The following is a 114,603-nucleotide window of genomic DNA, read 5'->3' as shown; positions in this document are numbered from 1 at the left end:
AGAGGGAATCCGAGAACTCGATAGAGAGAGAGAGAGGTGGAGCCGAGAGAGAACAAGAGAGAGGAGGAAAAACCGAGAGAGAAGAGGGAAGACCGAGAGAGAGAACAAGGGAGAAGAGGGAAAACCGAGAGGGAACAAGAGAGAGAACAAGAGGGAGAACAAGAAAGAGAGCGAGGGAGGTGAAGCAAAAGGGTAGAGGTGCGGCAGTGGGAAGGGGCGGGCGAAAGGACGCGAGTTTGTACGGGACAAGGAACCTGTGGCCCAAAGGAAAGCGAGATGTCGGAACTTTCTCTCGGACTCCAGAGAAAGAGGGATGAAAGCGGCGACGAAATGACAAGAGAGAGGATATCCCCGAGACGAGGGCAGGCACGGCGCGCGCTTTCCTCGGCTGAAAAGAGCAGACGCCAGAGCGCCTTCCCGGCCCTCCTTACGCGTCCCTGGGTTGACTAAAAAGTTGAAGGAAACGAAGTAGAAGAGAAGGGAGACAAGGAGAAGAAACGGTCAAGTTTGGGGGGGGGGGGGCGGTGGACGTTTTAGCATGAGAGCACCGGTTGGGCTCTTAACGGCCCCGGTACATAAGGTCGCCGATCCAAAGAGAACCTTTCACAGCACTGAGTGAGAGCACCTTCGAACGCATCCCCATGTTTCCGTTACAAAAAAAGGAAGTCTTAAAACCAATGGCATGGAGCCACGGCAAACCATCACGGATAATCGCCGAAGGCATTCTCCTCCTTCAACAATTGCAGGACGCCTGCAAGGCCGCCTTCCCTCGATCGATTTTTATTTGCCACGACTTTCCTCTTTTTGGTATCCTCGGTTTGCTGTCTCTTTGAGTCTTCGACTGCCCTCTCCTCTGTTTTCGAACACGACTGGGCAGAAACTGGTTCAACTCTCGACACGTCCTTCGCATCGTCTCTGGCTGCGAGTTCTGCCTCTGTCTTTCCCTCCTGGACGGCGCCAACATCTCCGCTGTCCTTCCCCACTCGTTCGTCTTTCGAGGGATTCGGGCTCGCAGCCTCCTCCTTCCGCGACCTTTTCCGGTGTTTCCGCGCGTGAGTCGTCTCTGCTGATCCCGCAGCTGTAGACGGGCATTTAAGTACCGTCTTGTCACAGACACCACAACACTTGAAACCCCACCTGTTTGTCTCCTTGTCGAAGAGGGAACCCCAAACGTGTGAGTGACTTCCTAAATAAACGTCCTCTTCGTACAGAACGCTCTTCACCAGCCCCTTTCTGAGTTCTGCTGCACGAATTGCCGCAGCGCGTGCGGCTTCGCGCTTCCTTGCCTCGATGGCGGCAGCCTTCCTTGCTGCCTCATCTTCCTGGACCTTTGGCGACACCTGGGGTGTTGAGGCTGAAGTCCCCTGATTGTACAGAGCCCGTCGGAGCTCCTGAATCTTTACTTCCTCTGCTCGTCGCTCGGCAAGCTCGGCCTGCTTGCGCAGTTCCTCTTTGTGTTTTTGCTCCGCGAGCCATATCTGCACATGCAACGCACAAGAAAGCCAATCATGCTGTTCTATACTCGGACTGCGAAGACCATGCGAAATTCGCCCCATGCGCCGCACGCTGGAGTAAGCACCCGTTTGGTTGCTCGGTTGCTCCGCCGCCGCGTTCAGAATCAGGAGACTGCAACACTGGCCTGAACAGCTGGAGCATCTCTTGTAGCAAGTGTAGAGAAATCCACGGAGATGCACTGCTGGAGAAAAACTATCGGCAACTCCGGCACCTGTCTGTCTAGGTACGGGGACTAGCAAACCAGCAAGGGACCAAATGGCGAGACGCAGCCACACCAAAAGCTTACCTTCTCCTGGTTCTGCCAACTGCCAGGATGGAAGGGCTTGTGGTTTATAAAGGCGGCAGATTTTTGGCCAATTTTGCCCATCCACATCTTGGCGACGTCCAGGGAACACCAGGTGACACAGGAATGGGGACTTGCTCCGGTTACAGCGGCCCAGACTCTGAGGTCCGTGGCGCATTTGCTGGCGTCCTCAGCCGTTTCCGTTATAGCGGCTTTCAGCAAATCAAAAAAGTGGAGGGGGCGCCCTACGCTCCAACTAGCTAACCTGACAGTTGAACACGGGAAGGGAATTACGGCCTCGTCCAAATATTCTGAAGCATGCAGAACGAATTCCACGCCCAGAGCATGCGTGACGAGAACCGATTCGCGGCCTCCGCTCCCTCGAGATCCAAACAAACGATCCGGTAACTTCCTTTCCTCCGACACGAAAGCGTGACCCCGGTGTGAGGTTAGGTTTCCAGTCGAACACGCTCAGAACGGAACAAGTCCGTCGCAAGACAGCCCTGGAAATTCGCAAGAACAGCTACTTGTTGTCTCGGCACGTCCTGAGCCGGCTCAGCGCGTCAAAGTTCATACACGACGTAGCTCGAACGCATGCAGTGGTCTCTGAGCAGTGGGTGTACAAACCCCACCGAAAACGCGTGCACAGATGCTGGTAGTCCATCTCCAACGGACTGGTTGCTTACCTGGTTGAGTTCCACCACATGCATCTCGGGTGGCTGACACTGACCGAGTTGCACCCCCGCTGGCAGCGTTTGCGACATTGGCTTCAGAGTCTGGTGTGCGGAAGCGAATGCGCCTATGGACGGAGCAATCAGCAAGGGAGCGGAGGTGTCCATACACTTGCGGAACGAATCCTCCCCTGGACACCTTTCACTTCATTCCCCTCCTTGCATTCTCTGCTGGTTTGGACGGGAAGTGTTTCTTCTTGTGTTCTCCTGCTGTTGTGATTTCTCGGCGTTTGGTGAGACTTTCGCCGGCGTTTTCTTTTCGGCGCAAAAACCGGTCTTGTGTTTTTTGTGGCCGGGAGTCCATTCGAGCCCCCCTGCAGGATAAGAAAGACAGGGATTTTTTTGATTTTTCCTCTTCCCCAAAAGACACAAGAGTCACCCGGATTTCACCTTGGCAGCAACAACAGGAACGTCGCAGCTTCAGCGCAATATCGAGTAAGTGACTCAGAATTCCACAGAGGTTTCTACCCGCGTCACTTTTTCTTCGGTTTTTGACGACCTTCCCCATACGAAGTTTGACGCCTTGGCCATCGGCTTCGTTCGTGGCACCACGTCTGGAGTCTGGCTGCAAGATGACAGGGATAAATTCTAGAAGCATTTGAACGTAGAATGGTACATCCAGAGTTCAATCCTATCGAGGTTCTTTTGGCACAGAGAAAGCGCGCGTCTGGTCGTTCGAGCGACCAATAAAGAGGGGACGAGGGGCACAATTAAAGGAGTTTGAACGAACCCCGTGGCGCGATCTTTTGATACACGAGCAGCTGCAGAAATTCGTGGGTCCGTTAGTCGCTGCATTCAGTGGCGGGTCCGCGACAGGGAATGTCGATTCTTTCCAAAGCTGAAAGAGACATGACCGGAGCCGCTGTCCCTTTAGACTTTTTTTCCAGCTTTCGCAGCGTTGGGTGTGTTTTTAGGGGCGTGGGTGATTTATGACAGATAGCCAATGATTCAGGCCTATCTTTGCAGGAACCATTCTCCCTCCGGCACTTCTCCACGATCAATACTTCTACGCTCAGCCGCCTCGGGAGATTCCTGATTTCGAACGGGGATGCGTGCTACGTGAGGAGCTTTCGCAGCCGTCGGCAACGTCTACAACTTGCGACGCAGTGGTTCCGTGCCTGTAGTTCGTCAGGTCTTCTACCACAGTCTCCCCTGCGCGTCCGGTCGGCAAAGGCTGTTAGACCTCGTGCCACTGTTTTGAGCTCCTGCAGAGTTTCAAGGCTTCTTGTTTGCGGTTCCGGGGACACCACTCTCCGTATTTGTTTTTGTCCAGGCAGCGAAAATGACGACCTCCGCGGGCAACGCTTCGATGTCGATGGAGAGCCGGCTGAATTGCTCCCTCGACGATCTAGTCAAAATGCAGCGCCAAGCGGCGGCGCAGGGGCGCAACTCTCAACGAAAGAACCCGTTTCGTCGGGGGAATGGACCTAAACTGTCAGGGCGCGGTCGCGCAATCAACAAACGCGGAGGGCCCTCGACGGGCGGGGCGGACTCTGGTCGAACCGGAGGCCAGGCAGCAGGCAACGTGCGGGGCGCAGTTCGGCGCGGTCGTGGCGGTCGCGGCGGCTTTGCCGTTTCGTCTCGCAACCGCCCGACGCCGAAACCTGGGGCCAAAAAGAAGCAGAACCTTCAGGCGGCAACTCCGAAAGTGTCCCTGGCGCAGCGTCTTGCGCAGCCTCTTGAGAACTCGGTTCCCGGCAGAAAGGCTGGGAAACCCGGCCCGAAGAAGACGGGAACAGCGAATGCGAGACGGGTTGCAACAGCTCCCGTGTCTGCTCAGCGTATGATGATCCGACCGGGAATGAGGCTTCGTGGGAGAGCCGCGTCCAGGAAATCGCGCCTGCCGCTCGGCCTTCCGCGCACTCGAGACGGCGCGCTTGTCGGCCGCCCGGCAGCGCGCCTCGCGGTCCGTTCGACCGCTGGAGCTCGGTTGCAAGGACTCGGCGCGGCGAACGCAACGCGTGGCCGCAAGGCAGTAACTGTGAGGAAGACTGGCGGCATCAGCAAGCTGGCGAACGCTACGCGCGCAGAACCCGCCGCAGCAGCTGCACGGCTCAAGGCAGCGCGCCCTGGCGCAGCGAGGCCACTCAACACTTCGTTCAACAGACGAGCGCAGAGCTCGGCAGCCGGCGGATTTGCCTCTGCAGCGGCGCCGCGTCCGACGCGGGCTGCGACCGCCGGGAGCACCAGGAGGCGCGCTCCAGCGCCGGGAAACAGGGTACCCGTGTTGCGCGGGAGTTCTGCCCAACAGCCAGTGCAACGGGCTGTGCCTTCTGCGAGCGATTTGGAGCTCATGTCAAAGATAAAGATTATGGCGACGCTGGACAAGGTGCCGCCGCCCATGGCTGCTCAGCGGGGCATGGCAGTAACGCCGCCGCAAGCGATGGTGGATGAACATGGCTACGCGAACAACAAAAGTGCACAGGCGGCGCACCTGCCGTACAACGGATACGGCGGGGGGAGCTTAAGCGATCGCTTCAGCAAGTATGGCCCGCGATAGAGCGAAGTGTGCCAGCTTTAGCAGGTCGCAGCGGCGCGCACGAGCAGCGCGCTCCTGCCGGCCGCATCTCTGTTGGTTTTGGACGCGTCCCTGTGAAAATGGAAAGATTTTCGAGGAACGACACCGACTGTCTTTTCTCACGTCTTTCCGTGAAACACCTGTACAGTACCTGGGGGGGAGTCTGCGTGTCTCCAGAGGCGAGGAAGTCCCTCGCGAGTAGGTGCCTTTTCTTTAGCTTGGGTTTCCTGAGCGACCTTTCTTTTCCTTGGCATATTTTCGCTTTTCCTGAGCAACCCTTCGGGGGGAAGATCTGATAGTAGCTTACAAGGGATGCACCAATGTGGAGGCGCTTCAGAAAGTTCCCGGGAATAACCGATGGCGTGGCGTCGTCTGCCCGACAAGGGAAGCGAGAGTAGCACGTGGTACGGCTGTCGACGATCAAAGAGGTAGATCATAAATGTTAATTCAACTTCGTTTTTCATAAAGCAAACCGATGTGCCAATCCCGGTCCGCTAACATTCAAATAAGTTCGCTGTTGAGCAGAATGTGCGCTCTCGAGTCAGAAGTTCCCGCCTCCGTCGGCGACACGAGTGAACAAAACGCTCAGCCAGTGGCGACCACGGCCCCGGGGGTTCGTAGTTCGTGGATCGCATAGCGCGCTTCACTCGAGTATACGCTATAGTTCATTTATCCTCCGTGTACCTCGGGGGCAAATGTTCCTGATTCTTTCGCCTCGGTCCTGAACGCTAACAGGAGCCGCTGCTATATCACCGTTCTAGTAGAAGCTCAGAATCTGCAAGGTGGTGGTCATCCTTCTGGTAGTTTCACTCGCATCCACCGCGGCATCGGCAAGTGGAGCTGCGTTTCTCAGCCGCCCTCCTCCATTCCTGGATGACAGGCTGGCCGTTTCTCGGAGCTTGGATCCCTAGCGGTGCCGAAAAACGTACAGTGCCGTGAACAGATATGCTCTCCCTATATATAACCTCCGTGTTTCTTTCAAAGGCAGGAATCAGCCGTGCAAACGTGCTCACGCAGTTTCGCATTTTCCTGAATACTACAGGAAGCGCGAGCGGGGCTGCATATGCACGCAGGGCTGGGTACCGATTGTGCGGACCTCGGTTCCCTGTTGACTGAGAGGCACGCCGGCGCTGAGACTTGCAGGAAGCGGTAGTCTGTCTTGGAGGATTCCAGCGCGGGGCTAACAGCCACCACGACTGTGTATGTGCGTGGTGCTCCGGTGCCCAAATCCTGTCCAAGGATGCGTCAAAAGGGCCGGGACACGCGGGCGGCGCGGCGTTGGGGGGAACTGAAGCCTTCCCTTTCTTTCCCTCCGGAGAGGGTACGTGCCGTTACACCAAGACGCCGACTGCAGCGCCCGATTCGTTCTTTGGTCAGCAAATAACACGCACTCACGGAAGTCGAATCTCGTCTGCGGACATACACCGTTTGCTTGCCGAGATATTTTATTTCTATTCTTGGTTTCTTGAAATTCAGATGACGGACATCACCACATCCGCGAGTTGGTGAAGGGAAACGTATTTCAGTGAGAGTACATAGGTAGACCGGGTCCTAGCCGTTCGCTCGAAAAGACGAGGTACAGGGTTGGATTTCATGAAGGATGCAGTGCGCAAGGAGAAAACAAACTGCCGGACGAACTCGCCCACAACGCTTCGCCTCTCTCTAATCAAGTTTGAACTTTTTAGAGAGGGGGACTACCCGCTTTCTGAAGGGAATTGCACCAGAGAAAAGAGGGATGCGGCAAAAGGCTGGGACTAACTCGACGCTGCAGGCGGCGCCGACGAAGAGCACAGTTCCCACCATCGAATGTAGCCGCCATCCCGGTCGCCGTCTACTTTGATAACGTCCACGACCGCAGGAGATACCACACACAGCCGCCTGAACATAAAGAACAGTGTGTAAGCACGTGCCGAAGAACTGAACCTGCCGCTTAGAATCGCAGTCCAGGATGTCGGCTAATGTTAAGCTATGCATTGAAAGTGCTGAGTAGCGTCCATTCGCGAGCAGAGTTCACCACTGCACAAAGATCCGTTGTGAATCGAAAACGCACCACGGAAGCTTCAGCGTACCAGACCATGAGGCTTTCCTTCGATGTGTATACTTTCTTCAAACAGCACGAGTCGATCTTCGACTTCACCCTCACGCTGAGGCCCGCAGGTACGGATTTCGGCCGGTTTTAAGTTAGTGAACCGATCGACTTCAAGGGGAACCGTGAGAGAAACGCCTGTTTCTCTCACGGTTCCATTGGCATTCAACCGCGATTCCCTCCAAAGCCGTTAGTGTCCCACGCTTGCCCACCGTGGACACAGGTTCTTCCCTGGCCCTCTTCAGGAGGTGGGACAAAACAAAATCACTCACCTACGGCGAGGCCGAGAAGCACGGACCCAATGAGACCATCTGCAAGTTCCACATCCAAAAGAGTGATAGGGGAAACTCCACAAACATTGAAATCCTGCAGTGTCATATCCCAGGTCTACCGAGACACTGACAGCGAAGACTCTGCCGCTAAACGCGCTTCACGATGTAAACACTTGTAGGCATACACACACCGTTTTCCCACACTTACACTGTGTAAACCCGTAACAGGGTGTACCACGAAGATAACGCACTGCGAGATGCCGATAGGGTAATGTTTTCTCCAACGCAATGGGTCATGCAGTTGCGTGGCGGACAGGCTTTGACGGACTTGTAATACAGAAGAAATTCGTGGTGTTCTCATGGAGTCTCCAGAACCGTTCTGGCGTCCCCTTAGCGCTTCTCCATTCGCAACCACTCTCGCTAGGAATTCGTGACAACACGTCGCGTTGTGCGTGGCCCGTCGGTCGCATTCGCTTCTCGCTTCTCTTCGCATGGCCGTGAGATGCCACTGTACGTACAGCGCTCCTATGCACAGGATTCAAGACTACAGCTGCGATTGCGCACCTCCTATGAACTGCTTACTGCCCCCGGGACGGAAGTGTTTGCGGCTCGCGGCCTGCGGCCAGCGTTCCCTCTGTTCCACTACGCGACAGAAGACACGACGTGGTTTCCGAGCAGCGGCGCCTCACGAGTTGCGGGTACAGCCCGCGGTCCGCCGCTCACTTACCGTGGGAAGCCCGGTCTATGATAAGGCTGTGCAACGACAAGGCAGATAAATTCCGCGGTTCCTGAATCAAAAGTCGACACAACCGTCCAGTCTGTTCGATTGGAACAGCGGCGCCACTCCTACACGCCTTCCACATGAATCCGTCGAAAAGTACACGCCTCACGACGGGTGCGCCTCCAAGATCCCTGACGGGGGCGTTGCTCTTCGCATGGTCCTCGGTTTTCCCTTCGCAATGTACACAGCCGGTCTGATACAGTTCTCCCACTTTCGGGTCTTTCATGGGCTCGAGTCGGAAAAGGCACATCCTTCACGAGACCAAAAAACCGGCATTCACGTTGGTTTCCTCGTCATCCCTCAGCTGAATATCTTCGTGTCAGGCGGCACCATATACGCCTTCTGCTGGCAGCATTCTGAGAGTCTGTACCTTTGCAAGAGGTAGATCACAGTCTGTCAAGATTCACGACTTAACGTGTTCCTATCTCTATACGAATCTACGACACTACGCCTTTTTTCAGGAGTCGGCACAGGCTCTGTGAGAAACACCTGCGAGTCAGGTTGGCATGTTTTTTACGTTTTCGTGGCAATCAAAAGGCGCGCGCTCAGCGAAAAACTGCTCTCGGCCCCGTTTTCTCTTACCAAGCGCAGAAGTGTTTCAACTCTGCGTTTCGCCAGATTGTACTCTCCTAGTTTAAGGTGGGCCAAAGAAATCTGAAAGAGACAGTCGGACCTGTGGATACACAGACCACAACAGTTTTCAAGCAGTCGGGCGGATGAGCATAACGGCACAGAGGGATTCACCGGCGCTCACACAGAGAAAGGGACGTGGATTCGAGTGTAGCTCCACATGCCTAATTCAGGCGTCGCCCCTCGCGCGGATTTCCACCGGTGGAGATGCGCACAGGCGCCGATAGCGGCAGGATCCTGGCAGACCGCGACGTGGCCGAGACTCCCTCTCAGTCTGTCAGCGACTTCAGACATGTGGAATCTAAGAACAGGATACTCGCTTGACAGCCGCGTGAGAAGGATCTAAAGTAAGATCCACACGCTCCACGCGGGGGAGACGACGTGAGATTCGCCTCCCTCAGAGGTACACCCCACGGAAGCCGCAGGCGTCAACCAAACAGGGACCACAGACGGATGGGCAACAGACCACACAAAAGCCCTACGCAAAAATATCGATCCGGAGTCAAACAGAGTCACGCACACCGTGCGGATGAGGTACGAGTTGCCCGGTTATATGAACAAGGGCGTTGCGCAGAAAAGCTTGCTTGGCGTTCACGCTCGGTAAAACACTCGCCGCATGGGAAACCCCGCTGGCAATAAACGCTACGCGGCACGTTCGGCATCGGCCACCCTTCAGGACTTTCGCCACGCTGTTTCTGACACGCGAACATCGAAGGCATGAGGAAACGTGGACGGCATGCGCGCCGGGCCCAGGACGCATGCAGCAAACCGCCTGGCAAGGCGGAACATCTGTGCCTGAGAAGGCGCTGCAGCGACAACTACGGAAGATCACTGCGCGTGTCCGGCAGTCTGGAGTAAAGATTGTAAAAGCCATGCATTTCGGGGAGAAAGCAGAAACAGGAAACACACGGTCACCTTACTGGAGGCTGTTTGTGCTCCCCAATAACGCAGGGGCCGAGCAGCGCTGGACACCGCAACGTTCCGCAGGAAAAGAGAAGAAAAGGGAACACAAACTCCCCTAGCATTGAAAGGTAAACGGCACCAGGTAGCACGCGAAGAAGACAGGCGACCGGAATTTGCTTCAGACATCTCAGGGCTGTCCGCCTGGGATTCTGGAAGAGAAACGATGGTCGGCGGAAGAGCTCACCTGTTGAAACCAATGTCTAAAAGTTCGTCAAAGAGCTCCAGAGACTCTCGGACTTCCTCGCGGCTTGGCGAACAGGATAGAAGGCACGCATACTCAAACTGAAGCCGGGGAGACGGACTGTCCATGCGCATTTGCTGAGCAGAAAAGAGAAAGTATTGCACCAACGTACCCAGATACGCATAAATATCCCCGAAGCAACGTCCTCGCGTTGTCAAAACCCGCATTCTTACCCAGGTGTGCATTTAGATTAAGACACAAACATCCCGACAACTGTGTGTGTATAGGTATATACACCGGTATACGCGTCCCCTGGTATGCGCCCAAGATACATGCCTCACATTGTATGTGGAGCGTTGCTCATCTGGATCGTTCCAAGCGCGAGACAAGCATTCAGCGCAAGCATCGCTTCATGAAGGCAACTCTAAAAGAGGCAGACGCCAGCAAGCGACTGGTGGGATACACGTCTGTACGTGCACAGCCTCAACGCTGTACGGCCGGTTTGTATCTCCAGGGTCGGCGACTTCCTTACCGCATTGTATTGTTCTCTCAGCTGCTGAGTCTCTGCTTGGAGACTGAAGTTGGAGTCTTCCATCCTTGTCAAGCGCTCGCAGAAAAACGGTTCGTCTGTTTCTCTGCACAGGAGTACAGACCCTCTGTGCCTTGGACCGTGTGATCCACCCTTGGTTCCTTTGGGCTGTTGTGTTCTACAGGGAGTTCCTCGCCCGGTTCGCAGAAACCTGTTGAGTCTGATTCGAACAGCGTCCAGAGCAAACTGTGTCGTCTCTGTTATCTTTCCCCGAATTTTTGCATGCATGGAAGGACAAGCGCCGCCGCCGACAGCCGAACGGGAACAGCCGAGTGCTGTTCGACCGGGGATTTCACGAGAAAGCAAGAAGCCCGACGGTTCCGTAAGGCAAAACCTGCTGCTGGAGGGGCGTTCTGACTTTCGTGGTCGGAAAGGAGGATCGGGAAACAAGGACGGGGTTACGGGCTACACAGGAGGGTAGTGTCTAGGTCGAGTGTACGCGTTTCGCGGGCCGTGCTGAGGTTCAGAGAAACTGTGGAGAAGGGACGAGAGACAAGAAGAAAAAACAACGAGACTGCCTTCCCGCTAACCTCACAGACGTTGGGACAGGAAAGCGCGAGACGGCAGAAATCAAAATTCACGTCGTGGTCACTTTGGTTCTCAATCGCCAACCAGGACTGTGCGCAAGACGCACACGCGATACCGAAGAAGTGTCTTCGGGGAGATTTCGCAGGGAAAGAAAATGAGAAACAGACAAAAACAGAATGCTTGTCGCGGCACCTGAGTATGTTCAAGTTAATTCGGCAGGCGTAGATATGGAAATTTCAGGCCATTTCGTTCCGCAAGTATCGAGCATGCGAGAAAAGAAATCGCGCACACTGCCGCTCCTTCTGCTCGCGAACAGATGGGCATACGCAAGGTCGGGCACACGGGTGTTTTCCGCTTTTCTTTCCACTTCAGACAGCCAGAAAGTTTCGAACGGACGTGAGAACCGTGTCGAAAAACTGGAAATGACAATGCTTGTTATCGCAAAAAAATTAAAGCAAACGCTCCGTGTACTGGTTGCCACCGCCATCCACACCGTCGTATCCTTTAACCGGTGGAAGACTTCAAATTAGAGAGCTCATATGTGGATTAGCAACTACACGAAAAAAGCTTCATTAACCGTCACGAGCTCACCATTTGGGACATGCAGTACGATAACCTGGGATTCGCCTCTGATCCGGCATGGTCCGAGAGCTGCGTACGTCAATCTGCTTATGCAAATATTTTTGTCGACACACAGATTTATGGACAAATGAAGACCAATACGGACAAGACATCTTAGGGATGCAGGCTACTCTCTTCAACGAGCGCGAGAAAGCCACATTTTGGTGCCAGTGGTGCTCAGTGATTCGTTGTATATCTGCACAGTTTTCATTCCTATATATGCATACATACGCGTCGTGAAGAACACAAGGCCATTCATTTCCATAAACGAACAGCGGAGAGACGAGCGCTGAGAAGGCACCACAGATGGGAGGAAGAAGCATCTAGAGGTTGGCGGTGCCGGGTTCCGCCCTCACATATTTCTTTGTGTGTGTAGAGATACGTGAATACTTGCCTAAGTATGCGTCCCTGCAGTAGCGTAGAAGTATTTTTGTTTCAGCAAGGCACGCCACCAGTCCTTCAGCCGGAGCGCGGCAAGAGGGAAGAAGGGGTGTTGTATCGCAAAGGAAATTCGTAATTTTCTCGCCTGCTACGGCTAGAACGCCCCATGTGCACGTTCCAAGGTATGCAGCGCACAACGGTGAAGATTCCCTCTGCAGCTCCTCCAGATAGAGAGGCGAATTTTGAGTTTTGAACGGTGCGAAAAACGTCGTATGCCAAGCAACTGTCAACGGCCGGGGAAACACGACCGCAACGTTGACGTGCTCTTTGGGAGATTTTGTATGGACATAGCTGCATAATGCATACTGTGGATGTCGTACGGAGACCTGCAGAAAGAGAAACGAAGTCTGAGCGAGGTCATTTGGATTCGACCACGACTGATATCTCCACGAGAACCGAGTCGTGATCAGTTGCTGCACGCCAGGCTTCAGCTCCTACACGTTCTCTAAACGAAAAGCAAAACAAAATTCATTTACTTACGAACAGACGGTTGAAATCTCAAAGATCTCTTTCTTTAGCAAAGGATTTATTTCAGGTAGCTCTCCGTTGTAATCTGCTTCTAACACTCCCGCGTCTGGTTCATACTTCTCCCCTGTCGGAAACTCTGCCGCCTCGAGCTGGCTACCTCGTCATTCACTTGCACATAAGCGGGGCTGATGAGGAGTTTCCAACTTTTACTCGGCGGGAGAGAGTTCCGCACTTCGTTTTCTAACGGCGAAATGAATCGTTGATCGTGGTAGCCTCCAAACTGTCTCCTCACCAGCACAAAGGCCGGGGTAGTAGGGATAGGGTTATAGTTGAGTATATCCCCCCAAGGTTATCTAAGCGGACCTATATAGATGTATGTATATGCAGTTGCACTTTCTTTTCTCTTTTCTTGCGGAGTTGTGCATGGAAAGCTTCCCTTTACGTTCCTGGACGTGTGCGCAAAAGCACACGGGTTAGCGTCCGTATCGGCGGAAAAGGGGAGAAAGGATGTTGCTGGAGAATCAAGTGCTCGTCTTTAGATACAAAAGCTGCCTCTCTTCTTTCTGGTGCCTCTCTATCACTTCCATCGAGTTTGCGCCATTTGGCATGACCGCCTGGTTGTGTCTCGAGCGCATGCAAACGCGTGGGCTTCCGGCTTTTCCTTGTTTCTAGCTCGACAAACATGCATCTGGACGAGGCCCTCGGAACCCCTCAAACCATCGCCGGTTCCCGCTTCAGAAGCAAGATGCTGTAAAACCTGCACTAGGGCGTCGTGGTGGATTTCCCCCTTCAGGAGAGGCGTTCAACAGAAGGAGATTCGGGCATTCTGTTTCTTGATGTTCCTCGTCACCTGCGCAGCAGGAGACACACAACCAAAAACAGACTGCCGCGCCGAGACACTCTTCACACTCTTCACTCCTTGAACTGCCGAGTCTTTGCTTGGGCCAAACTCCCGTTTTTTGGGAAGGACTTACGTCCGTCGGGTTGCCCAGTTAATGGGCAACTGTCTCTGGAAACAGTCGCTCGTTTCCCATTCGAACGCTCGGACGGCGGTCGGCGAAGACGGTCGCGGGTCTCGATAGCCGTTCCGCTTCGTCGTCTTTCCTTCCGTGTTTGCTGCGTTACTTTCCAAGTGCAGGCGTTTTCGCCTCTTTCTTGACAAAATCAGAATGGCAGTTCCGCGAGGTTTGTCTCGAGACATAAGCTCCACCGCCGTCGATCCACGAGGGTCACCGTGCAACTCTCCGCAAACATTCGCTGACTGCTGATTGGGCGAAAGAATGTAGAATTCGTCCTCTCCGGCTGCGCCACGGCGAGTTTCTTGCCCGACGGATGCCGTCTTCTGGGCGACATGTTTGCATCTGCAGAAACTTCTCTTCGTTTCGTCTCTGCGTGAGGTACTGTGAACGGCACATGTCGACATCTGCATCCAGGGTTATGTATGCGTCTTCACATACCTGTGCATACGCATTGACGCAAATGTATAGTGCTCGAGCCAACGGAACCGCTGGTAATTTCGGTTGACTTGTCAGTGTTTTGCAAAAGCGTCTCGAACGCTCTCTAACTACTAATTGATGTCCCAGATGGCGTCGGTATCGGCATCGGCGTCCAAACCCGTCCAAGAGGACGCATATGCGTCAACCCTCGAAAACCGAGATGAAGACGAGGCTCTTGAGTTCATAGTCTACAGCTGCAGACAGGTCACTGTCTACAAAATTCCGCCCAGAACACCCCAAGGTCACCGGTGCGTTACGAAGATCACCCCCCCCTACATCGTGCTCCTCTCTTCACGCACCCGTCCGGCGTGCTGTCACTGCCCACAATTTCTTCCGGTCTCTCGCCTGTTTTCTCTCTCGTACTTTCTTCGTGTCTTACGGATCCTCTGCGCCTTTTCTGCTACTTCCCCCCCGGAGACCTCGCTCGCGGGCATTTATGCGAAGAAGGATCTCAGATTACCCGATTATCTTTCTTATATTAATGCGTGGTGTTCAGCTGCTTCTCTTTTATTCTGAAGCACAGATCGACTGCGCACCCGCTGGCTAAGGCAGTTACGCTGTTTCCATTCCTTGCCGTTCCACCCTTTACCATTGTCGCTCTTCCGTTAGTTTGGTGTCATTTACAGTCCTTTGTGTTGCCCGCCCGTGCGCGCCACACGCAGATCTCTCGCGGCCTTTTTGCACCCTGCGCGTTTTCTCCACAACCCCGTGTCCACCTCCCGTTTCACGCGTACCTTCTTTCACCGTCGAAAAAGCCCTGCTTTTCCATGCTGCTTTAGAACAGCCCGCCACATATCACCTGGAACGGCAGCAAGGTCTGTCATCGTCCTATTCGTGTCTCACGGAAAACGCGGAACACAGGAAAACCACGGCGCAGAGCATGCACGCAGGCGGCCGGATCCAATGCCCACCCAGGACGGCGTGAAAGTTCGCTCTGTTCTCGCATTCTCTTGTGTCTCCACAGAGCAGAGAACTGGAAAGACGTGCTGTGGACGGGAAAGCTCCAAGTTGCCAGCAAGGGACGCAAGTGCTCGATACGCTTGGTCGATAGACAAACCGGTGAGCTTCTGCTCCTGCCTGGGAGACAACCTTGTGGTCCTTCTCTGCTATTTTGACCCGGCTCACGTCTTACTCGTCTGCAGCTCAAAGCGTCCGTAGATCTGCATACATTTGTGCATCTCTGCACGTCCACAGGCGTGTATACATTTATATATATATATATATATATATATATATATATATGTCTACCGGAATCTGGGCACTAAAAGTATTAATGTATGCACAGATGTGTACATGCGCTGATGTGCTTAGGAAACCTCTTTGCGGCCTGTCCGTTGCCGGAGAAGCACGAGGAAGCAGTTGAACGCGGTAGGTGGCCTAAGACTGTCAAGGCGTCGTTTCGGTAGCTGTGTAGGCTCCGCTCGTGGAGTGTTCACTCGCCTCCGCGAAGGCAGATTAAGCCGCGCAGAGGTGGGAGTTGCTTGCAGTCGGTTGTCGCGCGGTGGCTCTTTTCTGGCTCTTGGCGGCAGCCGTGAGTCCGCGACAGCGCGTCGGCAGACGCACAATGCCTCTTTGGACAGTGCAGGTTACACGGGTCCTGAAACCAGCGTTCTCTGCGTACGAAGACGAGACGCGCATGCGACTGCCTTAATGGCCCCAGAGGAGCCGAGAGGAGCCCTTGAAAGATGTGTTGTTCGCTCTTTCTCGTCCGTTTAAATGCCCGTAGGAAACTTCTCTCTTCCGCGAAAGGTTTCCCCAACAGTGCGTGCCAGAGAAGAGGAGAGGGGGGGGGGGGAAGTCTCCTTGCGTAGCGCATTCCTGGAAGAGAAAGGCTTCCTGTACTTTCTCCTGCCCATCTTTGCGGGTGGCCTTGGGACAGGAGGCCGGCTGCTAAGTGAAGTGCATGAAGTTTACACTGCGAGCCCGCGTCGAATTCATATCCTTCAATTTTGCGCTGCCTTTCGCGTTGCCCAGCTGTGGACAGTTCGCGGTATTTCGTCGTACGCCTCGACAACGGAAAAGGTGAGGGGAAGACGACGCATGTCGTCATTGTGAGCTTGTTTCAAAGTGCCGGGGGCATACGGAGAGATGGACGGCCGGGGCCAGGGTAGGGATCCCTTTAAAATTGGACTTCTCGCCTTGAGATGAGTGATTTTGTTCTCATCATCGCTCTGACTGGGTCTGTATGGGAAGCGCCCCGTCGCGGCGTAGGTGCAAAGCAGACACACGGAGAGGTTTGGACATGTACACAGATATCCATGGGCTCGCTGATACATTAACTAAGGGACAGAGATTGCACGTATGTGGGAATACAGTTGCAACTGACTGTGGAGGCGAATGCGTAAATAGGCTGACAGGCAGGCAGCAGTTCCCTGCACTTACAGGCAGCTCGAGACAAGTGGCGCCTAAACAGGACTGCACATGTAGCAAGAGAAACAGCACGCGCTCTTAAAGAGAAGTAGGAATTACTGATCCGCCTATGTTTCAGTCGAAGCTCCGCTGACTACGGTGCTCTCAACACTGAACGCCTACGCTGGGCTCCTAGTCTCCCCGGGCGCAGGAGAAGAAAAAGACAGGCCGGCTGGCGGCGACCGTTTTGCAGCCTCCGCCGGCTGTGCTTCACCCCTCCGAGCCTCTGTTTCTGTTTAACCCTGCGGCACGAGGTCACATCTGAGAGCAAATATAGTTGATTCGCGATTCGTTCAGACAGGCAAAAAGGAGCAAGCACGCGCGAATGGCTTCCAACCACTAGGCACTCTCGCACTCCGTTTCACTCGTGTCAGAAGCATCAAGTTCGAGAGTCTGTTCTGAGGCGGTGTCGACAGCCATGAGGCAAAGAAGAGGAACTTCTTTCGAGGGTGCTGTTCACTGGGTCCGGGCTGGGTGGAGGTTCTGTCACCTGAGGTCGCCTCTTCGTTCCGGTCTCTGCTGTGGCAGGTCGGCGCGCTTACGTCGGTGTCAGCTTCGCGGACCGTAACGACGCCTTCGACTTCACATGCGCCTTGAACGACGAAGAGAGGTAATGCGGACGCTCGCAACAGGCTGCGAAGCATCGTTGACATCGATTTCACGACTCAGATGCGTCCGTCCGAACCGCTGAGATTCATAGAAAGTAAAATCAACGCGCTAAACAAAGGGTGCGGCCTGGAGGGCGAAACGGACAGCACCCATAAAATGCCTAAAGGCGTGAAAACGGGACGCCTCAGTTGCAAACCTCTAGTCTGACGCCCTATTGGGAAGCGTCGCTGCTCTGACGCGTAGATCGTCGCACAACCTCTATATACGTTAGTATGGCATACTCTGGTCTCGCGATGTGCATTAACGCAAAGGGATTTAGGAATGGGTCATTCGGTTCGAGGTATCCAGTTCAGGATCGCGGTCTGTCACGACCGGTTGACTTTTCGGGCCCTGTGTCTCAACAGCCTGTTGAGTGTTTTTGTTCGACATTCGTTTAAACGGACCGCCGATGGGGGTCTGCGAACTTGACTGGCGGTCAGCTGGACTCTCCACGAATAGCCCTTGGGTACCCTCCACGGCTTTCGCTGGTGTACCTGTAAAAGGAAGGGACGCGAGGGAGGGGGGGGGGATAGTTTCCCGTTAACGTTCTGCCTGCGCTTTCTGGTTTGTGTCGATGCTCTGAGGCGCCAGAGAAGCGATTTGCTGGTAAAAAAGCAACAGATCCATGTCTCCCTGGGGAGGTTTTTTCTGTGGCGTGTTCGTTTACGGGGCGCCTTCTGGAGATTCGAGCTTTGAGTCGAGTAGAGACCGCCAGTTTGTGGCAACGTCTCTCCACGAGTTCTGTGTCGGTAGCGGAAGACACTCCGATTCTTCGTCTCAAAGGGTGAGGCGACCGTCTGAACGTCACAACGGTTTTTGACGTTCGCCTGCCGCGCGCCCGACCCTGTGTCGTGTTTCCGCAGACGACGACAGTTCGCAAGGACCGATCCAGCAGACGCTGAAGCGGCCAGCAGGACTGCTCCCAGCGGCGTCGAACGGGACTTTCGACTGGCAGAAGGTAGTTTCTGGTTGAGATGAAGCACGCAACAGAAAGCCCCCACGTGTCCGTTGCTGTGCAATTGTTAGCCTGTCGTTTTGCGGAAGCAAACGGAGAGAAAACACGCTTCGTTTTCTTCCGAGCGACACAGGTCACGGAACTGCGAGCGGTCAGTGAACCCGCGCCGTAGATGGAAACGGTGTCGGGAATGTCTCAGGCGGCGCGTTGCGGTTGTTTTCTGCATCCTTGCTTACCGTCTAGGCGAAAAGATTCACGTCAACATTCCCGGCATCACGTGCAAATCCAGGTATGCGTTTCCGCAGGCGACGGTTTCTTCCCACAGAAAAACTCGCTTGTGCCTGTCCTGCACAGACTCGCCCCTGGGGATGCTTCTACTGCGGCACCGCCATGCTGCGCGTGGTTGGTTTTGGCTCGCACCCATCCGAGAATGCTTCCTGTAATGTGGACGCTCAGTTAAAGCGGTGCTGTGGCCGAGTCGTCTCGGCGGAGCTCACAGCCTCCACACATGTGCCGGCTCTGCGACACGAGAAAGCTGCTTAATGGAATAGGGAAAGCTTTGTGGTCAGAGAGTTCAGAACACGCACACGGCCAACTCTTCTCAGGGCAGGAGCGGAGTTGCTGCGTTGTCCTCGTGTATCCCCCTGTCTCACTTTTCGTAGTTTTCCTTCCACGTGTTGTACTTTTGTTGCGTTAACCTTTCAGAGCCAAGTCCCTCCAGGCATATGCAGAAACGACGAGTGCAGAAAGCCAAACAGCCAGTCCCTTCTCTGGGCTCCTGCCTCCACCCCCCGAAAACACGAGCCGAGGTGAGGGACTTTACAGTCGCCTTTGCGAGGCACTCTCTCCTCACAGAGCGGAAAACTAAGGGACGCCCAAGTTTGGTGCTTGGAGGCACGCAAGGCAGGCGCGTCACTTTGCTTCGCGTACCCAGGCCGGACTCTAGAGCGCCTGTCTTCATAACTGCATGGAGCGGGGTAGGAGTGAAGGGAGAAATTCAGGAAATGCATTTCACGCCGAGTGCAGACTGTCTGACGTCTATCAGTGTGCCGTCGACGCGCAGAAGGAAGAAACTGAGAGAAACCGGATCGTCTCTGCTTCCACAGGGCCGCGCGTTCGAGCTTGCTGTGTGCTTTTTTGTCTGAGATGCAGAAGGACAGGAGCCGGCAGGATATCGACTGGAAGGCTCAGGCGTAAGACAGGATCGTATTCGAGGAGAAACATTGGTGCAGCGCCGTGCGTAGTGAAGTGTCAGCGAAGGATGTGCATGTCTCGATGTCCGTTTATTCCTGGCCCGCATTTAGGCATTCCAGTTTTTCACTCAACACGCGTTGCACACGATAAATGTGAGGAGAATCACACACATTCACACGCATACGTGTACCGTCAGGTACGCATGAATATCCAGTTGAGTGTATGCGACAACGTTAAACGACCAGAGCCAGACACTCAAAACCCAGAAACATCATGCATGGAAAGTTGTATGGATAGCATATGTAACCGCACTGCCTTTGTTACGATCCTTGTTTACATTCCACCACTGAACACTCCTATTGAGACACTGTCTGGCTTTTTCAAAGTAGGCCGGCGACCTCAAAACGTTTTCCGCTCTAGTCGATTCAGCGTCCACAGCCGCAAGTGCGACTGGCAGTCTGCCTCCCCCAGAAGAATAAGTCAAAAACAGAAGCGAAAGGAAACATGGGAGGGAGCGCTGACTTTGCGGGAGCTGTGGTGCACACAGGCAGGCGTGACTGTGTCGGTTGTCTTGGCTGCTTCAGATCTCGAGCGATTCGTTTTCCTTCGAGTTCACAGATTTCCAGCGCGGCGAGTGAACACGCAAAATGAGGTTGCTCCTACGTGCTGTCAGCCGTCAACGCGTTTCACGCGATGTGTTTTGAGCGTACACATGCATCTCTCTGCATGTGAAAATATAGATGTATGTGCATGCGAACACGCACTTACGTATATAGTGTTATATGTGATCAGCGTTATATAAACAGCTTACCGTCTCGGGGCAAAACGTGAATTTCACGAGGGGATTTTTCAAATGTGTGCAGCCAAAAAGGCATGCTTCACAAAAATGCACACTGACACCGCATATCTACACATATGTGCGTTTCAAATTCGACGTTCACCTTTATACCTCGAACGGTCGTCTTTCGTTGGAATTCAAACTGCTTTCGGTCGCGTCTTCACGTGTACTTCTGTTCTTTTGCATGCTGGACGCACACGCCAAATATAACACAAGGCGCCTGCTCAAGAGGATTGCACTTGCGGGCCATCAGAGGGGCAAAACCCCGTGTCACTTGTCCGTTTTGCAGCGTTCGCTGGCAGCGAACCTTGTAGTACAGTTCGATATGAGCGGACAGCACACATTTGCTGTTCTAGCTGTTACCTAGCTGCCTCCCTCTGCGGCTTACAAACAGCATGGCGGCGGGCTGTCGAGAGCTGTTTGGAAACACGGATTCTCCCCACTCACGGAATCCGAACATTTGCTTTCCGTACTACTAAGTCTCCTTCGTTACTGGAGTTGTTGCCAAGCACAACCGCGCTCTTCAGAGCCAAAAAGGAACTCCTGTGTTCCTGGCAAACAGGACCGGCGGCTGCCCCTCTCCTCGGTAGTCACAACTGTTGTGTCTGCCCGGGAGAGCGACGTGATCTCGGGTGGAAAGACAGCAGCATTGGTTGTTAAAGACACAATCCGAGATTCTGCTGGTCTGTCTTTTAGACGAGCGTGGCAACTAGAATGGTACTTATTATTTGCAAGCACTTGTTCTTTGAGGCTACGTAGACACCATTCGAGTTTACGCCTACTCCAAAGGGCAATACCCGCAACAACGGCTAATACAGCAAGCCCCAGTTTCGCCGGACGCTGCTTCTCCCTTGCGGAGTGTAGATGGCCTGCTTGCTTGTGGTAGAGATGAATCCACGTAGGCTCGCACTGCAGTGACTCTGTGCATTGCAGACACATGTTCGACATACAGTACCCTCGTAAACGTTTGGCCACAGGAGTGCCGACCCAAAGTGGTCGACAGCACAACGGCGCTTTCCGAGTGGAAACCCAGTCGTTTCTAATACCGTGTTCACCGTAGTGGGATACTGGAACCGTGCTGATTTGCACTAGAAAGGAATGTCATCTAGGAAATGGTCTCCTGAATACTGATGTGGGTGGCTGCTATGGATTTCGTGTACATTACTCTCCGCTCTTTCGCCGCAATAAGGGTGGCTTTGAAAGCGGACTACATCACTGCTGACAGTAAGTCGGCAAACTTGTGCCTGAGGTTTTGAGGAGACTTGACTCCTCATCGGCATATTGGGTCTATAATCAGGGAGCGCCATCAGCGCCGTAACCGGCGCGGCAGCAAAAGTCGGTGGTGGTCACACCCTGCTCAGTTTGAGCCATTCGCTTTTGTACACTTGGATTATTTTATCTCCTCCCTTTGAGTTCCACTACTGTCACTTCCCGTCATGATGCTGCTCTGATGTGCCATATCTTGACTCACAGCGCGGTTTGTGTGGCACAGTAGGCAAAATCCGTGGCTGTTGTTTGCCTCGCAGCCACGGACACTACATTTGCATGCATGCACGGTTGCAAAAACAATCGAGTTTTCCCGTGGTTGCCGTATAGGTCAATTGATTTTATCCTTGCCGTTTTGTCTAGAAACCCGGCGTCAGAGAAACGTTTCCTCTGCGTGCTGGACCTCTATCCATTTTAATTGTTTTGCTGGCTCCACTGGAAACGTGGTGGACAGGGGCATGCATTGTATCTAGACCTCGTCCAGTCGATGCGGGCTGGGACATCTCAGGGACGCCAATATATCCAGCCCTTTTCACCAACAGACTTTGACTCAGAGGTTCCACTCGGTTGATTCTGCTCCTGTGTGCCCGGAGACTAGACAGGGCGTCCACTGGCATCATTCTACAGGGGCAGCACGACTGTCAAGTCTGTCCATCGCTTCTGGGTATTTCTGCTCCGAGAAGCACAGATATCGTTTCATTCAGCCTGTTGAAAGAGCCTGGGGCGCTGGTGTATCTCCACGAGAGAGGTCACTCGATCGTGGTGGCGACCACAATTTGTTTTCGACATTCACGAGAGGGTGTGTGAAAACACTGTTTCGTTTCGCTGGTGGTGTAATCATTTGTTACTGTCGTGTTCACAAACGTTTTCTTTCTCACGTAATCGACATGAAGGAAACGAGAGAAAACAGGGCCGACCAAACTTGTAACTGGGAGGAGGGAGAAGGCCTTCCAGCGCTGTCGTGCCGCGTCAGGTATGTGACGTCAGCAGAGGATCCAGCGGTGTGCATGTATCGAATGAAGGGTGTTCGCGACAACTATGTTTTCTCTCAATTAAAAGCTCAAATGTTGGCGAAGAATGCCTGGTATGTGCCTGCATGCTCCTCGACAGTCGTGCGCCGCGCTCTCTCAAGTCCGTTTTATCCTGTTAAGTCTGTTCTCTTGACGCCGGTCCTGCTCCGTGAAATGGCAAACAAGATTGAGACGGCCATTCATCGACGGCGTAAGCTGCTGAAAGCATACGAGGCACTCCGACATGGTAGGCGCACAGTGCAAGAGGAAACGCAGGAGCAGGAGGTGCACAATTCTGTGTGCCGAAAGGCTGATTCTTTGAAGCATTTTGGAGAGGGTGGATGTCCAAATCTTTCCGTAGATGAAGTTGATGACGACGAAGTGGAAGTTCTTCTCGTAACGGAAAGTCTTTTCAGCGAAATTCTCGGTATGCCAGTAAACCACCGGCAGTGCTGCGCAGCGCTGATAGATGTGCGCATGCCGACAGTTGATGATTTCGGGTGTGTCGGAGCCCCTCCCCACGAACTCTCTGATTCCCTCGGAGAGCCGACCGCGTCGGCTGAGACCGGGGCACCTCTCCGTCTTACTTCCTCTTCACGAATATCACGGACAGTTGGACGAGAAGATAGTAGTATTCCTGTATCTTCTGATGCCCTCTTTCCCATGCTCGTTCTGGATGACGTGCAGAACTCAGACAACATTGGCACACTTATGCGGACAGCCTTCTCGTTGGGTGTTAGGTCTGTTCTTTTATCTCCCGTGTCGTATGCGGCGGTGAACGCACGATCCGCCAGAGTATCGATGGGATCCATGTTCCATTTGAGGTTACTAAAATGTGATCCAATCTTGGCAGACAGTGCTTTGTGCTCACTGGGCGGCGGTTTCGCTTGGAGTCGCCATTCTGGATTAGATCTGTCAGCGTATCACTCCGCTCCACGATCGCCGCTGCCGATGGCGCTGACCAAGCTGAGGCGTGTGTCGCCGTCGTGCGTTGTCATCGGCACGAGCCCTGTAGGTGACCCTACAATCTTGCACCACCCAAAAAAGTGGATTCGGAACCGACGCCAAACAGCTGGGGTACCGGGCAGCAGCACTTCACTGCAGACTCGCCAGGGTCAACTCGGTAGCGACGGAAACCGTGGGAACTCAGGTGCTGTCGAGTGCCACAGCAGTGCACTACACTCCGAGCGGATCCCTGAAGCGACGGAGTGTCGGGATGGTAACTGCGCGGCTGGCGATGCAACGGCGACAGGTTTTAAGAAGAATGTGGTCGAGGAGGACGAGGAAATATGTTTGGCGGTAGTGGTGGGAAATGAACAGAAAGGTAGTTCACGGGAGGTTCTTGACGCGTGTGATGGCATAGCAGCCATAGCTCAGGTGAAAGGTGATTCGTTGAGTGTGTCAACGGCGGCAGCGGTCGTTCTTTATACGCTACAGCAGGAGACTTTGATAAAGCTGCGAGAGCAAGTTCCCTTTGTACCTGATGAGGACCTAATTCCTGATGATTCTTTCTGACAGTCCGCAGGGGGATGCACAGCGAATTCGAGAAGATGCATGCTGTCGCTTGATATGCCTCCTGCGTCTTTGCCAGCTTTCGTCCAGACCTCTGCGAAAGATGGTTCTAACATTTCGCGTCTGTTCATGGCTCAATAGAAGCATACAGAGTCCGGAATGAGATACCACCGAGCTAGAGGTGCATAGCTAGTTTGGCCGTGACTGTGACAACGCCGCAGAGTGTCTTGCCGTCCTTTGTGACGCCACGTTTTCTTGCTTCGTGGTGTGGTCATATGTTTGCGGTATAACCTTGTTTCAAGGTTGTTGGCCTGCGTACCGCCCCTTTTTTTTGGTGTCACAAAGTGGAAGGAAAAGACTTGCTTTGTGGGACCGGTGTGCCAGTGGAGTGTCACGCCATAATTTTTCCCTGCCAAAAGATTCGTTTTGTCTCCATGGAGCAACGTATATTTCCATGAACCCGCGCTAGTGTTCACACGGGTTCAATAATCACTTATCCAGTCCCTCCCCATTGCGGATGCCGCGTGACAGGAAGCGATGTGGACAATGCCATGTTCCCCATGAGGTTTCGCATCACCCAGAGAACGTGGGCGGCACGACTTGTGTCTTCATGTAAATCTTGTTGGTCATCCCACCCAAAGGTCGGCATCTTCTAATTATGAACCCGTGTATAGATGGTGTTCAAAGCTTGTAGTATGAATGAGAGTCGGAGCTCTGGATGAGATTGTGTCGCTGTTGAAGTCGCCTCCTCAGTAGCAGCAAACCCGCAGGTCGTATCACGACCAGAGTTCGCGACGACAATTTGCCAGCTACACCTCTCACGTACGTGCGCGTGGTTCAGTATGTAGCTACAGAGCACAAAATCCTTTGCGTTCCCGCAGTACGAAATTTTTGCCCGTTAGCGCAGAAAGACTACCATTGACAGGCAAACCGTTTGGTTGGAGAGGTGGCCTCGTGCTGTGTGCGCGCCGAACCATCCACGGCGGATGTTTTTGCCACGGACAAAATCTCTAGCTCCGCACGTTATTTGGAGAGCGAAACCTCATCTCCTTGCTGGTGAGGCTGGTTGAGATCGTACGAGCTGCCCTGGTACAGAGTCGGTTTCCTTTAAAAGACATATTCTATCCGTCGCAGCTCATCGTGCGCGTGGAGGCTGGTCTTCAGTCTCGGTAAATATACCCTGACAACGAAACACGCAAGTTCAACACCCGACACAGCCTGTCTGGCGGGACCCAGTTACAAATCGCACAGATTCTAACTGTACGGCGATCAGTTCATACTTCATTTATCCGTCTCAATCGAGGTCGCCTTACGTGGCGCCTGATGCAAGTCTTCCATTGGCTATGGGGCAAACGGCAGTTGCCGTTTCTCAGGTCGCCCAGTTTTCGCGTGCGAGCACATTAGGAGCGTCCAGGCTGTGACCGCAGCTCTGCTGACGTTCCCGCAAGCGTAAAACATAGCCATCCACAAAATATCCAATTCCCACTGACTCTCGAGCCTCTCTTTATTTTTTGGTACACTGTGTGGGGCGTAGCGCACAAGCAGTCAGGGCTGCTTCTTCCCTGAGAAAGCTTTGTGTCCAGCGTGCGGAGGAGACAAGATGGAAATACACACCTACATACTGAGATTGGTTCGTCCACCGGAACAGTTGGAGTTGCCATCGGGAAAGGCTGCGCGTTTCACAGCCGGCCTGAAGCAACATGGCCACTACCTCAAAAACTTATTTTATCTCAGGCCGCCCGCCTGTGTCCAACTCCTGCAGCCAGCTGTCTCTCGAACCGTAATGACGGGGAAGTCGGCACGCAGGACTGATGAGGTTACTTTTCGCGGCTTGCAACGGCTGTGTTTCTGTGCTTGTCATTGCAAAAGGCGTAGTTCTGCTTTCGACGAAAAAACTGTCCAAACGTGGGCAAGCTTGTTTGAAGCACCCTAAACACACAATATTTATTACCATTCCTCTCCCCTTTCCCCCAACTACCACAACTGCACGAGACTACATACCTCATCTGGAAGCAATATTACTGCAACTCGAGTGATACAGACCCTCGGGTGTTTCTCTGGGCTGACTTGTGTGCTAAAGAGGCGCAGGTTCACAATTTCCGCTGCAGAATTCTGGGGAAAGGGATGAGCGACCAACAGACACACATTCGAGCGCGACACTGCCGCGTCGAGAGACATGCCAGTTAAGCTCATTCAGACCGTCCATTTTCTGTTAAGGAGAATTAGCCTGGAGGCGCCTGGCACTGGGATCATGAACAGCCAGGCTCTCTATTTTGTGTACGCCTACTAGCTGTATTTGCTTCACTGGGTGGCGAGCATGGCGGTGGCACACTTTGACTCCTTCAGTTCTCCGATGAGAGATTCCTTCCCACCGGAAGATCAGGAATCCCCTTCCCCGGTAGGTGCGGATCTTGACGGCCACGTCTTGGAAGACCTTGATCTACGGCACGAGGCCACGAGGGGTGACCACCTCGAACCCCCGGATGCAATCATCGAGGTTGAGCCCGCTCCTGAAGGACTGCCACTACCAACAGTGGTAGAAACGGACCGTTGCGCCCAAGTAGAGAAAACAAGCAGAACGTGCAGTTGCTGGAAAACTTCCATGTCCCATATAGTTGCCTTTTTGACTGTTTGCTGTTTTGTGTTCGTCACGGCCACCGTCGCATGCCGCCTGGCGATAGGAAAGAGTCCAACTGAACCCGCAATAATTTTCACTGTTACCTGCATTACCGTGGCAGTCGGGATATGGGGGATTATTGCACGGAGTCAAGGACTGACCATGGGCTATGGCTGCCTACTCGTTATATTAACTGTAACGACGATCATTTGCGGCTCCTTAGAGGCAGAGCGTTTCACAGAAGAATTTGCAGCATTGCAGGAACTGAACGGGAAACCCAGCTTGACCCCTGACGATGAGCAGCAAGTGAAAGACATCTCGGAATCGCTCAAGATCCTGGCAGCCTTCGTGGCTCTTTATTTCCTCTGTGCCGCCCTGGTCCTTGTCACAAGCATCCTTACTTTCAAGTTGCCTAGAAATCTAGCCGAAAAAGAGCGAGAAAGCAAACTAGGGGATGCGCAGGAGAATCATGATGAAGCCAAAAAGGCGCAGGTGACACAAGGAACGAACCGATGTGAAGATGACAAGCAGAAGGAAACACCTTCATCGGCAGATGCCAATATTCCCCTGGCGCCACCGCCCGTAGTAGACCCAACGGCGATAACGGACGACGCTGAAGGTGGTGAGCCCAATGAAAATTGATTTGACCTGCGTTGAATTGAGCCGTGAAGTCATAATAACGCGGAAATTTCATGTGAACCAGTTCTTGGATCTCAAGGTATTGTAAGGATAGTGAATGAAAATGTTGCCTTTCGTGGAAGTTGCATGACGCCGTCCGGAGAGGGGCGGCCTCCCACTTCCGTTGCATGCTTGTCTCGCCAATTGCTGTGCGGCGGTGTTTCTGGATGGATATCCCACCTGTTGTGAAAGTTCTGCTCGAGGAGCTTTAGCCTCTCCGGCCTTTCCCTCTTCCACAGAGGTCGTTCTAACAACACGTGTCACCACCGTTTATCATGAAACTCCAGAAAATTGAAAGCTGCCGGGTCTTCACTGGCCAAAGCGTGGTGCCCAAGCGACAGGCAGCAGCTCCCATACCCAGAAAACAGCGGTGAATTTGAGAGGCATTGCTGAGTACCAACCGACATGTGACGGGTCCTTTTTCATGACAAACAGTCACTCTGTGATGCGGATGACGGCAACCCGGATGATACAGCACGGTACTCCTGATACAGATGCCGAAGACAAAGTCGGTGGCAGAACTAGGCTATGTGCAAGCTCCAACCGGTTTCTGGTAGGAGCCCTCGTGACAATTGCTGCACTTGTGCGGGTGTACATGTTCACCGTATGCATCTGCCACGAGCTACGGCAGCCCTTCTCCTTTTCACTGTCAGCTGCGACCGATAGTTTCCTTCAGCGGAGGCTCTTAACGGATATCAACACGTGACGCCGCTGAAGCCACCCTTCACCGTCTGTTGCTTCCGAATTCACTCTACTCTCGGAGGGCCGATGCGTCGTTTGAAAAGACCATCTTTACCCTCCAACATTGTGGTGGAACACTTGATCTCAGACGCCTCCATAACGATGCAGCGGAGATTGCTAGATAGTTGACAGTAGGAATCGGTGCAATAACAACACGAAACCCAGTCCGCAGACTCAGGTAGTTGTGCAACAGAGAAAGAATCTTCGGCCCCCCCCCACCCTATCATTCCCTGAGAGGTTCCTTCACCCGAGCACCTCTGCCGTTCTCCAAAATTTCCATCAGCCTGAGTAAGGAGGTGCCCGGATGGTGTCAGGAATGCGTCTGCCCTCCCCAGAAGATCACAGCATCGTGCCACAGTTAAGCTACCACCGTTATCCCGCATAGCCCAGAGTGTTTTTCTATCGCAGTCTGTAGATGTCGGCACATTTCATCACCGACTCCCTTATCTGCCGTACAGCGGGTCCGCCAAAAAAAGAGTGAAGTCCTGCAGCAGTCAGCCCTCCTCTGCTACTGTTCTACTTTCGCATAGAAACAAAAGTAAGTCTATCGCTGCCGCAACCGGACAGCAGCCGGGACCTGAGCTGGTTGAGACACTTTATGTAACTGGAGTCCCTGAGCCGCGGTTGCGTGCAACAGCCATACCGCGCGCGGTCGGCATGCTGGAAACCCGCTAGGTGGTCACCCAAAACTCGTGGGTACCTCTACGTACAATGCAGAAGCCTGTGTGTGATCTCCATCCCGGATTAAAGTGACGCCGTCCCGCTTTGGGTTCTAGGTTACCACAAACCACAGTATTCCGGCGTTACCTGTTGGAGGCGGCCATACACAAGTACGCTTCGTTTCTGTTCACACGTCTCTCTGATGAAGAAAACGTAACGGCGGCGCTGGGTCCCATTCAATGCTTTCGGGGCGAATAAGATGCCGCAAAGAGTACAACCTTGGGCTGTGCCGACAAGGCTGACACACTGAAGTTGGAAGGGCGTTGCACTAAGAGGCAGCCTTCAAATAGCTCCGCCTAATGCTTTCCAGCGCTCTGGGTCCCAGTGCTTCCAGAACGTTGGCTGACAAAAACCAGAAAAGAGTATCGTCTTTTCCTCAAGCGCTTACTTAAAACATTATAAGTGAATTCTGTTACCCGGCTTTCCCCGCCGTGCATGCACTGCTGTTTTTTGTTGCATGCACGGCCACTGTTCACCTACCTTGCGTCGCCTGTGCACACACTTGGTTTAAGGAGAATTTTGCCCCAGGTCCATACCCATTTTGATCGGAAGTTTAACACACTTGTTCACCGAATGTCTTTCGTGTCTTTGAACGTGGTTGGGTCCCCTTGGACACTCTTGGCTGGTGTGCAACGAGGAATCTGTTAAAGAACCTCACGTGCATGACAATCTCACTGGCCAGCGTAGGTCGGACGACTACCTTCTGCTCCTGTCTAAGAGTGTTTCGGGTTGGATCGATGCAAGGGAGAGTGGAACGAGCTTCCTAGTGTTGTGTGACAGAATGAATTTTGAGTTTGAGTCTGGGCATGCATGTCCTGCTTTGCCGAACTTGCAACTGAGCGAGACACGGCAGATTGTCGAAAGAGTGCACTGGAGGAAACAGCGCCCCATATTGGTGACCCTCGCCGCTTCTGCTTCAAACACCTCGCGACTGCGCCCGCACCAAGTTGTTTGCCATCATTTTGCGCGTTCCGTTGACTCCGTTGCCGGTCCGTGGACTTTCCCGATTCTGGGGTATTGCCAGTCAAGCGAATGACGGTCCGAAACAGCCGCTTGCAACTGCGCCCGTGGGTGTAAACGTATCAGGCAAGGAGGGGAAGATGCATGTTCAGAAATCTATTCGAGGGTCAGGCAGGAGGCGGAAAGATAGGGAGGCAGAGCCGTACCCTGTCGCTACGCGTGAGGACGGTCAGGCTTCCTTCGGCGACAGTCCGTTCGGGACTGCCAAAAAAACTTCATGCCAACCTGGAACGCCCGTCGCCATGTCGCCAGCTTTCGACAAGTTTGAAAACGGTTTAGATACACGACGGAGCGGAGGCGTGCCGATGACAGATGGGCCGTTTGTTGACGATCCGGGGACTCCATTCCAGGGCATTGAGAGAGAGCGCATCCAAGCTTGCACGGGACTCGCGGCTGCATTTTTAGACCTCGAAGGCCATTTCCACATGCGCAGCACTCGAGCATCGGAACTCGGGGAGGAACAACTTCGTCTGTTTACGCGTTTCCAGCGACAGGAGCTCCGCTCGCGCGCTCGGAGGCCAGAGCGGAAAGGGGCGTCGTCTGCTTCGTCGTATTCCAAAGGTGTTGAAGATTCGGGGAAATGGCGCGGCAACGTTTCTGGTTGCCCACGAACTGGCGGCCGAAAGAGCTCTCCTGGAAGCGAGACGCGAACTCACCAAGAGGACGAATCGGACGGAGGGGATTTTCATGATGCGACTGAAGCCTACGAGACCCCGCGAGAGGCCTCGGCCAGATCTCCGGTCGGACAGGCTGCGTCTTCGCCACACTCTCAGGCAAGACCATTTCGAGACGTAACTGATTCGTCCGACGACGAAGAGAGAAGCTGCATCTCACTGCCGGCTGAGACGGAAGAGGCGAGTGCGGCTACGCAGTCGCGGAGCAGGAAACACAGCGAAAGCCAGGACAGCCAAGGGGCGACGCACGAACTTCGAGTGCGCCGCTCGAGCAGCGATCAGGCCCGAATCGTCCGGCAGTGCTCCTTCACAACTGCGGTCGACGCCTCGCCCTCGAGTGCACTGAAGGATGGCTCTGCCGGCGGGAGATTCGCGAGACGATCCCCGAGCGGATCGGCACAGGTGGGCGGCCCCCCGACGGCGGGGATGGAGCCCTGTAGTCGGCGCGCCTCTGAGAGGCAACGCGACTCGACCCGCTCTGGAGTCCAGGAACCGAGCCACACTCTTGAAACCCCTAGAGGGGAGTTTTTGTCGGCGTTTGACACCGCCCGCTTGCGGTTCCGGCAGCAGAGCTTTCCCGACTCTCTCGCAGCGACAACGAAACAAGGCAACGAAGCCGCGCAACCTGGGACGCTTCCTCGACAGGAAACGCAGCTGGAAGACAGCAGTCTCCCCGCAGTCCCCGACCGAGTGGCAAACACAGAAGCCGCCGCTGCGGCTTCTGGGGACTCCGCGAGTGTGGCGGGAGGAAGGGAGGACGCGAGTGGAATTCCAGGTACGGAAGGGAATGGAGAGGCGGTCCCCCGGATGCGGCAGGCCTCGTCCGCTGGGAAAAGGATGCAGTGCGACGCACACACAGAGAGGCAGGCAGATACGCATCGATACCCGACATTCCGAGTCCCTCGCGCACAGGCAACAATCGATATCCAGCAATAAATACAATGCTTCGCACGTGCGCACCGTAGATAGTTTCTGTATTTTGGGACGGGGGGCTCTTGGCGGTCGCGTTGAGAGACCACGCGAGACACACAGCAAGGCAATCGCTGCGGAAGGAAGCGGTTCCGGGCGCAAAGGAACGCGCTGCGCAAACACACGGCTGCGTTGCAAGATCAGCTGCCAGCTCCTCAGGGTTTGAATACCCAGACCGGTCCTGCACACTTTGCTTTTCCTCTCCAGTCTCTCTTTCCCTCGTGTGTCTCGACGTGACCGTGCCAGAAAGATGGATCGTATGCTTTCCCTCGAGAAGACCGACTTTCGTCGGTCTTTGTGGTTACCAGCATCGGCGTGTTATTCACAGAAATGAACCTACAGATATATTTGTATATAGTTGCACGTATGCGTATATGTAATCCATGAAATGTATGTACCAACATATAAGCACTTATATATATATATATATATATATATATATGGACATGTGTGCCGTGCGTGCTGCGCTTCAGATGGAGAGCTTCGTCACTGCGATTACGCGGAACCGCTATCTGCATCGTCGTGTGCAACTTCTGCGGCCTGCGCATCGGTCGCGCCGTCTGGCGAGATGTCGAGGGCTTTCTCTCTTGGCACTTTGGCAGGCAGTGCGCGCACCTTCCGCAGCGCTGCGTTGCGTGGAAGTTATCCGTCCAAGCGAGGTGGGAGTCGTATGCCTAGCCTCACCGCTTTTGGTTTTTTTAGCTTCGATGGAGACCACGTCGACGCCTGGGGCTGAGTGCTTGTTCGGTAGTTATACGAATGCATGACCCCTAGAAGACGCGAAGGGACTTCTGCCCCCGTCCTGACGGCGAAAGAAAGACGAGCGACAGAGAGAGAAGGCAGGCGGTGGTCGGCTGATGTGCTCTTCAACTCTTGGCTTATAGCGACACGGTGACCGTTTTGGCTGTAGGCTTGGCGCGACTCGCGTTCTGTCTCTGCTGAACTTGCTGACGTGCGGTGGGGTGTTTACACGAGAGAGCGGACCAAGAGGGGTTCGCGTTCGCCGTTTCTCCCTTTTTTCAATCTCTCAGCGTGGATGACCCGATCGATAACTGCCTTCAAGCGACTTGGAGGGGGGCGGCAGTGCTCGGGAGAATCGACGGCTAGTGCAACAACGAAACAATCGGCTGCCGTTTCCAGGTATTCAGACACCACTATCCCAAACCAGGTCCATTTCATATCGTGCTGTGAGGATGCCTGCTTCTCCTGTAGAAACACGCCTCTTTTTCTGGAAGAAATGGTCCAACTTTTCCACAGCGTAGTGTTGTGTATGTAGAGAACTGTGTACAAAGTCGCGTATGTGTCCCCCCGGAGAGCTGTCTCTAGAAACCTGTTCCATGCGAAATCCCGATACACAAAGGGGCAGATCCCTACATCAATGCCCATATATCTATATCTATCTAGACAAACGTACAGGTGATCCTGCAAGTTCGTCCCTAAGTATATTGACGTTTGCGTAGATCGCGTATCCCCATCGAAGTGCGCTTGTTCAGCTATGCGTTCATGCGTTTCTGCGCGCGCCTTGGTGTGGAGAGATGACGGAGTGAGCAACGAGCGAGACGCGTGTTTTTGCTGTCGGGGCACCGTCGCCCAACGGACCGTACGACAACAGAGACCAGAAAACCAGGGGCGAAGTGTCGACCATTTTGTCACACATTTCCGCGTGCCAACATGCGAAATACCTCACACACATGGCTGCAAGCACTGCGGCTCTCAACGGACGTCCGGTTGTCGCGTCGCGTTCTTCGAAGAAACTGCCATGTCCAAACCGGTCAAGTGTCCTTTGCTGCTACCGCACTTGCCCTGTCTGTACAGCTCGCGAAGCGGTACTACAGCGGAGGAGAAGACGGCCGCGGTTTCGGCGGGGCAACGTCCGGGAGGACGATGCACTCAGTCTGCAGGCGCCGACTACGCTGGCCTGGTTGGTTTTGGTTTCTCTGCTTAGTGCACAAGTGAACAGAGCCGAGCTCCTGACAGTGTGTGTGCGAAGCTTGGACGCATAAGCAAGGCGAGTGCTTCCGTGCAAACTCCTTCGGCTCTCCTAACGAACGCCATTCCCTCTTAGCCGAGCCGCAACTCCACCGCCGGGCAGAGAGAACGGATGTGGAGATACGGCCGAACGTGACGGCGGACTCGGGATTCCGCTGCCGAGCCGTTTTGGTCATTCCGCGCAGGTGTTTCGTAAGTCCCGACAGACCACTGAAGCTGTTGCGTGTCCCGTTTGTTCGTTTCTCTCCAGCAACCCTTCCCAGCCGTCCTAAAGAGGAACGCGAATAAGGGAGGCAAACACCAGCCTCCACCGTCTGAGGTCTGGTGCGTGAGGGCGCTAGAAACGGGTGAGGTGGACGCGCCTTCAAATGCGCCTGACACAAAACCACCATTGCATATCTAGCCGTACATGCAAACACGTATGCATATCCCTCTGCATCCCTACACACGTGCAAAAATATTCTTATGTAGAACATAAATCTGTGTACACGTGAGGTGCATGCATTTGCATGCGTCGGCCCACATCGGTATGTGTCTGCAGATCTGTTGGCGTCTTGCTTTGCAGCTGGACGGGCTGGACGCTGTGTGTACGCATGCGGACGTAGCCTCTGTGTCCGTCAGAGTGTAGCCGTATCGTTTCTGTTTTGCCAGAGAAGGAACCTCGACGCCAGTGCTGCGTGTACGTGCTCGCGCCTCCTCGCTGACGTTTCGTTTCCTCCCCAGGCGACCGCGCAGCGCTTTGGGCGATCGCGATCTCACCCGCAGGCGACTGGCTAGCCGCTGCCGGTCAGACGGGGGTGATTTCTCTCTGGGCCGTGCCTCCGCCCTCCCGCGTCTCCGCCGCGTCTTCGCGGGCTTCACAGGTGCCTGATCGAGGCGGCGAGAGGCGCGGCAGGACGGAACCGGCGTGGCCGGGTTCGCTGTGTGAAGCCGGCGGCCAGCGACCTGCGATGCAGCGTGACGGCGAGTCGCGACGGGGCCCGACCGGCGAAGCAGCCCAGACGGAAATGGCTAGCCACGGCGCAGGTTTCGCTCCCGAGAAGGCAGACGCAGACAACGAACGCGATGGAGGAACGCCAGGGGAGGGACAGGACGCAGGTAAGAGAGGCGAAGGCGAGAGAGGAGACGCAGAGCTCGTCTCGAGGTCCGGCCAATCCCGGGAGTGAGGCCCGCTGCAGGGGCGATCGGGTTTCAAGTCCTGCGGAAACGGAGAGGCCCCGAGGGGTTTCAGGTTCTTCAGTGTCCTGTCATGAACCAGCTGGAGGGAGAGGCCTGTGTGCCTCGCGTCGCGATTCGGCCCTGGAGGCTTTTCTTTCTACGCCGTGCAGCGAGTCGTCCCAAACCCGCCCCAAGGATGTGGGTGTGCTTTCGTCCCCACGTTTCGCGATGGAATCCGATTGTGGAACTGTGTGTGGCTGACGGCGGGGATCTCCAGAGGTTTCTCGGCTCCGAGCTTCGTTCGCTGTTTGCTCTGCGTGTGTGTTCTTGACTCCAACCGACTGCTCCACCCGTCTACGCCAGGCAAGCGCTCCCCGCACGTCTCTCCGGACACAGCTGTCCCTTTGCTCGAACAAGAAACGGGAAGGAACGAAGCCTCGGAGGCGGTGTTGCGGGACGCGTCGCTTCCACCCGGAGTTTCTGCGTCGACTGCCTCTTCGGATCGTTCTCCCTCCTCCTGTCCCTCTTCGTCTCTTTCCCGGCCTCGCCACCAGGAAGACGGAGACCGGCGGGCCGTGTCGGCGCCGGAACGCGCGGGGGAATGCTCACCAGCCCCCGGCGCTGGGTGTCCCTTTGAACGTTCTCAGCTGTCTCCGCAGACGCTGTTTGCCACAGGGGGAGGGAATTCAAACGGCTTGCGGACCGAAAGACGGACGCGGAGTGACGGAGATTCCCAGACGCGTCGCGGACCTGCGCATCCTTCGCGCCGTGTCCCGACACCCGACGGCGTCGGGGGACAGCTGGTCGCCGGCGTCGAAGAAGAAAGCCCAGCTGAGGACTGGGGTGCGCAGTCGGACGAGGTGCGGGCGTCGTCGCGTTCTTGCCGAGAAGACAGCGAGGCGGGAAGAGAACAACGAGAGGAGGCAAACCCCGCGCACTCCGCCCCGTGGTTTGTTTCAGATCGGCCGAACCTCTGTCTTACGGGGCACTCTGCGGCAATCATTCAGTTGGTTTGGGCACCCACCGCAAAGGTCGCGCTCCTCCTCAGCTCCTCTCTGGACAAGACGGTAAGACTCCGAAGCGAAGCGCATCCCGCTGTTGCATGGAGCCTGTGTGTCCCGTCCCTCTCCTCAAGGTTTCTTCAGGGAAGAAAGAGACGCTTTAAAACGAGATCCACTTCGCTCCAGCCCTCAGTCGACGCGCCGCGCAGTCGCCTCAATGCGGAATGTGCAAACGGGTGCAGAGCTGTAGATATTTGCAGATATGCAGATGTAAAAGCGCCTGTTTTAGGGGGGTATACTGGCGTCTGCGAACGCCAAGCTCTTAGTCGCCTTGCACAGATGCATGCCGACTCCAGTGTGGCGTTTTTTGCGTGAGCCGCGGACGATCGACTTCGACTGCGTTGGACGCGCGGTCCACTGTGGGCTGTTGGAGTCCACATTCGGAGACAATACGCGCTCTCTGACTGGGGTGATTTTCTCAATTTTCTCGCTCAGGTGCGGCTGTGGCGACCGGCCAAGCAGCCTGAGGCCGTTGCGGTTCTGCGATGTCGAGACTGGCCAACGAGCGTCGCCTTCCACCCTGCTTTCAAGGTGACGACTCTTTGGCCTGGGGGAGCTCACACCTTGTGGCGAGTCTGGGGAATCGCGCCGCTACATTCTATTTCTGACAGGAACGGCACAGAGTGCAGAAAAAAGCGCGGGGGTTCAGAGCGTGGTTTGCCTCCCCCATAACGGAACCAAAAGCTCGCCAGAGAGTGTGCCTCGAGAACGCGAGATGCCCACGTGTCTGACTGCTGCAGGCATGCATGTTCGTATAAATGAATGCACGCATCCACGTGGATATGCATGCGCGGTGCCGAGTGAGGGTGCATGCATGCGAGCATCACCGCCGAATTTCAAAAGACGAGTGCTGGACCTTTGAAAGCTCCATGAGAGCATGGCTTCAGACACCAACCATTCGCCGGTCGTACCCAGGCGGCGCGCGACGGGACGTGTGGGGGGGGGGGGGGTCATTTCCAACTTGTTTGCAGCATGCGTGTCTCGCTTTCTTCACATCGTCGCGTTGTCGTAGAATCCGTCACGCTTTTCTGCTTCTCGCGTCTCGTGTTTTTTTCGTGTCCTTTGTTTCAGAACGTGGTGTTCACGGGGTGTCTAGACGCCACCGTGCAAGTCTGGCGTCTCTTTCCGGTCCCGCCGTCCAGTCGCTCCCGTCCCCCTCGAGACGAGCGAGGGCGAAGAGAGCACGGAGACGAACGCAGGCGGCCAGAGAGAGGAAAACTGCTCTGGGAAGCTCGCGTCGTCGAGTACCTGAAAGTCACCGAACTCGTCACGGCTATCTCCATCTCTCCCAAGTGCGTCACCTTAACGCCTTTCCCTCTCTGCCAGCCTTTGCACAAGGCCGACTCACGTGCTCAACAACGATGCTGTGTCCCTCTCTCCACTTATATATATATATATATATATACATGTATATTTGTGCTTGGCAGTCTGCTTGTCTGGGGTCTTCCGTCGTCTCGCGAACCCCTCATAGCGGCAGAGGAGAAAACGGAAACGCGTCTTGTTTGGTGTCGGGACAGCGCGCGACTTCTAACCGGCAGCCGGTTCTGTCGTGTCTGCTGCGTTCAGCGGGTCCGTTCTCGCCGTTGGCTTCCGCAATGGGACGATTGCCTTCTACGACGCTCAGGTAAAAAGCGCGACTCAGCGAAACATTTCCTCGTTTTTTCGGCTCAAAACAGTCACCGTTTTCGTCTCACAAGGGGCGAGGTGACACGCTGGCCGGGGTGCGGACACCTCTGCTGTTTGACTCCCGAACAACCGAGACAAACAGTTCCCTGGTACTGCAAAACGTGCCGCGTTTTGAGGAGATGTGTGTCCGAGAAGGCGACTTGTCTCGAGTCGCATGCGCGGTTTGCCACCGTCTTCGCTCGAAACACACACGAGGCGCCAAGGGGGGGTGGACTGTTTGTGCTTCTTCACTTGGCGAGGTCCACCGGCGGTCGAAGGTTCCTGAGATCCCGAGAATCTCCAGCGGTGCTCGCCTACACAAACGGACGCTTTGCCAAACAGCGCGCAGCGTCTGTGACAGAAGACAAGCACGGGCGACATCAGCCTCAGCGTCTTGGCTGCTGTTCCCGTAGGACGAGGCGTCTCCGGCTCGCCTTGCTGGCGAAACGCCGCTCTCGTCTGCCGAGCGTCTTTACGATTCTCTCATCACAGAGAAGCGTCCTCTGGCGAGCGTTTGTGTGATTTGCCTCTGCAAGCAGACGCTGAAGTTCCGCAACGAGCTGGACTGCAAAAACCGGAAAGGGAAATTTTCCAAGGGGCGAAAAGTGAGTGGCTGCTGCGACCTGGAACGCATGCGGCAGCTGCATGCGCGGCACGCTTCGTCGCGCCCGTTTGCTCCCCAGAGGGTCTGACGGTGCCCGTGCGGAATACCCCGCCGCATGTCGCCTGCGGGGCTCTCTTCATGTCTACAGCAAGGCGAATCGGTTTTGTCGAAGACGCGAGGTCCTGGGGCGACAGGAGGCAGTCGCTGCACGCTTTAAACGGCGCGCCGCTAAGGTTTTTGCGCTGTCTTTCGGAAATACGGGCTGCCGGGAACGAGACCACCATTACTGTTTGTTGGGAGAAACACAGAGATAAAGAAGAGGTCCACGAGATCGGCGACAAAAAGCACTTATTCCGTGCTTTTTTGCCTCCGCAGGTGACCAGCCTCGAGTGGCACACCAGCGGCCTCGCTCTCTGCGTCACGACAAACGATTCCCGCGTTCGCATTTTCAGAGCCACGGTAAGCTCTCCTGTCCCCTGTATGTCTGTGTAGCGCTGTTCACACAAACTGCATATATATATATATATATATATATATATATATATGTTTCGGATGCACAGAGAGCAGGCCATGGAGATGTCGTCGTTAAGCCACTGCATTGAGTAGCCATTCACGAGTATGTCAAGATGTAGATGCTAAATCGGCAAACAGGGTTTCATCGCTCTCGCTGTATACTTTTATACAGACAGATACCCATATTTATAGACACACAGATGTGCTGTGGCGGCACGTTCTACAGACGCTGGTGCAGGTGTAGAGATAGCACGTGTGGCTGCTTCGAGAAGGCCTTTCGGTTCCGTTTCTGTCTGCTGCCTCCCTCTGAATGACTCGGGTGTGGACGGCTAGAGAGGCTCGGGCCCTTCGAGAACCAGAGAGGGGTTTCGCACCGAGTGCCTTGTGGTGTCGAGCCTCGGTTTCCGAGAGAGACAGCCGCACAGGCGCGGAGCGACAGCGAGAGAAGGTGCGTGTCTCTGTCTCGCGGTTTCGATGCCACAGGACCTGTTTTGCGCGGCCAAGTTCAAAGGCCACATGAACGAGCAAATCATGTTGCGGGCAAACTACACGTAAGTCCTGTGAGATCGGTTTTCAGGTTCATCCAGTAGAACGCGGCTGATCTTTTATTCGAAGACGGAGGGAGAAGGATGGTAGCACGAGGGAACCCGTTTTAACGAGGCTCTCGCTCACGCAGCAAGGAAAGAGAAGAGAGTGTTTTCCCCCCCGCAAAAACGGTTTTTTCTTGGGAGGACTGAGACGGGTCTCGCGTGCGTCAGCACTCGACAAAATTGCCGTCTCTCAAAATCTGTCTCCCTTTCAGAAACGAAGGGACAGGCCTCGTCTGCGGTTCCGAGAACGGCTGGCTGTGCTACTGGAACGTGGAAGATCCCCGCACGTCGATTCTCGACAGCATCGAGCAACGGCTTCGCAAGTGCGTGGAGAATCAGAAACACGCGTGACTTTCTCTTCGCTTCTTGCGAACTCGACAGACTTCAGTGTTTGGTGGACATGTCAAGGGTCAACGTTCCCGTTTGCCGTTTTCTCCACGTTCCGGGAAGCCCAGGGAAACCAAGGCCAACCCGATTTTCGGCGCCTGCTTCTCGAGACGAGGCGCGCTGTGTGCTCTCTTAGTCACAGCATACAAACGCATGCGTCGCTGGAGAGCTTGCGGCGATGTTTCTGTCTCATTGCTGTACCACCCCTCCGGCGTGCGGGCTGCTCCGGGTGTCCACAGCGTCTTGTTCGACAAGCGCGGAAAGAAGGGCGCGGAGCGCTTTTCCTCACCTCCCAGGTTTAGAGTTTCGATTTTCTAGTTCTCTCTTTGCACGCGAATCCCGCCTTATATATATATATATATATATATATATATGCATGTGTAGATATGCGCATCTGTAGGTCTATCTCTGTGGTGCAAATCTAGGTGCCTCATAAAAAATCGGGTTCGGGTGTCGACCCGATGGTGTCTCTCAGGCATTGGCCGTTTAGCGGAAGAACCTCGCTGAGGGCAAGAGGGACGCATCGGCATAAATAGGCATTCCGCGTTTGCCGCAGAGCGGGCGGGGCCCCCGAGGGTGTTTCAGGGTATCATGTGTGCGTGCAGAGGCTCGGCGCGAGAGGGAGAACGACGCTTGCTGCCGAAGCACTTGCGTGTCGGTTTCCTGTGGCCTTTTCCGTGCAGAAATGTTCTCAGCAGCAAGTTGCCTCTCCCCGCGACGAAGCGGAGACCGACGAACGCGAACTTTGTGGGCATCAAGGGTAAGGAGTTTCCCACTGTCCCTTGAACTGCAAGCGTTGTGTTCCCTCCACCGCCTTCTGTGGGGTCGTCTCTCGTGTCGCCAGTCTCTCTTTGTGTGTTTCATCTCCCTATTCAGGCTTCCCTACCGGTGCTTGCGCGTTGTCTCTCCCCTGTAACTGTCTTCACGCTCTGTGCACAGGCGTGTTTCTTTTCCAGTTTTGCAACTCTTTCTCGTTATCTCTCCTCGCTGACCCCCACGCGTTGCGCTCCCTCCCGCGTCCGTTCTCTCCCGCAGCCTTCGCGGAGCTTTTGACGTGCAGCCTCGTGGCGCCTGCGTCCTTTGCGACGTCTCTGGTGTCGCGCATCGCCGTGCATCCCCTGGGGTCTACCGCGGCGAAGCAACCGGCGAGTCACCACCGCACGCTGCAGAACCTGACTTTCCGGTTCGACGCGGGCGTCCGTTCGCGTCTGCGCGGCTTCAAAAGTGGGACTAGAGGCCAGCAGTCTGAGGCGCGAGGCAGTCTGGACCGCCGCCCGCTTGCACCGTTGGGCGAAAACGCAGCCCCAGGCAGTGACCTGTACTCGGCGGCCGGGAGTCTGCCTTCCCAGGAGTTTTCCCTTCCTCGCGAGTCGCGCTGTTTCCAGTCGTCGCCGTTTGTGAGTGACGCGTCAGGGCCGGTGGGGGACGAGTCGAAGCAAGTAGCCCTAGATAAGCAAGGCTCGGGGCCTCGAACCATGTTCAAAGCGTTATGTCTCCCAACACCCAGACGGGTGTCGCCTCCTGGGGGCACGCCCCCAGGCTCGCAGATGCATACCCTCGCCGCCGATTCGTCTGCGTCATCGAGTGAACTGTGCAACGACGAGCGGGGCGGGAGCGTGCTCTCCCCTGGGCGACTCAGACCTTCACAGCAAAGCAGCGGTCTATCTGTTTCTCCGAATCTCCGAGGCACCGGGGACAGTCAGGGGAGCGCCGCGATTCGAGACGGCTCCGGCCGTCTGCTGTGTGGCGCCTCCGACACCGCCACGTCGCCTGCCGTCTCCAGTACCCCGCCGCGTTTGAGTCAACTCTCATCGAAAGACCTCCGACTCAAGTCAGATTCGTCCCCGTCGAGCGTTGTCTCCGCGCCGGTCTGGGCCGTTGACGATGCAGGCGGTGCGAGCACTGTGGACGACCGCCGCGCAAAGAATGCGGAGGAGAGTGAACGGTACTTCCGCGTGGAAGACGAGCTCCACGTTTCTCTGCCCCCCGCTGTCTACGAAGCGGAATGTCGGCAACGCAGGTAAGCTCGGGTCTGCCTGTTTTTTCTCTGGGGCGGGCGACGGTGGGGCGTCTTTTCAGTTTGCGCGTTCCATGGCGGCCAACCCGTAGTCAGAATCGGATGGCCCAGAAGGCGCGTCTTCCGCAGACGCCACACTGTGCAACATTGAAAGCCGTGCCGTAGGGAATCTGGAGGTGAGTCCGCCAAGGCAGGGTGGTTAGGTTTGTGTTGAGCCGAGGGGAAACGCGAACGACAAAGAGCCAGCAAAGTTGGGACTAAACCCGCGCGCGCCCGCCGGAGAGGCTCCACGTGTGCTGACGCAGCACGCGCCATACTCAGACAGCGCTGCGTTCGTGGTTTTCCCTTGTGTGAGCTTACAGCTCAAGCGGGTCACGTCCCCTGGTGCTGGTGGCGGGGAGTCACCACGGCAAGCTGCGGATCTTTGTGAATTTTGGGGCGGAGCTCCGACATCTCTGATGCGCAACTTGGCGCGACGTGCGCCCTGTCGAAACAGCCTTTTTCCGAGGATCATGTCTGGTCACGTCTTTCGTGCCGGGGCGTCTTTGGGTGTTGTGCGTCTTTTCCGCGCGTCATCGGACAAGTGTTGTTTGAGGCTTCCGTTTCTTTTGTCGAAGCCAAAGCGTTTTGTTGGTCCAAAACATGTAACACACCCGGGAGAAGAGAGAGGATTCCCTTCCGGGAAGCCCAACGATTTGTTCTGGAGTTGCTTGTAGACGAGTATGACCGTCAACGTTTTTTTCTACGAAAGTCCATCTTTTGTTCAGATCTGATTCAATGCGATGGAGAAGTGTTCCTTTTGAACGCGCGTGAACACAGATGGAAGACATCCTACCTCGAGTCCGTCGTTCCGACATCGCACTAGTCTTTCTTCCACGTCGTGGAGGGACTCTGTGCCTAAGAATGTTTTTGACGCAATTGCGTCGGCAGAGGAGAAACCCCCGTCAGAGCCTGACTGTACCTGCCTTGACGGGGCGGAAGGGATCCGCGCCTTTTTTCAGGAATTTGTTGTCCTCCGTCGCGCGAGTCTGCTGTTCCAAGGACCTTCTTTGTAGGGCCGCAGACGCACCAGACGTCGAACAAAGCTGAGGCGAGAGTGGGAGACCGCGTCGCCGACGGACGCGCGTTACGTAGAACAGAACGTCCTGTGTCGAGAGAGAAATGTTGGGCGATTTCTTCCCAGCCTAAAAAGTTGCATACACCACAAGGAAATGGCTCATCTAAAATTCATCCAGCTGCCGCAGAAGGAAACAGAATCACGAAACAGTTGAAAAAGGAAACGGGAACTCCGTTTGCTGCGACAGAACTAGAGGTTGGCCCACTTTCTAGGCGGATATCATCACCAGGCTATTTTTTGGTTCAGGCACATCGTTCTTAGGGATTTACATTTGCATGTGGAACACATGATACGAGATCCGAAGGCGCGAATTCGGCGTCTGTGCCCCCATGCTTGTGCCTGCCGTCAATTAGTTTTAGGCCGATACACAAACTCCTTTCAACTTCCATGTCCACGCACATCACTCCAGGATACGTGTATTGGGTGTACAAGCTTCACCAGCGAGTGGATGTGCATGTGAGATAATGGATACGCATGCGTGCGCCACAAGCCGCGGCAAGCATCTTGCGCAGTCTCACCTTAAAGATGCGATGTACAAGACACCCAATTTCTTGTTGCGATGTCGAACCTGTGTCCTGGTACTGCCAAATTGCTTTGCACAAGAGACGTCACAGAGGCCCCACTGCCTGCCTGTGGCCATTAATCCACGCTCGCAAGCTGTAGCGTTCTCGGAGGTACTTGGGCACATTCTCCAGCTCGGCCAAATGCTGCAGGTTTTTCCAGAGAAGCACACCACGGGAACTCAACATGGGATTTTGGGCACTGCTCGGCGCACCGTCACAGGGGAGCACGTAACGCAGGACCTTCTCACTCAAAACGGCCTGCTGTCGCTGATAAAACACACGTAGCAACTGCTGTTCGAATGGGCGAAGCAGCGACATTGTTGACCGTTTCCTGCGTCGCGAATGCACCATTCCAAGGCAGAACTCTCAGGGGCGGGGTGCTCCCTTGCTGCATGGTGTGCGAAGATGCCTGCTTCTTTCTGTGGTTTTTTTGACACGCAGACAAGGGTGGGGGAGCGCCGGCGATACCTGAACAAGAACGAGAAGATCCATGAGTTCGCTGTCGCGATCGTCATTTGTCCAACTAGAGACAAGGACGCCGTTATCGGGCTGCAGCGCCATGCTGATTGGCGAATTATCGGCCAGAATCACCCGCGAAACGTCGCGCCCCAGAAGGCGAAGGTCCTTGACATAGCCGCCATTAATCATGGTGCAGTGCTGACGGTAAAGGCGGTGATGGACTAAGCGACGGTCTGGATCGAGGTGGGCGAGGACCTGCAGTGCAGTGGACAGATAAGAGACAACATGTCTCAGAACTAGGAAAGGAAGCGCTCAGCAACGCGCCGTCTAATCGTGCAATCATCCACAGCTTTGGGCTCGCCAGCTTCGTGCTTCCTTCTCGCGAAGATGGTGCCTGTACACGTCGAGGCTGTTTTTAGAATGATTGCGTGCGACTAGCACAGGAGGAGGAAACTCGGAGTGGTCAAAAGCATTTTCGTACCTGATCAGCGTAGGATTGCGTGCTGGCAGTGAAGACGACAATTTCGCATATCTGCGACGCTAAGTCAAGGAAGACCTTCGTGTACGGTCGAACATAAACATGTCCCTGAGGTGTTATTTCACACAAAAGTCCCAAGAATAAGATTTGGTCTCCCTTCACCTGGATTTTAACGTAGAGTGTCTGCGCACCATCCACAGGCTTCACTCCGTTTCCCTTGGTGTGGTGGAAACCCCCTACTTCTGTTGCCAACCTGCCACGAGAGCACGAACAGGCAACTGCCAAGTTGCCTACGTACCAGGAGATTGGTATCGGAAAACCGAACAAGAAAAGCCGGTTCTTTCTTAAGCGGGTGTATCGCACAGTGCATCAGAGTCTCATCCATATCTGCAGAAAGCAGCCTCACACAGCGCAGGGAAACGGACACTCCTTTCTACACCGCCTTAAGCATGTACCGTTCGCAGCCCTGATAGTTTTACCCTCCCAGAAAACAGGAACTTTACTAGTGTGGAGGCACCTTCGGACGAAGGTCAGAGTTTGCTGGGAGAGCTACTAGTTTCCAGTTTAGGAAGGAGGTTGTGTATCCATTAAGACGATGACGTGCATCATTGACAACTGTGAGTTTCATGTCGCGGGTGAGAAGAGCGGGGCATTTTCAGTTGCTGCCAACTCTGGGTCTTCTCTGCTCAAGGTGAGGCATGTAACCGCTTTCGGAAGCAGCAAGGCGGGTCTTCTCCAGTGTCGCATTTGCACTCCTTGATTGCGACTTCACAGTATCCCACAGGTAAGGCGACGGAATCTGTGTTTGTTGCGCTCAATCTATTTAAATGGACGTACGCCACAGACACTCCCGAAACCCGAATTATTGCTTGTCAACGAGTTGCTGCTGATGACTGTTTTCAGGGTCAGGATACAATGGAGTGCATCATGGTACGGGACATAGCTGTTGTGGCGGAAGTGTACTTCTGTGATAAGCGCGATATTTTCTGTGGGTCATGCAATGTACGGCGGAATAGGGGAATGAATTCGTTTCCCTCTGTTCCGGCATGCCAACGAAATGTGGACCTCGTTGACTTCATTGAGGAAACAACTGTGCATCTCACCCAAGACGAGAGTCATTCGACCGGCAAACTGAGGTGCTAGGGGGGGAAGAAAGTACCCTTGTTGTACGTTAGGTGGTCCCGTGGGGAAGCGAGTCAAGGCAAGATAAGCCATAGCGTTTTGCAGGGAGGGTAGAAGTTGTGAAATATTCTTCGGTTCTTGGGAAAGGTTTGGCATGGAGACATGGAAATCGTCCCCAACGGTACCGCCTCTGCTGTCTGGTGTCTCAAAGCGGATATGCGTGACGTCGTTGCTGCCGGCCGACCTCCTCAGGAAAGTCTTCTTATGAGTCGGCGCTTTTAGATGCCCTTTCTCTTGGAGAGGAGAGATCGATGGCAAGTGGTGCTTACAGGACACTTCCTGTGGCCTTATAATAAGGTTTCTGCTGAATGGTCGAGGAGATACGAGACGTCTGGGACTTCCCGGTGGTTTCGCTGACCCTCTGAGCAGTGCTGCATTATACGCCAAGTCGGAGAGTAGTCCCCCAGCAACTGTGACCCCGCCACCATGGTTGTTAAGACGCTGTTCTGGCGAAAGCTTCCCGTCTGTGCGAGGTAGAAATTCCTTTTTCTGAGGCAGCGGGTGACCTAAAAATTGATACGGGGCTCTATGAATCGGCAACCCAAAATAACTCAACGCAGCAGCCCCTTCGGTCGCGCAGGGGGTTACCGCCTCAAGCTGGGGTTCTTTGTTCAGTAAGTTTAAGGATGCTTTTCTCCCAGAAGAAACGGCTGGAGGAAGCGGAGACGACCCATAAGCGACAGCAACGGGGGATGTTGTGAAAGAGGATCTGTGCATTGACTTGCTTAGAGGCCATCCAAACAGTCCAGCAGGAAACGTTGTCGGGACAGCACCAACTCCTGAGGGAAAGAGCGCCCCTGCTCGTCAGAAAAACAGCAATGCGAGGAATTCGTTGTTATGTGGTCCTTAGGTTTCAACCGTTTTCGGATGGCACTCTCCTCCCCTGGCAGTGGAATTCGGATACCGCCGCCAACGTCCTGTCCAGAAATGATGTCATCCTTTTTGTCTACTGGTGAGCCTTTCGATATCCTCAGATACAATCCCTCCAGATACAGTAGACAAACAGGCACATATACAACTTTCTGCGTTTTGCGCCGGGTGGTGCTTGCATCGTATGATCGATTGCTGTCAAGCCACAATACCATGGGAAATGAGTCAAATTCTTTGTCAGTGGTGGCCAAAGCGTATTCAGGAGAGAAACGGATGCCGCACGTAAGCAGGACAAAGTTGGGGATCTCGGGAGCTTCCACATGTCTGTCCCTCCTTTCGTCTTTCTTACCCGTGCGGCATTCCCATGGCCGTGGTCGCTTCTGAGCACGTTCAGAAACATGCCTTGAAGCTTTGACGCAGTCGACGCCATCGAAGTCTGCTTCCACTGTCTGAATTTTCATCCTTTCGAGGTGCTGTTGGTAAATCTAGGGGCAGAAGAGGCCCCCGAAAAAAAGTTTGTGGCGACGGCTGTGTCTGGCACCGAAAGTATTGCAAACGTGGAGAGCTGGAATTCGCGGTAGCCTCTCAAGTTTCCATCCAGAATGCAGCTTGTCCGGGGTGCCGGTTCGGAAGGCGACCTTGCCAACAGCACACAAACCAGAATTTTCCTGGTACATTAATGTGCCGACGATGGGGTATTCCTTGCTCTTCACTACACGGGAGCCTGGCATACGAAGATGCCAAAGAAGACAGAGCTTCAACCGTTTTACTTCTGCTTCTGCTTAAAAAAGCGTGGCGTGTGATTTGTGTCACGCGCTTGCCATCAGCGAATGATCTTCGTTCCTTTCAAGCTATATCAAAGCCGATTTTACTTGACTACTGTAATTTGCCTTTTTTCTGCTGAAAACGTGTCACTATTCGATATTTAGTTGACGACACAGAGCATTTGCGATACAGGGATCTAAATTTACAACTCCTAATGTTCCGCCAGTGGTCTTATGAAACCACATGCCGATGCAAACGAAGGCCAGGAATAATGAGAACACACGGCGGACACTTTCTGTCCCCCGCAACAAGACGGTACTGCATCCTGTGTAAAGGCAGGGCTTTTCTAATACCCCAGCAACAAATCACAGCTGGTCCGCATCAAGGGAATGGGCATCCTTTTTTTCTAGGCGCGTAATGCTACGGCAGAGGCGGCACGCTCCCCACGTCACCAAGCAACCTTTTTCGGATTACCGTAAAGCAAGCGAACCAAACAGCCAGAAATGATGCAAACACTACCCCAACTCATTTGCCCTGTTGGGAGAACAGAACGTCATTCTTGCGATAGAGAGCAACCACGCATGTGCGCCCTGGAAGGCCTGGGTTTCCACGTCATGCAGGGCGACGGTTCTCTGCTTTTCCCGCTGCTTGGGTGTACACCAACGATAGAAGAGAAGAAAAGGATCGGGGGCGTAAACCGCGCAGACTGTCCCGCGTCGCTGCATCTGCAGATGCAGCCGCAAACTCAGAGGCTGCGTCCAGAGCGGAGAGTTTCACGTACCATACAGGGGGGCTTCCCGTCGTAAAAGACAGCGGCTTCAAATACCGTAACAGCGACGGCTCCGTTGATCAACTAATCCCCTCGTGATTCGAGTGTGCCTCGTCTGTATAGAACACGCTTTCTTGCTCAATACAATTCTGATCAAGCAGCCTCGAAGCCCCGCGGGTCGTGCCAGCTTATATGCGGAAGCAAACCAACGACGTGAAATGAAAGATGTGAGCCATTCTATACCTTGTGAGGTAGGCACCCTGCCTACGCGAGCTTACAATACTCATCGGAATCTGCCCCTGTGTCGTGTGGGGACCTCTTTGATACCATCCCCGAAAAGGCTGTGAGACTTGTCTTCACCAGACTGTACACCGTCGTTTGAAATACAGAACTGGCCCGACTGACTAAGCCGTGAAAGGGGGCAAATAACGCAACTTAAGAACGGGAGGCGACAGAAAAACTTGTGTGTTGACAGACTAGTAGTACGAGATACTCTCCCTGTTGACGAAATCGTCACTGTCCCTGTTGCTGGCGATCACACAGCATTAGTGCGCACATTTCAATCGCACCAACTCTGGCAACCGCTCTCCGAAACCACTTTTAGGCTTTCTGTCTGCAGTTTGCCTCCGTACATTGTAATGTCTGCTTGCCTTGGCGGGCAGAGCCGTGCTTAGATCGAGCATATGTCCTGCTGTTCGGCGACCAATGAAACGTGGAGTGTACATAATTGTAGTCCACACAGTTTGGGTCCTTTATGATGTGGCACAACTGCGTAATCGACCCATTCCAGACGACGATAGAGAAGGGCTTTTGCCCGCCACATCCCTATCTTTTTCCCGCTGCCGCAGCTTGCTGGTCCGGATTTCCCTGTAGTGGGGGAGTGCCTCCAACGGACGTAGCGCGTCCATTATGACCAGCGTGGACGTGTTCTCTCCGGTTGCGTGGCACAGTGACAGACTAGTTTCCACTCTACCCCCTTTTGTTCGACACATATGTACTGAAAGAAGTAGATGCTCCGCTGTGCGGGGAGAGCTTGTGCGCGTCTCCATCTCCACCTTGAAACGCAAACGTTGCCGTTATCGAGTTGCCGAATAAGCAAAGAGTCAACTAAAATCCCCTTGCGCTGCCCAAATTTTTCCATCGGTACAGAGGTAAGTGTATGGCTGCTGCAAGTCTACAATGTGGTATTTCAATTTCTGGCAAGAAAATCTGCGGCCTGGGTTGTAGTGAGTGAAAAAGGCATAAGCCTCAGACAACCCGTTTTACGTTTTAGCGCAGTTCCGTCTGACAACACCACCTAACAGCTGCAACCCTCGGTCGAGCACAAACAAACTCCGCGGAGTTTTCGCCAAGAGTTTCTGTAGATTCATATTCGCTACCAGCTTCATTTATTCAGGTGGTTCCAGTTTCGCCGCTCGTTCCAAGAGGATGACTTGTCAGAAAATTTCACAGCCCGGAAAGAAGTCGTTCCATTCCATACAGAAACGCACCATTTCTACCCCGCATCTAGGATGCCACCGCTAACTCCTAGAGACTTCGCAGCCTCGGTCAGTTTCTGATAGATAGCGACTGGAGGCATTGAAACCAATCCGAGTCTCACACATCGGAGGAGCTCTTTAAGCAATTCTCGAGCGACTTTGGGAGCATCTTTACATGACGGATCATCAGCTGACTGAAGAATATGGAGAAGACGGTCAACCGAGACAGTCTCAGTGCTATGGTTTCCTGTCTGTGTTGCCTCTGTGGCAGTGCAAGTGGATGATTCTGGCTGGGGGGTGTCCTTAAATTCTCGGTCAGAAGTACCGCTGTCGCCTGCAGCGCTCAATCCGTGTTCAGCGGCAACCTCCTCCGCTGTCCCTGTAGGAGCGAAACACAGATTGATCAACAACCGAAAAAATACACATTCTATACGTTTTCCAACAAGGTTTGCGATTCTACAGCGGGGAAAGCCCCTGAAACAGTAAAATAGAGCATGATCCCTTTGTAGCTGGCCCTCCCGCCCACGTGCCTGATTTATCCGACTTGTGTGAAGTGTGCCGATGTGAATCATTACACTTATTCTGCCGTCTTTGCATCAGCAAAAGGACACCTACGGGGGAAGCCCCTTATCGTAATATTCATCAAAAATAGTAAACCTACAGCGAGAAAAAAAATGACGCCCAAACATCTCTCGCCCCGCCGCAGGCTCCATGGCGTTGGCCAGACGAAAACAAATTGACCGAGACGTGTGGGGGATCTCACCTGCATGCGTCTGCGAAGACGATCCATGGTTTGATGGGGAAGACGACGGGCGGCAGTCGTCGCTTCCTGTGTTGGGTCCGGAAAGCGTCATGGGATCGGCATCAGGGTCCTTGGAAGCAGGTGATCTAGCAAGGTTCTTCCGCAGTCTGCGCTGATCGTCATGGCGGCGCACAACTTGGATAACAAGATCCCACTGATTCAGAACCCAAGCGATAGCAAGCAGCTGAGGTACTGTAGCATGCTTCAGAGGAAGCGCTCCTAGGCCGTAGGCTTCCAGTCGTGCAGCCTGATAGCAAAACGGGCCACATGCATGTGGATATTGCCAGTGATTGTTCATAAAAAATATTCTCAGCTGAAAATATGCACAAAGTGTAGAGTCCACACATGCGTCGGAGGACACCGTTCATGAGATAGAGGCCGTTCGTGACGATGACGTACTGCAACTAACGACTGTTCCTCACATATTTCGTGAAACGTCCCAGACACATCCGACTAGGAGCTTGGCCTTGCGGTGGAGAACGAGGGAAAGTGCAGATTTCTGAACGAGAACTGCAGTCAACAAATGCCAGCACTACTTCAGTCATGTTGACATTATGTGTATGCAACAGTTTGTGAGAGCGGAGGCACAACTGTTACCGACGACAACAGGTAGGTATATGGCCTCCCTCCGATCGTCCCAAAGCGTGTTCGATGTGCGGGCGCATTGGCGACCAATCAAACACTCATTCGAAAGGATGTCCTTCAGGATATGTGTAACCTTGCAAGTCAAGTTCTTACCACTTCGTCTTGGTGATGACCGATATAACGGCAAAGTCGCGCTTTCAATATACTTCTCCCTTCCTTGCCGATCTGGAGAGACTTATGTGGCCTAAGAATCGAACACGCCAATGGAAATCGAAGAGCATGCTGAACACGGAGACGCGTGTTCTGGAAGCCGACGAAGCATTCACTTGGGGATAAGGCGGGATGCGGTTTTAACTTACTGTCACTCCCCAGTTTACGCGAGTTTAGATTTGAGAGGACAAGCCTACCACAACAAAAGCTGTGTGTACCTTCCTGTGCAGCGTTAGTTACCGCGGGGCGATCCATCCCGATTCCGTTGCCGGAGCACATCAACTCCTTGAAAAATATGTATTTCCAGTCTATACTTCTCAATCCGCCCTTACTCGTAAAGGACATGCTGCACAGAGCCATCTGCAGACCTCGTGATTAGCATGCTCTCGGTATGGAGCTCCTTTCGAAGGCGCATCTGCACACCAGAAGGGGGGAGAAGCCGAGAACGAAAGGATGGGAAGATAAAAAAAGATATCCGCAGACAGCCAATGAGACCAAGAGAGAGGGGAGAGGAAGGCGTCGGTCCGAGACGTCAACAAGCAACAGCGAACTCTCCTGACGGCCATCCTGTGCAACGTTTGATACGAAGAAGAAAACCTTCCGGTTCTTCCTCATTTGTATTTCTTGGAGTATGTATACCACCAAAGCAGAGCCCTAGAATAGCTGTGACTACTTGGGGCCGGAACGTGGATTCTCTCGTGTCGAAGGGGTTGCATCTTGCGTTGTGTGACTGAACAAAGACACGCGGATTCCACTGCAGCCGGCTGGCCGCATACGATCAACTGAGACCACCCACGTTCTGTGCTCTTGTCTCGTGCGGTAGGGGAAACGCTGTGATGCGAGCTTGTACCTCATCCACAAGGAAAAACCGAGTCGCGGAAGAAACGTGGTCGGGAACAGCGACGAATCGCCTCTAGCACGTCCATTACGCCGACGTCCACCCTCGGACACCTCGACCCAACTGGCCACTGACACGCGCATGAACAGCAAACGTCTTACCTGCAGTGCTTTGAACTGGTTGAACGCGAGATGAAGACGCGAAAAGATCCCCGTCGCTCGCTCCGCGACAATTCGCTGAACGATGCACCACAGGCCCCTACGCGGAACAGGAAGTACGGCCACACACAAAGCAAAACTGACAGCCTTCAAGCGCCACCGCCATGCTAGTGGACGCATCTAGCAAAATGAAGCATGTTCGCAAGAAACAGCCATGACACATATTCCTACCTCCATCTGAACCGATTTGAACTATGGCTTCGGATGCGCCGGAATGGTATTTTCGAGCACGCGATGCGGTACGGAAATTACGTGGATAAAGCGTGGTATTTCCTGGTGAAAGCCTCAAACCCCCCGGCCTCAACACATTTCGTCGCATGCTAGTCGTAGCAAAAAAACAATTCTGCACGCGGATGAAAGGGGACAGGGCACACACCGCCTAGGGCGCTTGAAAACGCGCGAACGACCCACGCCCCGGACAGTGGCGTGTCCTAACGACTTGGATCTATGTCACGCTTACGCCTGATGCGCGAGGAGCAGAAGAGTCTGAACGCTAGCGCCTTGAAGGCTCGTGAGACTACTTCCGTCTTGCTTGAGAAGCAGGCAGGCTCGCAAAAGTTCTCGGCCACCTTCTCCAAGAGAGACGCGGACGTCAGGTGCATAATGTACCAGGGGCTGCGGGTTCACGTAAAAAGGCAATAGCCGTGACACCAAGAGACTGTGCAGAAGGGCGCTTGTGGGAATCGCAAACACCCAAGAGTCGACGTCTTTGCTCGCAGCGGCGTCGATGTGGAACGCCCTGTCAATGCTCGCGGCAGTCTCTTCCGAGAAAGGGTTATCTTTCCTACAGAGGAACGAGCTTTCAGGACGACACACGTTATACATGATCGCTCTATCCAACCAAGAAACCCGTATCAATCGCAGCGGTTACGCGCCCATACGCGACAACAGGTCGTGCTGGTCTTCTCCCGCATGCGCGATGCCGTATAGAGGGGAATGCCACGCCACAGCCCCGATCAGACGCCTTTACGTGTCATGGCGCGCTGCAATTGAGCTAAAGCTCCGGAAAGACTCTCTGTCCTCCTTAGCACCGAGACTATAGCCCCCCCACGGGTGACGGACCCCAGCCTGGGTACCGAGCGTCGCCGCAAGTGCTTGAGGATCGTTCAGCTCTTTCAGGTCGTCGATCGTCACCACCGGGCGTTCGAACTGGCCATTCTGCAGGGCCATCCGCGAAGTGTACTCCAGCCGTGATGGCTGAGTCCGACCGCCTGTGCACAAGTTAATCAAATGCACGGGCTGGGCAAAAGATACGACAGCAACGCAGCTTGCAAACCGTTAGCACGCCCGTATAAATGAAAAACCAATATACTGCTTGGGTGTCTCCCTTCGACATCCATATCTGAATTCGTGTCTCCCGTTCTTCGTCATTTTGGCGCACACAGCAGCGCTTCGCTGCCGTAGTGCTCACGGTGGAGACCATCCTCGACGTGCACTCGTTCCCCAGGCATCCGCGTAGCAACATTACCTTTGTTGGTGTTTCGTCTGCCAGTTCGTGAAGCCGCCTCCGAAACACGACCGTGACCAGGCAGTTCATTGCCAGTCGACGCGTCGGAGGCGGTGACTGACGGCTGTTGTCGACGTGGTACCGAAACCGCATTGCTTGAGTTCACTTCCTCGCCTCCTCTCTCGTATCCTGCACTTGGCGTCGAAGTTGAGGCCTCCAGAATCCCCGACGAGGATTCTGGCCCGACGGCATCATGCTTTGGTTTCTTTTCTGTCGACGCAAGGCCACCCAGCCACTCTCGGGCGCGTCGCTTCGCGTGCCTCTCAGGAAGAGAGGGAGGTTTATTTGGCGCATGACGATCTTCCGAATCCATCGGGGACTCCTTTGTTTCCTGTAGCATTCTCGATGACTTCACGGTATTTTTCCGCTTGGCCCTTCAAGACCGATGTCCTTCCTGATTTGCGTACTACAGCTTTTTTCAGATTCACCAGCTGCGTGTTCGGTTACGACATTACATTTCGGACCAACATTATCAGCTTTTCAACATGGTGCCTAATGTACATGGAGAGCTGCACTGTATTGCAACGTGGGAAATGTCGCCATCTCAATCGGTGTCTAATCGGACACGCCTCCACCCGATTCATCACCGTCCATAGGAAGTCGGAAAGGTTTTCCCCAACTTCTTGTGGGCAAATGACCACTCTTCAGCTAAAAGCCAAAAGCGGTAGCTCTGGTGTGTACTGTAGGCGAAAAAGACCAAAGGCAGTGTGGCGGAGGGTCGAGAAATGTTGCCGGGATCGGTTGCACGTGAAGAGGTGCCAAAAGAGGAGAGTAAATCTCGCGCAACAGGAAAAAAGAATCATTCACATTTATGAAAAAGGCACAAAGCACAAAAACAGGCATGTACCTCCACACATTTTCTTCGCGTTCTCTCCCTGTAAAACCGCGGAGAAAACACTACCGCGCGCACGAAAATCCATGCAGTTCGCAGTCTGTACAGGCAAATCTTCGTCGGGACTTTCGAGAGGGACGCTCCCGCCGGCAGAATGCCAGTGAATGAAGAAGTTATACAGCAGACCCCCAAAGGACGAAGACTACTCCAACGTCGCTCCTCTTCTTGTCTTTGTCGATTACAAAAGAGCGTCCTCAGAGGAGAAAGTCGCCCTGTTTCGCACGCCACTTCAGAACAGTTTTTTTTCGATTGCACACTTGAAACACGGGAAAACCTGCCCGGGAAATTCTGCTTGCGTTTGTCCGTATATCAGACAGAAGAAGAGTGCTGGGCGTGCTTCTGAAAGTATGGGCCTGTTCAGTCACCAAGCAACCAATCGACAACAGAAGTCGTCCCGTTTCTTTCACATCACAACGATCAACCTGAAATACGGGAAATAAGGCCACCTTGTCCGGAGGGGAAAATTGAACCAGCACAAGAACCCATGCGGCCACATTAGTGGGAAAAAATACTATCTTGGCAAATGCGAGAAAGTTCCGGTTTGTCATGTACTGATTCACCTCTTGCATGCACAGGAGCGGATGCCTCGTGCAGTGGCACTATGGCATTCAGCACATGCATCGAGTTTTTTGATGGGTATGGTTTCTCCGAAGACCATCGGTAGAGGCTGTTTGCGTTCGAAACGGAACAAAGGGGTGGTGAGGGAGATATTTTCTTGAGTGGGGTGCTGGAGTCACGGGGCGGCTAGCTTTTTTAAGAGAAATCCTACACTGCGCTAACACGGTGCTAGGCGTCCGTTGACGTTACAAACTTCGCGGCATCGAGGGTGCGCTGTAGGTCATCTCTGTGAACCGGCTCTACAACATTTCAGCGCTGTTGTAGGACAGGCACAATCCTTTCTGAAGTTGTGTCCTACAAGGGCGGCTGCACTGTTTTATGCTCCTGTTTCTCTCCCAACGGTGTCTAATGCGATTCTTCAGGGGCTCGGTGTGCATTCGAGGATGTTCTCCGTAGCAATGTCTTCGGCTCTTTGTGACAATGCCTTTACCTCAGTTACCGCTCATGCCGTCTCCGTTATTTAAGTCCCCTTCGTTCAGCGGCGTCCGTCACAGGCTCTTATCACATACAAATTTGCTTTCCTGTGGGAAACGTGTTTTTGCCCTAACGAAAAAACGAACTAGCGGAGACGTTCCCCGTGTCTCGCGACGGTCCGTGACTACGGGGAGCTCTGACAGTAGGCTGCAGCAAGCAGGAACGCAGTTGTCTCTTTCCTGTTCCTCACCTAGAGATCCGCAATCAAGTCCTTCATTGCTAGGCAGTCGGCAAACGCTCGCTTTTAGTGGATTTCTCGGCAGTGCATCCTACGACGCAAACGACACTGGCCGCCCGTGGCGGCTATCGCACAACCAGACTCAGCACGGTGGCAAGACTCATTCGGTTTCGCCGGAACTGGGTCAGCGACTTCTTGGAGAGGGTGTGGAAGGGAACGAGGTGAGCCAGGAGACATTCCCCCGTGAATATTTCATCCGTCCCTCCTCTCGCATCATCGAACCCCGAGACGCAGGTGTTGTTGAAGAATCAGAGGAATGCCTGGATATCGGCGAGCTACTGCTGTCTACGCCAACTGCTGTCGTTTTCAACAGAGACAGCAGTTGGCAGAAGGGGCGGAATAGTGGACCTAAACAAGGAGATGCTTCTTCAGGGTCTTGGCTGTTCCGTGCCACGGTCGGCAACGCGTATCTCAAGTGAGTCATATTAACCATCTTTAACGTATCGTTTAATATATTCATTTATGCCGGACACGCAGTCACTTTCCCTCACGCGAGGGAGGGACGTATGTGCTTCAAAAAGGTACTTAGAATGCGTCTGCTTGGGAGACAGTGCAGTTTTTGTGTACACGGGTAGACAAATTGACGCGGTGGCGCAGTTCGTGTTTCATTCTCACACAGTCGCCCCGTTAACCGTAGCTGAGCAGTGGAGACTTTATACACTCTTTCTCCTATTTTTTGGAAGTTGCTCCGAACTCAAACAGAAAGTACCGGTTATCTCGAACTGGCCAGATCATACGGAAGGGGGGCCCTGAAGGCAGCAAAGCATGACAAGGAACAGAATCTGGAAGACCACAGTTTCAGTGCGCTGTACGGAATCATACCAACATCCACGCGGTTGTGAATTCAACCGTAGAGCATGTGTGTATTTTCCGGCGAAGCCTGGAATCAACCTACGCTCCAATAACAGTTAATATGATCTCATTTGTGCAGGTTATTCCACGGAATCGACCTAGACGCTACTGGAGCAATTGCGTTCTTACGGAGATCTTCTCTTCAGAGCTCCCCGGAGCTCGTCAGAACTGCGCCGCACTGTGTATCAGTTTATCTCGCTGTCCTTCGTGGGCATATGCCGGTCGACGTAGTACATTGCAGATCATCTGTATGCAGCCCTTCTCCAGGATCCTTGGAGTGGAGACTGGCGGGAGAAAGGACGGAAGGGAAAGCTGCGTACTCCATTTTCCGGCCAATTGTGCAAGCTACGTTAGCGGAGCAGCCTGTAACCCTCGTCGAGATAAGACACGTTCAAGGTAAGCGGTTTACACATTCGGAACCGAAGGCGCATAGTTTTTTCCATACGGTGCAACCTCGCATGCCTTCTAACTTTCGTGTGGTGCTTGGCTCAGGTCCCTCTGTAGTTCCACGCCTTCATGCTGCATCTCTTGGGCATTCCGTAATAGGAGATGCAATCTACAGCTCGGAGGCAAACAGGAGATGCCACCCTCGGTGCGATAAACATTTGATGCTCCATAGCTGGATACTCAAGATTGCTCCTCCTTTCGTGAAGGAGGCGGTGTATGTCGAGGCGCCGGATACACTGTCAAGCGAACTCGGCATGAAACCCCGCAGCCTGGCTGACTGTTACTTGGCCGATGATTCCGTCATCTCACCCGACTTCAGCTTCTTCGGGGAACAACAGATCACAGCAGAAGAGGATGCTGTGAACACGAACGCTAAAATAAGTGCACATGCGGGGCTGTCGCGTAGGATTCCAGCTGATGGATCCGTCGAGGTTGTCTGCGATTCACCGACGGTATCGAGAGATCTGACGTCACGCTCTAGTGGTCGCAAGTATCACAGGCTGCATTCCAAATACAGCGACAACAACACGTACTGGGATAAACTTGGGGGGGCGCATTGATCTCTGTGTATTCTGTTCGCGGACATCTTCATTAGCGCTTCTGCATGGGTTGCATCTGTTTACGGTTCCGCACACAGCATTTCCTGTGGAACTGTGTGGTCAATTTCATGTGATACAATTCGTAGCTTGTGGTGTGTCGGTTTTAGCCAACCACGCGAACACTCCGGATGCCCCCGCGTGACATTGTATACTAAATGTGCCATTATTGATGCCTGGCTGAAGAATGGCGGGAAAGAATCGGCCCAAAGCATAGACGTCAGCGGAAGCTGTCCGCCGATCCCCATTGGCACACAGCTCATCTACCTTCCATATATAGAGGCAGTCCCCGGTGGATGTCTCTTTCCCTAAAGCAACACTTAGCATTGGGCCTGCTGAGACAGCAGTAATCGTTTTGGGGAGCCCTTTCACCCTGCACAGTCCTGGAGCTTCCGAAAACGGACACTGGAATGGCACCGTATTCTGTGGTGCCCCGTGCATGATGCCCGTTTTTGGCTGGTAATACACTCTCCCTGCGCGAATAATTCTTTGGGAGGGCTTAAGCTTGGTACTTGTCGACAACTCCGAAGACCATTCCATCAGCGAGGGAGGAGAAGTGAACTTCGGTGCACATCCAGCGGTGATAACCTCTCCCCGTTCAGTTAGGAAGAGAGTGTGCCACGTTCCGCACGAAACTTGCCGTACTGGATCTGAAATCGGTACAGCCTGGGGGACGCATGTACTTTCAGTGGATGAAAGGCCCAGCTGTCCGTGCAAGTTTAGGCCGAAGCAGTAAACCCGGCCGTCTAAGGAAACTGCCGCGGCATGGCCGAAACCACCTGCTACGCTAATCCACGAAGAAACATTCCCTGTTTTACACACCTTGGTCGGGACCAGTGCATCTGTGTTTGAGCCAATACCAAGCTGTCCATATTTATTGCAACCCCACGCAAGTAGCACAGAACCACCACACTCATGTTTTCGAAAAGTCTCTTGTGATTCATCCTGATCATTGTCAGCTAGGGCGAAAGAGAAATCATAGCCAGCGAACACGCGGATACTTTTGGAATTACAGTCGTGCAAAGGCACAATAACCGGTGTGCCTTCATCGGTCAAGCGCCCAGTTCCGAGCTGGCCGTGATGATTTTTGCCGTATGAGAGGACCTTGCCCGTGTCCGTACTTAACAGGACGTGGTTGAGGCCGCATGCCACACACAAAACTCGTCCATAGCATGGTAAAATGGAATGGCTGAGACGGCTGGTCATGCGATGACGAATAGCTGCTGCTGTGCCGTTTTGGGCAGTCTCATCAGGGAAAGTTGTTGACCTGGTCTGTCTCCCAAAGAAAAATGAGAAAACTTGGCTCACGAGTAGGGAATCTACCGAGGAAATGGCAAAGAAGTCCTCGCATGCTGAGACTTTACCGAGAATAGCGGCCTCATCTGACACAGTAAAATGGCGAGGTAGGGAGGGCGAGCTGCCATCTGCATGCCACACAAAAGACGAAAGTGGTTTGCTAAAGTAGCATGGGATGCCGCCAATAAAATCTGTATCCCCGTGGAAAGACCCCGGCCACGGCTGCAACTGAGGGCACACTGGTTGTTCAGGAATGCATCGGCGGGAGCACGGATTATTGTGCTCCACGCTCCTCATGAGAATTATCGGCTCACTGGAAATCCCTGCCATCATCACCAGAAACAGGGAAGAACACTGCTATGTAGGACGACCTTGCGCTGAAACAGTCTCGAGATTTTTGGAAGTTTGGTGTTACAAGACAGTGCATGCGGATTTTTGTGGACGGGTAGCTTGTTGCGCGTAGTAGCGACGCTGTGACTGTTCATACACCCGAAGCGGGCGCCGGATACATCAATTCCTCGCTGAATGAGTAGCTTCTCGGTTGCCCGAAAGTTGTACAACTGGCATTTATCACCCCCCGTGGTGTCGCAAAACAAGCATTTACCACAGCTTCTGGAATTTGGCATAACGAGCTGTGAGGTACCTTTTACACAATGCGGTACAGAGTTGCGGCGACTGTCGTGGGGGGCTTGCTCCTCGCAAATTGCATTGGAATTGCTTCGGCAACTGAATGGTGTCGGGCGGCGCCGGAAGACGGCAAGCCTGAGTACGGGGTTTGCCTAGCAGCAGGAGAGGGTTCAGCTCGCTACATGATCGAGATAGTTCCTGTTGTGGGCCCCGGAATCGATCTGCAGTGAGCGAACTACAGGCGTTGCACGAGAAATGTATGGTCACTTCGATTGTTTTCAACCATATTCCAGAAGCAACGTGAAGCTCACCGTGACAGGAAGTGACGGAAGAGAAACCAAACCGATTTCCATAGCATCAGAAGCTTTTGGCACAGAGAAACGGTACGAATGTCATTTATCACACTTTAGTACCCACGCGTAAACATCGGCGTTTGTTAGGGTGATTGTTGATCGGATCGATGTTGGTGACCCAGAGTCGATCAGCGTTTTCATTACGGGCAACTCTGCCTGGAAATGTCAACGCATTACAGTGTGGAAAGACTTCCGCTACTGGTTATTCGATTGCACTGGCGTGTTGGACCCTGGACATCGGGACGCTGTGAGTCACGGTGACGCTGTGCTCTGCCCCCTTCTCTACTTATTATCAGTCGCTCAATAGACATACGCAATGTCAGGCAACAAGATGTACCAGGCAGTCCTACAAACAGGAAATGACGAACATGGTACGCATTTAAAGCTTCTTTGAATCACAGTTACAAGACCCACATCAACCTATTTGTCGCTCCGATGCAGCTGGCACCTCGGGAGGAATAGAGCTTACGTTAATTGGGAGTGAGCGCCAGTCAGCTCCGAAGCTACTCGTCCAGGACGTTCGCCCGGGGGCTGAAAGAAGGGTCCGCTTCAGAGCAGCCGACGGTATGCATCAATTGCAGAATTCATAAGGACGTGCTCTCTTATCCAAGTCCTGCTTGTCAGTTGGCGACGTAACGGCACTCGTTCTTCGGAATACAGCTGGCACTGATCCCTGGTACTGCGAGTTCGTCCGTATCAAAGCAGACGACGGACGGGTTTTCGCATTCAATGTTAAAAGATGGATTGGCACGCCGTATGAGTCTGCAATTAGAGTGTCGCTCAAACCCTCGGAGGATGCTGACACTCCGGCCCAAGACGTTGAGTGTCACACGAGAGCTTTGGACCTGTACAGCCGGTGGGTTGGACACCTCCCGTCTTCTGGGGACGCATTCCCGAGAAATTGGTTGCCACAGCATTCCTGAAAAAATCGGCATTTTCAAAGTTCGCTGTCCGATGAACTGTCAAGCATCAAGTTTCGCCAGCGTCGATGGTTCTTCGATTCATCCAGCGGCGAGTTCCATCTGTGCCGCAGCCATTCACGACGGTGTCCTCTCCCCTTCTGGTAAGCAACACCGCTTGCGTCGGACCGAATAATTGGATGGCTGCCACTGCCTGTAACAGGTGGAGAAGTCGTTGTTTCGGTGGTTGGAGAGCTTACAGATTATACCGGGAGTGCTTTAAAATCAACAGGTTCGTGCTGTGTTTTAAACTACGAATTTCAGGCTCGAAATTATACTTCCTTTTCAGGCACAGCTTCCTCGAATTTTAGCTCTTCGCCAGTCAACCGGAGTTCTAGCTTCTTTGTCTACCGCACCGGTATGAGCAGTCTATTGCCGAGAGGCGTAGTGTGTGTTTCATGCCAGGATCCGACCAGATTCTATTGACGAGGTGGACAAGGATGTCCGTGTAGTCGATGGTACGCACTCCAATTATTTAATTATTTAAAGACGTACTATCGGTCTTGCTTCTTCCAGCTTACGGAAAGCTCTCTTCCACCGGACGTCTGGAAATACGGCGCAATGGAGTGTGGGGTTCGGTGTGGTGAGTTTGACATCAGTCGGCGCGAACTGTAAAGCAGCAAATGCGTGCCCTACCGTGCAGCAAACAGGGTGATTTCACAGTTTTCACTATTGACTCAGCTCGGAAGGCATGTCACGAACTCGGTAGGAGGCTTACAATATATCAGGGAAGTAGTTCTTCAACATGTGCACATGTGACAGGGTACCTTCACGGCATGTACCTGGAGGACGGCTGCGAATCTGTGGAGGGGCAGTACGTGTGTGCTGGCGCCAAGTATCCTGTATCTGTCGCAGGTAAGGCAACAAGCGAAAGGTTTGCGTAGCCATAAGAGAGAGTAGAACACGTTGTCCAATGCAGGCGTCATGGTAACTACTAATTCACATACATGTTCCAGTTGGTGGAAACTACCCTTGCTTTGCAGTGCATGGGACCGGAGAAGAACATAGCTGACTGCACTTTTGAAGAGCCTCCTGCACGCTGTGCCGACCACTCCATGGATGTAGCCGTCAGATGCACCAATAACCCTCCGGCAGAACCCCCGCTGGGAAGCCTTCGCATCGTCGACGAAAGTGGCGCTCCTGCTACAAATGGGGTGGGCAGGCTTCAATTCTACAACGAAGGTATGTCACGCGATTGCTCAACATTTTCTCACCAGCCACAATGGCAGTGAAACTCAGGGTGGGGCAGCGTCTGCAGTGATGGATGGACAAAAGAATCTGAGAAAGTCGCCTGCCTTCAAATGGGCTACACTGGCATCAAGGTTGGCATATTCCTGACACCCACCTTCTTTCATCAATGCTGACGACTTTTCTGTCAGCACGGTGGATACTCGGACGACGGATGTGACAGTGTCAACGGAGTCGACTTATGTGGGCCTGATACGGAAAAGATTGCCGCTTTCGGTGTAGCCTGCGGAGGTGAGTAGCAGTGGCACAGGTTTCAATGAACTCAAGTGTAGCTGAACTTCCATAGGCGAGGAAACAAGTTTGAGGCACTGCCCGCATGAGATCTCAAGCGATGTTTACTGTGTGCACGAGGAGGATGTCGTTGTCGGCTGCCGCGGCGACGGAGACCCTTCAGGAATGGGATTGTTCAGGACCGAGGACACTCCAGCCTTGTCGAAACGGAGCTTACCACCGAAAATTGAGCTCAACTGTGGCGACCGGCCTCTATCACACAAGCAGATGGGCGGGCAGTCTGGGGCGATGTTTATAGCGACGTGCCCCGAGGGCTGCAGGTAGGCACCCGGCTAAGCTAAGCCAGCGACCCCCGTGTTATTGCGTTTTATGAACAGCGAAGAGCCAGGGTCTCTAAAGGGAACTTATATCTATACGGACGACTCGCCGGTAAAGTCACTGCTTCGCCTGTTTTCTACGTTTTAAAAACCCACTTTTCCAACAGATTTGCAAAGCTGCTATCCACGTCGGAGTCATAGGACCCCTTGGCGGCGACATTGTTGTTGTGCTCGGCGAGGGACAGAATTCGTTCATGGAATCAGAGCGCAACGGCATCAAGAGCGAGTCCTTTGGGCGATACGATCACACATGTAGGAATTCGATACGAAGCTAAAAATGCCGAATAAACCCATCGACCTTTAACAGTTATGGTATCCCTGCCCATCAACTCCGTCAAGGCCAGGGCAGCCAAGGAAATAGTTAAAGGGGCTGTGTACGCAGGAGGATCGGCAATCCCTAGTGGAGGTGCGTGACGCGAGTTTTAGGAAGAACTGCTACCGACCTATATAAATTATCGTATGTTCAGGAAAGTTTCCTGCCTTCAGACAAGCTGACGTATCGGCCCCCGTGGACTTGTTGCCGGAGAAGTTCCGTTGGTTCGCTCCTGAGGAATTCACTGGTGAGCACGAAAATAGTGTCACCCTTATGGAAGTATGCTCTCAATGATGCGGCTTAGGTTTCCGCGGACGACCGGAGGATTACGTGGAAACGGCGAAGCTTCCGGGGGCGAAAGCACTTACAGGCTTTTCAGACTTTACCTTTGCTCTTCATATGTCCGTTACCGGTAAGTCGTTACTTCGGCGACCCTCCCGTTTGCGCGTTGACGAAAGCTGTGACAGGAGGAAAGAGGACCTGGAGGACCATACTAACCCAAAGCGGTTGTGAAGGCTTCACCCTCGCAATGGACGACAAGGATGAGCTTGTCTTCGAACAAAATTGCCACCCCAGTTTTATTAGCACTGGGATAAAACCAGCCATAGGAGGTGGGTAGTGCTTAACATGGGACACTACCTCCCTGCCCTTGCATGATGCCATCCTCAGAACCGTTGCATGTTGCTGTCTCGTATTATTCGCCTGAAAAAGTTGTCAACATCTACGTGAATGGGCGACAGGTCGTTTCCGAGAAGACTGACTTCGATTTCAGCTTGAAGGTAATGCCGTGGGGTGCTTCAGCTGTGGCTGTGTCTCACCGGCGTCGTGCTTCAGGACCAGTTGACTATCGGTCGTGCTGCGGATTCCGAATCTGAGTATTTTATGGGCCATATAACGGCGCTGAAAGTTTTCGCTTACGCGCTGTCTCCGGAGCAAGTTCAACAAGTGGCAGCTGAAGCAGGTGCTGGCCTCGGCGAGGGCGGTCCTGTCCCACGGGGAGAACGACGTACAGACGATGGGCGCGTCTGCTTGTCTCCATGCTCCTCAGAGGAGCCCCTTCTCAACGAAATTCCGAAATCCTCGCTCCCAACAAATCCAGCTATTCAGCTGACTTGCGAGGATACTTTGAGACGCGAGGAGTTCAACGGAGTAACAGAGCAGCGCTTCCTCGTTTCCTGCCCATCTGGCTGCACGTCGAAGGTTGCACCAGTTTACGGATCCAAGGTCTACGCAGAAGCAAGCTCTGTGTGCAAGGCTGCCCTCCACAATGGAGCTTTGACCGCACAGGGAGGAGAACTCGTCGTCGCGACACACAGTGGCCTCAAATCGTACTCTGGTACGATCGGAAAAAATGGTGAGCCGGAACCACTACTCTGACCATTAATATTGGTATTGTAACGCGATTTCAGGGGTCATTAGCCTGGGAGAGGACGAGTCTCAGCTCCGATCCTTCTCCGTTCTCAAAGCGCCGAATTTCAGAAAGTTGACTTGTAGAGGTAGTGTGCTGGCGGCTATTCATATTCACTTTCTCTGTCACCTGACTTTTTAGATGATGGCGCATTTGCCCTGAAAATGAATCCCGGAGACAAGGAACTTGTAATCTGTCCACCTGGTTCGTACACCGCCCAATAGACTTGTGTAGAGCTTAGGATCATATTTTCAAATGATAGGTTGCCTTGCCGCAATCGAAGGAACGGTCTATGGAACAAGTAAACTCGTTATTCCGCGAACTGCCAACCTCCCGCATTCCTGAACATGAAAATATTTCTTCCTCAGAGGTGTACAGCCCGATTTCCTCTATATGCAGAGCGGCAATACATTCTGGGCATCTGGTAAGTGGCATTTGAGACTATACGGTTGGCAAGAGGAGTCGATGCGTCACTATATCCCGTTTGACAGACCAATGAGGGTGGTGAAGTAGAAATGCAGGTGACTGGGCAGCATGAGGAATTTAAGGGGAGCAACAACAACGGAATCGAGTCCGCAAACAGCGGTTGGTACTTAAGAGCTATCACGTTTGTGAGGAGTGCATCAGTGAAACCGCAGCAAGAAGAGTTGCGGTAATCTGGTGACATCGGTGTGGTAGTGCTGGAAACGTGACGGCCCAGTTTATTTGGTGCGGCCTGTTTTGTATGCTTCATATGGGAAACGAATGAGTCGCTTCAACCTGTCTGAGTTTTTGACCAACATGAGCCCCACAAATGTTAACGCACGAGATGACTGCTAACTCCAGCAGGAGTTGACGGAGCAAGTGCAGAAGCCCTTTAAGACGTAGTCACTGGGCCTGACCCTTAGCGCATCGGATTTTGACATCCCCACTAGGATTCGTCCTGCTTGAGCCGGTAGAAAAGCATGTACGCGTCCGAAGAATGGCAGGAGTCTGCACGTGCAACCACACATAAGCCCGATTTCAAATGTGTTCGTCATTATGGCCACAACGCGCTGTTGACGACCGTATCGTGTCCGTGCACACAGCAAGCTCACCTTCTGAGACGGACTGCACCCAAGAATCGTTGAAGTCGTACCTGCATCCGCAGCACAAACACAACCGAAAGCCATATACAAGACCACAGGGAGGACCGGAGGCGCACCTGGTGTTGGAGTGATTGACAGGACACGTTGTGCGATACCTGGTACTGGCAACTGCACACGCATGCACCTGCAAATATGTGACTGAACTGAGGCAGCGAGTGGCAGAACCGACACCTCACCACCGTCCTCGCAGCTTTGCGTAGGCAAAGTAGTGGCCTCCGCCGAGCTCCCCGGAATGAACGTTCACCGCCACCAGCTCGTAAAGGGGCGCAAACCCTTGCTGCACCAGGAAAAGAATGAACATCACACAAATGTGCGTGTCGAATACAGACAATATCACAGAACAGGCCGTAAAACCAACGTGGCAACCAGTGACATATCTCATAACTCACATCCTTTGCATGCATCATTTCCAGGCTTTCAGGGAGAATGTACGGGGTCATGTCCAGGTAGTCACCGGCTGCAAAAAATGACACAGCATGATCCCGAACTGAATTGATGAGTAGACAGCTTAGGCGCATTTTTGCGTGGCTGTTTGCGGCGGGAGACCGACGTACCTTTGTACGGGAATGTGACCTTCGTGCCGATTTTAGATCGCGTAAATCGACTGCATCAAATCGGAGAGAAAGCGAGCGGACTTGATCTTCGGTTTAGGCAAACATACCTTGCAGCAAGCTCTTTCTTTTTGATATCCGTAGAGTCCATGCGCCCCACACAAGCGGCCACCTCCCCGGTTCCGTAGAAACCTGGGACTCCTGCAAGCGAACTATTTCGGACAGAAAACTGCGATTGAGGAGGGCTTTATCTCTCTATGCGCGGGGCGGCGGGGGGGGGGATTCGTGGAAGTGGTGCTTACCTGATGTTGTGAAAACGCTTCAGATGGAGTATTAGAATCTTGGGCATTTTCCATAGGTCTAGCTTCTTGTACGCCTGAACATGCTCCTTGCACGAGCTGCAGTACCTGCATAACGAAGAGATTTAAATCAATCGCGACGGCACAATGCATGCTGCTCTGGCGGAAAACAGCGCGTACGAACCTGAATCTGAGAGTTCGCAGCTCACCACATATTTTCGATGTCCAGTCGCTCTTGTTCCGAGAAGAGGCGTAGGCAATCGGAGATGTCCGTGTTTGGTTGCACCTCCACAGGCCCCATCACGCGAATGCCTTCGGGGGGCCCCACCTTCTCGCTGTCCGTCAACGTCCCCATGTCGGCGTAGAGTAAGGCCACCTGCACGAGAACGCACTGCCACACAGACGTTCGTCTCGATGCGGAGCTTGCCATGGACAGCACTGCCTCCTCTCACCAGAGAAACCGGATCAGAGAATCAGTCAAGCACTCACAAAGTCTCCCGTCTTGGGTTGCAGGTTCGCCGACACAAGCTGGTTGTCCATTGGCAGTGGCCGCGGCTGGTTACTCGCCTTCCCTCCAATGCCGTTCGCCAACAGATTAACGCCCTGACTGATGACGCTTTTCTGCGCTTCCTGAACGCGAAAGCCTGGAGGCTGAAAACACACACACACTCGAACGAAAACATGCAACGGGCACGAACATCCTCGCAAGGTACGCTCCCTCTGAAAAGCCCAATGAAAAAAAAACGCTGCGGAAGCTTCAAATCGCTCTCTTCCCACTCCGTCGGCCAGAGTGGACGGCTTACCACTAGCAGCTTGATCTGCCGCGCCCCGCCCAGGTCCGACTGCCCTGAGAAGCTCCGAATGAATCCAACGGCGTGATTGATCAGGGACTGCCCCTGCGGGCTCCCCTCTTCGTCCTGTGGCTGATTCGCTTCCGGCCGCGAGACCAACTTCTCTTCATCGTTGCCATAGAGGTAGATGCCTTCCACTTGTTTGTAAAATTCCTCGCACGTAGCGCCCTCCGCGACAGGCAACAAAACTGGCATACACCGCTGGATTGGCCTAACATCTGAAGTTGGAAAGAGAAACGCACACAATGACGGGAAACCCCTAACGGAAACACCGAAACAAGTCCTGCCACTAGATGATGAAGATACGACGCGGAAGCCTGTTTCTTCCATAGCTACACCGCGGCACGACAGGAACTGCCAATGGAAAACCCTATACACAAAAACATATGAATACAACAATATATGCATATATGCACGCATACACATACATGCATATATAAAAAGAAGAATTTAATCCGTGACTGCACGTGCTGTCTTCTTTTTTTCTTACCTCCAGCAGGCGTTCTGAAGACAGGGAGGACTAGTGCAAAAGTTGTGTCGGTCTCGGCAAGGCCTCTCGCGCCAAGGCAGAAACTGTTTGACTGCAACAGAGAAACGGCACGGGTGCGAGGAAGCGGTGACACATCAGCGATTTTGTTTTAAACTGGGAGTTTCCCCCTCTTTTCCACGCATCCGTGTGCCTTCGTATTTAACATGACGTACCCTTCTCTTCTTGACGCGATGACACGTTGCTTCTGGAGAGGGCTTCTCGCTGTCACCTGACGTGTAATTTCCCAACGCCTTCCACCTGTCTTCGCTCGGCTCGCCGTCGCCAGCCGCAGTCGTCGGAGGAGCCTTCTCCGTCTCTGCGGTGCTCGTGTGCCCGGGGGATCCTCGAGCGCCGTCTCCTCTCGCTGTCGACTCAGCCGGGCGGGCGTCCATTGTTCCCTCGACACCGCCCCTCGCAGAGTCCTTTCGGGATCCTGCCTCTACTTCCTGTGGAGGGGAAAGCCCGCAGAAATGCAAAAGGAGTCCAAACAGACTGTACACTCGGTGGATGCTTCACACACTGCCTCCCTCGATATTGACCTGACTGCAAAGCCCGCATGTCTCGCCGAGGTGCTCAGGACTCTCCTCCGAACGTCCTCAGTGCGGTGACTCGACGCAACTCTACAACCGCGACAAATCGTCGACTGGAGATCTGCGTTTCTCTGGGGCACGCGTCCAGTCGCAAACAAACACAACGCATTCAACAGCTTTGAGGATCATCGCGGCGCTTGCCGGCACTGTCTTTGGCAAAACGCGAGCGATCCGTTTCTTGTTGGTCCTCACCTGGACGATTCGCGCTGGCATCAGCCACGCAAAGATGTGCGAAGGTTTTCTATCGAACCTGTACCTCACCTGAAAAAGCAAACGCCACAAGGAGAGATGGGCGACAAGCCTTGCCTTGAAAAAATGCCTGTCCACGCGACGATTCAGACACACGCTGGAAACGGCAACACGGCCTCGCGTATGAACCGTGAGAACCTCCTCAAAACGCTTTCCGCTCGCGATTCCCCACGGAGGATTTCGATGTGGAGCAACTGCTGGATGCCTCCGAGTCGTCGTCCTTACAGACGGGTGTGGACGCTGTCCGTGGAGGGCGCGAAGATGCGCGTCGCAAAGATTAGACGCGCAACCCCTCTGTAAAAGGACTAACCGTCGACGTGCGGGATGGCGGCTTTCGAAAGATGGAGAGGCACGGGCGTGCAACTGAGAGCCAATGCCCACGTATAGGTCGCTTCTCACTCGTCGAAACGGCCGCCGTGCACACGCTCATCTTATTCCTTCAGAGCGCATTTCGCCTTGCCCATCGCGTCCTCAAAAGCACGTTTCCCCCGGAAGGTAGAGAACTTTTAGAAGGAGAGGCGCATCCGTTGAAATCAAACCCATCAACACACGTTTTACGAAACCAAACGCCGACAGACAGAAGCTTACAGTGTCCGCGGCAGTGAAAACCTTCGCGTTCACGTCCGACAGGTAGACCCCTGCGAGGTCTTCCCTGTTCTTCGCGAGCATGAGAACGTTGTCGGCACTGAGCTGCGAGAGATCCTTCAACTGGACGTCTGAGAAGGAACGATGGGAGAGACAGCAAAACAGCAGAGAAACCAGCAAATGAGAGACAGAAAACCAGAAGAGACACGAGACTTCCGAGCAAAAGTGACGCAAGGCGGTCATCGCAGAAAAAAACTCCAAAACACTCGGACACAGACCGTGGCGTGGAGGGAGAGCCCTGTTGCGAAACAGACAAGCTGCATCACGAGAGCGTAAGCCTCTCCGTTTCTGTTCCCACTCCTCAGTCGCGGACCTTCGCGGCTCCCCTGAACCCCGAACACTCAAAAACAGTCCCGTTATCCATATCATTCCCACCATCCTTCGCAACGCTACCCACCAATTTACTTAAATATGTATATATATATATATATATATATGCGTAGATAAATATATACATAAGTATAAGAGAGGCGCAACTACATGCTGGGATGTGCCTGTGCACTCTGAGAAGATCAGGCGGTAGAGAATGGGACGCACAAAGCCTTGAGGACAGACCAGAGACGGCCAGCATAAAAAGGAAGCGTTGAAGCCTCTCAACAGTGGAAAAAGCAGATAAACGTACTCGACAAGACGCTCGACCGCAAGGTTTCCTTTTCCTCGGCGCCGAGTGTTTGCGTCGAAGCATCCGAGAGGAGCCGAGCAACAATGTCCTGAGAGTCACCAACGCACGGAAAGACGTGCAGAGTTGCAGAGACCACCTCCTCTGCGACGGGGTAGGATTTGGTGAATCACAGGTCCACACGGAGGTTCGAGGCCCCGCCACGACGCGCGCGCCGAGCGCACGACTTGACAGGCGTGGCAGCATCTGCCTAAACTTTGAAGTTCAGATGCTGCGCCTATGCTCCGCGCCTGTCTCGCCCCATTTACAGGGAACAGGATCGAGACCTAAATCCCTGCTCAGACGTTCGGCATCTCCGACAAAGCAGAAGCGTAAAGGCCCACGGGGAAAGGCAACTGAGTTTTCTTGGAGGAAACGTGCTCACGAGGCAAACTTGTTTGGCCTTGGCGTAGTCGAGGTTTCCTGGGAAGGCGCGCTGGAAGCAGAAGGCTTCGGGCCGCCGGGAATCAACGGCAAGGGTGAAGACAACTTGGTGACGCCACTCGGGAGGGACGGGGAGAGAGAGATACATGAAGGGATCGAACGTCACCGAGATTTTCCCGCATGCAGGACACTCCAGACGCGAGCGATACTGGCCTTGAAACAAATCCACAATCACTGAATCGTTGATTTCCTTGTGGCGCTGCCACGAAAGCTCCGCAACTTCCGCGTCCGACTTCTCCGGGCCCCCTTCGATCTTTGACTGCGCAGAAGGAAGAAAAAAAACAGAAAAAACGTGAAAAACACAAACGGAAGATGCGGCACAAGGCGGTTGACTCTCTGTGGCGCGGCTGCCGAAAAACGCAGGAAAAGAGGGAAGCGCGCTGAGCTGTCCCTCCCCACACACCTAAAAAGGGACACTCCAAAAAGGCGTGAATGGTCGCTCGCTGGCAGAGCTGTCCACTTACAAAAGACAAAAAAACACGAAACACCAGACCTATCTGCCTACATGTTCATATATATATATATATATATATATATATTAGACATATATATACATAGATAAATATTAGGCAGAACAGTAGGTGTTTTGAGGGGTTCGGAAGACGCTCTGACTGTGTTTTGCACTTTTCTTTGCTTTTCTCTTGAGCTCTTGTGAGCCGTGTGCCACTCTGTTGTGTGCCTTTCCCTGGCGCAGCAGGAACTCGGGCCGGAAGCATAAGGCAGATTAGTGGAAATCTGTGGCATTCACAGGCGTGTCCCTTCCCTCTCACCTCGTAGTACGGCTTCTTCTTGATGCGGTTCAGGTCCTCGTGGAGGCCGTCGAGCAGAAAGGCAATCAACTCTTGCGAGTCTTGCTGGTTGTAGCCCAGGAACTCTTCGCGCACGCGCCCCACAGCCGCCTTCAGGTCGCGCGGCGCGAGAGGCGAGTCGCCTCCAAACCACATATCCTAAAGAGACACAGACAGGCGAAAGCAAACGAAAAACGAAACCCTGAGCGCACGTTTTCCGCCCAACTCACTCGACACCCCGACCCGTCTCCACTGAACAAACTGACATCGGCGGACATATATACATATGAGTGTATATACATGTATGCATGTATATGCGTATATATGCCTATATATGCATATGTATGCCCCTGGGCAGAATCATTTTTGGGCATGCATGTACGGGGGTTTTCTCGACTCTATATGTGCGTATCTCTCGATGCAAAGAGAAACCTCCTACGTTTTCGGCTGTGCGTCATCGCATTTGCGACTCACAGGCGGACTCTCTTTTCTTCCCGGCTTACCCGCAGCGTCGCGTGATAGGCCCTAGCGAGGCGGCCTTGCGTGCCCATGACATTTTCCTCGTTGATGTCGGCGACGAAACGCCCGCTGAGGAAGTAGTAGGACAGGGGGAGGACTTTCGAGAGGCACTGGACGGCGGAGTTGAGGAAGCAGGTGTTCCCCAAGTTTGCGAGGCCGCAGACGCCGCCAGACGCGAACATTTCGTCGAGGTTTCCCTCGAGCGCGCCTGGCCTGTCTCCGCGAGCATCGCGACTCCAAGGGCGATGACTCGCGTCCTCGTCTTCGCGCGACGGGGACAGTTCGAGGCTTCCAGGCGACGGGAAGAACCTCGGCCTGAGGTGCGGTTGACTGTTCACGCCCTCCTCGACGTCTCTGTCCTGCACTAGCTGCGGCGACTCTGGAGACCGCTCCCCGGCACTCGACCTCGCAGGTTCCCAGGGAAGCGGCAGGGGTCTGCGTTTCTCCGTGCGCGAGGCTCCGACAGCTCCACCCTCGCGCTCGTCTTCGCTGTGCAGCCCGTTCACGCGCGGACTCTCACTCCGCCTCTCATCTGTCTCGCTGGGCATGTCCGGGGCCGGGAGAGGCAGCGCCTTCGCGAGGAGTGCCTTCGCGAGGAGCGCCTCCGCGGCCTGTGGGGGAAGAGCGAGGAAAACCATCTCGGTGTCGACGCCTGCTTCGCCGAGCGTCCGAGGACGCCCGGTGTCTGTACACAGCAGCCGAAGGTGCGCCGGACGCTTCGCGCCCTCTCCCAGGAAACCTGCCAAGACCGTCCACGTCTCGTTGTGCACCAAGTCAAGCACCTGGAAGCAAATGCGTGGAGACGAAGGCACGCCGAGGAGTGCGAAAAAGGAGAAAGAGAGGCGAAAAACGCTGGGGAACTGCGGCGAAGGCTGCTGCCAGGCAACTCCGTTTCCAGATCGAGGAACGGCAAGTTGAGAACTAAAAAGTGGACAGAGCACACATCCTTGCCGTGAAAGGCAGGCTTAGAGGTTCTCAACATGTGCTGAACTGCGGATGCAAGGGATAATGCAGCTTAGCTGTCCCCTTAGCACAACGAGTTGTGGCCAGAGTGTGTGTGTGTGTGTGTGTGTGGAGTAGACGTCTGCCGAGTTGGAACGGCGCCTGACCTTTCTTCGCGCTTCTTCAACCGTGTCGCCGTGCGAGAAAACGAGATTTCCGACGTGAACACAGTCACTCTCTGCGAGGTCCGCGTTCTCAGCTGTATAGACACCCAAAAGCAAGGGCTGTATCTCGACTTTCAGCCGCTGGCCGTCACGGTACACTCGACGAGGGACTTCGATGTCCACCTCAAAGTGCTGCATCAGCAGGCGCCAGAACTCTTCGTTCACCACTTCGAAACGCTCGCCCTGTAAAAAAATCATGCATTCAACGCGACGCGCAGTAATGCATATATACTAAAAGATGTGCATATGTAGATATATCTAAATATACGCAGATGTATAGAGAGATGCTATATGCTGATGCACGCACATGTACTATAAATCTACATAGGTAAGTACAGGCAAGAGACAAACATACATGAGTGGTGCATGCTGACATATACATCTACATACAATTACATGTATATAAATATACATAATGTATATAGATATGCATGTGTGGGGTAAGAGACGTCTCGTGGATCGCCCTCTTTGCATTTTCTTTACTTGAGCGTATGCGACTGAGTCGTCGAGAAGGGTGGTTTTTGTTGCTCGCGGTTTGTCTCTGCTGGCAGCGCTCAGTAGCGGTTTGTTCTCAATTTTCAGCGGCAAGTCCTGGGCAGATAGTCCAGCGTTTTCAGGATCCTCCGATGTCCCGTAGGTCGCCAGGAGTTGCAGGTTGCCGAGGAATTCTCGGTCCACAACGTACCTGAGCAGAGAAATCCCATCTTTGGAAATCGAAACATATTCCATGCAATTGCACACACACGGGAGGTTGTGCATCCCTCTCGCCTCCTGTCTCCTCTCTGCATTCTGTGACGGCTTTTACCGGCTAGGGGCAAGCAGGGGCGACTCAAGACCGCCTCTAAAGAAAGAGATGCCCGCGCTCCACCGACGGGGACAGCAGGGCCCCAGAGAAGCCGCGCCCCCATCGGCACAAAAGGAGGCGCGGTGCTAGATCGTTACTACAGGCCTATGCATGTTTATCAAAGAGCATCGGAAACCCATTGTTGGAAACGTGCCTACGTCCGTAAGTGTAAATGTAAATACGTGAGGCGTAAGTTGACATGTTTTGAGACAATTGAGGACGGGTGCTTGTGATTTTTTTTCACGCGTGCTGTCATCGCAGCGTGGTGACGACCTGTCTCTCTCTCTGCTTCTCTTTTCTTGAGCGTCGTTTCCTATATACCCCGGGACAGTCTCAAAGAGCAAACACGGGACCAAAAAGGAAGACGTCTTCACAGGGGATCGGCTGCTTCAGTTTCTCACGTGTCCGTTCCCGGAAGCTCACCAAGTTTCGTCCTCCGTCTGAACCATCATCGGATCCGAGAACTTTTCCCAAATGGGCTTCGCGTCGTCCTGCGTGACGCAGGCCTTCTTCCTCGTCGCCGACTGCCAGTCCATCTTTCCTCTCTTCTTCTCGGTCTTGTCTCTTTCTCTTTCGTCTTCTCTCCTTTTCTTTCGTCTTCTCTCTTTCTCTTTCGTCTTCTCTCCTTCTCTTTCGTCTTCGCTCTTTCTCTTTCGTCTTCGCTCTTTCTCTTTCGTCTTGGTCGCGTCTTTTCCCGGTCTCGTCCCTGGTCGTGCCGTTTTTTCTCGCCCGAGTTCCGAGAGGTTTCCGGCGAGCCTCAGTGGTCTTGCGTGGCAAGAAGGGAAGAACGCGGTTTACTCCTCGCGTTCGATCGAGACGAGACCAGAGAGCATCTTGGAGAGATCGACCTCGCTTTTGGGATCAACTGCGCGCAGAGGGCCAGGGGGCGAAAAAGGGAGCACGATCCGAGCAGACGGGAAGTTTTCACCTTTCTGGAAAAACGCCGCATTTGACAAGACAGCCGAGGGCTGCGTACCGCGGCAGTTCCTTCACCCGAGCGAGGAACACAAAAGAAAAACTTTTACACGCAGACAAGCTCGAGGAGAGATCGGCACGCGACAGAGAGCTGTAGATACGCCCCGCTGCATATTTCCTCGCGTCCTCGATTCCCGGTGGAACTGGGAGCAAAACGATATATCTACAGGGGAAAAAGTGTGGTCGCCGGAGTTTCGGAGCGTTCCGAGGCGCTGCGTGTTTCCGACGTCGTGTAGGTGTGCGGAAAAAGAGAAAAAACGCGAGAAACGGGGTTTCTAGAAAAATCGCGACTTCCTCGGGAAGAAGCGTGTCTCCGCTGTCGGGCGTCTTTTCTTTCACCCTAGCACCCCGTCCACTTTGCGAGAAGGCGCGAAAGGGGGGACCTTTGGGGCTGTGCGTTTCTCGGAATGAGGAACGCGGCGCCTGATTTGCTTCTCCAGAAAAAATGGGGAATTCTCTACGTTAAAATGTCTATGCAAACTTTCAGCTGAAGAGCGAAAAACGATGCGACGCTCTCGCGTGTTTCGGACGCCCCCGCCAGCATCTACTCTCTCCCAGATGCACATCACCGGGGAGAGAGCGGAGCTTGACCACAGAGAGGAATTAGCCAGAGAAAAGGAGACGCAGAGAGGAAGAAAGAAGTAAGGATAGTTGATATATCTACTTTATATAGATGGCAATTGAGGACGGCGTTACCGTGTGCGTTCTCAGGGGGTAGACAGAGTCGAGCCGTTTTTCCATTCACGAAAAGAGAGAGGTGTCGGGCGCCGCTTCTTTTTCCGCGTTTGCTTTCCGTGAGGTGAGCGGACCAGCAAAAACACCTCCAAAATTGAACAAATTCACCCCCAGGGAAATGTCCTCGTCACCTGCCTGGCCTCGACTTCTCGCCGCTCTACTTCTCTTTCGTACTCAAGAACTTTGCCCGACTCTTTCTTTTCTCTGACATATTTCCCTCCATCACTCTCTCTGCATATATACATAGAAATATCTTCTTGTATCGCTCTCCCTCTCCATATATGTCTCCTTCTATCACTCTCTCTGTATATATCTCTCTATCACTATCTCCCTCTCTACATATCTACCGTACCTACTTCTCTCTCCCTCTATCTGAATCTACCTCTGCGTGTCTGTGCACCTGCCTTTGGAGGGACCGGCTTACTTCCGCGCCGCGCTTTTGCTTCCTTTCTCTCAAGACCTCGCCGTGTCTCTCTACATCTCTCAGCTATCTTCAGGCTGGGAGCTCATGCAAATCTCTGGAGAAAAGCGAGGGATATTGGAATCCGACACTTTTTGCTGTCTTAGCCTAGTGGGGTGATGGTGTACAGCGTCAGATACAACGCGAGGGGAAGTTTAATGTGCACGGAGACATCTGTTTCGCCCTTCCCCCGTAAGCACGTTGAACATTTCAAAGCAAAAACATCTACGAACCCAAAGATCTGTTCCTTACAGGAAATCGACGAAAGTGCCCGTCACCAAAATCACTCTGGCGTTTCGACATCTCTATATCTGATATATTTAGGTATATAATTGTATCTACCTATATATAAATATATGCGTACGGAGACAGATACGCATGCACATGGTAACTTGTGCATATACACACAAATAGAAGTAGATATGCCTACATGCATATACGTATATCCACAGATACATGGTTACATGCATAGAGATATGTGAAGATGTATATTTACATGAATACACATGTACGCTTTTGAGTACGAAGGCCTTTCGAGACACATTTTTGCACTTCCAAAAGTGTGCGAACGTGTGAGGGTGAAGCCGGTCGGGACCCTGAGAACTTTTTTCGACGTTGCGCTCTCTGAAAAAAGACACTTTCTGCCTTCGAAACACTTCTTCCAAAAGCAAACAAATCACCTCCCAGACTCTCGCGACGTGGAAGCCAGGAAAGACACATCTGCATGCACCTGTGCATCTCGTTATACACGCTCGGCGACACAACTTTATCCACACGTATACAAATATACATTTATATATAAAACTGCGTATACTTGAACAACTATATACACATATGTATATATATATACATCCATGAAACTCTTTGTATGGTGACGCTCACTCGTTTTCTGTCTCTGCCTTGACTGTGCCGTTTTGCATGCAAAGAAGATAGGCGAGCGGGTATGCGCATGGGGAGAGAGACGGGTAGACAGATCGCGTAACTTCAGTTGTTTGTTTGTCGCAAATTGTTCAAATTGTCCAGAGCAAGTTGGAGAGCTTGAATTCCCTTCTTGCCGAAACCAAGAGCCATCACCGACACATACAGCTGGTGCGCCAAGGCGAGACCTGAGGAAAAAAAAAACATACAAGAAAAAAGTAATGCACGCCTGTGCACCTCTCTATCCGCCTTCTACTATCTATATCTCGATATCCCTGCCTCACTGTGGATCTTTCCCCCTCATTCTGCATCGATAATGTCTCTTTATGTATCTTTGTCCCTGTACGCATCTCTGTCTATCTGTGTCTCTATGTATGCATCTCCATAAATGCAGCTATATCCACTCTGTTTACGTTCCTATATTTTATATTTATCTACTGTAAAGAGCTTGATCTCACGGTTGGTCTCTCGCGACAATTGTCGCCACATATATGTCCCTAGAAGCATCCATTAATATAAGAAGTAAAGTCCGCACTGGCTAGGCAGAGGGTGCCTGTTGTGACATTTTGCATGCGCTTCTCAGGCTGCGTGCATGCGCACCTGGGAGGGCGAGGTTTGCTCGGCGAGCCTCCGTGAGGGCGATCTGCATGTCTTTCACAAAGTGCTCCACGAAGAAGCCTGGCTCGTAGTCGCCTCTCAGAATGCGGGGTGCGTAGTTCGCCAGGGACCTAAGACCGGCAGAGCATTGGGGAGACTACGCAGCACCTCTCGGAAAAGAATGACGTTCGCGCGAAGGCGCCTGTTCACCGCCTCCCTACGAGCTTCGCGAACACGTCTTCTCCGTAGCGCAACAGCTTCTCCACACGTGAACACCTCGGTACGCAAAAACAACACTCTTGCATCACAGCTCCACCTCTCGAGGCAATCGCCAGCGACACGTACTTCGCCGCTCCTCTCGCTCCGATTGCAGTGTATATACATATATATATATATATATATATATATGTACATACATACATACATACATACATACATACATACATTTATATATTTATATGCATATTTGCACTACATGCGACGTTATTCAGAAGTAGACGTACGTAGATTGATAGAGATGGCCATTATACCCGTAAATACGTCTTCTATACGTGTAGACATATGTACATATGTGTAAATACGGAGTGTCAAAACTCGTGGAGCCTCGAGATTCTTACCAGCTTCCTGCGGCGCCAGTGGAGACTGCGGCGAGCGTTTTTTCTAGATCCAAGCCCATGCGTCTCGCATACAAAAGCGCTGAGACGAACAACAGCACAAAAGCTGGAAGCAGGAACATCCGTTCTCGCGAACGAATGCTTGAATGCCCGTTCCTAATCGTTCAGACGAGAGAAGTCGGTCAATCAAAGTGTCACGCGTCTAGGACCAGAAAGAGACGGTACGAAGAAAGAAAGAAGTGGAGAAGGGGAAGAGTAAACGCGAAGCGGGGATGAAGGAAAAGGAGAACACAAGAGGGAAGAAGAAGGGAAGCAAGGGAGGACGCGAGAAACGAGAGAGATGTCTCCGGTCGAGGTGAATTCGTGACTCACCTTCGACTACTCCGATCATGTTGGTGGCGATCAAGATTTGATTTGTCATCTTCGTGTGCTGGCCTGCATGCGCAAAGAGGCTCCAGAAAATCCACGCGCACGTCATCAACGCCGAAGGGCTGTGCTGAGCTCCTCGTGTTTTAAACCAAGCAAGGATAACGCGCATTGTGTGCGCAAAGCCGAGGGACAAGGAGAGAGAGAAGTGGATGAGACTACGAGAAAGAGAAGAGAAGAAGAGAAGAAGAAAAGGAGAGAAGGAGAGAAGGAGAAAGAGAGAAGTGGATGAGACTACGAGGAGAGAGAAAGGGAAAGCGAGCGAAGGAGAAAGAAAAAGGAGAGCGGAAGAGAAGAGGAGGAGAGAAAGAGGTGGAGGGTAAAACGAGAGGTAAAACGAGGAGAGGTAGAACGAGGAGAGAAGAGAACAAGAGAAGGAGAGAACAAAAGGAGAGAATGAGAGCACGTGACGCAGAGCAAAGAGAGAGAAATGGAGAGTCTATATAGAGAAGAAGACACGGAAAGGGCGTCACGAGACCACAGATGCGTACACCGAGCAGCGCGAGCGGCAGGCTGATGCGTTTCGGAGGAATCGTAGAGCGATGAAGCAGATAACCATGAGCTTTGCAAAACCGATCAAAAACGCAGTGCTTCTGTTCAGCCGCGCACCTGTGCCGGGGCCGCCACAGAAGGTGATTTGCTTCCCGAGAATCTCAAACACAGGCGAGACGGCGAGGAAAGCCTCCTTGTCTCCTCCCGCCATGATCGACAGGCGCGCCTCGCGAGCGCCGACATCGCCTTTTCAAAGAACAAAAAAAACCGGGAAACAAAGGTGCACATGCGTGCTCTTCGAACAGCTCGTCAAACAGATCAACAGACATTTGCACACCGCAGGCAACAACGAGGCGCCTCCGCCTCCGATCTCAAACAGGTTCACGTGTTTCCGTACCCCACCATATATCGATACAAGAACGAGTGCACACGTAGTTAACCACACACTGCCTCAAACACACATATAGGCATATATGTGTATATATATACATATATATACATATATATCTGCATACGGTTTGCTGTCTACGTTGATGTAAAGAAATATGTACACCTAAGAATATGCGCATATATATATGGGTGTATATATATATATATATATATATATATATATATGTATCCATGGACGTATGAAGATGTACACATGGGGTGGGTAGAACATTTAGGTTCATATGCATATCCAAGTGTTATTTCTCGATATTTTCCCCGGATTTTTCTCGCTGTGGTGCCGAGTGCTGGACCTCATCAGAGCCTGCGAGTGAGTGGCCTGTACGTACCGCCGGAAACTGGAGCGTCGAGAGAGAAGACGCGTTTCTTCTGAGCTGCCTCGTGCAGGCGCTGCGCAAGGCTCGGCGTGCTCGTGGTCATGTCGACAATGACGCCGCCTTCGCGCAGAGCCTCCAGAGCACCCTCAGGTCCCACTGGAACGCAGAGAAACAGAGACAAAGCCTGCGTCCACTATCCCGAAAATCGCTCCCCTTTTTGGTGTCGCTCACTTGTTCTCGCTTTTTCCCTTTCTCTCGTTCTCCCTTGGTTCCTTTCTGCCTGGAGAGATCGGCAAATTTGGCGACTCGACAGGCGAGACTCTGAGGCCTCAGATGTGGCAACGTGTCCCAGGCACGCAGCCGGATGTGGAAATGCAGCCTCTCGGAGGCCTCGATTCAAACCTTCCAAGTACACACATGTACACAGCCACACGTTGATATACACCTGCACACACGCAGAGGCATGCAGTTACATGTCTACACAAATACCTCGACGTATGTGTGTACCCATATGCACACGAATACAGATCCATGCCTACACACAGCCACATACGCATATTTTTACTCCCCTTCATGCACATCTAAATACACAAGCACAGGTACATGTATACATATACATATCGATTGATGTGTGCAGGTGTAGATGGGCGTCACGAAGGGGTGCACGTTTCTCCGTTCGGTTGTTTCCGGATGTGAAGGCGAAAAGAGACGCACAGTAGACTTGTTCGACGTCCTCGGGGTGACCGACGATGCTGATGACCACGTCGCTTCCTTCCGCAGCTTCTCGGTAACTTCTCGCCACGACGGCGCCCAACTTCTCGAGAGGCGCGCACTTTTGCGGAGTGCGACTAAACGGGAGAAAAGAGACAGAGGCAGAAAAACGTGGAGAAGAACGCGAAAGAAATGCGACGGTAGGGCGCCGGAGCCAACAACGACGAAAAGGAACACGCCGGCGAACAGAGAGAGATAAACAGAGAAGAAGACAGGGAAGGCAGAGAGAAGAAGGAAGATAAGCGAGAAGATGAGACGAGGATACAGATCAGAGAGACAGAAGAAAGAGAAGAAGAAGGGGAGGAGAAGGAAGAAGAATACACAGAGAAGAGACAGACAAAAAGAGAGAGACAGAGAAGGAGGGACAGAAAGAAGAAGAGAGAAGAGAGAGGAAAAGGGACGAAGCGCGAGGATGCGAGAAAATGCTTTGTCACGGAGAAGAGCACAGGCGGTTGCGTCGTTCCAGTACGGATTGCTGTTTGTGTGAGGGAATCAGTCGCTTTGGGTTTTGAACATTTGAGCGTTTAAGACTTCCCGCTCCTTGCGTACTTGTAAACTTTCATCCGGTAGCCTGCTCTCAAGAGATGAGTCGCCATCGACCGACCCATAACCCCCAAACCGATGAATCCTGCAAAACATTTCTGCATTCCAAGAGATGCACGCGTTGACTCGCGCCCCAGGAAAAAGAGAAAACGCGGAGGCAACTAAACGTAGACACCAAACCCACGGACATGAGCATCTGGCCAAGTGTTACCATTTCTCTCACATTTTATATATACATATATATTATTATACATATAATTATATATGCATGTTAAAGGAGAGGGAAAAGGGAAGAAAAACGTATAGAAGACGACATGGGCAGAGGTACATGTAGACAGATGCAGATAGACACTGGTAGACACAGATAGGTAGGTAATCAAGTGAATGTGTGCATGCGGAGTTCAGCTCAAACAACGGACTCTCTCTTGTCTCAAAAAGGAAAGAGCAATAAAACGACGGGAATTCAACTTTATATTATACATATATGTGCATGTATAATAAGGCGTACTGTATATACATATAGGTGTGCGCACATGCATATGTAGAGATGTGCGTGTGTGTGCGTGGAGGTGAAGAGCTCTGACCGATTTGCGTTTTTCCAGGGGTGCACTCGACCAGGGTAGCGCGAGCGGCTTGGAGGCCGTCATGGCCCGCTGAAGAATTACTCTCCATGAGGACTGCGCGAAGACTTTTCTCGTCCTTCTGCCGAGTCCCAGAGGGGATCTCTCTTCTAATGAGGAGAGACAAAAAAGAAGGAAGAAAAGAAGAAAAGGAAGCAAAGAGAGGAACAAGAAAGGACAGGAGCACGAAAGGACCGGAACAAGAAACGACAGGAGCACGAAAGGAGAGGCGGAGGACAGGGATGAAGAGGAAAATGAAGAGAAAGATGAATAGGGCGGAAGGACGGGAATGCGAGAAGAGGGACGCTTTGCACGAAAGCGAAGGCACGAAGGAGAAAGGAAAGCGAACGCCGAACACAAACGGGCCTTGGTTGGCTAGGCCGCACTGCGAGGCTTCCGCGAGTTCTGCAGAAGTTGCGCGGCACCCGGTCGATACCCTCGAGTGTATATGCGGAGGGAGATGAGAAGAATGAAGGAAGGGGAAACCAGGCAGGCATAAGCGACAGAGGCTCTTTCGAGATAAAAGAGTGTATTTTCACCGCGTAAAGAAAGCAAGTTTTGACAGCTCCCCCAGCCTGCACACGAAATCGAAAAAAGAAGTCCAGATCCACGCTCAACACACCGGGCTGTACATACACCGAGATACACACATGCACGACAAAAATACGTACAGAGATTCTGTTTCCTTTCTCGCGCGGTGCGCGTATTTGTTCTCTATTCAGTTATCTACAATAATTTGAGACACCACACATGCACGCACACGCGTACACACTCGCAAATCCGTGCATCCAAACACATGAATTGTCATGTCATACCTTTACACATCTAAATGCGTATTCAGCCCAGCCTTGAGTTTTGCTTCAAAGGAACAAATATACGGATTTTGCGAGGCGTGGATTCTTTGAGAATTTTTGTCTCGCGAGGCCGTTTTGAGGACAACAGATGCACATTTACGGTCACAAAAGCACATGCAGTAAGGAGAAAAGTTGAAGCTTGGCTTTTTCTCGCGGTTGGTCCAGTGAGGGGCGCGTCATTTCGCGGTTGCATGCGTTATCTCGAGTGTCTCTTCTTCGCCTTCGAGACTATCCTTTTCTCTCCTTTCTGTCTCCTGACGCGTTCTTCACGTCCTCTCCGTTTCGCTATCGACCGCTTGTCGAGGAGAACCTCCGTTTCTTCTGGGAAGAGGGTTTCCTGCGCATCGGGGTTTCCTCACTCCCCACAAAAAGGGAACAAGACGCTGAAACGTGGCGGAAAAGGCGGCGAGCGAACGCGGTTTTCAGAGTCGCCAGCATACACGCAACGAGGAAGAGGCGCTGCTAGAAAGAATTCGGATTAAAACGCGAAGGAGAGCGAGAGAGAGTCTCGCGTCCAGCGCCTTCGCTCTCCTCCAGAAGAACACTTCTCTCTTCCAGTTCCTCAGTCTTCTCCGTCTTCTCCGTTTTTTTCTCCTTCCAACTCTCAGTTTTCTCCGGTGTGTCTCCCTCTTTTTTTTGAAAAAGATGCCTCCGCCGTCGAAGAAGCAAAAGTGGAGGAGGACCGACCTTTCGTCAACGGAGCAGCATGTGGAAGATTTGACTCTGCACGAGCGCGTTGAGCGTCTCGACGCGGCTGGCGAGCTCTTCACTCTCGACACAGAGGGTACGAGAAACCGCTGGAACTTCGAAACGCGCCTCTCTGTCCTCCAAAGGCGGGTTCGAAGGAAAACGCGTCCTCTTCTCGGGGTTTTGTCGATTCACCTGCGCTTTTCGTCTCACTCGCACCGTCCTCCGTCCCTTCGGCGGCTGAAAAACAACGGTCTTCTCCTCTGTCGCTTTCTCTTCTCTTTCGTCTTCTTTTTCTCTTCTGTCTTTCTTTTTCTCTTTCGCCTTTCGTTTTCTCTTTCGTCTTTTCTCTCCCTTCTTTGTTTCTTTTTCTTTTTCTTCTCTGCCCGCCCCCTTTTTTTCACCGTCGCTTGTCCCGTCGGTGTCCTCCTCCTTTCCTTCTCCTCTCCTTCTCTTTGTTTCCATTCTCGCTCTGTCTCGTTTCTGGCCCCCTTGTCTCTTCTCTCTCGTCGTTTCTGTCTTGTCTTTCGTCTCCTGTGCACGCTGCCTCTCCCCCTCTCCCCCTCGACTCTCCCTGTCTCGCGTTTCCCTTTTTTCGCAGGGACTTCAGCAGCCGCGAATCTGACACAGCGCGCACTGAGGCTCGTGAAGAGTCGGACAATTTCCCAGGCCGACTGGCGGAACAAGCCGAGAGACAGCTCGTGCCTCGCGAGCAGAAAGGCGCCTCTGCTCCAGGTCGTTTCGAAGCACCACAAGAAACAACTCCTGAAAGTTCTCAAACAGAAAGATGCCGAAAACGCACAACCTGCAAACGTGAGCGAAACACCGCCGGGCTACCCCAGAGGCGTCGGTTCTCTCGCGTTTCGCTTTTCACATGCGAGGTTCTCCGTGTGCAGGTTTTTGTGTCGATCTCTCTGTAGCGGCCGTCGTCTACTTCCGCATATATCTTATCTGTGACTGAGGGCAATGACGCGTATGCTTTTTAAAGCGCCTTGTCGAGAGCTCCGCGCATCCTCCAAACGGACTCCTGTGCAGCGAACCTGTGGCGGCGAGCACCGCGAGTTTTGTCTCTTGCGTCGGAGTTTCCAAACTGACAAAGACTTAGAGAGAAGAAGGGCGAAGCGCGATTCAGAGACAGATACAGAAAGATATCCGCGGGAAGACAGATGACCACTTGTGTGGACTCTGCTGTATATTGACAGCCACGAGAGCAGTTCATCTGCATCGCGGCATCTCCTCGACACCAAGCTCTGTGAGAGTGTCTGGGGACTCGATTCCTCGTTTTCCCTCGCTTTTGTCCCGAGTCCTTCGTCTGTTTCCAGTTTTCCTCTGCCCTGTTTTTCGCTCACTGGATTTCCTGGCTCTGCGTGCATGCATGCAGGGAACGGCGCCTCCTCCCGCCTCAGGCGAGACGGCGAAAAAACCGCAAAAGGCGCGCAGTGCGTCCCACCTTGCCGTGGACGTCTGGGGCACTTCCATCTCTGCGTCGGAGAAACCCTCGCGAAAGAAACGCACTCCTTCCTGGCCTGTCTCCTCGTCCCCTTCCTCTGCGCTCTCCGTCAACGCTTCGGAAGCTCTGGCTGCAGCTGCTCAGAAGAGCGAGACGGCCGAGCAGCGATCAGACGGGAAGGCGTCGAAGAAAAGAAGGCGCGAAGAGACAGAGGCGCCATCGCCCGACGCAGCCTCTCCGTCCCGCAGCGACGAGCGGCAGAAAGCCGAAAAACCCCGATCGTCCACAACCCCCTCTTCTTCTGAGACGCGCGCGTCTTCTCGAGGCAAAACGACGCGTTCTCGGCTGACGGCACGCGCGCTGCGAAGCTTCGATTCTCTGCGCTCCTTGGTGCCTGCACTGCAGACGCCGGAGCACGGCGAGTCGTACAACCCCTCGCCAGAGGCGCACGCGCACGCCCTCTTGACCGCAGCTGTATGTACACTGGAGGAGCGCGAGCAGTGGCAGCAGACTGGTGCGCACAGTCGGAGTCAGCATCTGCTGCCTCGTCAGCAGGAGGCGCTCGAGGCGCTTCTCCTCGCAAAGAGTGTGCAGGAAGAAGAAGCGACCGGGACAACCAGCAAATACCGAAAACCCGTGGATGCAGCGCTCGCCGAAGTCCTTCCACGTGAAAAGATCCAGGAGCTCACAGAAAGCCAAAAACAGAGAGTGCGTCGAGGGGGGCCGAAAACGGTGTCGCTTGAGAAAAAAAGGCGCTTTTCTCGACACAACAACGTTTCACGCTCATAGAAACCACAGTCAAGAAGCAATACGCACACATGTTTATTTATCCCACATGTATATATAGACATATATATATTTAGGTATAGATACATGTAGATACATTCACAGACAAGTAGATGTGAAGGGCGATTTCATGCAGCTCTCCTCGTCAGCTCATGTCGATGTATACCCTGCATCCGCATATATATATGAAAGCATACGTTTATACTTTTCTGTGTCCTTGCGACGATGAGAGGCCACGTAATAACGCGTAAGAGTGTGTTTTCTTCTTTTTGTTAGCTTCTGTACCGTTTGGTTCATGGCGGCGAGAAGGTCGCGTTTGATGCGGACGGAGCTCTGCGCTTTGTTGCGGAGGATGCGGAGGCAGACAGACTCGGCGAAAGCGATCAGGACAGTAGCGAGGACGAAACGAAAGACGCAAGCTTCGTCAGACAACCCGGTGAGCTCGAAACGCATTCCTGGATGTCGCGCTCGCACGTTTTATGGCGATATCTCAACATGTATGTATATACAGATGTGTGTGTGTTTATATGGTGCTTTTGTGCTTACATGTAGATCGACACTCATGTGCATATGCCTCTTTCCGAAGCCTCATGCTGCATATATATATATATATATACATATATGTGTGTATCATGAAACACACGCTTGTACATCTAAGCATTTACACACGTATATAGATATATATGTGTAGGTGAAAACATATGTGAAACCGTCGAGTCCCATGTGGTGTGAACAGTGCGGCGCGAGAAGAAGAAGACGCAAGTGGACCGGAATCGTCATCTTCGGTTCTTGCAGCAGCAGAGACGCGTAAGTGGACGAAAGTGAGAAACGAAAAATATGTTGGACAACCTGGAAGAGGCAAAGTTTTTTCACTTTAGAGAGTGAGTAAGAGAGGGAGTGAAATCTGTCAGAAACCTACAGATTTCGAGAATGAGAAAAACGCGCCGTTCACGGATACCTCGGCCGCGAACCTCGACGCCGAGCCGTCACGAAACAGGCTCCGCGTGCACGTCCGGTGTCATCCTCCAAACCGATATATATATATATATATATATATATATATTTCAACACATCTACATCCGGACACAAATGCATGTATGTATACATACATCTCTGTATATCTGCGTATACGGACGTACGTGTGCCTGTACATATATATATATATATATATATATACATATAGATATGCTCACGTATTTGTATTTGTGTACATATGTATATATGCATATATATATATATATATACATGTATGTCGACAACTGGATGTGCATGAATATTTGTAACTGCACATGCATGTTATACATATACATATATACATATATATGCACATATGTATAAATATCTATATATGCAGATGGAAGCTTTGTGAAACGCTTTTGTTGAATTGAGCATTGGCGTTTTCCCCCTTTTTGTCAGCGGGCTGCAAAACTGTCTTCGCGAGAACGGCGCGCTGCACTGGCGCGTCTCGACGAGCTCGTGCAGGAATGCGACGAAGAAGAAAACGAGCGCGAAGAGGCACAGAAAGACAAGTACGGCCGGGGCATTAAAGAGGAATTATCGCATGCAACATGCGTTGCAACATGCGTGCGTCTGCTTCAAACTGCACTCCCCCTTGCGTGATCACTCTCTTGCAGGACTGTGTCCACTTGGATCACAAAGTGTACATACACTTTCATTTGGATAAATAAATCCATTCTGGACTAATGTCTACTTCCCCATACACGTGCTGTGCATACACAACTACAGGTTTGCATGCCTATTTCCACAACTCTCATTGATAGTGGATCCAAACATCCTCGAATACATACATATATATATATATATATGTATATGCATGCGTATGTGTATGTGAGTAGGTTTACGTGTGCACCGGTGAATGTTGGAAGCGATGCGGCGAGTGTGGAGAGAGGTAGTTGGTGGACCGTCTGTGACGGTTCCTCGCCTTCTGCATCGAGGGGTGGGGCGTTTCTGCCTTTCGTCGCGTTTGAAACGCTCCATTGTCTTCTTATTTTTCTTGTTTTTCCCGCTCTTCTCTGCTCTCCAGGGAGCAGCGGTTGCAGGCGAAGATTGAGGCGGCAAAGCAAGGTCGCGTGAAGCTGCGCATAGGCCGAGTAAGCGCCTGGCCGTCTCGGTCTCTCTCGTGTGTCTCTCTCTGGAGTTTCGTTGGTGCATTTGTGTTTGTGACCGACGGCTCAGTCGGAATCATCCCCTAAGACCGAAGCTTGACTCTCTCGACGCGCGGGTTCCAACAAAGGCCACTCAGCAAATCCTTTGCAGCAATTCAACTCTTGTCCATTCAGAGAAACACTGCCTATCGCCATATATATATATATATATAGGGAGAGAGATGCGAAGATGCATGTTTGGTGTAGAGACAGGCATTCGTATGTGTTTGCACATCAAGCACTTCCTATCTCCTAGTTTCCGATACAAGTATACGGATGCACGCACATTGAGGTATCGTTGGAAACGGCGATGCGGTTACTTCCCGAATTGTATTTTGATGTGTTGAAAAGGCGGCTAGGGAAGAGTCGTGGAGAGAAAAGGCCGTGCACGCCAGAAGTTAAGGGCGATCTTCGTGCACCGTCCGTTTCGTGTGTCCTCTCAGAATCGATTCGTGGAGCCGCCGCCAGCTGTCGCACTTACCGAAGATCTCTCAGGTGGAAGCTTGCGGGCGATGAAAGTAAGTTCCGCGAAACAGTCGGGTGCCCTTTCTCGTCCACTTTTCTCTCCCCTGCTCGGTATCTCCTCCTCCTACCTTTGTGTCTTCTCCCTCCGTTTCGTGTCTTCCTTTTCTCCTCTCGTCTTTTTCCACTCTTCTGCAGCCCTCCTTCTCTCGTTTGCCTTCCCTGTCTACACGGGTGTTCTCGTTTTCTTTCGTTTTCTTTTCCCTCCAGGCTGTCAAGGGCGGCGGGGCCTTGTCCGCCCATCTAACTTCTCTGCAGCGCCGCGGACTCGTGGAGCTGCCGCCCACGGGCGGCGCGACGGCATCGTATTTGCGGAGAGTTCAGAAAGATCGCGCGCGCCGCCTGAGCAGCAAGAAGCCGATTCGCAGAAAGTAAATCCAAACGGAGGCGCACACACCTCGCAAGCGCTCGCGATGCAGTTGCCCCAAGAGGCAAGACAGCCTACTTTTCTCGTGCCACATGAGCAGCGACCGTCCTCTACTTTCTCCGTCTCCTCTCGTTCTCCCGGCCTGTGTAAACGTCTATTTGGACGTAGCTTGTGGTTTCACACGTTTGCGAAGAAAAGGAAGCAAAACCCTCAAAGGCTGAAAACCGTTTCTGCTGGTGAGGACCAAGAATGTTTGTTCGCGAAAACACCAAACCCGGAACCTCGAAACAGACGAACGCGCCCAGTGTTGGAATCCGAGCCTCCTTCGTTCTCGTTGGAAGTCTCGGCGGGTGTTTCTCGATTTACGCTGCCAAGGCCAGACTTCTGAGCCTCCGAAAGAGGCACACGTGATGTGTGGTGTGGCGGCTGTCTCTCTGGATGCAAGCGGAAACACTTGGCGCCAGGTAGAGTATCGCCCCGTGGCATCGTCGTAAGGCTGCCTGTGGCGAGCTGTCTTCTCCTGCACTCCGCATTCGCGTTTCGAACTCTAAACTGCCCCGTGGCGGCCGACACCGCGTGCTCGCCGATTGAAGCCTTTCTCGGCGTCTCCAAATAGTGGAGAAAAACGTTTAGGGTTCAACCTCTCCCTTTTCCGGTTAGCTGTCGTCCGTTCTCTTGCGTCTTGTCAATCGTGGCGAGGGGCTTGACGGCGTCAGACCGCTTCGCGTTTCCCTCGAAACTCACAAACTCTGTCTTTCAAGAGCTCTCCTCCGCCAGAAGTCGCAAAGGGGGCGGCGACGGAAGAAACGAAAAACGCGCCTTTTCTCTGTCTGCCGAGAGACGCGTTGCCCCGCGAAAAAGAACTGTCTCAAAATTCCACTCGCCGATGGGACACACACGCTCTGTCGAAAACCCGCAACTTGCAAGTCACCTGACAACGCGCTCCAGCCCCTTCCATTCTCAAACACATACGCCCAACACTCACACGTATCCGAATAGTTTTATATAGATATAGATAAGCATAGCTACAAAAACAGCCATTATATATATATATATATATATATATATATGCATAGATCTCGAGAGAGAGGCCGAACCAAAGAGACTGGCACTCAGTCTCCACTCCCCACGCGGCGTAGAACATATGGAAAGATGTCCCTTCATGTAAATACGCAATTCTACATATATATATATATATATATATATACAAATATGTGTGGCTTCAGATATGCATATATATATATATATATATATACGCATGTTCGTAGGCGTACACGTAGTATATACCGTCGTGATCGCCGTGGAGTTTGGCGCTTCTCTCCAACCCCCCCCCCCCGCACATGCATCGGCGTGCCTCTTCTCTTTTCTTTCTCGTCATCTCTCTTCGTTCTCCCCTTGGATGTACGGGCACTTGGTTGATTCCATTTCACGGTTTGGCCACGACCCCCGAGACGCCTCCCCACCTGCCTCTCCGCGTGCGTCTGGGCTCTTTGCCGTTCAGCCCTTCATCGCGTGCTTCCGCCTTCTCCGTGCGGAGCAACCACCAGTCGCCGTTCTCGTCCTTCTCTGCCTGGACGAATTGCAAGCCCCCGCGGCTGCGCATGCACTCTGCGATGAAATCCACGTCGGCAGTCAAACTCCGGACGCGCGGAAACGCCGCAACTTCCCTCAGAGGCACGCCGAGACGCACCGTAGAGGCCGAAGCGTGATTGGTGTGAGTGGTGTCTGCCTCGTTTGACGAATCTTTCTCTGACTGCGACACGCCTGACGGCATATTTGCCGTCGCGCCTTCTACGTTCAGTTCTCCGTCTTTCCCCGAGCCGTTTTTCTCCCCACTGTTTTGCTCGTCTTTCCCCCGCTCGGCCTCCGCGCCCGCCTTCTCCCTTTGAAGCCTCGCAGCCAGCGCGCCAGGCAGAGGGACGAGCGCCGATCGCAGGTGCGCGTCAGAGGCCCAGTTGTGGGGCGAGAAGTAAAAATCCAGCTGTCTCCGTAGGGCCTTTCTGCTCCGGTCCAGTTTCTCTCGCAAGATCTTCAGCGCGCTCGTTCTCACGCACGCGTCAACAGCCTCCAAGTCCACGACTTGCTGCGCATGCGCGTCTTCGTCTCCATCCTCGGGCGTGAGGCGGGAGGCGCGTCGCCGCCGCGTGTCCTTCCTTTCGGAGGCAGAAACGCCTACCGGCCTCTCTGCCGCTGTCGGGCGTCCGTTCTCTTCGCGATCAGTGGCAGTCGTCGACGAGGTGCGCGGCGACACGAGATGCACGAGGGCGCTCTCGCGGTCGGCGCCTCTCGCCTTCTCCCCGAGAGACGCGGGCGTCTCTGGCGGTCCCGCTTCCGCGCTTGGCGCCTCATGCGATTTCTCCCCATCCCCGCCGCGCCTTCGAGAGACGCGCGGCTGCAGGTTGCGCCGGCACGCCTCGAGCACGTCGCGAGGGAGCGGCAGGTGAAATGCCCCCGCCGAGGCAAAGTGACGCACGAGCACGTCTGAACCGTCTTCGCTCACAAACACCTCCAAGCCGGAAAGCAAGAAGGCGTCCCAGTCGCCGTCGTTCCCTTTCTCGCAAGCACGCGAGGAAGACCCGCCGCGCAAACGCAACGCACCCTCCGAGGCATCGGCCACCCCCCCCGCCGGAGACGAAGAAGACGAAGAAGACAAAGAAGAAGAAGAAGAAGAAGAAGAAGAAGACGCGGCGGAAGAAGACGAGGCAGGAGAGGAAGACGCGGCGGAAGAAGACGAGGCAGGAGAGGAAGACGAGGCAGGAGAGGAGGACGAGGAAGAAGGTGAGCCTTCAGAGCGAGTTGCGTTGCTTGCGTGGAGGCTGGCATGCATTTCTCCTGCGTCGATAGTTTGGGTGACGAACCGGAGCGGCTCAGACGGGGGCGCGTTTCCGTGCGAAGCGCGTTCTCTCTGTTGCAGAGCGAGAAGCCGTTTCGGTTGGTACTTGAACGCCACGGCGCCTGCGTCTGCGCCGTTCCCCGCCTCGGCAGAGGGCGGCACTCGCGAGCGACCGCCGGGAGAAGCTGCGCGCTCCGGAGCCAGACTGCTCGACGCGCGAGACTTCAGAGCGTCTGTCCCTGCGTCGTTGACCATCTCTTTCGTCGTCTTGATTTCTGTGAGACTTGACCAGTCCCGCCAAGAACCTCCGCCGCGACGGCCGGTCTGGGCTGGAGCTCCAGCTGCGACGGTTGGGGGACGGTCGCTCGAGCCCCGGCGCTCCCAGAGGCGCACACGCCCAGTGGTCAAATCCTTGTCTTCCACGCGTACGAGCCGCTCTTCGCTCAGGGTCGGCATGAACCCCTGGAGGATGAGGAAGCGAACTTGCAGCCACTGGTGGATTTGCACGTTCTCGAGAGACGCAGACGGCCAGCTGACGAACGCCGCAGGATCAGGAATCGCGCACGCCTCGGCGGACTCGGACTGTCCCGTCTCCACCTTTTTAGCCTCCTTCAGAGGCGTCTCGAGGCTCTGCGGAATTGCCTGGCGACTCTCTCCCGCGCTGTCCTTGGCGACGTTGCTCGGACCGCCTTTCTTCTCTGTTCTTCCGCGCGCCTCTGCTCTCGGCCGATTCGCGTCTTGGCGCGCCTGAGAAACCGCGGCGGGAGCGCTTCCTTTGACGCCCCCGCCGGTCCCGGGTGTACATACACCTGAGGTTCCCCCCGCGGCTAGCCCGAAAGCCCGCGCCACGACGGCGGGCATTCGGCCCACGTTCGTGCGGCCGCTGTTGGGGCTGCGTTTCGTTCCAGCGCTCTCCGTTTCCTCGCTGCTCGAGTCAGACTCATCGCTACCGTCGCTTTCGCTCGAACTCTCCGAACGCACTGCCACTGATCTCCCTTTCTGTTTCGCGAAGGACGCCTCGCCCCCTGGGCGACGCCCGACAGAGCCTGCAGCGTGGCCAGCCTGCGTCGGGCGGCTCGCCAGCACCTTGCTGGGCCCCTGAAGGCCTTTGCTGTTCACTCCTTGTTGTCTGCAGCCCCCGGACGGCAGGGGGTTGCCTCTGTCGCGAGTCGCCGCGAGGGCCGAGCTGCGCTTTCTCTTCCCTGCAGAAGAGTCAGAGGACGACGAGCTGTCGGAACTGTCGTCGTCGCTGCTGGAGACCGACACCGCCACGGCGCCCTTCTGCCAAGGTGTACATACACCCGAGCTCGGTCCTTTCCTTCCGAGGCGAGCGGCAGGCGCCGCGGACGCCGATTCCGGCAACTCCGACGGACAGTGCAGCTGACTCTTCGCCGACAGGGCGGGGGCATGCGCGGCTTTTTTTTCTTCTGTCTCAGACGCGTCGCTGCTGGAGCTGCTTTCCTCGTCCTCGCTGCTTTCGCTCGAAGTCGTATCGCTTCTGCCCGCTTTGCGAACAGACGCCAACGCCCCGCTTCGGATGCCCTCGGGCGCCGCAGCCTTTCGCCCCTTCTTCGCCTGCTCCGGTGTACATACACCCGCGCGGCCGGGGGCTGGGCGCCCAAGCGACCGTTCGCGTTTTCGCGCTCCCTTTCCAGGAGAAACTGGCGCCGTGCCTCGCTCCTCTTCTGGCTGCGGCTCTAGCCTCGTCCCTGCGTCACTGGCTCGAAACAAGTGAGAACGTTTCTGAACCGGCGCAACCTCGAAGCCCCCCAGAAGAAGGCCCCGCGCGTCGGCTGTCTCCGCGGGAACTGCGGTGTATATACACACCGTGACGACGTCGTCTTTCTCGAGGAGCTCGATCGGCTGGCCGTCGGGGAGCACGAAATTGTCGAGGCGCAGCACGAGATCGACGGGCCGCCTCGGACTCCCGAGGTCGGCGTCCTGGAGATGTGAAGACCAGCGCGAGAGCGAAAATCCCGGATTTTTGCTTTCCAAGGCTTCGCACAGAGATTCACGTCCCCCGTGGAGAAACGCGGACGTCTTTGAGAACCGGCCTTGCGTCAGATCAGCCAGAAGCGCCGCCTTCAGCTGGCTGATGGTCCGGATGCTGTTCGGATCCACAAACATGCAGCTGTCCTCGAAAACCGCAAAGGATGGGCCATGGGCTCCCGAGACGCACGAGCCTCTTTGTGAAGCCGCGAGAGATGCCGAGAAAGGCACGAAAGAGAGAGAGGACAAGATCCCAGACGAAGGAACAGGAAGCGAAGAGGACGAACAAGGTGGACGGACCGTTTGCGGGCCAGAAAAACAACAAGGCGAGGCTTCATCTTGGGCTGCATGCGCGGGCCTCCCGCCATCGATGCCTGTCGTTTTGCAAGGGAGCAAAGTGAGGCTGCGCCCTGGACTCACAGGCGAGGCTGATTCTGCAGCCGGGACAAAGTGGGAACAGAAACGCAGTCTGATTCGCATCTTGGAGGAGATTCAGGAAACGTTCAAGGGACGGTCTGGAGGGAAGCGACTGTTCCTCTCCGATGTATCTTTGAAATCCGAACCCCCAAAAAAATGTGGTGGAGCTGTGTGCAGACTCTGGACCGTGGAGACGAAAGGGGATTTTCCTGGCTTTTACAAAGACAAAGACGGCGAGCGCAGCACTCGCGGAAAAGAAAAGGCGAGGGACGGGAGAGAAGAACGACTGAAGGAGAGGAAGAGAGGAGACATAGGGGAAACCGTCAAGGAGAGGAGACAGAGAGAAAGAGAGCAGGAGGCGAGGGAACGCCGAAGCAGACAGAGGCAAGGGAGAGAAGAAGTACACTTTTTTAGGAGCACGCAGAGGGGAAGATTGGCCGAAGCAGCGGCTGAAAAGCGGTAGAAAAGTAGCGCCTATCCTGTTTTTTTCCTGAAAGGCGAGTGCAGCGTCCTCTCTTTGGAAGGCGGCGAGAAAACGGAAGAACGTCACGCAAGGGAAAAGGGGAGAGAGAAAACAGATTCGAGAAGCTGGAACCGCTCTGTGTTTCTCGTGGACAGAAGGCAATTTGCATCTCTTCGCCGAGAGGAGAAACCTGTGTCGGCGCGCTGTGCTCGCGGGAGCGCTCAAGAAACCTCGGCTTCTCCCAGACTCCGCTATTTCGCAGACTTTTCCACTCTGAGAATGCCGAAGATGCCTTTCGTTTCCATTTGTCTGCCTCACTTCGTTCAGAAAACAGAGAAGCGCAAAGGCCGGCTCACAGGTGGAGCAGCATCTGGGCCGTCTTCTCTCACCGCGCAGACTGTGCCGTTTTGCTCGGCTGTGCGCGAAACTGTTGTGGGGTGAGAAAAGGCCCGTTTTGAGATTTCTCCGGTTTCCAAACCTCGCTTTCCAAAACTGAAAGAGGGAGGAATCCCCTCCAGAGAACCGAACCAAACAACCGCGCCAATGCCTGTATCCTTACCTCTATGTGTAGAGAGTTGTGTTCCACGTATGATTCGCAGTGTTCTCAGGTGTATGTACAGCTGAGATGTGCAGGGCGAGAGCGAGACGGTGCGAAGACACCAGAACTGTCGAGCTTGCCGCCCCTTTTATTCGAGGACTAGGGGGCTTTTTCGGCCCCTTTTTGTTGTGATACAAAGGCAGCCGATACCTCTGTTGTTTCTCGACGCAATCTCCAAAGCAAAGATTCGGCTCTCGTTCCTTCTCTGTTTCCGCGAAATCAAGGCGGCGACGGGCACACGCCAGGGCTCGAGACACTGGAAACGTGCACACAGCCAACCGGCAACGGAAACTCAACGCCTTGTGCAAACACACAAAAACGATTTCCCTATAAAAGCCTGCGCCGAGAAATACGTGAAACTCTACGTGTAGCACTGAGAGTAAAAGTGTTTCATCGGCATGCAAAAATAGATGTACATATAAATGTATTTCTGTATAAGTGCAACAACGAAATTCTGTCGATCGCCTCGGAGACGTCTCGACAGGTTGGCACATGCGCTTGGGGGCGTGAGGGATGGCGACGAGACGCATTTTTTTCGATTTTTCTTTTGAAAAGCTCCTCCTGATTGTGCTCCTTTTTCGCCATCTATTGAAAAACCGGTTTGCCCATGTCTATAAAGAGCAAACGCTTCTTGACTGGGCAGCGCGCTAAGAGCGACACACATCGAGGGAACGAGCTCAAAACCGAGTCATTCATCTCCCCGCGCCCGCAACGGTTTCTCCCGCCTCTTTTTTTTGTCCTTCTCCGTCATTAACGCGTTTTTCGGTCTGCTTTTCTCGCCTCGGTGGTTCGCACAGTCTTCTTCCTGTTGAAAAAACCTCGTTTCTTCTCTTCACGTCCTCCTCCCCATTTCCAGAAGATCGCAACTCGTTCGTCTTTCTCTCGCCCGTCTTCTGCACGCTTTCCTCACTCTCCTGCGCTCCGTGTGTGACTCCCGCGTTTCTTCTCCGTCGTGTTTTCCTTCTCCCGCCTCCGCTGTCTCTCCTTCTCTTCCTCCCTCTCTAGGCCTCGTATGGCGGTGGCGTTTCGCTGTGTCTTCTCCCCGACGGGCGTGGTTTTTCTTTAAAAGAAATACGATGGGCGAGTCGTGCACATGCAAGTGGTTGCCTCTGGAGGCTGACCCGCTCCTCTTTGCGCAGTACGTGAACGCGCTGGGCGGACCAACGTCTGCCGCCGTCGAGCACGGAGGCGAGACGGAGAAGAAGCACGAAGGCCACGAGGCGCTCCTCTCCTTCGAAGACGTCCTCTCTCTGGAGGACTGGGCAGTCGACATGATCGCGCATCCAACTGTCGCAGTTCTCCTCCTCTTCCCCATCACGGAGGCGACGGAAAAGGCCAGAAAAGAGCAAGAAAAACAAGAAGCGACAAGCAAACACCTGGAAAACATCTGGTTCACCAAACAAGTCAGTCCTCTCTCCCACGACGCAAAAGCATCGAAGTTACCTATTCATCTACACGTTTACAGAGAAAGCGGTCTGTCCAGGCCTGCCGATAGAGAGATCGAGATACAGATGTATATGGCGTCATCTACACGCGTCTGCATACGCGTATGTGCTTCTTCAGCTACGCATCTACTTGTGTATATGATGGACATTTGGCTTTATCTCGATATTCTTATGTAACGGCCCGTATGCCTACAACCGTGTTCCTTTATCTATCCGGCTATCTATCTATCTATCTATATGTACATATGCGTATGTATATATATATATATATATATAAATATCCACATCTGGAGACATAGATAGTACAGGTGCTAGTTCATCTGTTCCTTGGATGTATCAATACCACCATGTACTCATCTATGCCTTATCCATACACATCAATAGATACTTAAATAGATATTTTGATAGATCTCTATTAGAATGTGAACACTGAAATCTATACGTGTGTACATGAGATGATGCAGGAGCGTGTATGTGCGTGAATAGAGTGAGTGGTTGGGGGATGTTTTGCTGTTTTGCATTTCTCAGCCTTGTGTTTTTTCTGCCCGTCGTTTCTCTCTCAGACTGTCGGCAATGCATGCGGCACGGTAGCCCTTCTCCACTGCATCGCAAATCTCCCACGTGACAAATTTCCTCTTCAGCCTGGCCAGTTTCTGGAACATTTCCTCAGTACGCAAAAATCCCCACAAACAGTAGTATTCATCTCTCTATATATATTCATCTCTCTATATATACAAATATCCATGTATATATAGATATATATGTAAATGCGCAAGCATCATTACCGGTTGAGGGTTTATGTACATCTGAGCTCGCCATATATGGATATAAATCGGCATATACCTTCATGTAGATTATGAACTGCGCGATGCAACGAGGGACATACAAACTCACACATTAGTGCAAATCCGCATTTCACTATTGCGTGTATGTAGTCCCTCCGGCTGCCTGTACGGCACCTCTACGCAACGTAATATACAAGTATAAATATATATATATATATATATGACTATAAATACTATGTGTAAATAGATGTATTTGTATGTATAAACGCTTGTACTTGCGTATTGTGTAGCGGCATGTGCGTGCAAATCACGTGGCGGTACGTGGAGGCTTTCTGTGTTGAAGGCGCCTATTGCACTCGTTGTTTGTCGCGTTTGTTTGCGAGGGCTTTCAAAGTGGCGGTTTGTCTTGTGCACATTTCCAGAAGAAACAGCGGATCTCTCCCCTGACGCGCGGGCGAAGCTGCTGGAGACGGACCGCTCGCTGGCGAACTCGCACAAGACCTTCGAGACGAAGGGCCAGTCAGCTGTACCTACACCCGAGAGCGACGTGGATACCCACTTTGTTGCCTTTGTCTGTGGCGGAAACGGGCATTTGATTGAACTGGATGGGAGACGCGCCGCCCCCGTAGATCACGGCCCTATCGGGGAAGAGGGAACGACGCTGGAAGCTGTGGCCCAGAGCCAGCGTCTTCTCAAGAAAGCTGTCAGCGTCATCAAGAAGGAGTTTGTCGACAGATGCCCCGGCGAACTGCGCTTTCAAATCATCGCTGTCGGCGACGCAAAGGCGCAACGTGTGTGATCTTTTCCGTTGGTGGTGCGGTTAGGAATCTTCTACTTCTCCCCGTTGCATGCGTTGAGGTGTCTCGTGAAGCTGCGAATGACCCGCCAGCGTCTCCGCGGACGCTCGTGAAAGTTTCGGCCGAAACGAACATCTCGCGTGTGGCAAAACGCGAAAAAAGGCGCATCTGTTTGCGCCGTTGAGAAAAGGAACGCAATCGGATGCGCGGAACGTCGCTTTTCAATGTCTCTGGCGGATATACACGGGAAAAACGCGGAAAAGAACCAAATCCAAGTTCACCACGCAGTCACTCACACACACAGAACCACAAAACGCATCCGGGAGAATTATATACAGAGATAACCGTACACAAATGTAAGTATATAGGCATCGTTTTAGACGGAGATGCATATACGTATATATGCATATAGATATGTACGTATATAGACATCGTTAGCCGGAGATACATATACTTATATATGCATATAGATATGTACGTATATAGACATCGTGTGTCAAAAAAAGGTCCATGCCCAGATGCACGCGTATACCTATGCAGTTGGGTACAGACATACATAGTTCTTTGTGTGCAGATAAGCGTTCCGCACAAAGATGGAAACAGACCTCGATATCGGTTTTTGAGTATCGAGTGCAGATCCGAGGCAGCTCTCTTGTGCGGCCTGCGCAGAGAGGAGCGTCCACGCGTACCCCCCTGGAAACAGACTGTGCCTGTTTCGCTTTTTAGGAACTGGGGAAGGGCGGCCGCGACGTGTTTTTCCACGAAGGAAAAAAACGAATAAGACGAAGCGAGCCGAGACACGGTCATGAGAGGCAACTTGAATTCCAAGGAAATCGCACATCTGTGTTCACGAACTCGAGACCAGCAGACAGCACCATCCTTGAAATATTCTCCGCACATACACGCATATATACATATATATATATATATATATATACTTATAGATATACATATATATACATATATATATATATATATATATAACTGCATACAGATATATGAATACACCCCCGATGTGGAGGTTCGTAGGAATATGCATATGCATACTATTTGTAGAGTCAGAGACACTGACCTGCTCGCATATACATGAGAACGCGCAGCTACTTCCGTACACTCAACTGCATGCACATCTACATACACACTCATCAATATATATATATATATATATATATATATATATATATATATATATATATGTATATGGTTGTATGTAAGTGTAGACGCGTATGCTTGTGGGGGTGTATATGCTTGTAGATGTGTAGAAATGCGTTCGCAGTCCTTTCGGGTAGTCGCTCAGTGCCTGGCTTGGGAACTGCGCGAAGGCGGCGCGCGTTTCGCGTGGAGGACGTTGGGGTCCGCCAGCCCGGCGTCTCTGCTCGGACAGCAAGCGGCGCCACGCGTGCCTGCGGGAGCGCGCGAGAACGGTGGCGCTGAGAAATCCTCTTCGGAGAGGCTGCTCTCTTCTTCGCCGCTGCCCAGCCATCGCTGCGAAGAAACCGGCGCGGAATCCAAGACAAGACAAGCAAGAGGATGGCACAATCTACACCCGTTCACGAAAAAGCGGAAACCTGGAAGCTCAACACCAGGAAGAGAGAGATGAACGGCCAGACCCTCCTTTTTTCTCTAAAAAACCCAGAAGGGCTTCTATCCTTTCCCCTCTGCCAGTTTCTGTCCCGTCTGCTTTGTCTCCTCCCCGGGAAGAAGAATTGTGCAAGAGGGAACATGGGAAGGCGGCACGAAGTTGTCTGCTCTCTGCCTCTCGGGTCACGCACCTGGAGATACTCGCGATCCAGGCGATAAAGAAATCGAACGCATGCGCTCACTGGCCGACCGCGCTCGTCAAAATCCTCTGAAAAAGGCACCCCAGAGACCAGACAAACTCCACAGTCCAGACCGAAACAGAAACCTGTCAATTCATCAACGCAGAGAGAGACAGAGCCAGGTAGAGAGGAGAGAAAGACAAGCTAGATACAGACATGGATGCAGCATATGTGTATCCATGTAGAGAGACATACGTATATTACATGTGCGTTCAACTGGAATTGTTCTGCACCTTTTTTCTGCTCCGATGTTTTAGACTCTCAGGTACACAGGCATAATATATATATATATATATGTATATATATATATATGTATATATATATATATATATATCGCATTACCGTTTTTACCATTTAAGGAAAACACTTGGATGAGGAAGGTTTGGTTCCTGTCGGATGGAAATCAACAAAAGTGCGTAGAGACGGTCTATCCACTGTTTCAAACAAGAAAGCGGACGACATGGCGTACGTCGTATACACGTATCTTTGACGAGACAGAGACGCACACATACACAAGTTTATCTACCTTTCTCTCTAAATGTATGGACGTGTGCATATGGGTGTACATGTGCATATGCGAGTAGGATGCGCGGCCTTCCCCCATCGGTAGAAACAGTGATCCACGTGCAAGTTGGATCGCCTCTGTCTTCTCGCGTGCGATCACGTGTGTCATGTGTGTGTGTGTTGGTGCTTCCCAAGCCTCCCTCTCCGTACCTCTGCAAAAATCCTCTTCGCTCCCGCGGCTCCTTCTCTCTGGTCCCGGCAAACCTCTCTCTCCTTCCCAGTGCTGCGTGTGCCACTGCACTGCGAAGTACTCGTTTCCCTCATTCTCTGCGCCTCGTCCTTCCCCACTTCTGTCTCTTCCTCCATCTCTCCTTTCTCGTTCTCCCTCTTCTCTTGCTCCGTCCCCGGCAGTTGGACACGCTGCTTGCGCAGAGGCAGAGTCGAGAGTGGCGATGCTGGACGAGGAGAGACAGGCCAGCGAGGCGGGTTGTGTCTCTCCAGGACTGCTCTGTCTACGTCGGCCCTTCTCGCCGTTGCTAGCGAGCGAGCGAAATCGCCCCTCTCCGCCCGGTTGCGCATGCATCAGCAGGGCGGCGCTGCCGTCGACTCCCTCTTGGCGCGGCTGCACAGCGCCAAGCTTCACTGCGGAGTACTCGAGAATTGAGCCGATCCCCAGAGTCGTAATCGCCACCAAGACCAGCGTTGTCGTGACCACCAAATCCTAAAAGCAGACAAGGACCACGAATTCGCGCAGCCCTCTTGAAAGACGCACAGAGGTCCAGGCCTCAACTCACAACCTTCACACAGTGTGTGTGGCCGCGCCGATGTCTCGTCTACGTATCCACCTACTGTGTATATAAGTACGCATTCTCATGTACGTGGGTATAGGTATGTGTCTGCGGTGTATGTACAAATGAACAGGGGAAGAAAGGACGCGGTGTATATGAAGAGATGCGAGAGCAAAAAACACGACGCACCCACATGTGTGTGTGGATCTGTGGAGATGCGTAGGCAGCATCGACATGCATGCAAAGCGCAAAAGCGAGACAACCGAACCGCGTGTATGTTCGGGGATCCGCGACGATGTTGAAAAGAAAAGAGTTACCTTGTTGTGCCTGCAGACAGCTCGCCACATGTCGTGGCTGCACGGAATGGTCATGGCGAGCGCGAAGGCAACTGCGCCTCGAAGGCCGGCCAGCCATATGAGGACTTGCTGACCGCAGTCGATCTTCTCCTCCTCGCGCCTGAACCTGCGCGAAGGAAAAAAAAGATGTTCTTCGTCAGAGAAAGGCGCCCCAAGCAGACGCTTCTCGCAGGCTTTTGCAAGCAAAAAAGAACGGCACTTCCGGCGCCGGGATCAAATCCACACGGGAACGAACAAATGCGCTCGTTCTTCTCTGTGCTCGCGCATGTGCAACCGAATCCACAATCACCCACACACGCACCTGTCTGAAGACAGAGACGACGCGACAGCGGTGTCGCTGCATGCAGATATATATATATATATATATACATATACATATATATACATATATATACATATATATAAATAGTTGTAAGCATAAGTAGTTGTATGAATAGATGTTCTCTATGTACATATATATATATATATTAGATGGTTTTGGCAAAAAAGTAGCTGTGCCTCTGTTTGCTTGACTCCGAAATGGACTGATAGGGGAGAGCGAGTCGCGAGATGCCTAAGGAGCGAGGTTTTTTTTTCCGAAGACGGACTTGTTGCTGATGAAGCAGAGAGGGAAGACACAGGCGACGCGGCTGACGGCGCATGCGCCGAGCGCAATGAGGACGAAAAAGATGTTGAAGGTTCGTTCGCCTGCGACCGAAAGCAGAGCAAAGGCTTTTCCAGAGGCAGATTGAGAAACTCGAGAGACTCGGCACGGATTCAGTCCCTTTTCACCGATAGAAAACGGGGTTCGAAGGCGGCGAGAGACGAAGACGAACCACGCAGCGACAAGAAACGATGAGAACAAAGCGCAAAAGAGCAATAGGTTCACCGAAAGAGAGAGAAGAATAAAGAAGACAATGAAGCCTTCAGGGTGCGGGGACTGGAAGGCCAGCTGGTAGCGGCGCCACGAAACAGGCTCGAAGCATATGTGTCCGCTGTACATACACTCTCTGCGTGGAAGCAAGAAACCTATACAGGAGACGACATATCGGTGGAGAGAGAGACAGGTAGAAAAGACAGAAACTGGTCTGTCTGTGGTGAGAAATAGGCAGACAGAAAGAGGGAAAGATTGTAAGACAAAGAGCGAGAGCGATATACAGCGCAAAGAGATAGAGATCGACACAGATTTACGAATTGGTATCCATATAGATCTAGGAAGCCGGACATAATCATAGAGAGATACGGATGGACTGAAAGGCACGCACAAAGACGAAGAAGACGGAAACGGGAAGCAGATGCGCATGAGTAGGCGTGCCCAGGGAGATGTGTAAGTTTGAGAAGCACCTGTTTTTTCGACTTACCAACTCCTACAGCCGCGACGACGCCGAGATAAGCAAAGACGATTTTTTCGCTGATCAACGCAATCGTCTTGAAGACCGTGTCGATTGAATACCTCGATTTCTTAGAGAGGTTGTGGCTGCCGAAAAGCCGGCGAAAGCGAAGCACAGCGATAAAAAAACAACTCTTTTTTAACAAAAGGAAATCACACGGCGTTGCTTCAGAGAGTCTTCCGATTCACTCGAAACACGTATCTATGTAGAGAAGTGTATTTTCAAGGCTAGGTAATCATATGTATATGGATCCACACAGTACATTTTGCAGGTTTGGAAGTAACTCCAGGCCTGCACGCGTTGCGTGCAGCCAAAAGCGGAGAGTCCTAGGGTGTCGCTTCAGCTCTAACTCTCAGGCGAAATGCAGTGCGCGTCTGTTTTTTCGGTTTTGGACGGGAGAAACAGGCCTTTCCCGACGAAACGAGAACCGAGCTCGCGCGATCCGCCGGCGACACGGGCGTGGCTGCAATCGCAGAGTGAAAAGGCTGGCAGAGAACGGAGTCGAGACGTGCGCGAGAGAGATCTTGAGAACGCGCTCGGCGACGCGCGGATGGGGAACTTGTTATGCTCTCTGAGAGTCGCGATTTTTCACGCAAATCGGCACACTTACACGTTGAAGTGTCCGAGCATGACTCCGCAGAAAAAGAGAGCGACGACGCCGGAGAAGCCTAACCATTCTGACACGCCGAACGCCATGTAGGCTGTCAGCAGTGTGATCGCCAGTTCGTATTCCGGAAGCCTGACAAGAGGAAAAGAGGAAAGAACCAGAAAAAGGGGAGATCCAGAGGGAGAAGGCCATTGGGGAAACGAGAGCTTTTGTAGAGAAGCCGAAATAAAAGGGGAGTCGCTGTCCAGATCCCCGTCGACACAACCCGAGAGCGAGACACTGAGACGCTGAAATAGGAGGCAACGGTCTCCAGCGTGGAGGGGAGAGAAGCTGGCCTGTCAAGCCTGTTGCCTCTGAAAAGTCGGCTTCTTTCCTGCGGCAGGAAACCTACTTTTTGAGTTGCGAGTGGCGGAAGCAGAAACAGCAGAGACCGCCCAGACCTAGGCCGGCCACGAGACTTCCGACGACGACGGACACAAAATCCGCAATCACCTGAAAGGAAACCGCTCGAAATCCGCGAATTGGTTACAAAGCTGCAGATTCGAGGCACATCGATAAGCCCCGCTTCCCAAACATACCCGTGTGCATATATATTTTTTAAAGTGCATTCGTACGCTTTGTATGCATGTATATCTTCATGTGCATATGCCTACACCCACATTTATATGTATAATCGAATATGTAGGTGCATAGGTTTCCAGGTACGTCTCCATGAATGTACGTGCAGCATTTCGTTCACTCATACACGCGTTTTTGCCCTACGACGCGACAGATTATGCATATATATATATATATATATATATTGGTAGGGAAGTGTTCATGCACAGTTCCTGTCGCCCGGTTTCATCTCGCTTACATCGATGCCAGAGGCCATCTGGGCGACAGCGGCGTCGGCAGTGAAGAAGAGTTTCAAGACGCTTCTGGTGAGGGCGATCGAGACGGCATCATTCAGCACACTTTCCCCCATTAAGATGCTGTACAAGTCCACTCCCTTTTTCCCCAGGCGGAACTTGGGACTGCCGATGATGCTCAGTGTCGCGACAGTGTCAGTCGCGCTGATGAGCGCGGCAAAAGCCCACGAAAACCCGCGAATCTCGTGTGCTGGGCCTTCCAGGCCGGAAATGTGCGCCGTCGAAAAAGTGATTTGCGCGACGACAACAGTGGACAGCAGCGTGCCTGAAAAGGAAACGAAAAAAGTGAAAGAGTGCATCGGAAAGAACAGAAGCCAGTCACAAACTAAACAAAACCGGTCTCTCTCCGGCACTCCATACAGCCCCGCACCTCTGCAGATCTGCAGCTACACATTAGATCTAGAGATAGACAGATAGATAGATGGATAGATAGATAGCCGGAAGTGAAGAGAAAAGTAATTGGGGCAGCACGCAGGTCGGAAGAGGGGGACTGTGTATCGGAAGACTTCCATCGTGTGTATCGGAAGGTTTTGTTTACCGAGAATCGAGAGCAGGAGGATGGCTCCTAGGTTGTACAGGAAGGCTGCTTTGTTGAGGCAGAAGCCTGCTTCCAGGACGATGGGGGGAAGAAGAACGAAATAGAAGAACTGAGGGTCGAAGTGAAGGAACGAGTTCTCTGACGGAGACGGGCCGAAGAGCCTGGCGAGGAGCCCAAACAAGACGCCCGTGAGCATGGCAGCGGCAGAGTCGGGGAGGTGAGGAATGACATTCATGTGGATGAAGTATCCGAGAGTGAAGCAGCAGAGGAGACAGAGCGCGAGAAGAAGCATGTTGACGTTTGTGAACGAAGCAGTCAGGCCTTCAGCAGCCGTCGGAGCCGCAGTGGCGAGCTTCGACGGAGACTTGTCTTCTTTCTTCTTGTCTGCTTCATCTTGCGCGAAGAGCGAAGGCGCCGACGAAGCGGTTGAGGAAGGAGGGGGAGAAGCCGAGGAAGAAGAATCCGTTTCCTCGAGAGGAGCGGAAGACGCGTCTGTTGACGCAGACGCTTCTTTAATGACGCTTGGAGCTCCGGCGGGCGGCGCTACACGGGGTGGGGGTGGCACGGGAGGTTCCGGGGCGGAAACAGGCGCGGGCGGGTGATCATTTGCGCTGCCAGAGGAATCGCTGGAAGAAGGTGACGTGGAGTTTCCGTTAAAGAATGACGGCAGAGGAAACAGACCGGCCCAGTGTCCAGACAGGCTGTCGGAGGCGGAAGCGAGAAGAAGCGCAGGCAGCGAGAGAGAGGGGGACTCAGCAAGCAAGGTGCGAGAAGCAGGCAGGGAATGAGAAAGACTGGCGAGAGCAAGGGAGACACTCGAGAGCAGGAGGAACGGAGGGGGAAGCAGGCGACATCTTCTAGAGAATACCGAGTTCCCTCTGTCCCGCGGTGCGCGGGAGAGAGGAGGAAAGAAGATCAGCATGGCAGTGAAAAAAAGTAGGCGGGGCAGATGTTCGGTATATGGAGCAGGGTCCTCATTGAGGTGTATGTACAGCAGAGGACGCGTGCATTTTTCCGAGCCAAACACACACCGGCATATTCCGGTCTGCTTTCCGTGAAGATCTTTCCAGTTGAAAAGGCGGTGTCGAAGAAAGAGAAGACCGGACGATTGAGGTCGATTGTTGGTTTCCTTCGTTTTGCCTCGAGATCGCCTCTTGCAGCTGCGTTCTGCACATGGGGGTTTGTCGCGCGGAGCGCCGACGAGAAACGCTAATGACGGCGACTCTCTCGTAAAGCGAGGTGTAAGACAACACTCTAGTTTGCGTTTCTGTCCACAGGGAACACGTTTTTACTGCGGAAGAGACGCGGTCCAGAACAGCAGTCTTGCCGGAAATTCCGAAAAGCCGCGTAAAATGGCGAGCTCTGGTAGTCTGCAGGAGTCGCATGTCTTGAGTGGAGTCCTGCCTGGACAGCTGCCTCTCCTGCTCCGAAGCGTCGTGGGTCGCGGGGTCTCAGGTCGCCAGGAAAGCAGCGAGCGGAAGCTTCTGGAAACGCGCCTCATACAGGGATTTTGAAACCGAATCACGAACCAATTGTGCTGACGAGATTTCTGACAATCGGAGAGCACCATCGAGGAAAACGAGGGAACCAGCCCCTCGGAATCGCGCGACACAGCCCAGATTCCCCGCCTCTCCTGCGTTGCCTTGCGTTTGTCTCCACGGCCGAAACCGAGCACCAGGGTGAGTTCCGCCGGTATCCACGTTCTGTTCTGCAACGCGAACTAGTGCACATTCCTACATGCCCCCGCAAGAAGTTACCGGGGACGTCTCGTCTGTTTAGGCGGCGAATAATGCCGCGCGACCTTCAGGAAGGAGTGGACCGAACAAATTCCACATGTTTTTGGACTCGCGAGGTGGACAAAAACCCACGAAGAAGACCCTCTGGCTCTTGTAGCCGGCCGCGTGCAGCGGGCGTGTCTCTACACGAGCACAAAGAGGCACACCACCAGATTCTAGTGTTACCAAGGGTGCCGAATAAAACGCGCTTTTTTGCCATTCCGCGAGCTTCCTCTTGTTGACGAGGGTGTGGTATTGCATGAAAAACAGGGAGGAACGTGGATATCTCTCGAGAAGCGAGCGCACTTCCCCTGCGCGGTCACCGGCGGTTTCGCGTGCTCCAGGTTGGTTCCGGCGATCACCCAACGGCGGAGACGACACTACAGCGAGGCTTCTGGTCTCCGCGTCGTGCCGCATCGTCTCTCGCTAGCGAGAGTCACCTTCGCGCGGATGCTGGAAGGAAACAAGCAGGCGTCAGTGCCAGAGAAAAAACCTAGAAAATGCGGAGGTGTAACCCGGCACAGAGACGTCGGCAATCTGCCAGGTAGCGACCGCGACCGCTCCACGATGTCTCAGTTGCGCGTGCGACGGCTGTGAAGCCTCGCCGACGCGCATGGATATCACACACATTTCTATTTCTACAAAGAAAGAGAGACATGAGGACGTGGTACGGATGCGAAACACGTATGTTGCGGGCGGTCCTAGGGGAGGACCAGCTTCTGTTGTGCAGGGAGGAGCTCTGTACAAGTAGGCACAGAGCACGGCAGAACCGGCGACGACCAATGCAATCAAAGAGAGCGCAGAAGCACACACACAGAGGCCGTAGCACGCTTACCAAAATGCGCCAGAGTACCACGAGCATTCCGGAACACTGGAAGAGACAGAAACTCCCGGAAACAGTCCGGCAGCTTGGAACCTCTTCTCATTAGCGGTTTGGCTGGGCGGGTCCGTGTAGGTTCTTTTCCCAGGAGAGATGTCAGAACTGAACGCCCTAACCAGAGTGCTTTCCTAGAAGGAAAGATTCACCGAGAGAAGTTGAGACCATTATTGCCTGAGGGTATCCAAAACACAGACTGTAGAGGCGGCCTTTGCCGTGTGAACTTGCTTCTGGCCGGCATTCGTGGCCTCGTACTCGGTGGCTACACTGCCCGAACACAAAACGGATTCTTGCTATGGAACTTCTTCGGATTCTGAGAAGTTTCTGTGGACCCTTCTGTCTTGTCTAGGTGTCGAAGCTTTTTCAGCTCGTACTGGCGGAAGTGCCGACGGAACGACGGCCCCGTTCCACGTCTTCATATTTTCTATAGTGAGCCGTTCTGCGCACGGTAACGGCGCGTCTTGGTGTCTGCTTGTCGCCTCCGGCGACGCATAGGTCCAGAGGAAGGCAGTGAGCGCGGTTACAGTCGCGTGAACTGTTTGCCCTATTTGTGCCTTTCAATCGTTGTCTGTTGCGCTTCGTCTCCGTCTTCGACTTGCCGCGCGTGCTTTCCTCGTCAGGGTTCTTGAGTATTTTTCCCGGTGGGTCGTGCACAAGTTGAGTGGCAGGTTGCCAATCCAGGCGACGCAGTGAGTTTGCAACAGGTCTTTTTCTCGAAGACTAAAAAGATCGACGTGTTCAGTGCTCTTGCCAGAGGCGCGCTCTCCCTCCAACTGAATCGCTGTGTCAATCCTCATAACAGGTGCTGACTCAGTCGTGGACTCTGTTCAAATGAAGGCTCGCAAAAAGTGCAATATGACTGTGCGCCGGATATTCGTGTCGCGCTCTTCCCTGGCGTCTTACACGTCCCTTTTTACGTTTCTGAAAAGCATGCATACTGACGGCGAGGATAATTCTACGTTCCAACACCCCCGACGCCACATGCCGAGCGAGCAAACTGTGAAGTTCCGGCGTTTCCAGGAAGAATGACGGAAGCAATAGATGTTGTCGAGTTCGTTTTCCTCTACAGAACTATACACGTTTCACATTTGCCTCACAGTGGATGAGATCGAAGCGGAAAACCGGATGGCGTGTCACATCGAGGGGTTGTCCAGGCGAGCCGCCGCCCGCCCGCTCTCCGTATCAGAACGTCAGAAGTCGCGTTAGAGGTGGTTTTTAAAAGGTTTTTCGGACTGTAGGTCGCAGACAGCGAACAAGGACACTCGGCAGCTCTTGTCTCGATTGCGATGCAACCATCTCGCGCATTTGCTACTTCCCCATTCCCAAGCAAGCAGCCCAACCCTGCACAAAACGGCCTGCTTCAAAAATGTGTTTACAGTGTATATACAGCGCACACACGCACAAATCAGATGGGATCGGAGGACCACGTGATACAATGGTATACTGATATTTATCCAGAACGTGAAGGGGATGACGATTTGCGCTTCCCTTCTCGCCATCCGTTTGGGGACACCTGAGAAACGGCCGTGGTAAAAACGTTCGCAGCGTACGGCCCGGAGAAATGACGGGCCCGCCGAGAAAAGAAATCCCCTGTGTCGCTGAAAGCTCCACCTCGTCCTCCCAGGCCGAATCCTGAATGGGGACGGAAAGACACGATGCTTCTCAAATGCGAGACGCCCGCCGTGTTGCGGCTACAAACAGATGCCTTAACAACGTCCACCGGACACGCCGCTGAGAATCAATCTGGATTCCCACCTTTCAAAAGCATCACGCCAAAAGAACCTGAATCCGGTCAACAATGACGTTCCAGACCTAAACGGCAGTCCACCTCGTGGTCAACGCTCGCCACAAAAGGTCGATTAAAGGCAGAAAAGATATTCGTACACACGCGCCACGCCAGAGGCTCTGTTTTCCGCAGCAAAGATCGCGTCTCAGCGATCGCCGTTCAAAATGCCTGGAGGAAGCGCCGGCACCGACCAGCTATCCTCCACGCATTGCTGCGAGAATCGCACACAGAGGAAAGGGCGTGAAGACATCTTCGGCAGCGCAAGGAGACACAAAAAAACGCGAGAACAAGCGATGACATGGGAAGCGAAGGAAGGCGGCAAAGTCGAGAAAACACAGAGGCCCACGTCGAGAGAAAGGGAGCTGCCTAGACACCCGAACGGCTCTGACCCTCTGCTCTCCAGCAAGGTGCCCAGAGGGATTCTTTTACGGTTTGTGGTCATCTCTGCTCGAAAGACTGCTCGGTGCGTTTTTCAACAACGCACTTTCTGCTTCTCAAACTGCGAACGAGAGACCCCTTCACCGACGTTTCCGGTCACTACCACGCATGCATCGGCGTCGGTCGAGAGCTGCGCTCCGCTGTAGAGACAAAACATCTTCCACCGCTTTCTCGACTCTAACGTGCAACAAAGAAGCCTGGTATCATGTGCTCTCTAACTAACAGAAACAGCCTGTCTAACCGCCTGCGTCCAGCTCCCTACGACCTACGGATCGACGCCAGTGCATGCTACAAATGGAAGGGCCAGCCCCACAAGCGCACGAGCATATATATATATATATATATATATGAATACATTTGTAGCGACACATGTCGATATGCATTGTAGACGTAATTTGAGGTTTTCTCTCAATGTTAGCTGCGCCAGGAGCGAGTGAGTCTGCCGCTCTGTTCGGGTGTGCGTACAGATAGAAACCAGGCCTGCGGCGCGTTGTTACGCGTTCCCGCCTCCCAGTTGTTTGTGTTCGCTGCCCACTCACCAGGACAAGACGATCGTACTCCTCGCGGTTTTCGACAAATATTTTTGCGGCTTGTGGATTCGCAGGTGAGTGCGGATTCGGGTCACTCAAGAGACTCTGAATGCTCGTGAGGACGGCGGCGATGTCGTACATGGCGCTCCACTGGTTTTGCAGAATATCGATGCAGATGCGGCCGTCCGCGTAGACATTCGGGTGGAACAGGCGCGAGAGAAAACGCACTTTAGGCGGAAAGGCTGGGTACTCCTCCGTGAAGGTGATGATCAAGTGGAAAGTGCCACATTCCCATATCGTGTCTTCCGGTCTGTGCACGAGGGAAAGGGAAAGAAAAACAGTAAGCCGACAGAAGCAGGGAGAGACCCTGTCGGGGCAGAGACAGACTACGCAGTCGTTCTCGAAAAGGAACAAAGGAAAAAACCTAAAAGACGCGTCCTACCTACTCCGGTTGGATGCGGACGCATGCGAGTGTCCACAGCTCCCGCGGAGGCTCACGGATGACGCGCAACAGACTCCACGAACCGGGCGGATGCACCACTTCGTTTCCCGTTCCTCTTTTCGCCTTTTAACACCGCACGCGTAGGCGTTCGAAAAAGGAACCGAAACCACGAAAACGACTTTCTTCTCACCCGTGGATGATGGCGTGACAATGCATCATGCTATCTGCAAACGGCGAGGCCCGCACGCCATGTGGAGGGTCGCGCGTCACGCGCGAAATGTCTTGGACGATGCGACGCCTCTGAAGAACGAGGAGAGCAAAGGTACACAAAAGCATGCTTCCGAACATCCAGTTTCATGAAGGAAACCACGGAGAAAAGATGAGAGACTGAGTGAACCACCCCTGCGCGAGAGGAAACACAACGGGAAATCCGTCACTGTAGGGCTTTCGAACAGAATGCATGCAAGGGTTTAGGCGCATATCTGTCTACCTATATATATACGTATATAACTGTCGTCGACGCACTGGTGAAGGAAGAAGACTCTTACGGGGTGTTAAGAAGTGCACGAGCACAGCGTATCGGCAAGCTGACAGTTATGAAGGCAAGCAAAGACAAGAAGATCGAGAACGGCGTCTCCGAGATTGCTTCACAACTCGGCAACCTACTGCAACTGTCGACATTTTTCGACGAAGAAGCTGGGTCGATGAGGAACCGATGGAAAGGCTCAACAGAAAAAGTCGGTGCCGCGTAAATGCCGCCGGGAGAAAGGCAGACGAAACGCGGGGAGATCTGACGAGCAGAGAGCTCAGCGTCGAAAGAGAAAACTGGGGAATCGTTGGTGATGAGCAAAGGCCACGAGAGAAAAGACGGCAGACAAAGACGAAGGAAAAGGGAACGAGACGCAAAGAAGAAAGGGAAACGAGACGCAAAGACGAAAGGGAAACGAAAAGGTTTGGAGAGTTATCGCGTTCTTTCGCTTCGCTTCGAAAAATAGAGATGAGGCCGGGCGACATGTGGTCGGGGGAATCAGTTGTGCGTCGCCGCGACCTCGAACCGCGTTTTTCCTCTGAACGAGGTCTTGGCTTCACGGGCACATCCTTTTTGTTTCCTCTTGAGGGCGAAAAGCAGGAAGTGAGGAAGAGGAAAAACAGCTCAAATCTCAACGTAGAGACACCGGTAATCGACTTGCTGCATTTCCCAATGAGCGAAACACGCAGCAAAAGGCGCAGAAGGAGTACCGAGTAGTTCAACACCAGGGACGAAACACGAGGAGAACGAAAGGAAAGATACGAAACGAGAAAAGAGAGAAAGAAAGAGAAAAGAAGAGAGAGGAAGTGAGATGGGAAAGGAAAGAAGGAATGGAAAAGCAGAAGATGAGGCCGAGCGAGACGTAGGGGCATCAACAGTGAGAGCTACTACGGGCGACGATTGAGAAACCCCTTTGGAGTCAGGGGTGCGACAAATAGCGAGAAAAAAGCGAAACGAAAGAGGAAAGAGGTAAGAAGAAAGAGAAAAGAAGAAAGAAGAAGAAAGAGAGACGAAGAAAAAGAGAAGAAGAACGAAGAGAGACGAAGAGAGAAGAAGGAGGAAAGGGAAAAGATACACGTTTGAGAAGAAGTGACGCAGAGAGGCGCTGAACAACTGAGGCAACGAGGCGTCGAGGCAGCCCCCCGCCGGTGTGCGTCCTCTCGCAGAATGTCGCTTTCTCTTCTTCCGCTGAAAGTGAGGAAGAAGAGACTTCTGGAAACAGAAAAGAAGTGGAAAAGGAGAAAACGGCACGGTTGCTCTGTCTCTCAAAGCACGGATGTGAGCGGGCGAGAAACAGCATGCATGCACGGATGACCACGCAAGGAAGAAAAATCGGCCTCGCCCTCTCTCTGCTGTTCGTGTCTCGCATCTGTCATCTTCTGTCTGCACTGCTCGTCACACCATCTTTCTTCCGTTTTTGTGTCGCTGTCTCTTTTTCTTCATCTCGCTTCCTTCAGCTTTCTCCGCTTTCTTCTTTCATCTCGGCGGGATTCCACGGTCTCGCAGACTCATCGCGACGCCAGGTTAAAGCGCTAAAAGCGCTGTGTGAGCGACAAAAACACCGAAATTTCGCTCCTACCTGGAACACAACACAGATCAAAAAGAAACACTCCCTTCTAACTCCTCAACAGCTGCTCTCGCATGTACACATATCCTTATGTATATGTATATATATGCAAATATATGTGCATATGTGTAAATTTGTATGGAGTTGTGTACTAACCGTAACGTATGGAAGACATGGAGCTTTCACGCTGCTTCAGCCTGTTCCATTCCGTGACACATTTTTTGTGTCTAGTGAGACAAATCGATCTCGCTGCCACTTGAAACCGAAAAGTTAGGGATTTGCTTCCGAGTGTGGAGCTCGAGATACACCTGAAAGACTCTCTCCCTGGTGACGCGATATCTCGGCCGTCACGTAGCTCGTGGATACGGGATTCGGCGCCTCCTTGTTCCTTTTCTTCCCAGGAGAAACGAGAACACATCGACGCCTTTTGCCTTACCCTTTTCAACGTGTACCCCAAAACAATGCAAACTCCTTAAGCTCCAGAATCCGTTCGGTGTCCGTCGTTAACTAGGCGCTGTATCGATCTGTGAATGGCGTACCAATCAGCCAAAGAAGGACGAAATTGTTCTTCCTCAACGGTGTACATGCACGCGACACAGACAGGAAACATCCCACAGATGTCGGTGCCGAAGAGACAAAAAGTTCCACGGAACAAACTTCCCTGTGCACGGAACCAATCACCTGCTTTCAAATCTATGTCTTATCGAATCGGACTTTCCCCAGGCAAGTGACGCCGAGCGTACACCCTGGAGTTGTAAGGCGACCAGCTTTCTCGACACTCAAAGCGGCAACTTCACACTGCCTGCATCTCCACCTACCCCGCCTTTTCCTAAACGAATTGTCCCGGACAGAGACGCGGAGATGCGGTGGGAAGTGCGAAGAAGCGCGAAAGACAAAAAGCTTCGCTCTTTCCACAGCATGCCGGAAAACCCAAAAATACCCCACCGGGTTCTGGGACGATTGCCACGCAAACACACACACACACACACAAAACCCTGGAATATCGCCTCTGCTGCGAAACTGCTGGATCGAGACACTTCGTCCAAAACGGACTCATCGGGTCTGTGGAAGAGCCGTTCCGTAAAGTGTCTGGTAACTAGTGCTGGACGATTGGGAGATTTCTCAGGTGCAAAAACCAGTTGTCTGGGCGGCGAAAGCAACGGGTGAAAAAAAGTTGCCGAAAACTGTTCTTGTACACGCGCCTTTTTTTGCGGGGCAGAAGCCGCGTCGATTTCCCTGATGGGAGTATGTCCCTGAGAATCCTGGGTCTTTTCTCTCGATTCTCGAAAGCTGAGAGTGTGTCCAAGACACTCTGAACTGCAGGATCCTCGCGGAGCCTCTAGAGAGTCTGTAAAGACATAACGATGGAACTGGTTCCAGTCCCGCGGCAAAAAAACGAACTGCAACGCCCTCGCATCTGCTTCAACGCTCCCGTCGGCGCTGTGGTCGAGAGTCAAAGTGGAAAGTGCATGCCTATTGGTTTTTCGAGATACCGGCGCTTTCCAGGTGAACGCCGGGGTGTTCCGTGGCGAAGATGTAGACGAGCAGCCTCGCAGATGAGCAACGCGGCTCGTATTTAGCATCTCTCTAGCCTGTGTGAGAGCGTTGGAAACCGCGAAAAATGCGACTGAGAAATAACTTTAAGCTAAAAAGGAGACGTGGACGGGGACGCGTACAACAAAAAACCTGATAAAACGAACATCCCCTCAACATGGAGAATCACATGCGTTGCTATCCGTCTTCTCTTACGACGCCGCACACGCGGCCCTCAGACATAAACGTCGCGCGAACATCCACACATACACGTAGAGGGGTATTTGGCGTTGTATCCTGGCGTGAACAAAACAGGGATGCACTTTTGCGAACAAAACACTCTCTCCGAGAGAGGAAAGAGACGGACGCGGGTCTCTCACGAGTTGGCGGAGGTAACAGTCAAAAGGGCCAGAAACAACTCCTCTGACTTCTTACGCGACACGCAGAGGTGGGGGAGGAATCTGAGAACTCAGGTCAGCAAGGCCCCAGAAAAGCACAGAACGCGAGAGAAAGCGAAAGCGACAAACCTGAGACGACATAAGAAAGCTGAGCAAAGAGACCAAATGGCGCTTGGCACGCCACAGCGGGGAGGCCTGGTTCAACGCACCCAGCCAGCGCTCGCGTAGCGCGAAAACACCTAGAACCCCTCAGGAAGAGACAGTTCGCGCGGGCTTCGCGGGACAGAGGAAAGACCGACGCGAAGAGAGACACACACGCACGGCGGTGCTCGAGAAAGCTTCCGGAGTCCGGAACCTCCGCGCGACGCAACACACGCATGCGCGGAGAGTCGT

The 114,603-nt window shown here is 53.2% G+C and overlaps 18 protein-coding genes across 18 annotated transcripts; 9 read left to right on the top strand and 9 right to left on the bottom strand.

The window, feature by feature from the left end:
* Positions 1–701: 701 nt before the first annotated feature.
* On the bottom strand, positions 702–1,888 carry NCLIV_024620 (Arabidopsis thaliana At4g37120/C7A10_240,related; the record flags this gene model as incomplete). The annotated part of the gene is made up of 2 exons (XM_003882657.1): positions 702–1,478; positions 1,802–1,888. The coding sequence occupies 2 exons, from the start codon at positions 1,886–1,888 to the stop codon at positions 702–704; spliced, it is 864 nt and encodes a 287-aa protein (XP_003882706.1).
* Positions 1,889–3,811: 1,923 nt separating this feature from the next.
* Positions 3,812–5,029, top strand: NCLIV_024610 (conserved hypothetical protein; the record flags this gene model as incomplete). Its single annotated transcript, XM_003882656.1, has 1 exon — positions 3,812–5,029. One exon carries the CDS (start codon positions 3,812–3,814, stop codon positions 5,027–5,029), a length of 1,218 nt encoding a protein of 405 aa, XP_003882705.1.
* Positions 5,030–6,801: 1,772 nt separating this feature from the next.
* NCLIV_024600 (hypothetical protein) lies at positions 6,802–10,555 on the bottom strand (the record flags this gene model as incomplete). The annotated part of the gene is made up of 5 exons (XM_003882655.1): positions 6,802–6,925; positions 8,129–8,193; positions 8,769–8,859; positions 9,964–10,097; positions 10,493–10,555. 5 exons carry the CDS (start codon positions 10,553–10,555, stop codon positions 6,802–6,804), a joined length of 477 nt encoding a protein of 158 aa, XP_003882704.1.
* A 3,635-nt stretch (positions 10,556–14,190) lies between these two features.
* Positions 14,191–19,947, top strand: NCLIV_024590 (hypothetical protein; the record flags this gene model as incomplete). The annotated part of the gene is made up of 8 exons (XM_003882654.1): positions 14,191–14,351; positions 15,068–15,162; positions 15,415–15,471; positions 16,078–16,125; positions 17,041–17,122; positions 18,821–18,924; positions 19,268–19,308; positions 19,894–19,947. The coding sequence occupies 8 exons, from the start codon at positions 14,191–14,193 to the stop codon at positions 19,945–19,947; spliced, it is 642 nt and encodes a 213-aa protein (XP_003882703.1).
* A 2,353-nt stretch (positions 19,948–22,300) lies between these two features.
* On the top strand, positions 22,301–23,938 carry NCLIV_024580 (putative rRNA methylase; the record flags this gene model as incomplete). Its single annotated transcript, XM_003882653.1, has 1 exon — positions 22,301–23,938. One exon carries the CDS (start codon positions 22,301–22,303, stop codon positions 23,936–23,938), a length of 1,638 nt encoding a protein of 545 aa, XP_003882702.1.
* A 2,314-nt stretch (positions 23,939–26,252) lies between these two features.
* On the top strand, positions 26,253–27,194 carry NCLIV_024570 (conserved hypothetical protein; the record flags this gene model as incomplete). The annotated part of the gene is made up of 1 exon (XM_003882652.1): positions 26,253–27,194. One exon carries the CDS (start codon positions 26,253–26,255, stop codon positions 27,192–27,194), a length of 942 nt encoding a protein of 313 aa, XP_003882701.1.
* A 2,822-nt stretch (positions 27,195–30,016) lies between these two features.
* On the top strand, positions 30,017–41,797 carry NCLIV_024560 (hypothetical protein; the record flags this gene model as incomplete). The annotated part of the gene is made up of 15 exons (XM_003882651.1): positions 30,017–31,160; positions 31,828–32,022; positions 32,386–32,460; positions 34,067–34,441; positions 34,865–35,568; positions 35,998–36,093; positions 36,634–36,854; positions 37,129–37,186; positions 37,641–37,832; positions 38,207–38,290; positions 38,828–38,895; positions 39,147–39,257; positions 40,005–40,081; positions 40,357–41,341; positions 41,701–41,797. The coding sequence occupies 15 exons, from the start codon at positions 30,017–30,019 to the stop codon at positions 41,795–41,797; spliced, it is 4,482 nt and encodes a 1,493-aa protein (XP_003882700.1).
* Positions 41,798–43,063: 1,266 nt separating this feature from the next.
* NCLIV_024550 (Zgc:77714, related) lies at positions 43,064–45,854 on the bottom strand (the record flags this gene model as incomplete). The annotated part of the gene is made up of 6 exons (XM_003882650.1): positions 43,064–43,162; positions 43,487–43,732; positions 43,959–44,063; positions 44,254–44,331; positions 44,626–44,754; positions 45,021–45,854. The coding sequence occupies 6 exons, from the start codon at positions 45,852–45,854 to the stop codon at positions 43,064–43,066; spliced, it is 1,491 nt and encodes a 496-aa protein (XP_003882699.1).
* A 3,182-nt stretch (positions 45,855–49,036) lies between these two features.
* On the bottom strand, positions 49,037–53,272 carry NCLIV_024540 (conserved hypothetical protein; the record flags this gene model as incomplete). Its single annotated transcript, XM_003882649.1, has 8 exons — positions 49,037–49,398; positions 49,783–50,068; positions 50,560–50,650; positions 50,949–51,031; positions 51,616–51,712; positions 52,133–52,287; positions 52,735–52,911; positions 53,141–53,272. The coding sequence occupies 8 exons, from the start codon at positions 53,270–53,272 to the stop codon at positions 49,037–49,039; spliced, it is 1,383 nt and encodes a 460-aa protein (XP_003882698.1).
* Positions 53,273–56,468: 3,196 nt separating this feature from the next.
* On the top strand, positions 56,469–57,260 carry NCLIV_024530 (conserved hypothetical protein; the record flags this gene model as incomplete). Its single annotated transcript, XM_003882648.1, has 2 exons — positions 56,469–56,649; positions 56,746–57,260. The coding sequence occupies 2 exons, from the start codon at positions 56,469–56,471 to the stop codon at positions 57,258–57,260; spliced, it is 696 nt and encodes a 231-aa protein (XP_003882697.1).
* Positions 57,261–59,245: 1,985 nt separating this feature from the next.
* Positions 59,246–64,332, top strand: NCLIV_024520 (hypothetical protein; the record flags this gene model as incomplete). The annotated part of the gene is made up of 26 exons (XM_003882647.1): positions 59,246–59,445; positions 59,513–59,602; positions 59,660–59,819; positions 59,880–59,940; positions 60,014–60,136; positions 60,197–60,428; positions 60,487–60,635; positions 60,695–60,763; positions 60,821–60,889; positions 60,948–60,989; positions 61,048–61,114; positions 61,175–61,236; positions 61,294–61,386; positions 61,540–61,713; positions 61,771–61,853; positions 61,911–62,010; positions 62,066–62,330; positions 62,388–62,439; positions 62,495–62,639; positions 62,695–62,793; positions 62,855–62,947; positions 62,989–63,103; positions 63,178–63,311; positions 63,370–63,479; positions 63,535–64,036; positions 64,250–64,332. The coding sequence occupies 26 exons, from the start codon at positions 59,246–59,248 to the stop codon at positions 64,330–64,332; spliced, it is 3,372 nt and encodes a 1,123-aa protein (XP_003882696.1).
* Positions 64,333–65,018: 686 nt separating this feature from the next.
* Positions 65,019–73,904, bottom strand: NCLIV_024510 (Ubiquitin carboxyl-terminal hydrolase, related; the record flags this gene model as incomplete). The annotated part of the gene is made up of 21 exons (XM_003882646.1): positions 65,019–65,080; positions 65,185–65,225; positions 65,412–65,512; positions 65,625–65,692; positions 65,790–65,839; positions 66,089–66,193; positions 66,295–66,461; positions 66,575–66,736; positions 66,889–67,154; positions 67,427–67,517; positions 67,639–67,911; positions 68,248–68,316; positions 68,893–69,020; positions 69,572–69,659; positions 69,993–70,310; positions 70,822–70,998; positions 71,343–71,571; positions 71,764–72,140; positions 72,468–72,707; positions 73,008–73,209; positions 73,792–73,904. The coding sequence occupies 21 exons, from the start codon at positions 73,902–73,904 to the stop codon at positions 65,019–65,021; spliced, it is 3,327 nt and encodes a 1,108-aa protein (XP_003882695.1).
* Positions 73,905–76,522: 2,618 nt separating this feature from the next.
* NCLIV_0245 (NAD binding domain of 6-phosphogluconate dehydrogenase) lies at positions 76,523–81,335 on the bottom strand (the record flags this gene model as incomplete). The annotated part of the gene is made up of 9 exons (XM_003882645.1): positions 76,523–76,644; positions 77,057–77,184; positions 77,671–77,749; positions 78,040–78,102; positions 78,703–78,831; positions 79,362–79,505; positions 80,064–80,197; positions 80,670–80,748; positions 81,248–81,335. The coding sequence occupies 9 exons, from the start codon at positions 81,333–81,335 to the stop codon at positions 76,523–76,525; spliced, it is 966 nt and encodes a 321-aa protein (XP_003882694.1).
* Positions 81,336–82,782: 1,447 nt separating this feature from the next.
* NCLIV_024490 (conserved hypothetical protein) lies at positions 82,783–88,122 on the top strand (the record flags this gene model as incomplete). Its single annotated transcript, XM_003882644.1, has 9 exons — positions 82,783–82,921; positions 83,426–83,637; positions 84,206–84,982; positions 85,337–85,496; positions 85,797–85,867; positions 86,477–86,589; positions 87,105–87,171; positions 87,669–87,743; positions 87,958–88,122. 9 exons carry the CDS (start codon positions 82,783–82,785, stop codon positions 88,120–88,122), a joined length of 1,779 nt encoding a protein of 592 aa, XP_003882693.1.
* A 1,418-nt stretch (positions 88,123–89,540) lies between these two features.
* On the bottom strand, positions 89,541–93,074 carry NCLIV_024480 (conserved hypothetical protein; the record flags this gene model as incomplete). Its single annotated transcript, XM_003882643.1, has 1 exon — positions 89,541–93,074. One exon carries the CDS (start codon positions 93,072–93,074, stop codon positions 89,541–89,543), a length of 3,534 nt encoding a protein of 1,177 aa, XP_003882692.1.
* Positions 93,075–95,490: 2,416 nt separating this feature from the next.
* On the top strand, positions 95,491–97,443 carry NCLIV_024470 (hypothetical protein; the record flags this gene model as incomplete). The annotated part of the gene is made up of 3 exons (XM_003882642.1): positions 95,491–95,817; positions 96,423–96,528; positions 97,067–97,443. The coding sequence occupies 3 exons, from the start codon at positions 95,491–95,493 to the stop codon at positions 97,441–97,443; spliced, it is 810 nt and encodes a 269-aa protein (XP_003882691.1).
* A 1,291-nt stretch (positions 97,444–98,734) lies between these two features.
* On the bottom strand, positions 98,735–104,627 carry NCLIV_024460 (putative Na+/H+ exchanger; the record flags this gene model as incomplete). The annotated part of the gene is made up of 10 exons (XM_003882641.1): positions 98,735–98,926; positions 99,214–99,290; positions 99,976–100,486; positions 100,871–101,015; positions 101,497–101,596; positions 102,250–102,365; positions 102,890–103,018; positions 103,278–103,378; positions 103,743–104,062; positions 104,336–104,627. 10 exons carry the CDS (start codon positions 104,625–104,627, stop codon positions 98,735–98,737), a joined length of 1,983 nt encoding a protein of 660 aa, XP_003882690.1.
* Positions 104,628–108,918: 4,291 nt separating this feature from the next.
* NCLIV_024450 (putative ubiquitin-conjugating enzyme e2) lies at positions 108,919–110,864 on the bottom strand (the record flags this gene model as incomplete). The annotated part of the gene is made up of 4 exons (XM_003882640.1): positions 108,919–108,984; positions 109,751–110,051; positions 110,374–110,483; positions 110,850–110,864. The coding sequence occupies 4 exons, from the start codon at positions 110,862–110,864 to the stop codon at positions 108,919–108,921; spliced, it is 492 nt and encodes a 163-aa protein (XP_003882689.1).
* Positions 110,865–114,603: the final 3,739 nt, after the last annotated feature.

This window comes from Neospora caninum, chromosome VIIb (assembly GCF_000208865.1).
Source record: "Neospora caninum Liverpool complete genome, chromosome VIIb".
NCBI lineage: Eukaryota > Apicomplexa > Conoidasida > Eucoccidiorida > Sarcocystidae > Neospora > Neospora caninum.
The sequence above is the reverse complement of the archived record's forward strand: the minus strand, read 5'-3'. Positions and strand labels throughout refer to the sequence as shown.